Here is a 130,418-nt window from a genome sequence, read left to right on the forward strand (position 1 = left end):
GTTCTCTTCTCAGCTGCAAGGACCCACTGACAAAAGGGGTTACGTTATCAACAAAATTGAGATTTTTTTTCTTTCTCAGAATACCCACCAGCAGCCAAGACGGAGGATGGTCCTGTGTGCACTGTGGAAGGGACGTGTTTAGACCCCAGCACATTGCATGGCCTGTACACTTTTCAGGGCAGGATGGGTGTACACCCAGTATGGTCTGAGGGACATGGTCCTAGGAAAACTATGAAACTGTCATAAGAAATTTTACCTGAGTTCTAGGATACCAGGAAGCAACTCTGGAAACCACATTCATTTCTTCAGAAAATCAAACACCCTGATTCCTTCCAACCCAGTTTTCTTACATTTATTTGTACATAATGCTCAGCACATTTGGAAAGAGCTTGTGTCAAAATGAAGATGTTTAAGCTTGTTGCTGGGGTGCGTGCCTGTAACCCCAGTGATTAAGGAGGCAGAGGCAGGAAGATCCCAAATTTGAGCCCAGCCCAGGCAACTTGGTGAGACCTTGCCCCAAAATAAATAATATAAAGGGCTGGGGGTATCGCTCAGTGGTAAGGCACACCCTGATGTTTAATAAGCTCAACACTACAAAAAAAATGACATAAAGCAGAAAAAATTTAATTTTCCTCAAGAAAAAGTTTTTCTTGCCTTTTAAAAATGTTATTAATGGGGCTGGGGTGGTGGCTTAGCTGTAGAGCACTTGCCTCGCACGTGCAAGGCCCTGAGTTCAATCCTCAGCACCACATAAACATAAATAAGTAAATAAAATAAAATTATAAAAAAGCATTAGTGAAAAATACATAACAGTGGGGTTGATTTTCACATACTCATAAATATATAACATAGTTTGCTCCATTTCAATCTCAAGTACTTCCTGTACTTCTCCCCTCACCCTCTCTGGCCTTTCTTTACACAAAAATATTACTTTTTAATATGCTTACAAAAATAATACCTGTACATTAAATATATATATATATATATATATATATATATATATATATATATATATATATCACATAAATAGGAAGAATGTAAGATTTTCAAGTTCAAATTCCCCACACTTGCAAATAAGAGTCACTAAGATCAACCTTATATTGTTCATTGTGCACTTAAAAACACACACACACACACACATCTGTATCATTTAACAAAAATGGAATCACATCATGCATGTTAGTTTCATCTTGCATGCTTTTTAAAATTTGTCTTTTTTCCTAATTAGTGCCCCACCCTTGTTATTCCCTCAATCCAGTGTTAGCCACTAGGCCTGGATCCCCTCCAGGCCCATGTAGTCATGAGCACACCCACACATTCGCAGGCACACAGCCCATGGTACACTTTCACCCCTTTTGTCCTAATACAACTGATAGTCCTTGAGAGTTGTTTTTCCCAGATCAGTCTCGAGCCCAGGGTCACCCATGGTCATTAGACCTAAGTCTCTTCTAAGGTGGAATGGTCCCACCACCTTTGAGATGCCTGATCTTGACATCCTGGAAGACTACAGGACTCCCACCAGGTTACAGCCGGGTCACACAGGCAGGGGTGGTGTCATTGGGCAAAGACACCATGTCACACAGGCAGGGGTGGTGTCAATCGGGCTGCATGGCTGAAACTGGGCAGTGCTGCCCAGGTGCTCCCCCGCTCCTCCTGGGCCATGGGAGCACTTTGAAGAAGCCAGAACCAAAATCGCCACTGAGAACACAGATAGTTGTTCCTTGAGAAGACAAAAAGCATACACTTGGTATTCAAGAAGCAATTATCACAAGGAGATAGAAAGGCCCCCAAACTGTTTTGTAACTTTAGTGCAAAGTGTGCAACTGAGCAGCACACGATGGCAAAAGGGGCAGTGTCCCATGAGCGTGGGATGATTCTGCCACTGCGCATCCAGCCAGTCCCGGAGCCTGGTGCCTATCTCTGCGCCTGCATCCCCACACCCAGGTCTGCACGGTCAGTGCCCACTCACAACTCAGAGGACCGCAGCAAAACAAAGACCCTCTTCTCCCTTCCAGAAATGGGGCTTAGTCACAATCCCCAAAGAATCCAAAGTGGATTTCATACACTTCTGGTCTCCTCTGTACAGAATGGATTTTGAAAAATGTCTGTTGCTGTTAGTGAACTAAAGCTCCTCCGTGGAACAACTTGTTTCATTTTATTTGCTCCATGAATACATGGAAACAAGATGCAAGGACAAGCTCTACATGACACTTTTGCTGGCACTTGTGGGGAATAAAACCCCACTGGAATGAATAACTGAAACTGCCTCCCTCCAATGTTGGTTATGAGGTCAAAAAATTATGTGAAAGTGTCTTGTAAATACTAAATTCACAAGTGGGTGTTAATTGTGGTAGTATTAGTTCCCCTTTCCAGTTAGCAGTTCTCACTGTTCATGTTGTTTTTGTTCAAAAAGAAATTAAAATCTTGACAAGAATGACTGCTTCTCTGGAGGATTTCTTCCAGGGGGGTCAGTAGTCTGATTGCTGAATTCCGTCTGGAGATGTCCATTTCCTTGTTTTCCCACAAACATCTGACAACTACACATTAGTAACATCAGAAGCTTGTTCTTATTTTGTGGTTTGTTGTAGTTATTGATTTAAGTACTGAGGATTGAACCCAGGGTTACTTTACCACTGAACCACATCCCCAGACCTCTTTCTTTCTTTCTTTCTTTCTTTCTTTCTTTCTTTCTTTCTTTCTTTCTTTCTTTTATTCTGAGACAGAGTCTTCCTAAGCCACTGAGGCTGGCCTTGCACTTGCAATCCTCCTGCCTCAGCCTCTAGAGTGGCTGGGATTATGTTCCAGTGTGCCCACCTGGGAATAAAAAAAATATTTGTGATACAGGTGATTCCACAAGAAAGAATATAAATAGACTTTCTAAAAATGTTCATGTTTATAACGTCCTATCTATCATTCCTACAGTAATTAATGTTTCACATTGAGAGATATTTTAATTTGTTCAAATATAGACTCGTTTCTGGGCTTTAAATTCTTTCAGAACAAACATAGTAACATAATTTACTTATTTATATTGTTTTTGGAACAACACTTTTTTTTAATAAACCAGGACTTTTTTCTACCTTTCTATTTAGCTTTTTTAGCTACTTAGAGGGCAAAATCAGATTATGCATCTTTGGTAGGAGTGCCAGGAAAATGAAGTTGTGTCTTTCTTGGTATCATATCAAAAGGCACATAATGTTGGCTTGTCCCAGAGTTGGTGATGGTCATTTTGTAATTGTTAGGATAAGATGACTCCACTGGGTTTTTCTAATATGAAGTTACTATTTCTCCTTTGTAATCAATAATTACAAAAACTATAATGTCATTTTTCTTCATCAAATTTTCATCCCTTAATTTTAGTGTGCATTAGTGATTCCCTAATTCTGTCTTCCCTCTTGGCTTCGCTCTCTTCCTTCCTTCCTCCTTTCTCTCCTCCTCCCTCTCTCTTCCTTTCTTTCCTTCTTGGCATTTTATGGTAAGGAAATGCTTTCCTTTATTCCCTGTTTATTATCTACTCGTTCAGTACATACCAACATATTTAACCCAGCACAGCCTCATACAACTTATGTTACTCAGTGGGTTCTACTCTATTACTGTGAATAGTTATTTTGACATTCAAATTGCTCCAAATGTAGGTGGGCTAGCCTCTTCAGCTAGCTCTGTAACTTGACATTCCCTCAGCACTTGCTTCCCTGCTGTCTGATTCGATCAGGCTGTTCCAGGATCGTGGTACTCTTTCCCTGTCTGGCCCTGCTACCTGTTATTTCTCCAAGTGTTCTAGTTCCTTTTAATGAGATGTTAGGTGCATGAGTATCTCTGGTTCCTTTTAATAGGGTGTGCATATGTTCGTGCTCCTCTATTTCCATCTCTATAAAGACACTCAGACATGTTTTTGTGTTCATTTTCTTCAATGTGAAAAACCACGTGTTCATGCTGACACTTGTAATTCCAATCCAAACTACAGGCCAACTTCCCTGCTTCTCATTTTCCACATTTGTGGCTCCTTCCTCTGAATCTCAGTATATTTACTGATTTCCTCTAGCCTAGAATACAAAAAAGGTTTCAGAGTTGCTAACTCATAACACGAGGAAAAGTTAGGTACTTATTTAAAGCCCTTTCTTTCTTGTTTTTTTAAAAAAATAATAGACATCTTCTATGGTTTCTATTGCTATGGCTTCTTTCTCATTCAATCTCAAGGTCTCTGTTTTGAGAGTGGCCAGTCTGGGAAGACTGCTTCCCAGAAGTCTGGCTGGAAGGAGGTGTGTCAGGCAGGTGAGACACAGCAAGGGACATGGATCCCAAATGCATGAAGTGGAGGAAATTAAGCACCCAGAGTTCCCAGAGTGGTGCGGGGTGACGACAGGAGGCCCAGGGAGCACCTGGCAGGGATGAGGACTTCAACCAGCAGGTGCAGGAGAGAAAAGGAAGGAGAGACTGTGCGCTGTGCATGTTGTCCCTTGGGCTTTCCTGCAGGGCTGTGGGTGGGCTAGTTAAAACACACACACACACACACACACACACACACACACACACACGCATGCACACAAAGGGGAGAACTCGTTGACTTGGTGCTGCTGACCCGGAGGTTCTGCGGTGGTCCTAAGCTGAGGATGAGTTGAGTTCTCCCTGTGAGATGAGGCCCACGCAGCTGTATGGAAGCCCACCTCATGGGGAGGGGGAGTTTAACTAAGCTTGAGCGGATGGGGTACCTCGGGGTTTTCACACCTTACTCGAGGCCTAAAAATGGATGTCAGGGTAGCAAGTCCACTGAACAAAACCCATAGCACCCTAGGATTGGGAGCAGGGAGCCTGGAATGTTTCATTAAGGCTGACATTGCCCCTGGGATTCTTTTTTTTTTTTTTTGCTTTGAAAGTACCTTTATTTTAAAACTTTTAGAACTCAAAATTTTAAAATAATTTTAGATTTATATAAGAGGGGCAAGATAATACCAAGAGATCCCATGTACCTTTTGCCCAATTTCCCTTATTTTTTTTTATTGGTTATTCAAAACATTACAAAGATTGCAGAATCACATCGGTTACACATCCACATTTTTACATAATACCATAATAGTAACTGTTGTATTCTGCTACCTTTCCTATCCTCTACTATCCTTCCTCCCCTCCCCTGGGATTCTTGCAAGTGCCATTTTCAGGCTGAAGGAGCTTCCTCTCCTCCTGGTATTACAGCTTGGTCCTGAACTTGGTCAGAGGTGCTTTCCATGCTTGTTGACATGATTAATTTCCCCCTTCGTTCTATTAATATGGTTTATTACTTTGGTTGAAATGGAATGCTAAGAAACAATTTTACATTTCTGAGGTAATCCTCACTTGCTCAGAATGGATTGCCCTTTTTCATAGATGGCTGGAATTGAATTGCTGACACTCACTGAAAATGAATTTGTATCTATATTCACGAGTTAATTGTGCGGTGGTATCTTTTGTTTTCTCTCTTTTTGATGGCTTTGCCAAGTTTCAGGATTCTGGCCTCATAAAACAGAATGGTAATAACCTCTTATCTATTTTTAAGGTTTTTTTTTAATATAAAGATTGTTGCTATTTCTTTCTTAAATGTTTGAAAGGATTCACCTGTCAATTCATTTAGTCATGGAGTTCTATTGTAGACAATGTTATGATACAAAATTCTATTTATTTAAAAGACACAGAGTTATTTTCTATTTCTTCTTGGGTTTGTCTTGGTAAATTATGTTTTTCAAAAAAGTTTTCATTCAATTTAAGCTGCTAAATATATTTGCATAATATTATTCATAGCATTGTGTTACTGTCCATTGAATGTCTCTAAGATCATTTGTTTCAAATATCGGCAAATTCTCAGTCTTGTTGGGGTTATTTTATTAATTTTTTTCAGAAAACCAGCTTTTTGCTTTGTTAATTTAATCTGTTACTTGTTTTCTATTCCATTTATATTTACCCTTATCTTTATAATTACCTTGCAGCCATTTGCTTTGAGTTTAATTTGCTCCAATTTTCCTACCTTCTTTTAAGCTTTTAAATTTTGTAAGTATTTAAAACTCTAAGTTTCCCTCTAAGGTCCACCTTAGATATAGCCCACACATTTTTTTTTAAATATTGTATCTCCATTATCAGAGTTCAAAGTGTTTTGTAATTTTCCTTGTGAATTCTTCTTTTATCCTTGATTTATAAAAGTGGGTTGTTCATTTCTAATTAAATTATTTTGTGGTCAAAGAATTTGTATGATTTCAATCCTTTTAAACTTATCAAAATGTATTTATATTCCCTGTCTTGAAGTCTGTTTTATCTGATATTAATTTAGCTGTTCCTGATTTCTTATACATGTTATTTGCACAGTATAGGTTTTTCCCTTTTAGACTTTCATTTTCTCTGATACTTTATATAGCGTAACTCCAAATAGCATGGAAATAGGTCTTACTTTTTTTTAATCTGGTCTGGCCATCTGTTTTTAATGGGAACATTTGTACATGTAATGTGATTATTGATGATTGGGTTTAGATTTTTCATTTTTAAAATTTTGTTTTCTATTAGTCTGATCTGATATTTGATTCTGATATTTACTCATTTCTTGACCTCTTTTGGCTTTTATCAAAATTTTCTTCATAGTCCATTTTATTTCCTCTACTGGCTTTTGAACTAACCCTTCTGCCTTTGTGTGTGTGTAGTTATTCTCTGAGATAAAATATGCACACTTATCATGGTCTTTAGAGTTTAATATAAGTTTAAAAATCTGGAAACAGTATTGTTCTATTTACCCTTATTTCCTGCAATTGACGTCACATAACTATGTTATGAATCACAAAAATGATGATTAATTTTTGCTTTAAATTCTCCTGGTTGACTTTCCCTCCCTCTGGAGATGGCCCACCCACATTCTCCCTTGAGTGTGGAATGTGTGGTCCTTGCTTTACCCCAAAATGTCTCTCTCAAAACGTGGCTGGCATTCTCCCTTGAAGCTTTCCAAGTAAGTCTGTGTCTCTGAAAGAACAGCAACAAACTCATATGTCACTTAAAGACATCACAAGAAAAACCCTTTTATATTCAGTCCCATACTTATCACTCTTATTCTCTTTATTCCTTTCCATAGCTCCACATTTCTATATAGTACCAATTTATTTCAACCTAAAGAAATGCTAAAGAAAGGTTTCCTTTATGTGGGGCTGTCTTGGTGCCTTTACTTCCTAAGGATACTTTGACTGGATTTAGAATTCTGGGTGATGGGTGCTGTCCCAGCAGTATTATTCCAAAGGTGTTAGGCCTTTTCTTCTAGTGTCCATCAATTCTGATGAAAAGCCAGCTCTCACCTGTGCTGCTGTCCCCCAATAGGCCATCCCTCAGAAAAAGGGCCTCTCAGGACTCTTCTTCAGTTTGATGTAGGACAGAAGAGGCTGGGCACCCAGGGAATTTTCAGGAAGCAGGTTTATTGGCTTCAGGGTCCAGAGGGGCTATGGCCTAAAATTCTGTGGACGCGAGTCTGGAAATTCTTGGAACTTTATACCCAAGTCAGGGAGGGGTTTGAAGGTTCACATGATAGGTGCTTTTCCACTTTTTTAGGCTAGATAGAGGTTTTGTAAGGTTTTTTTTTTTTTTCCTGCAACCCTGGCATCTACAACAAAGAGGAAGCTACACACGACAGTGCCCTCTACAGAAGTTTTTACTGATACCCTGTGTAAAAAGCTTTTTGACAAGAAGAGTAACTTATATGTTACAAATATGGTGGCGGTTTCTGCTTAATTATAGTAAGGGCCTTCTGGGTGGGGGTCTCTGGTCTGCTTCAAGTTTGACTGTAAGGTGTCCAACTGTGGTTTCTTTTTATTTATCTTGCCTAAGCTAAGTTTCAGAACTTCCTAGATCTGTTAGTTTGTATTCATTCTTTATTCAATATGGGAAAAAATTGATCTTTGCTTGTATATGTAGTGTGTGTGTGTGTGTGTGTGTGTGCACGTGCACGCACACAATACACGCACGCAATACACGCACATATATTTGTATATGGTCCACTCTCTCCCCTCTCATTCTGGAACTCCAATTCCACATGTGTTAAACTGCTTGCTATTGCTCCACAGATTAATGAGGCTCCATGTATTCATTTTTTAGAGTTTTTTATCTTTCTGTTCTTCAGATCAGATAGCTACTGTTAGTCTATCTTCAAGTTCACAGACTCTTTTGCTATCTCCAATTTGCCATTAAACCCACCAGTTGCATTTTTATATTTTATTTTGCAGCTACCAATTTCCATTGGGTTCTTCTATGGGGTTTTTCTTTCTTGCTGAGCTTTGTTCATCTCTTGACTGATGATCATATTTTCTAAGTCCTTGATCGTATTTGTAAGCACTGTCTTTTAAAGTTCTTGTCGGCTCATTAGAGCATCTGAGTTACCTCATGGTTGCTTCCTAGACCTCGGTTTTTCTCTTGTTCCTGGGTCAGGTTTTCTTGCTTCTTTCTATGTCTAGTAATTCTCCACTGTTGCCAGACATTGGGAATGCTACACTGTTGAGAACAGGGATGTCTGTTATTGCTGTGGCTGGGGTAAGTTTCCACCAAAGGCTCTCTGTTGAAGACTTAGTCCCCAGCCTGTGGGCTACTGAGAGGTAGTGGAATCTCAAGAGGTAGGAAGAACTTAGGTGACTAAGGAGTGCTCTTGAGGGGATGGTGGGCTCCAGTCCCTTCCTCTCCTTCTTTTTCTTTGCAGTGACCATGAGGTCAGCAGCTTCTCGGCCACATGCACCCTGCCATTGTGCTCTGCCTTGCCACAGGCCCCAAAGCCACAGGCCAACTGACCATCCACTAAAACTTCCAAAACTGGGAGCCAAAGTTAATCTTTTTCTTTCTTATGTTTATTATTCTGGGCATTTTGTTACAGTTACAGAAATTGGACTAGCACGTATATTTACTTGTTTTTGTTTCTTTGTTTGTTCCTATTGGACAGTCAACTCACTGCTGGAACAGCTTAAGCATTTCAAGGTTTGCTTATAAGGTTTGTGATTTGGGTCTAGAGTGGTCTCCAAGACTAGAGTAACAACCAATCCCTGTAACATTGCCTTTTTGGTGTGATGAATGTCCAGGGTGTGCCAGGGATGCTTCTCCCTTCTCAAAAGTCCAGAAAATTCACTTGGGCAAACAGCTGAAGTGATTGTATCATTACCCTCATTTTCTGCCTGTTGTACAACTTCTAAAAGCTGCTGCTTCATATATTTTGGCTCATTTTCTAACCACTGTGGAGACAGGGTCTATTCAGTCACCAATTATTCTGTGATAGCCTGCAGTGGAACTCACATGACAAACTTTTGTTGGTGTCCTGTGATCTCTCCTCGGTTGTGTGCTACCAGGGAATCCACTGTATTGAGCGCGGCCTTTACTTCCATGGGTGGATGGATTTCTCAGACCACACCCGCTCCCGGAGGCCCTTCTGATGCTCATCCAGAGTCCCCCACCTCTGGTTCCCAAACTCTGCCACCCAGAAAAAGAGGGCCTACTGCTGGGTTCTACCTGGACCTGGAAGGGTTGGAGGCTAACCCTTATCCCTGGATTTCAGCAGTGTTCTCCCTCCAGCTTGGAAGTAGAATTTGCAATTAAAATTGGGAGAGGACAGTGTAGACTTATTCAAGTTGTCATTTTTCTACTGAAGTCAACTTAAATCTCTCCAAGGGTAAATACAAGAAGAAAGTTTATTGAACTTAATTCTTCGTATTTTTTATTCAAGTTTCATTCATGTAAAACCTCTGTCCAGGAGTCCTTTTCTTATATAAACTTAGGAGTAAATATTTGAATCTTTAAATATCTCTATTTTAAAGATGGCATTTGAGTGGTCTAGGATTTATTTTTATTTTTTTAATTTTTTTTAAAGAGAGAGTGGGAGAAAAAGAGGGAGAGGGAGAGAGAGAGAGAGAGAGAGAGAGAGAGAGAGAGAGAGAGAGAGCCCGGTCTAGGATTTAGATTCATGTTTTCTACTGAACATTTGAGTCCCTCTCAGAACTCATGTGTTGAAACCCTGATCCAACATTGGTATTTGGAGATGGGCCCCTGGAGAAATAATTAGATCATAAGCCCCTATGAATGGGGTTAGTGCCCTCATAAGAAGAGATGTGAGAGAGCTTAGTTTTTCCTCTCTCTCTCCATGTATATAGGGAGATATTTATGTATCTCTCCACTGCCATGTCAGGAGTCAATAGGAAAATGAGCATCTGAAAATCAGATCACCTTCTCCAGAAACTGAAAGGGCTGGTACTTTAATCTTGGACTTCTAGATTCCTGAGCTATGAGAAATAAATCTTTGTTTCTTAAGTCACCAAGTTTATGATATTTTGTTATAGCAAATTGAACTAACACAACTGTTGATGAAGCCTGCTGTCCTCAACCCCTCCTCCTTGCTTAGCATAACATTCGGTCAGAAATAATGGTAATAAAAACAACAGGTGAGACAATTCCTCATGTTGGTGAGAAAGTGAAACAGTGGAACTATCACATATCACCTCCACCTAGGCCCTTAGCGCAAAGCACAGGAAGACATGTCCCAGGGCAATACCAGAACCATTGCTTTAACAGTAAAAAATCAAAACTAGAAAAATCTAATGTCCATCAGTGGGAGACTATTTCAAGAAATTGTAGACATTCACACCGTAGACATAATATGAAATGAAATAATTAGTAAAATGAAATAATTAGATCTGTAAGAATAAACATGTAAATTTTATTCAATGAAAAGAGAAATTTGCTGAAGTGTGAAAATATCATGATAACTTTTGTGAATTGTAATAGCATATATTACTTATGGTTAAATACATACATACTAAAATTTAAAAGAAAAACCAAAGGGATGCTAAATACAAAATTGAGAATATTTGTTATCTCTGCAAGGGATGTAGTAGGGGAGATGAAAAAGAGGTCACGACTTTAAATGAACACAAAATATTTTACTTCTTAAGCTATGTGATGGGCCCAGGGAGATTATCATGATTTCATTATGCTATTTTCTGTAATAACTTTTGTATTCCTCCAATATTTCTTAATATACTTTTGAAGGATGAAATTACCATATCACTTTCATACCCCAATTTGTTCAGAAATGAGTAAAAGTTTTTTTTAAGCAATACATCATCTCAGATAGAAATCTATCCTCTGGAAAGCACCAAATACAAGGAAACTTCCCTTTGACATTTCCTACTCTGACATTAGCAAGGCCTTTCCTGGGTTGATGAGGGAGCTCTGCAAGCACACCCTGCAGTAGCAACAGTGCCTTGTGCGCAGTGTGAATCTCTAGGGTTAGACAAAATGCAGAAGCTGTCAAGCACAGGTTAGAAGGGATGCCTGGAGAGAGGGAGAGCATGCCTTGTTCACTGGACAAGTGGGAATAAGGTGTAGCACTGAGTCTCACCCACACAGTCAGCCTCCACGGCGGCCCATCCTATCCATGTATAAAATCATTACCGTAAGAAAAACTCGCCACCAGCACTCCTCCACTAAATATTTATGATCTTACTGGCAAAAGGGAAAGGGGTAATATAAATTCCATTTTCTTGGCTTTGGTATCTTAACAATCAAACAAATGTGGCTATCTAGATTAACACAGATGTTCAGTAAGTTTGAGGCAAAACTTTGGACAAAACTCTCTTTACACTGAGATTTTAAAAAAGAATATGGTAAGAGAGAAACCAGAAACAGAGAGAGAGAGAGAGAGAGAGAGAGAGAGAGAGAAGGCACCTAAGCGACATGAGCAATGTCAGGTTAGGTTCCCAATCATGGGCACCAAGGCAAATCTGGGTATGTTGGTGATGCCATCCTTCCTGTTAGCAGGCTTTCCATCTCGGTGACTGACAGAATATATGAGATGGAGATTTAAAAGGAGGACAGATGTATTCGGGCCCAGTTTCAGAGGTTCCAGTCCATGGTCACCTGGCCCCACTGCCATGGGCAGAACATCACAGTGGGCAGAGCAAAGCTGTTCACCTCGTGGTCACCAGGAAGTGGAAATGAATATACAGAACAAGGAAGAACACAGCTAAGGGCAGAGCCCTGGGGAGTGCTGAAATTTAAGGGTTAGAAAGTAGGAGGAGTAAAGGCAAAAAGTCAGCTGAGAAAAAGCCAGAGTGTGGCTCCAAAGAAGCCAATAAAAGGTTCCGTGTTTTTGTTTGTTTAAACCAGGGATCCTTCTGTCCCCAGGGCTAACCACTGAGCCACATCCCCTACCCTTTTTATGTTTTATTTTGAGACATGTCTCGCTAAGTTGCTAAGAGCCTCTTTAAGTTGCTGAGGCTGGCCTCAAACCTGCTATCCTCCTGCCTCAGCCTCCCAAATTGCTGGAATTACAGACATGCACCACCACACCCTGATATAGGGCCAGGTTTTAAAGAAGCTGCATCCTAAACAGTGTTAAAGTCTGCTTAGAAGAGCCGCGTGGAAGTCACAGAAGAATGTTGCTTGTGGAAGCTAGGTGGTCTCGCTGTCCTCAACTAGGGAGCCCAGTCTGAAAGGGCTTGTGGGAAGAGTGGGCAATGGAGAAGGCAGGCAGAAAAGCCATAAAGAGTGAAAGGAATTAGAGACCTCCAGGTACAGAAGCAGACTGGCATCTCATATTAGGAACAGCCTGAGCACAATCTTGGGCCCGTTGAGTCAGCACCTACCCTAGAAACCTGGGAGGAGACCTTAGCAACCAGGAGTGAGCTCTCTGGCCTAGTCTGCGGGGTAAGATGTCCCTGACCCATTCTGACGTAATCTGTCCATGCCTGTAGTCTTTACTTAATGGGAAAAATCTTTCTGTAAACCCAAGGCCTTCTCAGTGAAGTCACTTAGCAGCCCCTTGGTGACCACAAAGGCAGTGACAGAAACCTATTGGAGAGGTGCCATAATGTGCCAAGAAGCAGCTCTTTCGACTGCTGGGAATGTGCTTTCCTGTCTAACACCCCCCTCACAGCCAGCTTCTGTTAGCGTGAGGACACTGTACAAACTAAGCAGAAGGGGGACATGTATTTAGAAAGCGTGCAGGTACTGATTTTTCTTCCTTCACCTTTGCCACTATCCCTGGAATAATGTCATAGGTAGATAGAGAGATTGATGTGATATCAATACGTAAAAATATAGGCTCAGAAATGATCTTTTATTTTTATAGGTAGAAACCAAGGCTTAGAAATTACTCCCCTCTTTTTATTCCCATGGTCTTGTCATTTATTTCTTTTGGGATGTTGCAATTCTTTAAGAATAGCAGATAGAACTGGGCATGCTCAGATGCCAAAGCAAGCCCTAATTGCTAACAGCTCTGGCAAGGATAACCTGGTTATAATGGCGTCAATAGAGGACAACAACCACTTTCCCTTAGATAGGTACGTCTGAGTGCTGTGTGCACCAGCCACTAAGCAAGCTACCCTCTAAGGCCAGCAGAAGTGATACCCTGGCCGCGTTTCTAAGCACATCTCTGACCCATCATGGAGATGTATTTGAAATCAAATTTCATTGCTGTCTAAATTCTAAAACTGACATTTTAAGATTAAGAATAGCAGTCTTGTCCCTCACCTGAGTGTTGATGGGCTAACCCATTTGACTAGGTTTTCTTCGGGCTCCCAAACACTGGTGACTGACACTGCCTCCTACAAATCTCTCATGGGCTTGGTTGCATGACCAGTTGCAAAAAGTGATTGTTAAAAAATCAATTTGTAAAAATATCCAAAGCTTGCTTTCTGTTTTTCATAACCCAATGTTATGAATGCTAACATGACATCTGAATGCTACCATAACTGGAAAGAGAGACACATTAAAGAAAGTTTCTTCAAGCTGGGAGCAACTTCTGAATACTGATGGAAAACATGTCAAAGATACAAAAGAAAAATTGCAAAGAGTTCTTGCAAAATTCTTTATTTCTTTTTTAGAGAGAGAGAGAGAGAGAGAGAATTTCAATATTTATTTTTTACTATTTGGCATACACAACATCTTTGTTTGTATGTGGTGCTGAGGATCGAACCCGGGCCGCACGCATGCCAGGCAAGCGCGCTACCACTTGAGCCACATCCCAAATTATTTCTTAAGAGACAAACTCATGATAGTTGGTTAATTCAATCTATTAAAAGAAACCTCAAAAATTCATAGTGGACAAAATGTGCTCTCAGTGGACAAAAATGGGAACGTCTGGATGTAGTGCCAGACTTTCACGTTTCTAAGTAGAAAAGGCTGAGGACATTTCAATAACCCCCTCGGGTGCAAGGAGGACACCCAAGGAACAAGCATTTCCGATTCAGAATAGGAGGGGCTGTAAAACTGAAAGAGCTGACTCTGAATATTTCCTCTGTTATTTTAAATTATTTTAAAATCTGGATACCTAAGTGTAATTGCTTTAAAATTAAGGCAGTTTTTATTATTGTTTCCTATGGAAACCATTCCCTTAGGCCTGGCAACAGCCTTAGCTTAAGAGGGAGTTATTGAGCTGTTTTCCTTCGTGGAGGTTTTGATGACACAAACCCATCTTTCATCCCCATGGATTCATCAAGGCTAAGTCCAGTCTTGGAAAAATCAACCAACACTGCCATAACCACATGCCCAGCTCCTCACCAGGTGAGAAATACCATTCTGTTCCTCCCAGAGATCAGTCTGATGAAGGTCAGGCCCTCAGAGAGTAATGGAAAGTTACAGAACATGTAACCCAATTGTCCAAAGTCTCCAAATCTGCTTAAAGTCAAGTGTCAAGTGGAGAACGAGGCTGAGAAGACACAGAAGCATCACAAGAAGCCTCCCATACTTGAGTGAAGAGCAAGAATCCCCCCTTCACAAGAGGCAGGTTTCTGAGAGCATGTTATTCGTCTTTAAAAATTAAGGAATGAGAAACTTCTGCTTCTGCCTGTGAATGAGTAGCTTGTATCAGACTAACTCTCCCACAGACCCAACCAAAAAGTCAGGACAAAACAATCCCAAGTAAAAAGCTATAAACACAACAGATAGTCAATAACCAAAGAGCCAGAACTAAATAGGGCCCAAGTCCTGGGACAAGTAAAATGTATTGGGGTGAGCCAGAAGACTCCCCTGAAAATTTGTCCCAGGGAATTTTCTGGGGCTTAAAGATGCAAATAAATAAATAAACAAGATGACCTAATGGTGCTAGATTCTCACTGGGCTAGGGAGAAGAACACTAGAGTTGGTGGCTAATCAATTGTAAGATTTTGAGAAGCTGGCTTACTGGAGAACTGATCCCCACATTCTCTGTAGGTTCCCCTCAAGGTCTTGCCCTACTTCTCAGCAAAGCATGCACAGTCTAATCGGCAAGAGGCCAAGAAACCACCTGACAAATAGCTTGCTGATAAGAGATTTAGTGGCCTTGTGGTGCTGGAAGACAAGAGTTGGAGTACAAGACTTCAAAAAAGAGGATTCCTGGCCAGAGTTCCCAACTGTGGGCAACCCCTAAAGATCCACAGCAGAGGAACAAGGGCAGGTAAGAGAGACGGTAGCCTTTGTAAAACCTGAAATGCAACTTCGAACACCTCAGTTCCTGACCAGATCGGGGATCTGCTGCCAAAATAAATTTGAATCCTCTCTGAGAAGGCAGTCTTGATCTACAACCTCTATAATGTTTATAAGAAATGTCCAGCAGTCAATCCAAAGTTATCAGCCATGCCAGAAAACATGGAGGGTGACCAAAATTTCAAAACAACAAAAAGAGAAACACATACAATATGGACATTGCGTTCATGATACTCCAACTTTAGGATAACTATGATTGTAATGGTCATGAAGAAAAAAACGTACAGGTTTTCACCAAGAACTGAAATCTAAAAAAAAAATTAAATGGTAATTCTATAGAAGAAAAATATAATAAGTGAAGTGAGAACTCAAAATCTGTATTTAATAGTTATTAAAAGCAGAAGAATTAGCAAATTGGAAGATAGGTCAGTTCAAAAAAAAAAAACAAGTTGAAGCACAGTGAACAAATTCAAAAACAGACAACAGAGTGAAAAGATGTATGGGACATGGTAGAAAGTTCTAATGTACGTGCAGTTAAAATCCCAGGAGAGGAGAGAGAACAGGGCAGAAACTATTTCCCAAACAGACAAGAACTGACAAAATAACAACAACAACAAAATCAAGACACCGTTTTTTAAAGTTCTGTAAACTCTGAGCAAGATAAATATGAAAGAAAATCACTTGTAGGCAAAGTCACAGTAAGATTGCTGAAAATCACAGTTAGAAAATTTGGAATTAGAGAAAAATTATTACCCTCAAAGGCAACAATAAGATAACTCCGAGGCCGGCACTGTGTTTCTATATATTAGAGAAAAAATTAGAAAACAAGACATAGAAGAAGGGGATAGGAAGGGCATCAGAATACAACAGACACTAGTATGGCAGTATGTATAAACGTGGCTGTATAACCAATGTGATCCTGCAATCTCTACACGTGGAAAAATAAGAATTCATACCCCATTTGAATCAAATGTATGATATATGGTATGTCAAGATCAATGTAATGTTTTGAGCAACTAATAAATTTCTGATATTTTCACAAAAAAATGAAGACAACATTGTATACAATAAAGGAAAAAATTATCAAATTGACGGGAATAAATGGAATGGAAGATGGGCAAAGTCTCTGCATTGAACACGATGAAACTTCTTGAATGTTGGAAAGGCTTAACTGAAAGTATGTATGATGCTCAAATTCAATGATACAAACATCATTCAAATCAACTGACTATTCAATATTGAACCATGATAAATATTTTAAGGGTTAATTTTATTCAAATCAATTAACATAAACTATATAATTTGTAGGTCATTGACAAATTGATTCAAAAGTTATCTGGAAGTGCAGAGAGCCGAGAAGAATAAAAACAATCTTGATGAAGAAAAAAACTGGAAGACATATTGTCAAATATCTAGATTTTTTCTAACATCAAATTAAATAATGATGGTATATGGGAACTAGGTAACCATGGTAATTATGGATGGAACATCATTGACTAGTGAGACATTAGCAAATGTGACACAAGAGGCTTGAAAAGAGTTGGTCTGTTGGAGTTTCTCTATTTTCAGGGGAGATCAGAGTTCAGGGGGGAAAAAGTGGTCTCTTCAATAGAGATGAGGTTTCTAATGGGAAAAAAAAATGAACCTTGATCTCTTATTTCTTACCTCCAAATACATCCTAGATAGATCAAAGACCTAAATGGAAAAGGAAAAATCATACAGCTTCTAGAAGATAACACAGGACAAGATCTTGATTGCCTTGATATATACCAAGAGCTCTCAAACAGGACATCGAAAGCACCACATGTAAAGAAGAAAGTAAGAAATTGGATGTTATTAAAAGTTAAGAATTTCTATTTATTAAAAGGCACCATTGATACCTGTAATTCCAGTGACTCTGGATTTAGAAGGATCACAGTTTGAGGTCAGCCTCTGCTAACCTACTTACTACCTCTGCAACTTAGAGATACCTTGTCTCAAAAATAAATAAATTAATTAATTAAAAGTGCTCGAATGTAACTCATTAATAAAACCCCCATGGATTAAATTCCCAGTAACCCCACAATAAAAAGTACCATTAAAATAATGAAAAGGCAAGTGACAAACTGTGAGAATACACAAATAAAGTGTGTATCCATACACACCCACACACATACATATACACACATACATATGTATATATATTGTAAATAATGTGTATGTGTGCATGCACATATACTGTTAGTGCATCCTACAAATAATTGAGAAAGCAGGTAATCCAATTAAAAATAAAGAAAAATCTTGAGTAGACTCTCCAAGAAAGAGTATATCCACAAGAACAATAAGCACAAACCGTGTTTGATAGCATTAGTCATTAGGGAAACGAAAACTGAAAGTACAATAAGATGTTACCACTCACCTGCAACAATGGCTAAAATGAAAAAGACTGATAATACCAAGTCTTGGTGAGGATAAGAGCAACTGAATCACTTATCACTGATAGTAGGAGCATAAATCAATTCAAAATATTATAGCAAGTTAAAAAAATGGCCACAGATTTTCACGTTGTGTATACATTTGCAATCAACACATCCATTGGCTACTGACGGTGCATTTCTCCCTCCACAGGGTCCATTGCTCCAGTGTTGAATCTGGGTGTGTCCCTGAGACACGCTTTGACCAATGAGACATTAGCAAATGTGACACAAGAGGCTTGAAAAGAGTTGGTAGGTTGGAGTTTCCTCTTTTGCTGGTCTCGGGAACCATGCCGCCATCACTTGTAAGTGAACCCAAGCCACACTGACAGATGACGAGTGACCCATGGTCCCCGGCTCTTAGTGGCAACCTACTTACTGCCTGCTGGACCTGTGAACAAAGCCACCAACTGCCAGCTGACTTCACATGCAGGACTGAATCCAGAGGACACACGTGGAGTACGAACAAACCTTTCCAGGTGAGTCCAGTCCACTATGCTGACCCAGAGAACTCCAGGCCATTGTGGTAAACCACTACTTTTCAGGAGACTTACAATGCAGCAAAAGCTAACCTGCAAAATCACTTTTGAAAATTGTTTGGTAGAATCTGCTATGTGCATATCAAAAGGCATGCACAAGAAGAATGGCCATTGTAGCACCATTCTTCTAAATTGAAAATAAAACAATGACCCATCATCAATAGTACAACAAATAAATTGTAGAATAGTCATGGGATGGGATGGGTAAGGTAATGAATACGAGCAAATTTTGTGATCCTGTGAGCTGCATGGACCTCAGAAACACCATGTTGACTTAAAAAAAGATACACAAAAAGAGATCCTGCTATATTATTGTATTTACATAAAGTTCAAAAACAAGGAGAAATCTGCAGTGACGGTGATGAGAGTAGGGTTGCTGCTGTGGTTTGAAGGTTGTTCGTCCCCTTCAAAGCTCATGCGTCAGTTGGCCTCTGTGGTGGTACTAGCAGGCATGCCTGTTAGAGGCGATGGGGTTGCTCTTCTCATGGAAATTGGGTTCATTCTTTCCAGAGCAGGTTGTGACTATTATTTCCTTGGTCTTAAATATCTTCCCAATCTGTCTTAATAAAGATCTTATGGAAGAACTCATCATGAGTCATAGTAGCTAAAGGTCAACTGCATTTAGAAAGAATGGTCTTACCAAGGTATTTTATTTTATTTTTTACATTCAAACTCAACTTCAACAAAGTAAGCTAACAATTGGAAATCTTAAGATTGCCTTTGAAACTTAACAGAGGTGTGTGTGTGTGTGTGTGTGTGTGTGTGTGTGTGTGTGTGTCTGTGTGTTCCGTATCCATGGATGCAAGATAGTACTTCTAAATGATGTGAGTATGGCTCATATGCATACTATTCCATTCCTACTTTGTTCACAGTCTAGAATACTTTTATCATCTATAGAGGAAAACACATTTTACTCAATCCGTGGCTTGTTTCATTGGAATCTACATAATCTAGGTTTCAGTTTTGTTAAACTCCACTAAATCTTGTCCCAGAGGACATTAGAGAGTTGGGTACTTGGGACCCTGGTCCTTGCTTCATCACCAGCCAGGTTACAGAAAGCAGGTGCATCTCCTTGTCTGTGCATGTCAATGTGTTCTGATTGGGTGTCTGTCATATCCATGAAATATTTGTCCTTCTCTGTCTTGTGGTGGATCTTCCTTTGGACATGCTGTTTGGAATGTCTAAAGGTTAGGATCCCAGCGGAAGACTGAGATACAGCCCATGTCTCATTCTTATCATTACTAACTCTTCCCTTTGAGGTTGCTTAATTCTCTTTTAAAAATATTTTTGTAGTTGTAGATAGACAGAACGCCTTTATTTTATTTGTTAATGTTTTTGTGGTGCTGAGAATCGAACCCAGTGCCTCACACATGCTAGATAAGCACTCTGACATTGAGCTACAGCCCTGGCCCCAGAGGCTGCTTAATTATTTGATTCAAAATGTTCCACCCCATTTCTAATTACTGCCAGACAGATAAGAGTACTCTGTCTTACACTGTATCAGGTTCCACTGATGCTTCTTCTTTTGGGGGGAGTGGGGTGGGGAATACTGGTGATTGAACCCTGGGGGCACTTAACCAGTGCTACATCCCCAGCTTTTCTATTTTTTATTTTGAGACAAGGTCTCACTAAGTTGCTTAGGTCTCATTAAGTTGCCAAGGCTGACTTTGAACTTGCAATTCTCCTGACTCATCCTCCCCAGTCTGCGATTACAAGTGTACTTGGCCATAGATGCATTATTAAAAATTGAGTAATATTCATGTTTTGTCTTCATTTTTATTTAATTCAAAATATATTCCAATTTTTCTTGTGCTTTCTTCTTGGACCCATGGGTAATTTAGAAGCATGGTGTTTAAGTTTCAAGCATTCAGGTATTCTCTACATATATTTCTGTTACTTTTTTCCAATTTAATTTCATGATGATCATAGAAGATACTCTGTGTCATTTTAATCCTTTTAAATATATTTAGGATAGTTTTACTTATTTATTTAAAAACTCTTTTGAATTTGAATCTCATTTATATTTTTTATTGTCTTTAAGAATTATAATTCTTTGACACCAGCTTCCACATAAAATTGAAATAGAGGTAAGGGGTAATGGTGTCTGTATAGCACTGGAAGTTAGTAATAGTAACAGCCAATCTCACTCCAGGACCATGTTCTAGCACAGGTTCGTGGGAAATGGGCAAGCTTGGACAAGAAGGTAATCCAGGCTCTGTACGATTGGGTCTGGTTCCATCTGATGCTGACGCCTGTCACTGACAATGTCTCCTTCTAGGAAGTGTGTGTGTGGCTCTCTTGTGATGCACTAGCCCCCAGAGGCAAAGCCAGGTCTCTCTTTGACCCTGTAAGCAGCAACGGTCCCTGTCCCTCCTAGAGAAGACAGCAGCGTCTCTCTCTGCTTGTCCCAAGACTTCATGGGTGGCCACCAGCTCCCAGCTCCCCACTAATCTCAGAAAGCACAGGGACCCCTGAGCCTCTTAAGCAAAGGCCAAAGGAAATTGGAAAGGAGGAAGATCATGCCTTTTTTCCCTTCAATGCTGAGGATGGAACCCAGGACTTTGCTCAAGCTAGGCAAGTGCTGTGCCAGTGACCTATACCCCCATCCCAGGGCATGCCAAATTTTAAAACCTAGTTAAAGCGGCTCCTGGCACCACTAAATTCAAATTATAACTCTTTGGTTATACATCTAGTAAAACAAGAATGATTCGTTTCAGTTTTTCTTTCAGCAATGGCTATATCAAGTTGAACACACTGAACTCCTTAAACAACCATTCCCTTTTACATGGTGGTTAATTAAATTCCCTCAAATATGTTAAATTGCCATTATAAATTTAATATATTCAGTTTTCTTTTGAACCACTTTAAGTGCCTATCCTAAACAGCACAACCATTCCAAGTACTTAGACAATAGTAATAAATTTAGTAAATTAAACCTATAAATAATAGTGAATCTCATATGCACTTGAACATTTCAATACTATTTATAAATTCAATCAAATTTTAAATTTATTTTAAAATCACATTGAAAATCAATTACTTAATTACCCATTGTACATAGGTTCACAAGGAAGGCTGAGCTATCTTTGTTCTAATGTGTCCAATTCTCAGTCTCCTTGAGCTTTGGGCAAAAACTTGAATAGCATTATTTGGTTTGCTTCAGCACCTGTATTGCCTTCTCAAGGTGCCTGAGTTACATATTGGTCAGACAGCCAAGTCCTAGCTGAGACTCCAGTTCTGAGCTTGCTTTTGTCCCAGGTCACCCTACCTGCAGCAGTTATGGATCAGTGCCCAACACATGTTAAGTGTTTTCAACAAAGATGCCAAGAACATGCAATGGGGAAAGGGCAGTCTCTTCAATGAAGCATTGGGCAACTGGATATCCACATGCAGAATAACAAAATTAGACACATTATGCTATCCACAAAACTCAACTCAAGATGGATTAAACACTTGTGAAACCACTGGAAGAAAACACAAGAGAAAAGCTCCATGACATTAGTCATGAATCCAAAACCCAGGCAACAAAGGCAAATGGGCGAAGGAGATTGCATCAAACTGAAACTCTCCTGCCAGCCAAGGATACAACCATCAGGGTGAGGTCAAAGCCCATGGAATGGAGAAAATATTTAAAACAAATATATGAGAAGGGATTAATATCCAAAATATATAAGTAACAACTCAAAATCAAGAAAAGAAGTAATCTGATTTAAGATGGGCAAATAGACATTTCTGAAAAGAAGACATACACGTGGCCAACAGGTATAGGAAAACTTGCTCACCATCATCAGGGAATGCAAATTAAGGCCTCAGTGAGATATCATTTCATACCTATCCAAATGGCTATGATCAAGACGATGAAAGATAGGGTTGGGGGAACAGCTCAGGTGCGAGGCCCTGGGTTCCATCCGCAGCACTGTAAAAAGAAATGAGAAGGAGAAGAAGAGAAGTGGGGGAGAAAAAAAGAGGTGGGTGAAGGAGGGGGTACCCTGAACACCATTAGTGGGAATGTAAACTAGTGTAGCCACATGGAAAACAGTATGGAAATTCCTCAAAAAATTAAAAAATAGAACTGCCATCTGTCCCAACACCCCCACTACTAGGTACTTAACATCAGCACACCCAAGGGACACCTGCACCCTTATGTTTATTGTTGAATAGCCAACACAAGGAAAGAACCTAAGAGTCCATTAACAGAGTAGACAAAGAAAATGTAATATACATACACAATGGAATACTTATTTGCCTTAAAAAGTAAAGAAATTCTGTCACTTGTGACAACATGGATGAACTTGAACATTATAGGCCAGGCACAGAAAGATGAGTACCACATGATCTCATGTATGTGGAAGTGAAAAAAGTCTAGCACAGAAGCAGAAGAATGTTTCCGGTGGTCACCAGGAGGAGGGGCAGGGAGGGTGGGGTGCTGGCCAACACAAGGGATACGTATTTCAAAATATGATGTTGCATACATGTTGTATATTTGTCAACTTATATAAATAAGCAAGTTTTGTACTGAGGACAGTCATCAGCTCCAAGAAGCCAGCGTGTGGGTAGGGAAGCATGGGCCCAGATGTGGTTGATGCTCAGTGAACTCAGCCTCTCTGTTCTTTGTCCCCTGGACCTGACCCTGAGCTGATCCAGTGGTCTTCCCAGGGGGGCCTCCCTTCCTCAGTTTCCAGAGTATCTCATCCCTGTGCTCACGCCCACCTGGCTCGGGTGCCATGCTATAGGAGACTACAACATTTGGACCTGAATGTTGAAGCCGTCTGTCTAGCTTTAGTTTCCAAAATGATCATATGGGTTCAGCTTTTTCTTAGGTAAAGAAAAAATAAACAAATTCAGAGCAATGGCAAGTAATAGTAATAATTACAAATCAGCGAGACTTTCTCATAGCCTGACACTGGGAGAAAATAAGCCTTTACCTTGCTGAGGGTGTTAATTTTGAAGACTTTGTTAACTGGGTTTGAGGAAGAGCATTAACTAAACTTTGAGAATTTCTTTCAACATTCCTGCTTGATGGGGGTGATGGGAACCCTCACTCCCTTTAGGGTTTCAGTTGACCTCCTCTAGTCTCTCAGAGGAGTGCTGAGTGACTCTTGTCACCTTCCTGCAGGCCAGGCCTCACCCTCACAGGCATTTACATGACATCTGGCCACATACCTCTGTGACTCTCTCTTCCGATCACGTCAGCCTCCTGCACAATGTCCCTCTTCCACACCCCTCTCTGGTGAGCTGCTTCCCTTAGCAAGCCAGACCCAGGGTGCCAACCAGTTTGTATTCAAACACACACCTGCCAACTTGGGTATAAAAAAGTGTCAGTGTGTTTTCCCTTGTTGAAGATGATTTTTGCACAACCAAAACGCACCATCAAGATGAAAGAATGTAAGTTACAAACATTGATTCTATTAGACCCCAGTCATGTATTCACTTCACAAACACAGTGTGCCTTACTGTATGCCAGGCAGGGTGGTACAGTGACGAACAAGACCTACCAGCTTCCTGCTGTGAGAGTCGTGAGAGTGTCCTGGTAAGAGGAGCCAGACTACAAGCAAGTATGTCCTACCCCTCCCCTGCCACACAAGTCAGGTCTCGGGTCCTCAGGGGGCTCCTGTGACGCAGGACCCCAACAGCAGCCCCTCCCCCTGGGGCAGCATCTGCTGCCAGTTATAGCAACCTGTCCACCAAGGATGAATGCCACCACCCTGGATGGCTGGGGACCTGGGGGAAAGATGGACAATTCCATGGACAACAATTTTTCGTTATGTCAAAGGGGACAAAAGTGTTTACCCTGCCAGTGTGGGTGTTAAAAGAGCCCATGCCATAAGTACTTGCCACAGTACCTGGCACCAGACAGGTGCTTGGTGAAGATGGTACTGTCTCCAATATGTGCATGTTTCATTTTAGGTGTGGGACTTGGTCAGCTCAGGCTGCAGCAACGAAGTGCCATAGACTTAGAAGCTTAATTAACTTATTTCTCAAGTTCTGGAGCATAGAAACTTGAGATCAGGGTGCCATCATAACTGGGGTTTTTTTTAAATCTACTTATTTTATGCAGTGTTGAGGATTGAACCCAGGCCTCACACATGCGAGGCAAGCGCTCTACCACTGAGCTACCTCCCCAGCCCAGCATGGTTGAGTTCTGATGAGGACTTGCTTCCTGGCTTGCAAATAGCCCCCTCCCACAGTTTCTTCACATGGGGTAAAGCACAGGGGTGAGTGGCTCTTCTGATGAGGACCCCATCTTTGCCCTCGTGACCTCAGCTGACCTAATCACCTTCCATAGTCCCTGCTCCAATGCCATCCCACAGGCCTAGGGTTCAACATGTGAGTTTGGAGGGACACATTGGTCTATAATGGTGTGTTTCTCTGGGCTGCTGCTGGGCTTTGTTTTGTTCAGTCTCTCTTGAAAACTCTAAATTCCCAAAACCCCACATAGGTGAACTCTGAGGAAGCATGGCTGAGCATCGCCAAAATTGTACTTGAAGTTGTGTTATCTCTGTGTGTCTCCTTCTTTTTTCCTTTTTCTCTTTCTCTCTTTTTTGGTGGTGCTGGTTGGGAATGGAACCCAGGGCCTGGAGCATGCTAGCACTTGCTAGGCAAGTACTCTACCACTAACCTTCAACCCCAAGCCCTGTGTTCTCTCTTGTAAAGGAACAGAATGTTCCTCCAGGGATCGAGAGGGTCCCTCTCCACGGGTGGCCTCACCCATTCATCACTCTCTCTAGCTTTCTCCACTCCTGTGAGTTCTCAAGGGGTCTCTCTCAGCTGGTTTCTGCTATAATTTGGTCAATGGGAGGTAGTGAGGTGCCACAGTCTGGCTGGGCTCAACAGTGAGGGATCATTAGAGGGCATCTATGTCTGGTTCTGGGGGTAGTGACATTCTTCCAGGACTGCCCCTGTGCAGGAAGCACCTCCTGCTGGCTCTGGGAAGTCACTGGGCTTCCAAACGCTCAGCCCACCCCCCACCTCTGGCTAATGACAGCTTCCCACTACTGCTGGCCTCTGAGTAGCCCAGCCTCTCCTTGCTTCTCTGAAGCCTGCCAAGCCTCTGTAAAGAGCCCCTTCATTAAGGAGACTTCTGTGAACCAGCTGAGGGAGTTTCCATTTCCTTCTGGGACCCTCGGTGCCAGACATCATTATAATAAATTTCAATATTTTCCCATCCAGCCTACTTCCTCTTATCAGTCATGCTCTTAGTTCAATAGAATATTTTTCCTTCTTTAAAAGAGACATTCTGGAGAGTTTCCAGCTGGCACATGCGGCTTCTGCAAGGTCATGATGGTTTAGCCTCAAGGGAAATAGTCATTTTTAATTTTATGTGGAAGCGAGGTTGAGAAATCCTATAAAGGAAACCTGATCCTTGCTCGTGCCTTGAATTAAGAAACAGGAAAAATGTTGAGTCAGAAGTCTTCAGCAGGACTTAGCAGAATGGAGCTAATCCTCTGTCTCTAGGAATCCAGCACTGAGCCTCTCTCATGCCCCTTCCAAATCTTGGAAATAAGGGAAATAAAATTACTCCCTGAGAGTTGACTTGTACTGAGTCATAACAGAAACACAGAGTGCTCCTAAAACAGAAGGGCGTGCAGAGCTGTAGGGCACGGCTTCAGCAGCAACGACTGCGTCAATGAGAAGAGGCCAGGGAAAGCTGAGCTGCAAGCCTGGCTTCGATGGTGCTCAGTGAGTTGCCCGGAGAGGGAGGAACACACTTAGACCAGCTTAGAGTGTTCTGATACCCTCACTGTAAGTCCATGCCTCAGCTTATCTTAGCCTGATGCATTCAGTGATCAGTTCTTCTCCATCTTTGTGCTCACCATGAAATACTTTCAGAGTAATGATTTTTTTAGATCAAAAGTCATTCATGCCCTGGGTGATGTTAATGCCTTGATAGAGCTGTGTCCATGACATTTTGGACACACAGAAATACACAAATACACTCATTAATGAAAATAAAATTGTTTTGACCTTATGAAGACTTTTTAACTTGCTACGCATTTAATAATGAATAACGGGAATCTTGTATATAATCAGATAGACCTGGACTACAACTAATGGAGACATAGTTTTTGTAGGAGGCAATCCTATGACACATAAACAAAGCTCGATTACTGCACATTCCTGCCATTTTCATCATTTTGTAAACACCAACACCACTGTTGGAGAATCCTGATACAAATCTTTGCACTTCATTCATCATTTCTCACAGATTCCCAACAGGTCTGCATTCCAAAACTTAACACATTTTGTCAGATTGCTTTCTGGAAGATAGATTGTAATTCTCCCAATGTTTGTCAGATTTTTAAAATTATTTTTTAGTTGTAGTTGGACACAATGCCTTTATTTTATTTATTGTTATGTGGTGCAGAGGATCAAACCCAGCACCTCACATGTGCTAGGTGAGTGCTCTACCGCTGAGCCACAGCCCCAGACAGTTTGTCCGATTTTTTAGGTGGTAAATCATTATGCTATTATTTTAACTTGTATGTTTCTGATTACTAGGGAAGCTGAAATTTTTAATGAACTTATTCAGGATTTGAGTTGCTTATTCTTTATCTTCCTGTTCATATTCTTTGCCTTTCTTAAAATTAGAATATTGTGTTAGCTTTCTATGACTGTGACAAAATACCTGAGAAAATCAAATTTGAAAGCAGGAATTATTTATTTTGGCTCATGACTTCAGAAAGTTCAGTCCAAGGTCAGATGGCTTCATTGCTTTGGGCCAGAGGTGAAGTAGAACTTCAAGGCAGGGGAAGCATGTGGAGAAGAGGCTGCTCACCAGATGGCCGGGAAGCAGAGAGAGAAGGAGTGTGGAAGTCCAGGGATAAGATGCACCATTCCAGGGCACACCCCCAGTGCTTCCTCCAACTGGACCCCAACTCCTAAGCTTTCTATCACCTCCCAATAGTCTATTCAATCATGAACCTGTCAGTGGATTAACCGGTTGATGAGATTAGAGCCCTTGTGATTCAGCCACTTCTATAAAGCCCCACCTCTGAACTTCACTGCTGTGGGACCAGGCCTTCAACACACGAACCTTTGGGGACCCTCAGATCCAAACTACAACAGTTACCTTTGCCTATCTTACTTACTTACAGAGATCTTATATTAATAGGGACATTGACTTTTATGTTGTATTGCAAATATTTTTATTTGCCTTTTTAACAATATGGTGTCTTACCATAAGCTCAGATTCAGTTAGGAAGTCAAGTAACAGGAAACTCAACTCCACAGTCTTAAACAAGGTCGACTTTTTATCTCACATAACAAGCATCTCATAAAAAGGCAACTTCTGGAAATGACTCAGTCTTCTGCTTTTCACTTTATAGTCACTAAATAGCTGCTATAGCACTTGCCATCAGGTTTGTGCTCCAAGCAGAAGGAGAAGGGAGGAAGAAGAGACAATGCCAGCTGACTCCTGCCAATATTCTATTGTCCAGAAATGGTTACATGGCCACCTGTAAAGGAGAGGCAGACGAGGATGAAGGGGAAATAGATTAAATGAGAAAACACACTCCATCTTCCATAGAAGAGTTTCTCCCCCTGCAGAAATGAAGATTGAACCCAGGGCACTCTACCATTGAGCTACATCCCTAGAACTTTTTATTTTACTTATTTTATTTTGAGGCAGGGTCTTGTTAAATTGCTGAGGCTGGTTTTGAAATTGTGATTATCATGCTTCAACCTCCCTAGTAGATGGGATTACAGGTGTGTGCTACCATGCTGGACTATGATCAGTTTTGAGATTTAAGTCATCAAATTAATCTATATTTATTTCCTTGGTTTTATGTTAGAAAGTTCTTGCTCAAGTGTGTGTTACGTTAGCTATTCATCTATATTTTCTTTCATTACTTTCATATTTCATTTTAGCATTAGAAAGAAATCAAACACCACCCGCCCAATAATTGACCAAAAGAATCAACAACATCCACAGTTCCATCTTTTGGACCAAACACATCCTGGAATCAGGTTGGCTTGGATGTGTCAGTTACATTTTTGCGATCATCACAGAGTGGGATCTTTTTTTCTCTGTTTTGTGTTTTAATGAGTTAAAGCTAATAGGTAGGAAACATAAAGATTTTTACAAGACTTCTTTCATAACTGGCCACTTTCCTGGGCCCTCACTTCACCCTAAAAGTTTTTCTTTCTTATTATTTGTCTATTTAATTCATCAGAGCTTCAAAGAGGGGTGGGTATCACACGTGGCTTTCTGATTGTTACCTGGTTTCCCACTAGAGCTCTTTAGCCATGTTTTTCATGACACTGAATTAAACTGGCTTCAGTCTCAAGAGCCTGATGAATGTAGTTTATCCCTGGGAAGTGGATGAAAACAAGCTCTGAGACAGAGCTGATCTGGTCCATGTTATGGGATGTCAATCCCCTACAAGTTTTCACCTGTCACTCAGTGAAGGAATTTCTTCTCTTCACCTCCAACAGATGATAATACAACTTTCCCTCAGAAAGTCCTTGTGACAGGAAAAAGTATAATTCAAAGTAGTTAATTCCATCGTGGGGACATTTCAGATTTTTAGAAGGTTCCTAATTTGGAGATCAATTCCACCTGTGTAATTTCTGCCAGTGATTCTGGGTAGATCCTACCCCCTTACTTAGCATCAGTCTCCCCATTCTGCTCTTCTCCAGCCTGAATCTCTCTCTTCCCCTTAACCATTTCTTCCCAGGGAATGAGGCTCAGCCTTCCCACCCCCAGCACCCTCACCTGTGTCTTCCTCTCTCTGGAGACAATTCCTCTCAGGTGACCCCAGAAGAGATGGGCCTGAGCAGGAGGGGCTCTCAGGTGCAGCTGCAGAGTGACCTCTGTCATTTCAGCCTTGCCAAACAACTCAACTGCTGCCTGTCGCAGGAACCCTGCAGAATGAATTCTCTGAACCTGGGCTTGTGTGTTTTCTTGTATGTTTCCCTGCTGAAGTTCACTTGTTTGTTTCTTTCAGTCTATGTAGTGAGGTGACTTTGAGACATTTCTCTTGTTCATCTTGTTCATTAGGTAACTGTGCCTTCTGGAAACTGTCACAGGCATGTCTCATAGGAAGAAGGTGCCTAGACATCTGTTGAAACAGCACTGCTGAGGACAGAGACCTATGGAATGTCCTCGTTTGTGTCCTTGCAGGTGATACATAAATCCCTCTTGGGGCCTGGGTGTTCAACCAGCTTCAAATACAACCAACTTTTTCAATAATGCTATGAAAGGTGGGACTTTGCAAAAAGGTCTGCTGGAAAAAGAGTAGGACATTGTTCAGGGTATGGTGTTACTCAGAGTTCTGTCTGACCCATGCGGGATGTGGTCAGTTTGGGGGTAGCACCACAGTGGAGCAGCATCTAGGGAGAAACAGAAACAGGAAAAGGTGACTGCCAAGAGCGAAGTGTCCCGTGGGCCAAAGACAGGCTAGGGTGTTAGAACTCACCATGAGTCATAGTAAGAAGGAAAACCCTCCCCTCCCCTCCCCTTGGTGTGGTGGACCTTAGCTTTCAGGGAGTGTGTGACTGAGAAAATTGGTGGCATATGAAGGTACATCAGCTGCCTGCTGCCATAGGGCCACCATGTCTTTAAGTGATGATCTATTCACATAAAATAATTTATGAGAAAGGGGTGTGTCCCCCATCCACTCCTAGTCCAGCAGAGTGCCACAAGGGCCAGTGACATCCACAGCAAGATTGCTCTAGTGAACTAGGCAGACAGAGAAAGCAGGCCTGAGTAGGAGACCCTCCAGGACAGTGCAGGAGCACCAGAAAGAGAAAGCAGACAGACAGGGCATGGCAGATCGGTTGGACCATGCAAAAAAAAAAAAATGAATTTGCTGGGTGACAAATGACCATCCTTGGGTCTGGTGATGAGCCTGGTGAATTTGGTTTGGCCAGCATAAGTAGATCATGTGACAGAAAACACAGAAGCCTCTGCAAAAGCAATGGCCTATGGCTTGGAAGTTGGGGGTATGATTGGCATACAACACATGGTGGATGTCTTCAGGACGTAGGGCTCATGCCGCAGCACTGTGGGCTACCTGGTTCCTTTAGGAGAACTGTGTCTAAAGCACAGTGTGATCTGAAATCAGGGCTCATGACACACCTGCAGCTGGATCCGTAATTAAGAGGACTTGAGAGAAATTCTTCCTGGATACAAGATGATCAGCTACGTGATTCAAGGTCGCTCTCATTTCCATAGTCATGCAACTCTGCAAAGGCAACCAAATAAGGACAAACATACAGCAGGGCTTGAAATAGTAAATCTAATTCTACTGTACATCTGCTATTTTGGTTTCTCAACTCTACCAACTCAGAATGTGTTTTGGGAACTGCATCTTTCTTCCAAATTGATTGGAATGAAGTAGATTATCTGTGACCATTTTGACTCACCCCTGCCTCCCTTCCCCAGCAAACAGTTATCTTCTCTTAGAATATGAAGAAAAGCTCTAAGCTCCACCTAGGGAAGGGAGCACTGACTTAAGGAGAAGGAAAGTTTCCACTCCCTCCATGAAATCCGGTCCTTGTTATTCCTGCTCACCCTCTGGTTCAGAGAAACTGCTGAGTGGAGATGTCACTAAATTTTATTTTTTTTAATTTTTATATTGGTTGTTCAAAACATTACAAGACTCTTGAAATATCATACTTCATAGATTCGATTCAAGTGGGTTATGAACTCCCATTTTTACCCCAAATACAGATTGCAGAATCACATCAGTTACACATCCACATTTTTACATAATGCCATATTAGTAACTGTTGTATACTGCTACCTTTTCTAATCTCTACTATGCCCCCTCCCCTCCCTTCCAATCTTCTCTCTCTACCCCATCTACTTTAATTCACTTCTTTCCTTGTTTTTTCCCATTCCCCTCACAACCTCTTATATGTTATTTTGTATAACAATGAGCGTCTCCTTCCATTTCCATGCAATTACCCTTTTCTCTCCCTTTCCCTCCCACCTTGTGTCTCTGTTTAATGTTAATCTTTTCCTCCTGCTCTTCCTCCCTGCTCTGTTCTTAGGTGCTCTCATTATATCAAAGAAGACATTTGGCATTTGTTTTTTAGGGATTGGCTAGCTTCACTTAGCATAATCTGCTCTAATGCCATCCATTTCCCTGAAAATTCCATGATTTTGTCATTTTTTAGTACAGAGTAATACTCCATTGTGTATAAATGCCACATTTTTTTTATCCATTCATCTATTGAAGGGCATCTGGGTTGGTTCCACAGTCTAGCTATTGTGAATTGTGCTGCTATGAACATCGATGTGGCAGTATTCCTGTAGTACGCTCTTTTAAGGTCTTCAGGGAATAGTCCGAGAAGGGCAATAGCTGGGTCAAATGGTGGTTCCATTCCCAGCTTTCCCAGGAATCTCCATACTGCTTTCCAAATTGACCACACCAATTTGCAGTCCCACCAGCAATGTACAAGAGTACCCTTTTCCCCACATCCTCACCAGCACTTGTTGTTTGACTTCATAATGGCTGCCAATCTTACTGGAGTGAGATGGGTTTTGATTTGCATTTCTCCGACTGCTAGAGATGGTGAGCATTTTTTCATGTACTTGTTGATTGATTGATTGTCCTCCTCTGAGAAGTGTCTGTTCAGGTCCTTGGCCCATTTGTTGATTGGGTTATTTGTTATCTTATTGTTTATTTTTTTGAGTTCTTTGTATACTCTGAATATTAGGGCTCTATCAGAAGTGTGAGGAGTAAAAATTTGTTCCCATGATGTAGGATCCCTATTTACCTCTCTTATTGTTTCTCTTGCTGAGAAAAAACTTTTTAGGCAGGAAGTGTGAATCAGGCGGCATAGCGATACCAGATTTCAAACTAAACTACAGAGCAATAGTAACAAAAACAGCATGGTACTCGTACCAAAACAAGCGGGTGGACCAATGGTACAGAATAGAGGACACAGAGACTAATCCACAAAGTTATAACTATCTTATATTTGATAAAGGGGCTAAAAGCATGTAATGGAGAAAGGATAGCATCTTCAACAAATGGTGCTGGGAAAACTTGAAATCCATATGCAACAAAATGAAACTGAATCCCCTTCTCTCGCCATGCACAAAAGTTAATTCAAAATGGATCAAGGAGCTTGATATCAAATCAGAGACTGCGTCTGATAGAAGAAAAGGTTGGCTCCGATCTACATATTGTTGGGTCGGGCTCCAAATTCCTTAATAGGACACCCATAGCACAAGAGTTAATAACAAGAATCAACAAATGGGTCTTACTTAGACGTCGCTAAATTTTAGATCCAACCATGAGCTGAAGGGAGGAAGGCATGCTCTCTGTCTTCTAAGTGGAATAGCTGTATTTCCCTGAGCTTGACTGGAATCATGAAGTTTGAGAAAGAATCCCAGTGACTGAGCAGCTCAGTATTTTCTCAAGGTGATTTCTAAGGTACACAGGGCCACAAGATGCCCGAAACTAAGGTTCTATGGTCAAATAAGTTCATAGAATTTCTGCCTTATATGCCCTGCTCTTGAAGATGTTGAGAAGCCCTGAAGCCAAGTAACCAGGCTTACCAAATTTATTTGATCACAAGTAAGTATGTGTGTTTCCAGGTAACACGTAACAGCTTCTGGAGCTGATGTACCATGAAACACACTTGGAAGGATTCTCGTCCATTGAATCTTTTCCTCAATTTATAGAGAAAGAAAACAAAGCCTGTGTTAAGGTGCAAGAGACTAATTGATCTCCGTTACTTTCAGGACTGGGAACTAGACCTAGTTTCCAATTAAGTCCCGGCTCCTCCTATCACCTTCGAAGTCATTGTCCATGGTGGTGACTCTGAGGTCTCCCCTCAAGCATCCTTTTCATTGTCTGGATTTTGAGGTCGTGTCTATTTATGGTTCACACAGTAATGAATCCATCAAATACTTTGAATGTTTTAAAAAGGGCATTGGGCCCTGTACCGTTGATCCACTCTACAATAAAGAAAAATTGAAAGGAATAATGCATAGCAGCAACTTTTATTTACTGTGATAAAAACAGACATCTTACTCAACCTGGAACTGTTATAAAATAGGATTCTAAAAGATAAGTAATGAGATACCGCAAGTGAGTAATGAGACTCCTGCTTTGGAAGCCTAGCTTCAGCTCACCCAGAGGAATTATTCTCATGCTTACCATTTATATTGCACTGTATTGATTGTAGCACAGTGCACTCCAAAGTAGCTATGGCTCTGGGGACCCTGCACAGAATCTGGGAAGAATCCAAGAGGCCCAACAGCTGCATATTGCAGAAGGCACATAGGCTCTCTGGACAGCACAGACTTTCTCCTTATGATGTAATGCTTCTTGTTCATTTCTTCACCTTCCAAGAATCTTGTCACTGGGTATCCTGCTGGAGAGATTGATGAACTACCCTGGAAACCTTACATAATATTTCTATTTCAATCAGAAAGTCTGTCTTTTAAATAAAGTGATATATTTTGGAAGTATTTTATTGTTTTCCTTCTTACAAAAGTAATAAGTGACTCATGTTAAAATGCTTTTGACTTTCCAGAAATAAGTGAAAATGTTGCTTTGGCTAACATTTCACTAATTAAGGCAGAAAATAGAAGAACTACGGATAGAAAACTCACCTTTCCCTTCCCTCCAGGTCACCTGTGTGAGCATGAAATCCAGCAGATCTTTGTCTTCTATGCATGCACTTAATTTGACAATAACTTTAAAGACCTCTGCACTATATTTTTGTCAAGCAGCAGTGAGAATGATTTGACCAATATGTGACCCTTACAGCATTTTAAAAATAATTCAGACTCATACTTTAAACACAGAGTAAGTGAATCTCCAAAGAAATGTTTTAAAAATTGATGGGAAAAAAAGGCCCAACAGTGTGTGAAACCAGCTAGAGCAAGGGCTACCAGAATCCTGGGAACTGTAATGCTAATAGATTTCTAGCTGTCAAAATTTGAAATAGAATCTACAGGGACCAAAAATTTTGAAATAAAAATGTGGTCAGATGCATGTCTGGTGGGGACTTTTCAGCTGACTCAAAACAAACACCAAAATAGCAACAGTGTCTATCTCTGATAAACTTGCCTTCCCAGCAGCCTCCTCTCTGCAGCAAGACATTTCTATTACATTTTTCCTAAAAGGGACTCAAGCTTACTTTGAAGTGATAGTCCTGCCGGCATTGCATGCAGCACCAAAGCTCTGTAATTTCCTAATCTCTGGTTTCCACACTTGAAAATACTCTGTCTTGCTATTTTAGAACTAAAGTCTCTGTTTTGCAAAGACTGTGCTCTGAATGTTTGCAAGTCACCTGTTTAGAACTTGTATTATGCATTCCCACAGAACAAGTCTAAGTGGGATTTTGAAATTCCTGAAGCAGGCCAGTTAATCTGATTGCAGTTGAAGTACCTAATTGCGTGCACTGTGGAAATGTGAGACCTTGGGAAAAAAGATCTTTTTTAAAAAAATGTTTTCTTTCAGTGTTTCAACTTGGGATGCCTGGAATGTGGTCCTAATCTCAGGTCCTGTCCTTGTGGTTTAAGGCTTCTGAGACTCTGGAAACACCATCTCCCAGAACCTGGTACAAGGCAAGTACCTAGCGTTGGTGTGGAATGGGGGCTGAAATCTCTCCCGGCAAACAAATGCACCCTCTCCAAGGAACAGTTGGTCCCTCCTGTAGTTTGTACCCAAAAGGGATCCTCTAAATGCAAATGACTTACCCTAAGGCTCAAGAGTAGCCACTGCTTTGCTTTACTTTTTCAGTGCTAGTGTATTGGGAAACAAGCTTGCAAGTAGAAAAGAGGGAAACTGTGGTTTAGATCAGGGAGTTAGTATGAAGCCACATACTCCATTACAAAAGTAGATGGGTCCCTCAGGGTTTGTAGTTGCTCTCAAAACACAAACAGACTCTGGATCACAGAACTCTGCAACTTCTCTAGATTTGAAGGTTCATTATCTCCCTTATGTTTCATATAGTAAAGAGCAATACAATCCTTAAAACAAAAAGGTTCTGTGCTTCTACTGGGAGACAGCAAAGGAGGAGAGAGTGAAGGAACCTGCACTTCTAGACAAGTGAGTTTTCAGGCTCCACTCAATTGAAAACTCTGGAACTAGGACCAGCAATCTGTGTCTAACATTCCTCTCTGGGTGATTCCAGTCATCAAGCTCAAGTGTAAGGACCACTGGCCCAGTGGATAAGGAAGAGCCTCTTTTTAAATCCTAGTGTCACCCCTTAACAGCAAGCTGCATAACCTCTAGCAAGTTGTTCTTTCTGAGTTTTTAAGAGAAGATTAAATGAGACACTGTATTAGAAGCACTTGGGGCAATGCCAGACTGTGTTGATCAGCTTTCCATCACTATAACAAATAATGAGATAATGAAGTTTAAAAGAGAAAAGGCTTACTTGGCTTATGGTTTTAGAAGTTCTAGTCCATAATAGGTTGGCCTTGTTGCTTTTAGGCCTGTAGTGAGGCAGGACCTCATGGTCGGAACACATGGTGGAGGAAAACCACTTAGATTGGAGGGATAAAAGAGATAAAGGACCCTTTCAGACCCTGGCATCTTACTTTCAGAGAATCTAAAGGTCAAATATATTCTGTGGGATCTCATCCACACAGAAAAAGAGCAGTATTTCTCAATCCTGGCTGATCACTAGTGCCTTCATGCAGCTTTTATTCTTTGCCCTATCCGGGACCTTCAGTGCCATCATCTCCAGTGGTGGAAGCTGGGTATCTGTAATTGTTACAATCTCCATAGGCAATTCTGAGGGGAAAGCCATTGGAAATCAATGGTGGTAATGATTGGAGAGAACATTTACTGAGTGTTTGTGCCAGGCACTATGCTACCTTCTTTATATACATTTACTTCTCACTGCAACCCTTCCAAGGTAGGTATTTAACAAATGAGGAAACTGAGGTATAGAGAAACTAAATAATCCAATTTCACACAACTGAGAAAGTGGTTTAGGACCTGAACTCATGTTTGAGTTGGTAGATGCATTTAACTGGTTAAAATAATCATAATGATAATCTTAATGCATTCATGTAGTCATTCATCAGACATGCATTTACTATGTGTGGCCAAGTAATAAACTGGGAGCCAGAGAATGTAAAAATGAATATAGATCCGCATCCCCATCCTCAAGAAACCCACGCCCTAAAGTGATCCGGAAAAAAACAAAACCCCAAACGGCAGACAGGCTGCTTCATTCGGAAAAATGATGTCATGAGTCTCCCAGCGGCTGAAAAGGTTTCCTACTGACCACTAGACCTGTCCTCTCAAGAGCCATGTACCCATCCATGCCCATTTGGCTCCCCGCCTCCTAGGCTGTGAAGTCCAGGCCTGTCTGCCAGCTGTCCACGCTCCGCAGCAGCGCTGGGGCGCCCCGGAGCCCACGTGGCTGGCCCTGCCTGGGCCTCGGCGGTCCTCACTGGGTCCCAGCGCTGACGCAGTCATCTTGCCAGGCATCCTCGCTGGGCTGTAGTGGCTGTCTTCCAGGAGTAAATTCGGTCACTCGCATCAAAAGGACAGAAAATTTCTCAGAAAAGTACAGAGAAAAGACTGAAGCCTGTCTTTAGAATCGCGGGATTTTAGCGCGGGCCAAATCACCAGACACGGTGTCAGAAAACCGAGCCCCGGGTCTCACCTAGAGGGGACCGTGCTCCTGGCTAATCTGTGACCCCTCACTGCCCCCTAGAGTTAGGGTCGATCATTCTTTCAATAGACAAAATAATGATTAAAGTCAGCGATCGTCACCTTGGGGAAGGCGAGTGACCCTCCCAGGGAGACCGCAGTGCGGGGCAGGGGACACTGCAGGCGGCGCTGGCATCTTTCCCGCCCAGACCAGGAGAAGCGAGGGTCTGGGGACAGCGGCCATACTCCGGATTCGTCTTCAGGTTTCACGGTGAGGCCGCAGCGGAACCTTTCTCCTCCGCCCTGCTCTAGATTCCACCCGGGCCCCGTTGGCGCCGTACGCAGTGGTGGAGACTTAGACAGGGAGACGGCGGGCGCTGGGTCTGGCGAGCCTTCTCATCTGGAGACTCCGGCGCCCACGGACGATCGGCTTTTCCTGGTTAAAGGTGTGACGTGGGGAGGTGCGGTGCCTGGCCTGCGCCCAGGGTCATTCCCCTAGGCATCCCACTCAGAGCCCACGTCGCGGCCTTGCCCCTGGATTTGGCGGGGTAGGGAACCGCTGGCTGGGGGAGGCGGCCGGAGCCGGGAGGCGGGTCCGTGATCGCTCCTCGCGTGCGGGCTGCATTTCCCCATCCCCTCGGCAGTTTTTCTCCTGCTCTAATTACACTCGCTCTCTTTACCCCCGTGAGAAACTTCATGCCGCCGCCCGCGGAGAGGGCAAGGAACTGCATCCCGGAATGACCCCTGGAAGCAGAGGTCCTGAGGTCGGGCGCACTTCACCCGAGGCTGCCGCTTACCTTCGGCAACAGCTACTTGGCCATAATTTCTCGAATTTCAGAAGTAATTTTGAATGTAACTTAAAAAGTATCTGAAACTTATTTGTTTTGAACTTAATTGTTTCTTCTTTTTTTTAATTTGAATCTCCCCTCCCCCAAACTCTTGGCAGGTGGAATTTTCCTTGGTTCTGTTGCCACAGCAGGAATGTTGGCTGGATTTGTTACCACACTATCATTGGCTAAAAAGAAAAGCCCTGAATGGTTCAATAAGGTTTGTGACACTGAGATCCATTCTTTGCATTGTTATTGTTTATAATAAATGGCATCTTTTTATATAAAAAAGTAAAGGAAATGTTGATGTCCTTTCTCATTGTTTTAAGAAGTAAGTCTGAGTATACCACATGGGTTAAAGAAATTTACAAATTAATTGATGGTCTTCATTTTCATTTAAAAAGAAGTGCTTGATTCGTGGTTTTTTAAATTTTAGCAGAACAAGACTTTGAAAGCTTATCTGGTATAAGTCACAACATGCCTTTAAATTTAGGTAACTCACTGTTAGTATAAGAGGTCTCAATATTTTATGTACTATTAGAAAAATTATGGCAGTTAAGCTCTTGATACTTACTGCAGTAGGATCTCTGTTTCAGAGATGTAATACTGAAATAAAGCGCATCCTTGTGTCAGTGAGAAATATGTTGGCTCTTTAAACAGGAGGTTCATTCACTGCTATGGCCCCAGCCCCTAGAAAATAATTTAGATGCTCAGAAACTAGTTGAATGATTGTAACATACTTAAAGCAAAATATCCTTAACTTATTAGCAAGATTGACACAGTTGCTTTTTGGTGTTGTGTACCTCATTTCCTTCACTTATGAGGAATTTTCTTTGAGTTTTCTTGTAGATTCATGTCTTTGTATTGTTCCATCTCTTCTTCCCGCCCCTTTTGACTTATTCAGTACTTCATTGCTTTAACAAATGTTTACTTGGAAACTTTTATGTGTCATACACTGTACTAACTAGGTGCAAAGGATAAAAAATGAACAACACTTCTGCCACTCAGGAATCTTAGAGTCTAGTGAGGTGGACACAGATTAAATATTCACCCAGATTATTACCGTTGTTGAGGAAGAGTGTTGCATGAAAAATCTTAAACCATTTGGATTTGCTTTCTCTTATCTTGTGCATTCATACTTAACTCTTCTGGACACTGTAATGACAAGAGCCAAATTTAAAGCATTTAAATTCCCTATGAGGGCTTACATGGAACAACTCAAATTATCGCTAAGAACCATATGGATCATTTTCTCCCTTTGTAATTGAATATTTTTAGAGCAGAAATATATCTTGTGGCAGAAAGCAGTAAAATTTAATAGTGGTGCTTTAACAGTAGAATTTGGTTGATTTGTAAGCTGAAGTGTTTTTATGTTAACCCTCAGCTCACAGACTTAAGAATCTGATGAAAGCTAGAGATTCTACACATATTTACAACTTTGCATTCTGTTTTGTTCTTAGATTTATTCATCACATATGCTCTTCATGGTCTAAGATGGTGGTTTGCAGACTGATCCAGAGAACACTGGTGATTGAAACCCTTTTGTGGGCCTGTAAGGTCAGAATTATTCAAATTCTGATTATTTGAATATTATTCAAATTCTTCATGATTATTCAAACATAATTGCACTCATGGTATGGAAGTAATGGACAGTGAAACTGCTGTGCCTTGGCATAGTCACCGTAGTGGCAGAAAATCATACTAATAGTCATTTTTGGGTTTTTCATTTCAGTACATCTGCAATTAAAACAAACAAACATTACATAAGAATGTTATTGTCCAAGCAGTAAAAATTTTAGTTTTAGTAAATCATGACATTTGAATTGTGAGAAGAAATGGGAAATACTCATACAGTTTTTCTTAACATTGAGGCAAGATGTCTTTCTCTAGGAAAAGCAGTGTGTGATTGAGTTGCCAGCTGAACGGGCCACTTTTCCTATGGAATATTTTTATTTGAAAGAACAACTGACAAACTGTTATTTAGAAGGAGGTATATGAAAGACATTTTCCTAGGAGTGAAAAATATGAACCTGTGTTTCCACTGTTAAAATTCAAACTTTCAGTTAAAATTAGGTTTTAGAAAACTTATCTGCCATCCTGGGCTTAACCCCTACTTAGTGGTCAGCAACTTTACTGATGAGAATTTTTATGGTGATATTAAGGATGTTTTAAAAAATATATTGTTTAATAAATCATATCAGTAATTGAAATATGTATATAACTTGGTAAATCAGTATCTTCTGAGTAATCATGTATTCATGGACAAAGTACAAAATAGACTAATATATTTTAATGTAATAAATTACAAAGAAGTTCATTGACATGACTTCAGATTCCATATTGTAACTAACCTTGAGTTAGGAGTTTTGTCAAGTTTTATAAAAAAGGAAAGTTTTTAAATTACTTCTCTCTTTCCCAGCCATATATCTGTAGGCCAGATTTTATTCATATAGTTTAACCAAAACAACAACAAAAAAAATTTGCAACATGAAGCAGACATGAAAATCCAGTTCTCTTTTTTATTGGATTAGGCATCTAAAAAATTAGCAAGAATGTAAAATTTGTTTCTATTTTAAAAAGAATAAAACTTGAGAACTTCTTGGTTTTGATTTCTAATATATTAAATATTAGTAAATATAACCCACATAACTGAAAATCTTTTAGGTCTAAGTATAAAAAGATCCTGAGACCCAGAAAGTTTGAGAACCACCATTCTGGATGGTTAAATATGTAAGTTCTGCTTCCCTCTGGGAAACAATGGAATCAGAGCATTACCATTTTTCCATGTTCTGAGAGTTAAAATGGGTTGTGGAAGAACTCAAGTTCTGGAGCACGCATTTAATCAGTGTGTATTGAGCAAGCACCAATGTAAGAGTATCACTGAGGCAATGAACTTAAAGGTCACCCACCACCTAGACATCTTCTATTATTATAATAATTATTTTTCCAAACATTGAATACTTGCCAAGTGCCAGCTGTTATTCTAAAGGCTTTACCCATTTAACCAACACACAGCCCTATGAGCCGATATTACTGTGTGTTGTTCCCATTAAAGAGCAAGAAACTGAGGCACACGTGAATCAAGCAACTTGGTGGACATGGTACTTTTCTATCTTCAGTTATTTCTGGGAAATAAATTCTGGGGAATAAATCATACCACTTAGTAATATTGTTATTCACATAAACTCCTATCCACTAACCTGGGAATGTAGGTATTTATTATAACACAGGATTGTAACCCAAAAGTACTTTTTAATGACCAACTTTTGAGCTAGGGGCTAGGACTTTTTAATGACCAACTTTTCAGCTAGGGGCTACCTACACTGCTTCTATTTCAGACAGATAATCAGCTCCTTAGTGACCTATTTTCATTTTTAGCTGTGTCTTATGCTAGAAAGCTGGAAACTGGAAAACAATAATAAGGGCTAAGTAAGCACAGTTGTTTTTCTTTGTAATTTTTTGAATAAACAGGAAAATGCCATCTAAGATGGCCAGAGAGTCCACTCTTGAGCTTCTTTTATCTATTTAAATGACCAAGCTTTATTTCTAAAACTGGTTCTTTTCACATATCAGTTTCATAAAAAGATTGCAAGGTTATATGAGTGAAATTTTGTGTGTATATTTCTATTAATATATACATAAATGTGAAATTTGCTTATCTAAAGTAATTCAGTGCCTTTACTTATAAATGTTATGGCATGGAACAACTTTATCACATTACTGAGTTATTTCAAGATCCATTTATGTAACAAGTAGATTAAAAGGACAGGTTATCATTCATCTTTCTCATAGCTGTAACTTCTGAAAAATTATAAAAAATACCTTTTAAATGTATTTTGCATACATTATTAAGTTATTCTGTGATGTAAATATAAAAATTTGATATTAGATAAGAATGCTTTATAGGGGAAATTAAACTAGATTGGACATTCTTTTTAAAAAATCTATTTGATTTATGTAAAATCCTAGAATTATACTGAAAAAAAACTAAAATGTAGACTTATTCATTAGTATGCAGTTAGCATTCTGACAATTTGCTCTTGGTAGTTCCTACATGTATGAATAATAGATTATTAATTCTCAGAGGCTACTAGGTAAATGTTAGAAGATAAGGAATATACATATGTTCTGGCATAGAAGTATTATAAATACTGAGTTTTCACTTAGAAAATCATTTTTGTTTTATCTTGGGAATACTCCTTAGTGTTTTACTGTAACTGCAGTATGATTTGTTAAATTCAACTTCCAAATACAAAAGCCTTAGTTTTACTTTAAAAAAAATGAAGCCAGGTGCAGTGACATATGCCTGTAATCCTAAGACTCAGGAGGATGAGGCAGGAGGATCTCAAGTTCAAGGTCATCCTTAGCAACCTAGTGAGGCCCCAAGCAACTTAGTAAGACCCTGTTTTTTAAAACAAAAAATGGCAGTGAGAGAAAGTGCTTTCACTTTTTGGCAAATTAATCTTTTCCTGAAGCAAGTCAGTCAACATTCATTTTGAAAAATTTGAATGGAGTGCGTGAATGTCATTTGGCATTTTCCCCTAGAGGAAAAAGCTTGGGTCTACACTTTTAAAACTCAAAGATTAATTTTTAACATCAAGTTGCCACAAAAATTCATTTTCAGAAGCATAATTTATATAGTATGACTAATAATAACTAATTTTATTTTATAATTTATGAGACTGATATTACACAAATATGACCTGCTTTTTAAAAAGTCTAAGGCAAAATTAAGATTTTCATGTGAATATTGATGTATCATTAAGATTTATTTTCATGCAGTTTCTTTTTTACTTGATTTAGTAAAACAAATGTGGGTGAATGTAGACTTTAAAATATATATATGCATAGGCCAATTTCTGTCCTTCCCAGGGGAATGATGGTTTTTAATCTTTGTTTCTAAATTAATATTAAGGCTAAAGCACTTAAACTGACCCTGGTAAAATAACATTTGGTTAATTCTGGGCAAAAATCAGGTCAATTAAAAGCCAGGGAGTGCATCTATGTGAGATCTGAGGTGTCTAGGGAACCACACTGAAACTACAGCAACATGGACAAGGAATGAGATGGAGAGAATATTGTTTGTATTGTGGAAAATGGTTAAAGAAGGATGTGTTGGTGACCTGGTTAGGTCTAAGAATATCTACAAAAAGTGCCAGTCAATAAGCACTGCATACCTAGTAGATGTAGTCATGATGCTATGTACAGGGATGCACATCAACAAAGTGTAGGCTTTCTGTGTGCTGGAGCAGTGTTAGCAATCTCCAGCCAAACATGCATAAGAAAAAGCGGCTCTAAGAAATAGGTTGAGCAATATAAAGAAAATTCTTCTGAAAAAGAAGCGGACACAAATAAATAGAATTTTCTTTCCAAATGAAAGACAGGATGTTATAATCTGCTGTTATCAGATTAGGTAATTATTTTAATGTTATTCTAATAAAAATGCCAATGATTGGGGAATAGAGAAATCTCATGGAATGTTCTGAGTTTTTTTCGGGAAGAAGATTGGCACAGTGTCTTGTATGCTGAAATGTCTGTCAATCAGAGATATTGACTTAATAAGTAGTGAAGTTGCTATTTGACCTTGGTTTGGCCTGGCCTCCTAGCATCATGATGCTTACATCATTTCAAACACTCCCAGCTTTCTTATCCTTTCTGAATTGATCATTTTACCCAATCCTTTCTGTCTTCATTTCAGGGAAGCATGGCTATAGCTGCCTTACCAGAGAGCTGGTCTTCCCTTGCCTTGAGAGCTCTTGGCTGGGACTCTGGGCAAAAATTTATGCCTGGTGTGGAGTTGGTGTGATCAGCTTCACAGTCTGGAAAGCTTTAGGAGTTCACAGTGTAAGTAATTACAAACTTATGATTGGCATCTGGCTGTTTTTTCTACTTTCTGCTATCTAAATTTTCCTGGTGTTCGAATTTCCATGTAGTGTGGTCCTGTGTTTGGAAGTAATGTCAAAGAGTGTAATGAAATTCTTGCCAATTTCTAGGCAACTTCTCAATACTAGTAACTAATAAAGCTTTTCAACTATAATTATGTAATGACTAATTCATAGCTAATGTTCATTCTATGTAAATTGATGTTAGCTACTTCTTTAATGAATTATTAATTGGAACAACTTTTTGTACTATTTAACATCCATCCATATGTATAAGCATTCTTGTAAAATAATTAAAGCACTTTTAAAATGGGTTATTTAAATGATTAATTGTGTTGTTTACACATTATTGGAAAAAATCCTAAGAGCCTAAATATGTGTGTGTTTATGTCTGGGTGTATATGTATGTGTTTATAAAATTTATACCCTAAGCTAAAAAGCTATTCATTAAAAAAGATTGGTTTCTTTCTTTTCTGTTGTTAAGAAAGTCCACAGAATTTCCAAACAACTAGTAGGAAGTTCTGTGTATCAGGCTCTTAATGACAGATGAGCATTGATGGGAGTTTAGAATAGGTGGCAGTAATGGAGTTGATGAAAAGAGGTTCTGGATTTATTTCAAAGGTGGAGTTAGCAAGGTCTTGTTGTAGATTGGATGTGGGATGTGAGAAGAAAGTGAAATCAGGGAATGTCTCCAAGATTTTGGTGTGGGCAACTGCAAAATGGATAGAGACCAATGTTAGGGGATAACATAAAGGGCTCAGTCTGGGACTTGTGTTTGAGATATGTTAGACAGCCACATGAAGAACCAAGTAATCAGTTAGATATAGAAGTTTGGAATTCAGGGGGAGGTTCAAAGTAGAGATATAAATTTGAGATTCATCAGTAGATGGATAGTGTTTAAAGTCTTTAGACCAGATGAGCTCATGAAAGCAGGCAGCTGGGTGGCAAGAAAGCAAAGAGGTTTGAGGAGGGAGCTCTTATGCATTCCTAAGGTTGAGAGATTGGAGAGAGGAGAAAGTAGCAAAAGTGATATCCTGACCAAAGAGGCCAGGAGAGCCAGAGTAGTAGCTGGCATTCCAGGAGAAGAAAACATTTTAAGAAGAGGCTGTGTTGCATGCTAGTGAGAATTTGCATAAGAACACTGACCACTGACTTGAGCGTAGCAAAATCATGGTCATTGCTGAAATGGTGGCAGAAAGCCTGAGTGGAGTAGATTCAAAAGAGAATAGAGGAGAGAAATTGGAGGCAGTAGTTACAGACAAGTATTGAGTTTTGCTGTAAAGTGAAATAAAGAAATGGAGTCATAACCAGAAGGATTGGGGGCGGGGGGGGAGTTAAGAAGGTTTTGGTTTTAAGTTGGAGAATAATGTGGAGATGAATTAATTTAGTAGAGAAGGAGACACTGAGTTGTGGGGGGGCAACAGGGAGTAGTTTGCTAAAGCAACCTTATAAACATAGTTGAGCTTTTCACATTCAGTTTAATCATAACTAAACATGGGGATTATTGTACTTTTCAGTCAAAACACACTGATGGACAAATGATAGTTTCCCTGGTCTGAACAACCGTTATTTTTAAAGTGATTTTGCTTTCTAATCATCCTTTGTAACAATAAATTAGGGACAACTTGGAAAATTCTGAAAACCACTGACTGAAGATTTTTGATGATTGTTATTACTTCAATTTTTTTCATTTCGTCCATTGTACCAACGTTTTAGACATAGCAGACTATTTATTCTGCCTAATAACAATATAGCATTACTATCCCCCATTTTATAAGTGAGGAATAAGGGCTCAAGACCCTAACTCACTTGCCTAGGATCACACAACTGACAGAGTCAAGTTTTGAACTGAATTCTAAATCTTAATATCTGTGTGTTTTCTAGCTTTACCTCCATTAGCTAAGATGGGAAATAAAGGAATAAGTGAAAGGAGCCAGGGGAGGAAGGCAGGTAGTGAATTTGGTTTTGATTGTGACCTGACCATGTTATTCTTGATAATTCACCAAGTTTTTCTGGGTAAGTGAGAGCCTCATCTCTCCACATGATAATTGATGTCAAGTCTGGTCTAGGACTGGCCATTCTTTACTCAAAGAAGAGAAAATCTTCTTTTAAGCTGTCATCTGCAATTAAAAAATGCCTACAATATTACAGTAAATGGAAAATGGGACTCATAGCTATGTATGATAGGAGAGCGGGTACCTGAAACAAGGTACCCGGGAGGAAAAATGTCAGATAGAAATATGTGAGTGAATTATGGGCATATGAGTGAATTTTTTATTTTGCCTTTACATATTTTCCTTTAAATTATTACTTTACTAGTAATACCTTTTAAAAAATTGTGCAAGATTTTATTTCTATTAGTTTTTTACTGCAAAGGAGTTCAGAAAACTCCTCTGGCTACCCATGAAATGTACTCTGGGCTTGCACCTAGTAATAAAGTTAAGTGGCTGACAGTCTGTTAGCACTTTCCATTGACAGTGCAATTGATGGGTGATGTTTCCAGTGTTTAGTACTCTGGTTATAAACTCAATAAAAAAATTTGAGGTATGAAAATATGAATAAACTTTGATTTAAGAGTCATGGAATGATTCAATCTAAATTTTCATAGACCAACAAAATTAGGTTATTATACACTGGAGAATTTGGCTTTATGGGCTAGATTGTGCTATTTTAGTTTCTAGAATGTGAACTTTGTTTTATGGCATTAGTAAGGATTATTGCCTAAATTAAATATTTTGGGGAGAAAAAATATTTTCTGACTGGCAACACTGAATACAAGAATACACAGTTTCCTTTTCTGTTGCATCTTTGTCTAATTATATAGAGGGAATGCAGATACCCTCTCCCCACATACAGGTCACTAGGCACATCAGTTTGATCTGCATATTTAAGAAGTGTCACAGAAAAATGAATCCACTAATATTTTCCAAGAGGCACATGTTTTAAGGACAGCAGTATTTTTAATTTGTTGGTGTGTGCATTTGGAAATCATTAATGGGTCTTTCGATAGCCGCACACTGTGCTAAGAACATCTCCTCAGTAAGCTGTTGTCTAAGCCTTACCATTCCCTTCCCAGGAAGATTCTTACTACCCTGATCTGAGGCTCACAAACAGCATATGGGATATTTCATCTCTACATTTAGAGAGTTCCTGCATTTAGAGTTTTGATGATGAGATTTACCTAAGTCCAGTAATGAACTTGTGTCACTATCACTTCCTCTTTGGGAAATGGCATTTTTCTCTACCTAAGGACAACAGTATTGGTTAGAAAACAAAGAGCAGAAATGGTCCATGCACACAATAAATTGTTAAGAGGGGACTTTCTAGATAAATGCAGGTAAGTAAAAACCAACTCGAGCATCAAATAATTGTTGTTTAGCTACCTTGAAATGCATTAAATCTGCAATAAACTCAGCCTCCACCATCACAAAAAAAAAGGTGCCATCTAATGGCTGACTTTGAGCAGCTTGATAAAAGTACTTGTATTTCCTAATTTAGTTCACAGCTACATCTACTGGCCTAAAAGGGAACGAACGTGTTAAAATGCTTAAATCAAAATACTGTTCAGATTCTTAAAAATATTTTTGTTTTACTCTATTTATAATTATCATCAAATTTCATATTTCATGGAGCACATGTAATACATCAAATATATTTGTATTTTATATAATGGCACATCATTTAATCAGGGTTCAAAAAAAGGAGAGCTAGTGGGAGTTCAGTAACATGCCCAATTAGGGGGTTTTCCCAGGACTAGGTGGGGACCTCCCTGCCTACAGAAATCAGCATAGACTCACGTCTACCCTGCCACCTGGCCAGCTTTGGGCCAGCAAGCACAGCCTGATTGTTCAGTCTAGGTTTGTTGGTTACTCTTAATTATTGTATCATTTGAGTAGGACTGAGGATAAATTCAACACAGTAACTTAATTGTGGAGGGGGAGATGAGTTTGTCCTATGGGTTCATTGTTCCTAAAGGAGCTATGCACCTGATCTCAAGAGACTGATCATTCAACAGGGGCAGTATGATTAGCTTGTTTTATCAGGGCAGATACTTCAAGCTCAGAAAATAATTGAGGTAAATGATCTGAGTTCCTGTAGTGGACTAACTGGCAATTCCCTAATTATGGAAGAAAAAGTAGAAACCATGTCATATACAGTTATTCGTATGTTACTCAATTGCATAACTTTGACTTTATTACTTTTATTATCTATAGTGGGTATTGATATTTGAAGGATTTCTGAAGAGGTTTAGCTAGTTTTCAATTAGACTACCTTGGATATTGTTTTCTTCTGTTCAGAGGGGAAACACAGGTATCTCAGTATTCCCTGGTTGATTCAATTGGAACTTTACAGAAGGGAGAATACACTGCTGAGGCCCTGTGCTGTACATTTGTGAGGGGTTGCCATCTCAAAGAACTGGCAGAGTCACCTCTGCTTCCCTTTCCTGTGTCTTGTGTAGATGTATTCATGATGCCTGGTATAGTAAGAATTTATAGATAATTTATAGCAATTGCCTTCATAGAAACTAAAACCCAAATAAAAACAATGAATGAAAATGTTCTTAGTTATTTTGAATTACTTTAAATTATTTAGAGATATAAATTATAAATGTTTTTAACTTTTTTATTGTGGGATAAGAGGTATTTGTCTTTATTTCTATTTTATATTAGTCAGCTTCATGTCACTATAACAAAATATCTGAGAAAATTAATGTCTAAATGAAAAGATTTAGTTCACAGTTTTGGAGGTCCCAGGCATATTGAGTGACCCCATTGCTCTGGGCTCCTGGTGGAGGTGCTGGACAGCAGTGGCAGGGGTGTGTAGTGGAGCACAGTTGCTTGCTCATATCATGGGCTAGGGAGCAAAGAAAAAACTGCACAGTCCCTCTGGGTCACATACCCATGACCTCAGGAACTCCCACAAGATTCTACCACCTTCTATAATGTCCTTCTTGGGACCAAGCCCAAGACATATAGGTCCTAGGGGGACATTCAAGATCTAAACTAAAGTACACATATTGGTGTTTATTTTTAAAGAAAAATATATTTAGGGCCTATCTTTTTTTAAAAAATAAAGATGACATTGGTTTGGGGTTAAAATATATATATATATATATATATATATATATATATATATATATATATATTCACTGTTTAAAAAAAAATCAACTCAATGTAGAAAAGTACAAAAAAGAAACAGAAGCCAGCAGAAATCCCACCAAGTTACAGTCACCATAGTAGGAACACCCTTTTAGACCTATGCTATGTATCTACAGGTAGATTCATAGAATTGTGCAGAAATGTTGTGTGCTGGGTTGGGATGGAGCTCAGTGATAGAGAGTTTGCTTAGTATGTGGGAGGCCCTGGGTTCCATCCCTCGCACTGAAACAACAAAAAACCCCTCGGGCACTGGGACCTTTTTGACTGCACAGTTACAGGGAAATTTCACACAGCAGAGTGTATAAATCTCTATCACTTTCAATGACTACATGGTACTCCATTGCATATTATAATCTACTTAATCTGCTTAACTGTCAGTAGTAGTTAGATAATAGTTTTTCACTATTATACACCATAGTGATCATGTAGGCATACATCTTACTGTACTTTTCTTGATTGAGAAATTTGTCTTAAAGATAGAGGATGTATGTTTGAAAAATGTCTTTGCAAAAAATTTAAAAATAAAAAATAAAAATGTTTTGCTATCTACTGCTAAATGACCCTAACCCTAACCCTAAATGACCCTCCAGAAAAATTTGTTTATAAGGTAACAGCTTAGAATAAATCTGACATAACTTTCCTATGTTTGAATATAAATAAATGAATACAACACCAGTGAAATTCCACATCATGTACAACCTCAAGAATAGGATCCTAATTAGAATAACTTATACTCCATGTATGTAAATATGTCAAAATACACTCTACTGTCATGTATATATAGAGAGAGAACAAATTTTTTAAGAAGATTACAGCCCATGTAAGTTTCCTAGCATCCTGGCCGTTTGTGACTTGTATTATTCTGAAACTTTTGGCCATCTGATAGATAGGGAATTATCTCTTTTTTTTCTTTTTAAACTGCATCTCTGTTGCTATAAAGGCTCAAATGAAAACAGTCTGTGATTGGATTTTTTCAAACCTCTTCAGGCCTGTCCTGTCTTCTCATCTGCTTATATAGGTGGCTGCTTTCTCAAGATCCCAGGTCTCCTTTTCTTTAAAATAAACAAACAAAAAAGGTAAACTATATAGTAGAATAGCTATCTTTTAAATATTTTTCTAGAAATGGGCCTTTGGCCTTCCTGTTCTGAGAGTTAAAGGAAGTATTATTGTATTCTTCCTCTGAGACTATTCTGGGTGTATTCTAACAACATTTATTTTGTCTGATTCTTTGTTGTAACTGCTGCAAGGTATAATTTTTATGTTAATATTTAGATTTATTTCTTAACTCTATGATCAGCCTGATGGCTTTTGCTAATTATAATTACATTTCTTCCTTTGACTCTTTAATTCAGTTTTATTACTATTCTGGTTCATCTTTTATTTATTCTTATAAATTGTTTCATTTATTCTTAGACTATTTTTATGTATTCATCTCAAGTGAAGCAGTATTGTAGAGTGACTGTAAGACCCTAAATGTAAGTAAAACGAGGGAAAAATCTTAGAAGTTTTCAACTTTGATGATATCTAACAAAGGGAATAGGCTAAGTTCTGTTTACTTCTCACTGGTTTAGTTCAAAGATTAAAAACAAGTATGAGTCTCCTGGCAAATTGTTTAATGGTAGCCATTTCAGAGTGATCTGCAAGGGAAGTCTGAGAAGTGGCTGAAGCAACTTTCTGCGTCTTCCTAATCTAATTTCAATGTTTCTGAGATCTCTACCAGTTCTGCCCTAGGAAGAAGCTTCAGTTTTTTACTCTGATTAACACTCAGCATACTGGCCTCACCTCCTCTTCTTCACAGTGCTCACTAGAACCCCCAGAAAACAGGCAGAATGATCTTTCAGAGATTGTTTCATCTGTCAATCCCTTAGGCTTTCAAGCAGTTTATGGATTAAGGAATATTTTCCTGGAATCATTTTTAAATGAATTGGAAGCATCAGTTAGTAAGTTTGAGGCAACAGAGACATCTCTGTTGCCCTTGTTTTGCATTACTTTGCAGCTCTGATGGCTTAACATAGGGCTGGGGAGAGGCCCTTGATGTGTGGAGCAATTTGGTGACAGGGGGACTGAATCACAGGTCTTGTTCAGTGTAAAATGGGAGATAATGACCAACGTGTTTTACACCAAGGAAGGAGAAATCTGATGCTTGGGCATATTTACAAAATATTTCTTTAAAAACCCACCAGTTTCCTTTCATAAGTCAAATTGGGCCTCTGGCAATTTATGAAATGGGAATGTACACTCATTAAAGAAGGCCTTCTTTCCAGAGGCCTGGCACAAATCAGGCTTAGTTACCTCAGGAATGGTCCCAGCCATATTCCACAGGAGGAAAGGTGGCCTTGATCTCACTGAGTTTTCTTTTCATTTTTTTCCTTTGTCCTTATTTCTTATACTGAAATTATAAAATTTGGCCGGTATGAACCGATGTCTCTAAATAAAGCATTGTGGACTGATAGACCTGATATTGTGCTATTGTGTGCTTCCTCTTAAGCTTCATTTTAAAAGCTACCTGATATTGGTAGTCAAATATAGCTAAAGTTCAATGAAACATTGAGTTTAATAAATATGTGCCGCAGTCTGGCTGGGCACAAATCACGAGCCACTCACAGCTTGTAGATTCAAACAGCAATTCTTTATTCCCAATCTCACACCGGCCATCTACAAACACGTTCTGGGGAAATCCATGTTCTCTGCCCAAATCCACCTCCACTGGGCTTCTATCTCCCAATTATACTGTCTGACCCTAAGAACTCAAGAGGAACTCAGGCAGCAGGATACGCCCTATTCCCGGCAGGAATACGCCCTAAACTCGGATTATCTTAAACCAGGAACACCCTAAACACAGATCCGCCCTTGTCCTTGAGCAAGGTCACTTTCCAGGAGTCCTTCCACTAAACAGTATAGGGGTACACTGGCAAGGAAATTGTCATACCTACTTGGCTAATGGCTCCCAGCAAATATGTTAATATACTTATATACTTACTTGTCAGTATATCAGAAAATGAAGTCTCTCAAATTCAATTTCCCTAATAAATATTACTAAAAATTTTAAGAAGAAATATATATATATATATATTTTTTTTTTTAGTTGGGAACAATATCATCTTTATTTTTTATATATTTTTATATGGTGCTAAGGAGCGAACCCAGCATGTGCTAGGCAAGTGCTCTACTGCTGAGTAGCGAATGGCAGCACTGTCCACTAAGGTGCCCCAGGGGAGAAGCTAGATCACCATTCATGACCATACTCTTTCTCACGCTGTCTTGTCAGTCACGAAATGCCTCTCTCCTGCATAGCCACAATGGCTGGGGACACTTCTTGTCCCAAGATGATCAAAATGGCCTCTCTGCTCTCTCTGCCTCCCACCTTTCTTCACTGCAATCCTTGCTGCATCTTACTGCCAGGCACTCTGGCCTTCACCTTCCCCAGACTTCTCCCTGCAGCTGTACCATACACTCTACTTGTTACCAGGGACAAAATCTCCATGCTGCTACCAAAGGCCCACCCTTGCCACTTGGGCTGTAGGTCCCAATCCAGACCTTGCTGCTGTCCTGTTCCTCAGGCTTTACTGATGGTTACATTCTCCCTATTGCTGCAGCATGTACAGATGTGCTGTTCTCTCCCATTGGTCTGCTCCCTTCACAGAAAATATTTCCTGAAAGGATTGTATGTGGTGGTCTATCTCCTGCCAGCTTCTTTCCTTGGGACTGCAGTACTATTGTCCAGGTTGCCAGTGCTCTCCTTCTTCCTAGATCCAGGTTTTACCTCCGTTCCTTGACCTTCTGGCTGCATTTGACCCATTGAGCAACCTCTCAGGAAGCAATGTCTTGTGGGTCTTGTGGTTTCTGAGACACCTTGGACCTCAATGGTCTTTGCCAGCTCCTCCTTTGATACTTTTGACATTAGTCCATTGACTCCATAGAGACTCTTCATTCTTCATCCATGCACAGACCCTCAGCTCTGTCATCTAGCTCCTGGCATTTTAAATCAATCTGTTCATGCGAGTGGCATCCAGATATATAGCTCTTCAGACTTGCCTCTCGGCTGCACTTTCCATTTTCACTGTGCCTCACAGGCATGTCTAATGACCCATGTCTCATCCAGAGCTCTTGATTTTCTCACCTCCTCCCAATGTATTCCTCACCTAGTCTCTCCCCCATTTCAGGAAGGACCACCATTATCCCGTCCCCCTAGTTCAAACCAAAAGCCCAGGTGAGAATTGTTTCAGATTCTCTCATTTCCCTTCATCCCTTCTAATCCATGGGCGAGACCTGTTAGTTGTAGCTCATAGCCCAACTCCTTCATCTCTCTCCGCCTCCATTCTTCTCTTACCTAGTGTATTGAGCATCCTTTTGGTCTCCTGACCTCACCTTCATTTCCACTGCATTTTTTTTCTCCACACAGCAGCTGGAGATATTTTTTAAATGTAAGTTAAGTTATGACACTATTTCACTTAAAATTCTTCACTAGCTTCCTGTGGAAGAAGGTATGCATGGTAAAGCCCCACCTCCTTCCCTGACCTTGTCCTGAGCTACCACAGTTGCGCACCCCTCCTGTTGCACTTGGGCCCTGCCAATCCCCTTGTTTCCCCAATACACCAGGTTTACTCCTGCCTAGGACCTTTATTCTAACTTTACCCAGGAAATTTATGGCCTGACTCTCTGTACAGCCAGCTCTATTGCCATTCAGAACTTCCACCCAGATTTATTTCACCTCCTCAGAGAAGTATCCTCAAACCATATGGTCTAAAATTACTCATTATCCTGTTTTCTTCACAGCACCAATTGCAAAATAAAATTATTTGGCCTATTTTCTTGTTTTATCAGTTTTTGTAAAAATGTAAATTCTGAAAACAGAGGTCTCCTTTATCTTGTTCTTTGTATCATCGGCACCTGTCACAGTGCCTTCCATTAGTAGGTGTTTTTTAAATATTTGTTGAATGAAATCTGCTATCTCAAGGGCTCCCTTTGCCTTGAGAATGAAATTCAGTTCCTTTAATGGTTTATGCACACTTCTGTGATCTGGCCCCTGCTTATTCTTTAACTTATTGGTTCTCAACTGGAGGCAAAAATGTCCCCCCACCTAGACCCAGAATATATGTAGAAGATATGTGGCAGTATCTGGAGGCACTTTTGCTTGTCAGAACTGGGATGATGCTGCTGGCATGGTGCTTCTTGGACACTTGGGGGCTTCTTTAATTCTAAAATATAATTTTATAACTTTAAAATTACAAAGAAAGCTTTTAAAATAATTTTGTTTATGTAATGCTCTTCTTCCTTGTGAGTTTATAGTCTGTTTCTGATCGGATTATAATGTTAATTAACACTAATTTTTACTCATTTGGATCCTCCCCCCCCCCAAAAGCAAGGAATTCTTATGCTGATTTTTTTGGGGAGGTACCAGTGATTGAATCCAGGGGTGCTTAACCACTGAGCCGCATCCCAGCCCTTTTTATATTTTATTTAGAAACAAAGTCTTACTAAGTTGCTTAGGCTGATTATTTTCTTAATGGTTCCCAAAAACAACATTTTAAATAATTCTAATGTTTAAAAATATTTTCTCTTCCATTTGTATACTTGTTTCACTGTATTTCTAGTAGTATAGATTTTGTTGTTATTTTAACTTGGTTAAGGTTTGAAAAATGCTTGGCTATAAAAATAGGTAAGAATTTTTTTTTAACTTATAGCCTTGCTAAGAAACCCCAAAGGGAGATGGGCGCAGTTGCAGACACCTGTGGCCTGGGAGGCTGAGGCAGGAGGATAGCAAGTTCAAAGCCAGTCTCAGTAATTTAGAGAGACCCTGAGCAACCTAGTGAGCGCCTGTCTCAAAATAGAATATAAAAATGGATAAATATGTGTGGCTCAGTGGTCAAGTGCACCCCTGGGTTTAATCCCCAGTATCAAATAAATAAAAAATAAATAAATAAATAAAATAACCTAAAGGGGCATCACTCATTTTACTACCTCTGTTGTAGCACCAGGTAGATTCTCTAGCCCAGCTTTTCATCTCTTACTCTTCTGTCTAGCCTTACAAATTCAGGTCTGCATTGATTTACTCATCCTTTTCTATCATAAGCATTTCCCAAATCCCTATTCATGTGTCCATCTCTGATCTAGAGGACAAGGATACGCTAATAAATAAGGTTGATCCCTTTAGAAGTGATATATTCAATATGTATTTCACATTTAATTGTGATAAAACCTGTAATAGAGATAGGTACAAAGTGGTGACATAGGATTTTTAAAAATCCATTCTGCTTGAAGGATTGGCAAGATCTGTGAAATGATGGGCTGTGGGAACTGGGCTCCTGGACAGAAAAAAGGAGAGTGGGAGTGGGCTGGGAGAGGCCAGGTGGAAGGACAGAGTGACTGAGTTGCAGCCATTCCAGAGACATGCGGTGGTCTGAATTTCCTGCCACCTCCCTCCTGAGTGGTATAAACAAAAGCATTAAAGTGTAATCCTGCCATCAGCTATAATATCACACTGCATTTTGAATAGATAATTTGAGCTAGGTTTTCAATTCAAAAAGAATAATGAGCCACCTAAGATAGAAACCATTAGGGAGCTGTCTGGCTATATTTGGCTTTCCACCACTTTGAGTAGACCTACATCTGCTCTGGAGGTCACTTACATCTCTCCATACTTCCCATTTATCTTGAGACTTATTGAAAATAAAAAGTGGCTTTGTTTGATGTATTTTTATTTTGGAGAGGTTTAACCCCCCCCCCCAACCCAGCCCTATAATGATTTAGTTATGGCTAGGTGGAAAGACTGAAGACACTGGTCTCATATATTATATTGCTGAAGAAATTCAAACTCTAGGAAGAAAATTACATAGAAGGAAGCCATCCACTTTAGAGTCTTTATGTCCTTGAATTTCATGCTCAAGAGCACTTATCCTGGAAAATGACTTGTCTGGTCAAAGGAATCATTTAGGAAGAAGGTGGGAGCACTCATCAGGTTAAAACATTTCCAGTGAGGACTAGGATAAAAGAAATGATAGCTATCAAAATCTTTTTGTTTCTTTTAAAGGATCCCTCCAAAATATTGGCTACTATTCAAAAAAGATGATTATTTTTAAAATTCAGGTTTTTAATTTGACAAATGGTATACCATAAATCTGACTGCCTGAGTGGAGAGAATTCATGTTCTGATGCTTTTGTGCTTTTGTGTGTCACAGAGCTTGTGGCTCTGTACCATCTAAATAGAGTGTTGGGGTCCCTATGGCTTAGACAGTGCATCATCACAGCCAATGAGTCACATTGAAACAAGGTTGTGGAACTACAATGATTGCCAATTTTCCCCACCCCTCATCCAACTCCTTTGCTTATTGTTCCTCTCTTCAGTATCAGGAAGAATGAGAACAGCTTTTCATGTCCTGAATATAAATTATTCATTTTGTCAGGATTTGTTATCCCAAAACTGTAATCTTGTGCATTATGAAAGGGCTATATGTACCAAGAAGCCCCATTCTGGGAGAGTAAATCCTGTCTTAGAACAAGAGGGGTGCTTTGAGCAATCCTTACTGGGTTCAAATCACTTATGAGTGGGGAGAAAGAATCATAATTGTAAGTGAGGCTTTTGTAGTTTATTGAGTTTATCAGAGGGTGCATTTCATCATATGTAAAATGTGCATCTCCTCAGCAATTTGTAAGGAAATTAGTTAAGAAGACTGCCTTGAAAAAATGCAGAGGAAGTAAGATATACTAATACAGTGTTGTATACTAAATAATTTTCATTATTTTAGTCATCAGTCTGATTTGTGCATTGCTTAAAATTTGTGATTTTAAGAACATTTTAAAGATAAGTTCCTTTTTTGTGACTTCTTAAGAAGTCGTTTTTACTAGGACTCAATCACAGGCCTTCCTTTGGTATAAGAAGGAATGTGTATCCTCTCCTGGTGAGTTTTGACTATTGAAGTAATACACGGGTGGCCCCTTGCCCTGTTGTCGAGCACCTGTCGACTTACATGGGTGTGAGTCATGGTCATGGTCATGGTCAGTCCTTCCTAAATAAAAGGTCCTTCAGCTAAATACACTGGGAAACAGGAGCCCATTTCTCTTCCGATGCTATTAGGAGACAATGCATAGGCACCTTTGTGGCCTGCAATATTACATACTCACCTGTACTTGATTGATGCATCTTACTTGGTCTGCCTACTCAGAGTAGAAAATCGATGACTCCAGGACTCTGGGTTCACCTGCCAAACGTGTAGAGTATGTGTATAAAATGTACTGCAGGATGCCCTCGCTGGACAGGAAGCCCATCCCCAAGCCTTCGTGTGTGCAGAGCTGGAGTGCTTGGCGAAGCCTCGTGGGATGGGTGCTTGGCCTGCGAGGCCTCATGGGATGGGGGCATGGCCTGTGAGGCCACGTGGGCGGGCGGGGCCTGCACAGAGGCGTTACCTCACCCTAGCCGGGTTCCTCTGGCCCTCAACCAACTGTGCCTCTGCGGTGGCTTTCCTCCCTCTCTTCCTCCTGAGTGCGCAGCCATGAGCTGGGCTGCCGGCATGCTGCAGTCCAACCAGAGAGCCAGCGCGAAGCTCCTGGGCCCCGGGAGGGCGTGCAGGCCACCTCGGGCGGCGCAGGTCCCGCTGGGCGTCGGTCGGCTGCTCACACCCGCGTCGGAGATGGCGACCGTGAAGGGGAACCTCTTCAAGAATTTGGCTCCCGAGGAGCGCATCCACCACACCAAGGTGTCCATTATAGGGAGCAGGTCGATGGGCGTGGCCTGCGCCTTAAGCATCTTGCTGAAAGGCCTGAGCGACGAGCTTGCCCGCGTGGATGTTAACGAAGCCAGGCTGAAGGGCGAGACCATGGACCTTCAGCAAGGCAGCGCCTTCGCGAAGCTGCCCAGCATCGTGTGCAGCAGAGACTACCTGGTCACCGCAAACTCCAGCCTGGTGATTATCACGGCACGGGCGCACCAGGAGAAGCGAGAAACCCGCCTCGACTTAGTCCAGCGTAATGTGGCCATCTTTAGATTGATGATTTCCAGTGTCCTCCAGTACAGCCCCCTCTGCAAACTGATCGTGGTTTCCAACCCAGTGGACATCTTGACCTACGTAGCCTGGGAGTTCAGTGCGTTTCCTAAAAGCCGCCTTATTGGAAGTGGCTGTAATCTGGATACTGCTCGTTTCCGTTTTTTGATTGGACAAAAGCTTGGTATCCACTCCGAAAGCTGTCATGAGTGGAGAACATGGAGAACATGGAGACTCGAGTGTTCCCATGTGGACTGCAGTAAACATCGCTGGCGTCCTTCTAAAAGATCTGAACACAGCTATAGGTACTGGTAAGTACCCTGAGCAGTTGGAAAATGTCCACAAAGAAGTAGTTAACAGTGCGTATGAGATTATTAAAATGAAAGGTTATACTTCATGGGCCATTGGCCTATCTGTAGCTGATTTAACAGAAAGTATCTTGAAGAATCTCAGGAGAGTGCATCCAGTTTCCACCATAATTAAAGGTCTTTATGGAATAAATGAAGAAGTATTCCTCAGTGTTCCTTGTGTCCTAGGAGAAAATGGTATAACAGACATTATAAAGACAAAGATGACCCCTGAAGAGGAGGCCCGCTTGAAAAAGAGTGCAAAAACTCTTTGGGGAATTCAGAAGGAGCTCAAGCTTTGAAGTTGTTTGGAGACACCATTCTGAAGTTACTGAAGACAAGATATAGATATAGGATTGTGTATGCCAAGGTTTGGAATAACTTGAATTCCTAAAAATTGATGAAGAGGTTCCCCTCTCTATTTAGCCCTCCAGGTTTTGTTTGTTTGGTTTTTATTATTTAGTATCCAGATGTTAGATGGTACTTTTTACAATTCTTGACTGCAACATAAAAGGGGGTATTGGTGTCTCTTATTTATCATTACTTTCCTTGAACATCAGTGTTGTTGCTATCTAGTCCAAAAACAAGTCTGTTTGGTTTGGGATACAAAACAAAGATATTGGTGTTTATTGTGTTATAGAAATTCCATTCTTTTTGTTAAATACATACTAATTCATTCTGGCTCATTGATAAATATGTTCACTTATATACTCTTTTTAAAAGTTGTAACTTCCTCTAATGTAGAAATAAAATTGTGTAAACACATGGTACTTTTTTGAAATGAATCCATCTTGAGGCTTCCCTCTTTTTGCTGGGACAGCCAATCAGCTGGACCATTAAACACAAACATCATGAAATGGGGACTCTCTGTGTGTGTGTGTACAGCACACGTGTGCATGCATGCCTGTGAAGCAAGATCATTAAATATGAAAATAATGGTGATCAGATGTAGCTGTTATCAAACGTTCAATGCAGGGGGGCTGAGGTTGTGGCTAAGCAGTACAGCTCTTGCCTAGCACATGTGAAGCCCTGGGTTCAATCCTCAGCACACATAAAAATAAAAAAAATAAAGATACTGTGTCCATCTACAACCAAAAATTAAATATCTTAAAAAAAAAGTTCAGTGCAGTCAAGTAGAATATCTTTAGAAAGAGGCCTGACAGTCACAGGTGGTACAGCTACTGTCATTGATTTGGCAAAAAAAGGAAACCCTTGAATTGTGCTGTTACCAAAAGTAAAACCTGATTTAGGGAAAGCAATTCAGACATGCCTGTGAGAACATCATTTGCTGTCTTGTTAAATCAAGATGCTATTATAAATTGTTCTAGCTGGACTAGGTCTTAGTACTGTGGGCCCTGGCTCCGAGAGTCATCCCTGTTGCTTGGTTTATTTCATGTGAACAGCTTTTGCTTTTTGGTTGTGCCCTGTTTTTAATTGCTTCATAAGACTTGGTCATCGTAGTGAGAATTGCTTTTCTCAGAAAACATTCATTTAAGTTCATATTCTAGACTTTATGGATATGATATACTAAGAGTTTAGGAAAAAGTAAAGATGGTTTATCTGTCCTTTACTTAAAGGACAATATTAATAACTTAGAAAATGGAAAGCTGAGATTTAAAAATTCACATTAGCTTTCCTAACACCATTGGATATCTAAATGAATAACATGATTATGTTCTAATACATGTCATCTTCAAATCCTTGTTGCAATCAGCATCTGCTCTCTAAGCCAAGCCAGTGCTGGCTGCTTAGTTGAATTTTATCAAACAGATTTAGGACAGCAATCCCTCATAAAAAAAAAATGGCCCTGTGTATGCTGATCAGATGGATCTCCCATATACAATTTCACTGAAAACATCTAGAAACATTCTAATTCCCCCAGGAAACAGTTTCATATAAAGGGATTAACTGATTTGCTGAGTTCCCTGAACATGGGAAAACTGGTGGTTTGTTTGACCCAAGTGGGTATAAGAGATTTGTAGGGCTCATTTGCAGAGTCCCTGTTCCCTCTTATGTGATAAACTTTCATTCAACTGTTACAGTCATAATGTATGACTTTAGGGTATCAGAGTATGCCTTATGTCTGTTTTTTATGTCAGCCAGGATAGGCTGAGTTATGCCACAATGAAAGACAATCTCCCCACAATCTCCCTTAAAATACAGAGGTTTATTTCTCATGTAGACGCCTCAGAGGGTTCAAGTGACTCTTTTGGAAAGCTCTTCTTCAAGTTCTGGCTTAGCACCTCAGGTTACTTTTATCTTGAAGCACCACCTGGGTGACACAGATTTCCAGTACTGCAATGGGAAGGCAGGAGAGGCCTAGAAAGTCAACTCCCGTGGTTAATACTCAGCCTGGAAGTGCCAAACATTTCTTTTTCTTATATACACTAGTCACATGTTTATCGAACTTCATGAAGTGGGAGTATGATCCCTTATCTCTAGAAGTAGATGTATCCTGGTTCTTGGTGAAAATTAGTGCTACATCTGTCATACATACAAAAGAAAATATCCACTATTACAAGAGGTATATATTATGTTTTTAAAAATGTTTTCAGTGAAAGGTGGCACATGGGTGAAAGTTTTAGAGACACTTTGTGTTTCTGGATCATAGAAACAGAGTGACTGAAGGGAGATTCCTAGACATCAGTCAGCCAGGCAAGTATCCTTAGGAGCCACATCATCTCTCTTATTTCTGGTTTTTCATAATAAAGCGGAGAGTCATAATTTAAGCTATATAGAACTTTGAAGATTTAATAATGGTGCTTTGTCCATGCCTGATACATAGGATATCCCAAATGATAAACATTATTATTCCTGTTCAAGTAACACTTTTACAACCTAATGATAATTTTTATCTCCTGATATATTAGTATTATATGGTCTTACTCTGTTCTGTTTTAGAAAGAAACTGAATTACCAGATTCTTGAAAGTTATCATTGATGCTATAATCACTGACATATCTAAAGGCTGTGCCTTCATATCAGTAGATCCTATAATGATCCTGGCAATAGTCCTACATCTGCAAGTGAGAAGATAGAAACTAAGTGAACTCATTAGTGGCAAAAACAACTCAAAAGAGTTTTAAATTCCAATAACTGCCCATTTATTAGAATTGATGCTGTAAGGATTTTCAGAAATTAATTAAACTGAGGTATAATCTGAAGATCTTAAGTATATGGAGCTCCATATGGAGCTCTAAAACAACTAGAGACCCTGTTTATAACTTAAATGTAGACATTTAAGGCACCACCTTGGTGACAGATTTTCAGTATTGCAATGGGAATGCACGAGAGACCTAGGAAGTCACCTCCTATGGTTAATACTCAGCCTGGAAGTGACACACATTTCTTTTTTTCATATACACTAGTCACATGGTTAAGCTACATATACTTAAAATCTGAAGTTGTTGTTGCTTTGCTTTGGAGAAGTCAGTTCTTTCTGTGTACCATCAATGAAGATTTTCAGAATAAAAAACTATACCAAAAACTCCCACAAAATACAAATAGTAGTCCACCAAGATTGAGGCAACCAGAAATAGACACCCCCCTATAGTTCCAGTTCCTTCCAGGGATGAAGTGCTATCTCTAGTGAAAAAAATGTGAAGATTTTAAGTAGCAGAGCTCCATTGTCTAAAGCAACTTGAGACCTGTTTATAACTTAAATGTATATGCTGGGTTTCCATATCCACAGCTTGAGCATTCGAGACTAGGGCTAAGTGGTGTTTCCCCCACTCTCCTCGGTTCTTTCTCCTGTTTTGAAGCCCTTATATTCCTGGTTGGCTGTTTTCCAGATGATTCCTCCTACTGGTTCAGTTACTTACCTATGACCCTGGGAAAAAGTAAATAATACAGTATGGGGGAAATGAGAGGAAAGAGGAAAACCAGGCCAGGAATGGGAATGGGAGCACTATCCTGCTGAAGTTGAGCAGCTGCCCTTCACTCTCCTACCCTGGCCTCCTTTGCTTCCCACCCACTGCTTCCTGGCAGCTTATTATTCTATGTCACTGAGAAGAGAATGGTAAATGATGCTGCTTGTGCCTTGGCTATCTCACATCCCTTTTGAAAACTGTGTCATTAAGCTAAGTTTTAACATGTTCACCCAGAAAGACGAAGGGAGAGAACCAGGCACACATTGTAAACTCTGTCCGAGAAGTGCCTGTTTTTCAACTACAAAAGTGTGTGCAAAGTTCCTCAATGGGGGCATGGTTGGTGCTTTGGACAAGTCAGTTTTTTCTGTGTACCATCAATAAGGATTTTCAGAGTAAAAAACTACCAAAAATTCCCACCAAATACAAATAGTAGTCCACTAAGATTGTGACAACCAGAAATAGACACCCCCCCCCCCATATTCCAGGTCCTTCCAGGGATGAAGTACTGTCCCTAGTGAAGAACCTCTTATAAAGGGATCATCATTGTGCAAAAACTCTGCTCAGCAAGGAGAGTGAAAAGAAGGGGTGGGGGAAAGAGAGGCGTGTCCCATAATGTGTGTATCTTCAAGATTGGAATCTGGGTCTAGAGCTTGGAGATGCTTGGCATGGGTCTACTAAGACTATATAGTATCTTCAGTCTCAGAACAGTTCAACCAAAATTATATATAACTAAAATAATGCTTTTAACAAACAAACCACTATAATTATATCCATGTGAGCTTTGTTCTTAGAACACATCTTTATAATGTGTGTGCACCTAATATACAGTAGGTGTGCTTTATGTGCATCATCGCAATCCTCACAACTGGAGGCAGATAGTTATTATCTTCATCCTGCATAGTGGAAACTATGGCTGGAGAGAGTAGGCAGCTTTTCCAGGTGGCGGAACTAGAGTTTGAATGGAGACTCTGATATCACCTCTGAATTTGGAAACAAGGTAAAGATTTAGCCTCAATTTGAAAAAATAAGTATCAACATGAAAAAATATATTAACTAACTCTCAGATAACCACTCTAAGAATGTCTGCATGTTGCTGATGAGTCCAGGGTTCTTCACAATCCAGATGAGGAGAGGAGAAACGGTGAGGCTGTGGTGCTGCCGAAATGGCGTCTTCATAGCAGACCCAGAGAGAGGATAAGCATCCATCAGAGTGTGTAAGACTCTAGCTCCAGGAGCCAACACTTCCCCTCTCAGCTGGGGTGTAGGCCTTAGGTGGACCAGGCACCCAGGTGAACTGCAGGAATCCTATCAGCACTACATAAGATCTCCCAACCCCTGCCCTGACTCTTGGATTCCATATCAACTTCTGCTGGTAAAACCCCTCCCCAGGCTTTTCTACACTGCATGGCCCATAAGAACTTTCTAATTTATTTGCCATTCATTGATTCATTTGTTTTAATAAACTCCTACTAAGTTTCTTTTCTCCATTCTTTCCCTCTGACCCTAAAATTCTCACTTTGAATGACCTAAGTATGTTCATTTATTTGGACTGACAGAAATGGCATTCTTTGCTTCATCTGTATGTGTGAAAGCCAGTGATCCACACCATTCCTCTGATAGCAGATTCATATCCTAGAGGGTTGACAGTGTTGCCTTCCAGACTAAGAATGAAATTTTGTGTTATTTAGTTAATGGATTCATACTTGGAAGAAGAGGTGTGTGCTTTGTTCTGTCGAGGCAGCTGGAATACAGACCTCGGTGGTTATTGGTTATTCCTTTTGCTCTGCACCTGTGAGCAGTGAAGTGTTTTCCAGTCAGCAAAGGTGCCGTCTCTAATAGTTTTGGCTGTTTCTCCCTTCTTCTGACATTTGATGACCAATTGTTTTTCCTTCTTCTAGATGAAAGACTTTCGAAGTAAAATGCAATCGATATTTCCAACAATTCCCAAGAACTCCACATCAGCTGTTGAGTGGGAGGAAGCACTGAAATCTAAATAGAAGGACATGGGTGAATTCCAGAATGATTGCTGCAGGAAGGGTGATTTTGGAAACACCACCACAGTTGAAAAGGGACTGGGAGAAATTTCCCCATCGATCACCAACAGATTGTGATGAAGCGCAGGACGGCAGTGTCGAGGCTCCCTGGCAGGTGCTCTTTCTGTGTGCCTGAGTCTGTCGGGTGGGAAATGTCTTCCCAAACTTCAGATGCCTATTTAACAATAATAATCAGTGGAATGCCTTCCCAGGTGGAGGGGGCCCAAAGGAAAGATGTCTGTTTGGAACAATAAACCAAGGGTTGTACCTGGGGGAAAAAAAGAGTTTATAATAAAGTATGACTTTATTATATCTTTATAAGCAGACCTGTAACAGCCGTGATACCTCAATGTATTTAAATAAGTGGGTTTTATGAGCCTTTCCTGTCAGTATATGCCTGAGACTATGGATGGTTACTATGAGGCAGTGTCTAAAGTGACAGGCTCATTGGTGACTCCCACATAGTGGGAGGCAGTCGTGTGGCTTATGGTCCGGAAAGTCATCTTTGGTTTGCAGCTAGGACACATTCCAGTTGCTCACCTAATGGCCTCACTGGAAGGTCCTGTGAACCATTATGGGTAGGACAAAAAGCCAACAACAGATTATGATAAATGACACAGCTGAGCTAAAATAACAATAATGGGTATAAGTTGTACTTTCTTGAAAAATTTGTTCTGGGTCCTGAATACTGACAATCTATAGTTTTGTCTCAAAGTAAACCTATCTTGAATATTTTTAACAGAGTCATCTGAGTCTCAGAAATTGGTAACTGTTCCTTAATGAAGCTAATTCTTACCTACATACATAACCCTCTCATGTCCTCCAGGATCTCACAGAAAACAGATGGAAAATAATGTCTACATGCAATTATTTTTACTGGAAATTAAAATGCTTTAAAGAAGAGAAAATAATGTGTCAATATGTCCAGAGAAATCACCCCTGGTCGAACATCACTTGTGCAATTTCCTTAGACTCACTTAGGCTCTAATTAGTCAGCAATCAGGTTTAATAAAGCACATTTGAAATTTCTGTTATAATGAAACCTTTTAGTTGTAAGGGAAAATTTTAAATGAAATGCCAAATGCATAATGTAACATTCTTCTCTAGATCACGCTACCCTATTAAAATTACTGTATTGTTAATTAAACAGGTGTAATCAGTGTCTGGGTTCACGTGGAAACTGTCAAAAATCCAAGACTAAAAGGAAAGGATTGTGAAATTTATCAGCGAATGGGATGAGGAGTAGTAAAAAATTCTTCACTCATTTTTAAGTAACTCTTTAAATAACTCTCTCTGAAGAGAAGATTTCCAGCCTTTGAATGCAACGAAGAGGCAGGAGCCAAACCAAGCAGGTGAGGGCTGGGTCCAGGCTCCCTTCAGCAGGTGGGTGACCTACAACCATTTGTAGCTAGGATCTCCATTTTCATTTCCCCAGATGGAGAGAGCCTATTGATTTCTGGAAGATCTTCCCTGGGTAGAAGGAATGAGAATCCTAAGTTACTGGAGTGATAAAGGGGAGTCATTAATTGTGATTCTGTTGAATGAATTCCTGCCTTTGAGCTCCTTGAGGGTGGGGACTTCCTCTGGGGGGCCTTCTGAACTTGTGACAGCACCTGCTTTGGGGGCTGGGTACACTGGACTGATGGCAGACAAGCCCTAGGAAGGAGCCAGGCCTTGGTGGGTATGCTGCGTTCCCACGGGGCCTGACACAGAGAAAGCCTGAGAAAGGCATGCAGGTGGAGTGAGGGAATGCTGGCCTGTGGTGCTAACAAAACCCTGTCCTTACACATGACTTATGTCATCCTTGACAGATGGCAGAGGGACCCTGTAGAAATGACCATGAGTCACCTGCTGAGGGAAAGCTACCTGGGACAGATTTCCCAGAATAGGTACCAAGCATTGGCTCCAATTGCACTTTAAAAGCAAAAACAAAGTAACAAAGATGAAAATTCAAAAAGAAAACAAGCAATATGACTAAAGTGATGTCTTTCCTCAGTCAGAACTCAGATATCAGAAGATTTAGTCTATTCCTTTTATTCCAGAGGCATATTGTTAAATTGGTTAATGGAAAGGAAAAATGTTTAACAGATAATGTTATTCTTTATGTGAAGTACCATCTGTGTATTGCATTCTGAATGTTCTGGATATGGAAGAGAGGAAGTGTTATGGAATTTCAAGTTTGCCTTCTTGCTGTCTTTATCTTGGGTAGAGTATGACAAACATAATCACATTTAGCTCCTGGAGCATAAAGAGTTTTAATCACCCTATTAACCAGGATGACATTTTTCACAGACTTAAAAAGAAATAGAACAGATATTATCTCCCCATAAGCAATCCATTTCATGGAGGCTGAGCACTAGAAATGCTTTGAAGAAGGGTTAACACAAGCCATTTCCATTTCCTGTCTCAGCCAACATTAAGGAGGTTTTTGGTAAGGATGTGGCTTCCACTGGGTGAGTGTTAAGCTTTACACTTAGAATCACAGTGCCCAAAGGGATGCAAGAGGAAGTCATAGGAGAAAACATGGTGGGCAGAGGTGACTTTCAACACTCGATTCTTTCAAGAGAAATGTGCATCCTGGTAAGTTATGTATCCTCTCCACTGGCTGTTTTTTTTGTTGTTGTTGTTGTTGTTGTTGTTGTTGTTGTTTTTTGAGCCAAGAAAATGTGATTTTTGAACAACCCGAGAATGGAAAATAGGGACTGGGAAGTATCTCAGCAGCCTGCCACTAGAAGAAACAAGAATGGATTCCAGTGATAGGGATGGTAAGCAGATGTCCTACAGCAAAGCCAAGATGGGGCAGTGGGTGACCTTCCTCCATCCTCATTCCAACTTGACATTGACAGTGGAAAGAAACTTGCCATGCTCTCATCTGAGCTACTGGGGAGGCTGAGGCAGGAGGTTCCCAAATGCTAGGCCCTTCTGGCAACCCGATAAGACCGTGTCTTGAAATAAAAAGGGCTGTAGCTCAGAGAGCACCCCTGGGTTCAATCCCCAGTACAACTAATCATCTCAATTATCTCACCTGCCATACTTTAGTCCCATGGGTGGTATGGGGCTGAGCTTGCAAATTAATCATTGCAACCTAAGGGAAAGACCGAAGAAATCAGCGTCGGGAGGAGGGCCCATTGGGACAAAAGTAATTTAAATCTACTGAATTTAGCTATTTCACTTCAGGCAATATTTAATCTTCCATAGGTCTGGTTTATGGAGTACGTTGTTTATTTTCATCTCATTTCACGTATCTTCTTTAAAACAAATAGTTAAGTATAGGAAAAGTACAAAAGTTTTCCTCAAATAGTTGAATTTCCTGCCACAGTCAGATGCATATTTTATAGCTTTTTTTGATGTTTAGAATTTTTCATGTAGGTGTTTTTATTTTCTGCCAAGAGTCACTGAATGATAGAGCAAGTACTGGGGCCTCTCTTGGTGTTATCAGGATTCATTGTCAAAGGCTGTGATTTCATGAGCACAGAGAGAAGGAAAGCAAGCATCTTTTTAGCAAATCTTGTCTGTTGACAGATAACTCAGTTTTGGAGAAAATTAGAATCACAGTTATCAGGAAGTAGGTACAGTTTCAGTATTAGTGGAGTGATTTAGGACCTTAATTTACATTTCTTACATAAGGTGGATCAGATCCTTTGCCTCATTACCATTTGATGAGGCATGAACACTTACTTTAAAAAATGGAACAATAGTAAAATAATAATAATAACAGGCAAGTGAGTGTGTAAATGTACTTAAAGACATAAAGTCCATCGTCACTGGACTCTCCTGAGAAGCCCCATCAGGCAGAGTGGGAAACTTGGTATATTCATAACACCTATTACCTGCTCATCTGAAAACAATTAAAAAGTCAGTCTTCCCCTGATATCCCAGGCTCAGGGTGGTTTTCCAGGTTTTAACCTGACAGTGACACTCTGTGGGACACATTTGGGAGGATGTCTGAAACATGAGGCTCTGGGCTGTACTCTCAGCATCCATGCCCTGCTTGAAAAGAACAAGTTGACCAAACAGTTGGTAAAAGAAAGCTCCATTCAATAGTCCTTCTGGAATCGTGCCCCACCTTGAAGAGGCAGGTGATGGGAATGGGTTTATTTTGTTGCTACTGGTTGTCTTCTCCAGCTGTCCCTGTGGTAGGGGTCGAGTTTCTCCATTTTCTGCCCCAAGCAGAGACCAGATGTTAGACAGCCAGGGGAGGGTGACCAACGGGTCCATCAAGGCAGCCACCACCTGAACCCTTTCATTTTTCTTCATACATGGTGGCCACAGCTGCTCAGGGACCTTCCTGCAATTGAGACAGAGGTTATAAAGCTAAGAAAGTTCTAGTGAGACCTCTCATCATAAGAAAGGAGGAAACCCTCTGCTCTCAGTTTTCTTGTGGGCCAGCTCAGATTCCCTTTTCATAGATTTTTATTACAAATAATTTTGGTGAAATATCTGTGTGGTAAAATATCATAAAGTCTGCCAACTGTTTCCGAGGGACACTGTTTTTTACGGCATCATCAGCGCAAGACAATGCAAGTAGGTGATCCTGGTTCTCCCCAAGTTGGAGGTCAAGATGTGGCTCCCACCAGCCATCAACTTGAGTCCCAGTTGCCCGTGTCTCTCACATACAATGATGTCCTGGCTGGTGAAGATGATGGATTGGTGAAGTTTAACGACTCCAAGCAGGAGGTGGAATTCACATTCCATAAAGGAGCAAGTTAGCTGTAAACTTCCAAATGTAACTGAAGGAGCTGGAAGTGAGGTTCGGGATCAAAAGCACAGGGTCCAGGGAGACCTCAGCAAAATGCCCACACCCCTGCCAGAGGCAGACATTCACCCTCAGATTGTTTCTTCAGGTAGGACCAAGCCTACCATGAGCTCCTGTCAAGCATGGGGAGGGGTGGAGGGAAATGGAGATGAAGAAAAGGGCCAGGGGCTGGGAGAGAAGGAAAGAGCAGGGAGGAGAAGGAGGAGATGCCTCACCAGGAGAGGACCCAAATGGCCAAGTGGCTGAACCAGGGTACAGCCATATCCTGGTGGAACACATCTGCCTTCTCACCCAGGCTAGCCCCATTTACACCAGCCACCAAAACTCAAAAAAAAAAAAAAATGAAAATCACATCAAACAGGCAAAGAGTTCTGTGGAGGACAATTCCAACTCTTAGTCCTGTGACCAAATAGGTTAAAAATTAAAAGCCATCTGGCAAAATCCTAATGCATTCACTAACCCTGGCCTACTGGACAGGAAGAAGCACTTGAGGTGAAGAGCCCCAGCACCGAGAGGGGCCAGTCCCACCCAGCACCTCATCTTGGGGTCCTCCCTGAGTGCAGAGACCTGGAAATACACACACACTTCTCACCTCGTTTCTGAAACCTCTCCTCTCACTTTAGCATTGGCAAAACCGTCTTGAACTCAGCCTGCCTCTTCTTCTCTGGGGTGGAGGGTTTTATTTTGTCTCCAGAAAGGCATATTGAAGTTCTACTCTGAGAGCACCTGGGATCAGGAAGGGCTCCCAGGAATACCGTGGGCCAGGGCATCTGGTCACAAAGTTGTTTGTTGAACAAATTGGACAAACCAACCAGCCATCCACTTTGCTTGAATCTAATATTGCCTGGAAAGACCAATAATTCCACCCAAACTCCCCAATTTGTGCCCTTAATGTAAGTCCAAGCATTATGTCTTACTTTTTCACTAGTCACTAAATCATTCTGAGAGGAGTGCCATCACATATTAATTATGTAGCATGACAAAGCCCACTGTCCTCTGGTTTCCGGGATTGTGTCTGCTGGGAGGCAGTGGCAGTTATTAGACAAGTTCGGCTGCCAGGTTAATATCATCCCTTCTGGTATCAGTTTGCCACCCACTCTCTGTGCCTGGACTGTAAGCACCAAAATTAAACCCTCTTTCTCAAACATGCAGCAGGCTGAGTCTTCTGGGCCCGGGCCATGCTGACCAGGCAGTGACTTTATTCCCTGTGGCTTCAAACTTCTAAATTGCCCACTCAGAGTAAGTGTTCAGTGCCCAGGAGCTGTGCCAGCCCAGGCCCCACGCTGGGAGACTGGCGATCACTCTTCAGTGTGGGATCCAGCACTGGCCAGGGGCAGCTGGCCAGAGGGAGGCAGAAGCACCTCCAGGCTCAGCCAGAGGCCCAGGAAACCTTAGCCCTGAGTGCTCCAGAAAATATTCCTGAAACCTTCCTGAAGAAGCCATTTCCAAACCCTGTCCATGTCCATCCTGGTTATTAACAGTCTGTGACACACCAATAAACGTTTTCTGTGTGGCTAAAACTCCTTCATAACAAACCCGCCACTGTTCACACTTGAAAGGTTCTTCATGCTCACGCAGCACCCACGTAACCAGGCAGTCTGCTCGAAGGGGCTTCCAGGGGCCACTGGGGAGTGAAAGGGACACCAGAGTCCCTTGCCCTCCAGCGGCTCAGTCGCCAGACCACCACCTGCAGGCCCCCTCTATCATAACTCAGCCCCCAGCTGGAGGCCTCTCAGAAGCAAACCACTGACAGCCGAGATGACGGGCAAATGACGCCATGCCCACTGCCTTCATTTCAAAAGGGCACAAGGAGTCTTGTGTCACCACTGGCAGGGACACTGAATGAAGGTGTGTGGTGGTCTGCAGCACACAGCACTCGACAGGACTCCCTGCCAGCCCTTCCCATGTGGTGCGGCTGACAGCGTGAGGCAGCAGACAGACAGCAGACGCTCACCCCAGCTCACTCCTGCCCGCCCCTCGGGGCAGCTTCCTCCCAAGCTGGTGCTTGGGTCTCCAGGTCACAGCCACCTCTCACCCAGCCCCCAGACCTCGGCTTCCAAGGCTGCACCTGCTGGTGAGCTGGGCCTTCTTGGGGACAGTCCCTACCTCCATATGTACATATCTGAACTCTGAGGGACCACTGGGGTCAGAGGGGAGGGCTGGGATGCCTCCCTGCTGGGGTAAACAGGGCCCATGAGTCCACTTAAGTCAGAAAAGGAGGGGCACCCCATCACCCTGTCTAGACCATGGTTCTCAAATCTTAGCCTGAATCCAAATCATGCAGGGAAACAGTTAAAACACAGACCCCTGGCCCCAGCTGTGGGGTCTGATTCAGCCTGTCTTGGATAGAGTCGGAACCCAGGTTCTTCAGTTCCCTGGGATGCTCTGCTGCCTGTTCTTACAATGTGCCAAGGCCGGCCAGCCACCTTTCTCCTTACGGAGCAGGGCTTGGCTTGCCCTCTGCACACCGTCTGCTCTTTAGAGCCTTGTACTCTGGCATGTCTTGGTGGCCCCGAGTGATGCCCAGCACCCTGGGTGATGCTGGTCCAGGAACCATAGTCTGAGAACCACTGCCCTATTCTGTTCCTTCCTCTAATGATAGGATGGTGCCTGTGATAAAAATGGGTCCCAGGGACTCACCATTGCTGATGGTTCACTTGCCACTATAAGCAACCGTCTCAGGCTTCTGCAGCTTCCTGCACCCGACCTTGTCCTGATTCCACACCTCCAAGCCACTGTGTTTACAGGGCTGGAAAGACATCCAGGGTGTCACTGTCCCACCTCAGCAGACCGTCTCCCACCTGGCCACCTCTGAGTGTGGCAGGACCTTCACCTTCACCTTCATCCAGGCAGCCAGTGGAGGGTACTACCTGCCCCTGTGGAGTGTCAGGGGATGGTGCAGGACAAAGGAGCCCACAACAAGAGGAGAATCCACAGACCTGTTCTGGGTGGTATGGGGATAAGGCGAGCATACAGGTATTCAGCAGGTCTCAGCCCAGAAGCTGTGGACACTCAGGCAAGGTCACATGCAACTTCAGCTGCAAGACTCTGACATGGCTGATGAGAGTCCTTCCCTGCAGTCCTCCTCTGGGGCAGGAGAGGAAGGGACCTTGGGAGACAAGTTGAGAGGGCGTGAGGCTGAACAGAGCTGGCTAATCCAGCTTGGGACTGGGTCACGGGATGGGGGTACAAGAGGGAAATACAGAAAGATGGGTTAGAGCCAAAATTACAAAAGGCCTGGATTGGCAACAAGAGGCTGTGGTTTTGCCTATAAGCAATGGAACTATGAAGTTCATTCCGTTTTCTGAGCTTGTGACAAACGACACTGATATGTTCAAGTAATTAGTTAATTAATCTAAGGCACGCTTATTAAGTGCCTGGTTGGTGCTAGGTGGGGGCCTGGCAACAATTAAACAGGCCTCCTGAAAGAACTCCCCTTCTAGTGACAGGGAAGGGAGAAGACGGCTTTGACTGTGGAGGACAGGAAGGAGTGAGGCGCCACCGTGGGTGGCCAGCAGGGGGCGAAGAGCCCAGTCAGATGACCAGAGAGAGACTGGCTGAACAGCCTGGAGCACAAAGGGTGTGGGCTGTGGGCTGAGCTTCCACAGGACCCCCAGAACCCCCAGGACCCCCAATAATTTTCCTTTTTGAAAAAGAGAAAATTAAAACTGTTATAACAGAGCTGTAACCAGGCAGGATCCCTGTGTGGTCACCACATGGGGACATGTTGGCTAGAGCAGCCTGGTGACCCTGGGTGCAGCCTCTATGTGGGATCCTTCCATGAAATGATGAGAGCCAGGTCACATGCTGCCCATAAAAGTACTAGAGGTATGGGGGTCACCCCAGGTTCCAGGGAAAGGGGGCCAGGACACACAGGCACAGGACCTCAAAGTCCCTTGAGGGACTGGCTACTGAGCACAGGCATATGCAGCAAAGGGTCTCGTCCTGTGCTCTGGAGAATCCCCAGGAGGTAATTAGACAACACCCACTATGAGGAAGAGGAACCGATCCTATTAATAACAGCATCTGCTATAGTCGGGGGCTGTTCTAAACATTTCACATGTATTGACTCATTTAATGAGCCTCTCAGAATGGATACACTATCATTATCCTTGTTGTATAGAGGAGGAAACCGAGATCAAAGGACTTCTTACAAGTTCATAGCTGAGACTCAAACCAGGTGAAATACCAGATGCAAGATCACCATCTAATAAATGCCATCACTCAGATTAAAATCCACGTCTGACCTACAAAGCCCTCTATATCCCATTTACCAAGTCAGCTGATAAGACAGGAAACAGTTTCAGCTAGAGAGTCCTACATTGGCCAGGCAGGGGCAAGAATACCAGTGGAGGCCCAGATACAGAATGCTTACTGTTACTTGGAACTATCATAAATCAAGCTAACCAGTTGATTCATAAAATATGCTTAGCCACCTTCCTTGACAACTAGTTTCATAGTCTAGAAGACAGGTGCACATATGGAATCCTTAGACTCTGTAGAGGCCCGTGGGACAAAATGGCAGGGGCAGAGCTGGCCTGACCGAGGGCTCGGCCCATTCTCCTCCCTCAGCCAGGCCTGGTCCTTTGCTGCATGCGTATATGCACACCCAGCCTACAGTCCTAGTGTCCCCTGCTCCCCTGGATCACACTGGCCTCTTCTCAGGCCTAGGGGTAGGGACACCTGTGGGGCTGGGGGCCCCGGGCTTGGGGATTTTCTATGGGATGAGGGAGCCAGAGAAGCAGGGCCCTTTGTAGTGAGGGCTGGGCTGGGCCCTTGTCTAAGGCAGCCCAGGATCTCTCCAGTCCCACTGCTCCCTGCTGCCCTAGCCACAGGTGGGGAGAGCTGGACCTTCCCTTTTACCTTCCTCAGAGACCATTCTAGGAGTCACCAGGTGAATGAAAACAGGGCCAGGTACCCACTAATTTCCTTGCAAAACTAATCCACTGTTTTGCAACTTTATTTTCCTTACTGAGACTTTGAAAGGTCTGCAAGGCCCATTTCAATCTTTGCTTTGGCCACCCAAAAGATCAGAACCTAACTTCTTCTTGAATCACGCTTGTTTTCCCACCTTCTCTGCCTTCTCCTCCTGCATAAGTTTTCCATTTCTCTTCCTGTTTTAGCAACCTTATTGTGCACATATCTTTCAATGGAAGCTGCCTCTGATCTTTTTAGAAACTGACACAGTGTAAATTATAAATAAAAATAAATACTGCTGAAATCTCCCCCATTGAATCCTTCTTATTTCAGAAGGTTCCTGAAATCCTGACTTGGCATTTGAGATCAATTCAATGCAAAACATCTTGTGCACCAACACATTTCTAAGGTTTTGCTTAGATGCTGGCTTGCAATTGGCCTGGACTCAAAACTGAAAACTCTCCTGGGGTAAGCATCTGACCTCAAACAGGGCTGTTTGCAATGCCTCACATTTGTCTTAAGAAAGCATGGTTTAAATTTGGGGGTTAAAATTTGTGGGTTATTCCTAGCTAGCTGGGCATAGCTGGAGTGGGAGGTTGGGAAAGGTGGAGTCACTTATGATTGAAGATAAAGAGTCTTGAATTTACCAGTTAGCACAGGTATTTCATTGTCTTTCCTTTTTCTCTGTCATCAGAGGGGCCAAAGGAAAGAAGGGCATTCCCTCTAGTGGGGGTGTAGTAGGGGGAAATCAGGATTCTGCTGCTACTGGTCTAACTCTCTAAAGGGAGTTCCAGCACTGACCGAGCAGACATCCTTCAGCTCTCCAGGGTCAGGGAAAAGGAACCTTCTTACTTAACCCGGGAGAAAAGACACCCAAGAGATTCAGCCTTTCCAATGAACACCTTTGTCTCATGCCTTTATTTTTTGAAATCTTATCCTATGTGACTAGATACTTTGCCAGTTAATGCTATTGATATTTAGCAGTTGTGCTAGAGAATTCTGTTTTGTTCAAAAGAAGCTGTATACACACACCCATGGTATCTGGCTGCTTTAAGCTCCTGGGGGCCCCTGTCCCCTTCCCTGACCACTACCCCGAAGGGAGTGTGCTTATTATGGGTCAATCATGAACCTGGTTCTGCTCCTCCCACCCCAACTCCTCCACATCCAATTCAGCCCTGCTTTTGGTCTGCAGGACAATGGGGTCTCTTCTCCATTCCTGTCTTCAGGACACTGTAAGCTCTATTCCTCGGCCATGGCCCCAGCTACTCACTGTGGGTATATCTCCTGCAGTCACACTACAGGACATCCTTCCCCGAGCTCACCTGGGCTCCTCCAGGCAATCTGGACTTTGCTCCTCTTCGAACCACACAAGCAAAGCACCTGTGGCCTATGGAGGTCCTACTGCCAGACTCGCTTTGAAGGATGAATCACACTTCAGAAGGTGAATTTACAAAGTGACACGGAAACCATAGCTGCAGAAAGGCTGGGCACGTGGCACTGTTTTCAGTGTGAACACTGCCGTCATTGTGCATATAGACGCATCTTTCCCCTGCACACATCTCTGGAAGCCGGGACCCCAGGGAATTTTAACCCTTCTTTGCACTCCTTGGGCTCCCCCAGCCCCAGTGGACATGCCTTACTCTTCGAACTAGAAAAAGTAATAAAGGGTGTTTTTTTTAATAAATATTGAGAATAATAAAAACAACATTGCCTACAGTATATTGGTTGATCTGAAACCTTGAGCAGTCTCCACTCCCCAGTCCTACCCTGGGGAAGTAGAAATGTCCCCAGTCCTCCTTGCTGTAAGTCTCTGCACCAGACTGGCGCTTGCCTGGGGCCACTCGGGTTACTTGAGATCATGGAGACCCTTCAGTGTTCCCTCTGCCTTGAGAGCAGAGCCCTCAGTTCCCACTCTGGACCTTGCTTGCCCACCCAGAGCAGGCCTGCTGTGGGTGGAGTTGAGATTCTACAGAAGCTGTGTGCAGTCCTGCCCCCAGTACCTGTGACCTTCTTCAGAAACCATCTTTGCAGATATGATCAAGTTAAAGTCATATTTCATTAGAGTAGGGTCTACTCCAACATGAATGCTGTCCTTATAAACAGAGAAGAGACAAGGGCATGCTGCAGAATGGCACTGTGAGAAAGACACGCTGGAGTGACAGGTGGCCCCCTAGGAGAAAGGAATGGAGCAGATCCTCCCCTGGAGCCTTGGAAAGCAGGGCCCTGTGCACACTTAGAACCATGGGAGAATAAATTTCTGTCGTTTTAAGCCAACTAATCTGTGGCACTTTGGCGAGGCAGCTCCAGGGAAGAATACACGGCCTTGGTCGCCCCACAAGCACCTGCAGTGGGCGGCCCCTGCCAGATGCCCAGTAGAAACGCCCGCTGCTGACTTTCCCAGTCTCACCTCCTAGAGGACGCCACCCATCTGCCACCCCCATCTGCCGCCCCCCTGGGCTTCTGATGGCGTTGCTTGTCAAGCTGTCCCTGCCTTCACCTCCAGTTCCAGGAGGAACTGGGTCCACGTCTTGTTGCTCTGTGTGGGTTCCCACGCTCTCAGCATGGGCTCACAGGCAACATGAGACAAGTGTCCGTCCCGCTCGCGGACCGGTGGGTCGCTGGGCCACAGTCAGCCTCTCGCGCTCCTTGGCCTGTCCCGCTAAGCTAAGCCCGCCCTTCCACCGCGTCCCCTTCCAGGGTCCCCTGCGTTGGTGTTCTCAAGGACACCCTGTCGACTCCCCGGCGGGAGCAGGAAGCGCGAAGAAGTGTCATTCACGCTTTTACCAGCAGATGGCGGGCGCGATGCGGCCTGCGGCCGCTGCTGTCGCGCTGCTGGCGGGTGACAGAACCGCGGAGAGGGCGGGGAGCCCGGCGCCCCGACACGGGGCGCTGTCCCAACCCGCGCAGGACACGGCCTCCCCCGCGTGCCACAAGCTGGCGGCTGGCAAGCCGGGGCCCAGCCTCACTTGCCATCTGCAAAAAGGACTGTGAGGACACCGCCAGCTACCGGGCCCCGCCGCGGGTCGCGTTGCCTTTGGCTCTTTTGTTTTACGTCCAGTTCCCGAGAACCAGGGCCACTAAAGGCTCCCGGAAACGCCCAAGCGACATCTCGCGGATCTTCCCCCTGAGAAGCCACACGCAACCCTGGCCTGCCCACGTGTCCTAAAGGTGTGGTCAAGGGCTCGTGGTCACTCCGACCCGGTCGCCTTTAGCCATTGGGCACCAGTCCGGAAAGGCCCCCTCAGGCGGACCTGTAGCCTGTCCCTGGCTCCCGCGGCGCACTGCCCCAGATGCGGGAGGCCGCATGGTTCCGGTCCAGACGGAGGTGCAAGGGCGGAGAGACACTCGGGGTTCACTCCCAGCCGCCCCACCACCCCATCTCCATGCTCCTGAGAGCTGGCAGAGGAGCGCGACAGCCTGCGCATTCCTGGAACTCCTTGTCGCGCCCGGTGCCCTCTCCTGAAGCTCAGCCCCAGGAGAGCCCTCCCCAGATTGCCAGGGTCGCCCGCGAGATCCAGTGCGGTTTCTGGCAATTTGGACATCAGCGTACTTTCTAAGTGTCTACTTTCCTACTTTTTGAATGACTTTTGTTTCTTGCTCAAGATAGAAAAATGAGAAAATGTATAAAACATATAAGATAAATGAATGAAGAGTCACCTGAAATCCCAGCTTCCTCTGCCAGTAATGGGAGTGACATTTAGGTGTGTCTGTCTCCGTGCATGGGTGTGTGTACAGTGATGTTATTTTTCCAAAGCTGGGGTCACACCCTCCCACCTACCTCTGAGATGTGCCTTTCCTGGTGCTGAAGCGTCATTGAGCACACACTCAGAGGCCACACGAAGAGCTGGCAGCCCTGGGAGGAAGGGCAGGGCGTGGGGGGCAAACCCCACGGCCCAGGGTCAGGGGGAGGAGGGCTAAGCCTGTGAGCCTCCCGAGAACCTGCCACCCCATGGTCCCCGGGGTTCAGTGCGGCCTTTTAAAGGACTCTTTGAATAAGAAAATACCATTCCTGCTCTTTCTCTCTTGCCCCTGACAGTTCCATCTGCAGTTGAAACAACTCCCTCCTTCATAGGGGGCTCTTTTGGCATGTATTTAAATCTGAAAAATATGAACCACATCTATGTATTGATACCTAAACGAGCACCATGCCTATTGTCTACAACCTGGCAAGAAGGAGTATCTAATCAGTGATTCTCCATGTGGAAGGGTAGAGGTCAGGTCCCCCCCTCCCGCAGGGGACATGTGACAGTGCCTAGAAACATTTTTGATTGCCAAGACTGGTGGAGTGCTCCTGGCAGTGCACAGGAGCGCCACACTCTTCTCCGTCGTCCCTGCAGGTTCATAAAGAAAAGGCAGCTGAAAGAAACCCAGAGAAGGGCGAAGAGAAGCAGGGCAGAGAGGCGAGCAGGGAGGGTAGGGTTCCATGACAGCGGGTGGGAAATGGCTTCTGTCCTGGGTGGGGGACAGGCCGGATGAAGGACAGTCCAGGAGACCAGGAAACTTGGGCCCCAGAGCCACCTGGGATTCTCTCCAAATCCCACACGAGGCATCTCAAAACCCAGTGTGGCCATGGTCCGGGTCCTCAGGCAGCACCCCAGTTTGCATGTCTACATTCTAATTGTACCCTCCTCTGGGCTCTGTTTGGCCCCCCTCCTGAGTCTTTTAGGTGTCTTTTGAGGTTCTGGTGTTTTGCTTGCTCTGCTAACAAGTCAGAATGTGCATGAGCAGGCCAAGAAAGAAGGCACAGTGCCTCACACTGGCTGCTGCTGAGCTGCCCAAGTCCACCAGGCTGGCTGGGGTTTGAGCTGAGCTAGAATGTCTTTGGGTGCTGCCTCGCTTTCCTCAGAGCCTGTGAGGCAGCTGTGCCCTCTCTCTAGGGACCAGCCCATCCATGATCAAGGGGCTTGGACCCTTCTCTTGGTGCTGTGAGCCTCCTGTGGTCAGGTAGGGTAGGAAGACCTGTTGTCTGGCCCTATTTAGGTCTTGAAGGAGTTCTTGTCCTCAAAATTTCTGTAGTTTGCAGAGACACCAGGAACTTCATCTTCCTGCTCAGACAGTCTGGGTACAAGGAGTACCTCCTGCCCACCCCACTCCTAGGAGCACAGGGAGGGCCCTCTGGGGCAGCAACTCAGGTGAGCTGCCCAGGAGAAGCTCTACCCTTTGGAGGATAACTACAAACCTGGTCATCTCCGGTAGGCCTTGTGAGTGGTACCTGGGACCCTCTGTGGCCATTGCTCTGTAGCACTTGTAGGACTGAGACACACAATTCACAATCACACATTGCCGCAGAACAGTGTATTTCGAGAGAGGGAATCTGGGCCAGGCTGTTGGGTGGGAAGCTTTTCCACTGACTGTGGTGATTCAGCCTCTCTGAAATCAAAGTTCTTGTGTCAAGCTGGGATAAACCTACCTTACAGGGTAACTCTTAGCATTTAGAGGTAAAAGATTCAGTGTGCATGGTTCAGCCCTGGGCCTGATGCAAATTATGATAATGATCTTTACTTCCTATCATTTTCCTTGGGCAGCAGTCATTGGCTTGATAACCTGTCAGAGAAATTCAAATGATTTCAAATGGGCCTTGTGCAGAGAAGTGAAGCCCTTAGCGGAGGTGAAGAGTGCTTTCTGGGGGCTCCTTTTCTGCGTTTGTTTATGTTGGTCCTTTTGTTCCCACAGCATACATTTGTCCTATTTTTGGTGGCTCCCCTCTTCTTAAGGAAAATCCCCACCATATGAATCTTGACTTCTCAGGCAGCAGTTCACATTCCCAGCTCCCCTTGCAGCTGGACTTGGGCTCCACCCACCAGATATGACCACAGAGGGAGTCTGGGAGAGGCCAACTCACAGGAACCAGCCTGCCGGGAAGCCCACCGTGCTAGCACTGGTGGAGGCAAATGTACCCCAGTTCTGGTAACAGTAGTGGCTTGGGCTGCAGCACCTGGCTGCTTGGTCCCCTTCTTGTGCAGGGAGGCACCATGGTGGGTAGAGCCCTGCTTGTGACGGAGCCTAGAGCTCCATGTTTGGTGTGACTTTGACACTGATCCTGGAAGATCAGCCTTGACCTGTTTCCCAGACCTCTCCATGAGCCTGAGGACCCCTGCTACACTTTGTTGATTTTTTTTTCTGTCTGAGCTAAGCGATGTGTCCTGCTGCTCAGAACCAAGACAACTGCCCAAGAAGCCTCTATTCCCTGATAGTCGCGATACCATGTGGCAGGTCCACATCCTCTTCACCTCACCTCATGGCATCGCCTCATTCCTTCCACAACAGCAGTGGAAGGGGAGCGACTGGCCTCAGATCCAAGCCTCCTTGTGTCAGCCATATATCTATATATATATATATATATATTTGGGTCATCAAACCTAAAATACACTTCAGACCAGACGCTGAGATGGGCACTGGAGCTCACCTGGAGCTCACAGGTACTCCATGGCCCCCGAGCAGCTGGACCCCAGTTGCCTCTTCTCAACTTGGAGCCCCTAGGTCTCAGGCAGAGGCAGGAGACCTTGGGGAGTGATGGGGAGAAGTGTGCACCCCTGAGGCTTCCTGGTACCATCAGGAGGGAGAAGGCCACCTCATGCTGCCTGGGGAGTCTGCCTGGGCCTTGCCCTTTGCCTCACTTCTTAAGTTTGTTGAAGCATTTGAGCTGCTCACCGGCAACTCAGAATACCCAGTGAACCATGTCTCTGCAGGCCAGGCCCGTGCATGGAAGGAACAGCTGTGCATGCTTATTTTCTCTCTGATGACCCTTGTCTAAAATCTTTCTGTGAGCAGCACTTTTTATCTCCTTCAACGACCTCCAGGTCAAATCCAGGGTCTACGTCTGGATTAGGAGGGCTGCTCCCCCACCCCCACTCATTTCCTCACTTAATGCACATTTCTTGAGCAGACACTCTGCTGCGCTGGGTGTGACCCCAGGTGTGGGTTCCCGGTGTTCATCAGACAAGGTGAAGCTGCTGTCATGTGGCCTTCACAGCATGGAAGGCAGACTCCAGGAATGAAGGAGGTGGTCTGACAGAGGACAGGTCCCGGGAGACATGGGGAGAATGGGGTTTGCCTGGGCTCTGGGGGTGCTGGGCAGGGTCAAGCTCTGTGACCACCACAGACTGAGACAACAGGGTCCACTGAAGGTCTGGGGAGCTCCTGAGCCTAGGAAGAAAGAGGACGATTCTGGTGTTCAGAGGCCAAAGGGGCTGGAGTGTGGGGGATGACAGAGAGGGTGGGCAGAATCTGTGGGCCCACTGCAAGGCGAAATCACAGGCCTATTTTAGTCAGCTTTTTTGTAGCATTGACTAAAGGACCAAACCAGAACAATTGTAGAGGAGGAAAAGTTTATCTAGGGGCTCACAGTTTCAGAGGTCTCAATCCATAGACAGCAGACTCCATTCCTCAGGGCTCAAGGTGAGGCAGGACATTGTGGCAGAAGAGTATGGCAGAGGGAAGCAGCTCACATGGTGATCAGAAAGTCGAGAGAAATCTCCACTTACTAGATACAAATATATTCCCCAAGCCACACACAATGCCCACCTCCTCCAGCCACACCCCACAGCCTTCTGTTACCACTCAATTCATCCCATGGATTGGGTTAAGACTCTCACAACCCAATCACTCTCCCCTAAAACTTCTTGCATTGTGTCATATGGGAGCTTTTGGGGGGGCATCTCACATCCCAACTGTAACAGAGCCACTTGTTCAAAACTTCAGGCAGTGTGCACGGTGGCACACATCCACAGTCCCAGGTCCCACCTCAGGAGGCTGAGGTAGGAGGATCACCAGGAGTTGGAGACCAACCTGGGCAACACAGTGAGACCTTGACTCTAAACAACCAAACAAACAAACAATAAAATGCTACTTAAAAAAAAAAAGAAAAGAAAATTTCCTTTTCAGAATTTCTCAAGGACACAGCATCAGGATGGAAATGGCTCCATGTCTGAGTGACACCAGGCAGCAGAACTGGACCTGTGAGCAGAGGCAGCTATCTGAGGCTCCGACAGGGGCTGCCCAGGAGGAGACCTGGGGAGAGGTGGATGTGGGGGTCTGTTTAGAGAGAGCTGGTGAATCGGCTGCAGGAGTGAGAACATCAGACCCCAGAGCTCTGCGTAATGTTTGCAAGTTCGAGGTGGCCGTTCAACAAGCGGTCAGGAGGGCCAAGCCGGCCACCTTCACCTGCAGGTGGAAGGAGCGCCTTTCACAAACAGATGCCCTCTCTCTCTCCCCTCGCCGAAGCCTGATTCCAGCACGTGACCCACCACAATGCTTGTTAGGAGACTCCTCGCAGTTAGAAGCCTTGTTGCCAGATGCTAAATCTCCCCCATAAGAAATCTGAAGACAAAATTGCAGCAGTCACTGTACAAAACCAATATGTACAAAACAGCACAGAGCCTGTCGGAGCAGCAGGTGTCGCAGCAGTAAACACTGGAGCCAAGCATGTTGACTTTGGCAACGCTCACACGCATCTCGTCATGGAAAGAGAGTTTATTGAAATTGAAAACTGGGAGTAGATGACTCGGCGAGGCTGCCCTCTCCTACTGTCATCCAAGGTAATGAGAAGGACAAGCACTACCATTTCTTGAGCTCATGGTATGTCATGGTGTGTTCAAAACACTGACTTTGTCCTCCCAACAACACTGTGGAGCAGCCTGATTATCCTATTTTTCAAGGGCTGAAATGGGGCTCAGAGAAGCTGAGTGATTTGCTTGGGATTCCAGACACAAGTAGCTGGTGACCATATTAAAAATCAGAGTTAAAGACCCTGAGAGTTGCCTGCCAACTTGCAGCCACCTCTTTCTGCCTAATGGAACCTAGCAATCTGACTGCCCCCCTCCCTCCAGGATGAATTATGATTGTTCTCTGCTGGTCACAAAAATCCTGTTTTCCTTTGCTAGTGGCTGGTATAGGAAAACATGTAACTCATTCTGGCCAATGAGATGGAAGAGAAAACTATGGGAGAAGGGGCTTTGGGTATAAAAAAGGGAGAGGACTCAAAGACATTCTTTTTGAATCCACCTCTCCTTCCTGCCTGTGGATACATGGTGTGGGCTAAGGTATGTGGCCTGTGGCAGCCTCCTTAGATCTAGGAGTTGACAAAGATAAAGCTAAAGATGCAAAATAGAAGCTTGGAATATGCCCAGGTCCAGAATGACATCACTGACTGCCAAACCGATCTTAGTCCACCTGCTTCCAGACTTCTTGTTGAGCAAGCAATACATGTCCTATGGTTGAAGCCACTGGGAGGCATTGATAGGTTATTTTTTGGGTGAACACCTTCTAACATGATCCCCAGGTTGATTTAGCTTCAAAGCTCATGATCTTTTTCCTCTTACACTCTGACGTTTGCATGGGGATCCAGCTGTCCTCTGCTATCCATTGTCACCTTAATGCTCAACAATTACAGAAACAATCAGATTTAGAAACTGCAAGGAAAACTGTCAATTTGAAGGAGAATTGGTCAATTTAGCAAGATCAGAAATCTTGCTCTGGCCTCAATTGTTCTTGGCATAAATCCTAGGATCACAGAACATCAAAGCTGGAATGGACGAAAAATATCATCTGACCCAAACCCCTGGCTTAAAGATGAAGAAATTGAGGCTTTGAGAGGCCAAGTGCCCTGTGCAGAGGCCCATGGACAGCGGCAGCCTGACATGGGGACAACTCTCCCAGCTGGCTCTCCACCAGCGAGCTGCTTTGTGGTCACCTCTCCAGCTCCTCACACTTTGTCCCAACTCTGCTTGGCCAGTAACCTCAAATCAAAAAGAGATTCAACCTCACCATAACTCGTGGTAGAATAAATTTGGGTGGCCTAACTGAAGTTTCTCACTGCCCTCTCCCTGTGTTATTGTGGAAACTTAACCAGAAAAATACAAGGAACCTGGCAGTGTGGTGGTGGGGAGGGTCAGATTCTTGGCCTTTCAGATTTATATCAATTCTGAAACTTATCCAAGAGAATTAGCATGAAAGTGTACATTCAGAAGTGGATCCAGGAAGCTCTATAGGGACCCAGGCAGAAGTGTGTGCTATCAGCTCCATGTTGGGAAGGGGAGAGCTGAAAGCCAGGTCCTTCCCCCCCAGAAAAGAAGGCCAATGACCCTTAAGCTCCCCTGGAGGAAATGGGTGCTTAGGTGCTCGAGATTCCCTTAGAAGGCTCTGACGTCCTGGGAGAAGGGGACACCAGACAAGCTTAAGAAGGAGACTTTGAGCTTTTTTTGTGGGGACATGGGGCAACCAACGACAGATCACCAAGCTGGGTTTCAAGTCTCTGAGCACTGAGAGTTGGGTCTGCTTCCTGTCTGGGGGCCCAGGAGGCCAGCCTACTATACAGATAGAGTCCACACCTCTGTGGACTCGGATAATGGAGTGGAGATTCTTTCCTGGGAGCCAGGAAAAGACAGGGCTGGTTGACATTCCCCAGTCTCTCACAGTCCTGGGAGGTTCCAGCAGGCAGCCTCATCCTGATGCCCTGAGAAGGGGTGGACATTGGTGGAAGGAGAGCGCTATCAGCTCAGAGGCACCAGGATGAGGGCAGAGCCTCAGATAGCACATGACCTATGGAGCTGTGGCCAGTCAGTCAGTCCGGGGAGGGATGGCTCCGGCCAGAACTCCCACTAGGAATAAAGAGCAATAATCAACTATGAGAAGAATTTGCATTTCCATAACTCCCTGTGCTGGAAAGACAGGCACTTTCCCGAGGCAGTACGACCTTGTGTGGTTCATTTATTTACAGCCCCTGAAATGCTGCACAACAAAACCAGACATTCATTCAGCTCCTGAGCCTCCAGGGGGCTGTTCAGAGTGCCCCTAGCTGCTGTGGGTAGTTCACCCACACATCTGGGACTGCTGGCCACTCTAGGATGGCCTCCCTCACATCTGGGGCAAGCCAGGCTGCCCTGGGTGTGCCCAGCTCTTGGCCAGAGCAGAGGGAAAGACAAGCAAATCTAACCATGCAAGTGCCCTGCGAGCCTGGAGTGGCCTCACATTTGTAAAAATCCATCAACCAAAGCAAGGCCCCATGGCGAGGGCTAGAGTTGAAGTAGATAGGGAAGAATTGGGTCACCCTTATAATATGATATACCAACTAAGGCAACCGCCTCCCAGCAGCCCCTAAAATGAGATGCCGTCAATGGAGGAGAGGAGAAACCTAATTTGAGCTGATCTTAAGCACAAAAAAGCTGCTAGATCATGAAATGGTCTGAGATGATCAGGTTAGACTAGTTTTTCTGCCATCAGACAGAAATGGGGTTTAGGATAAAAACTAAGTTTAATTGTAGAAAAATTAAGTTATGATTTTTGCTCATGTGATTTTGTGACTGCAATTTGTATCACTACAAAATTCAAACCTAGGGCCTAGGGGACAGAGTTGACGGGATCTATTCTTTCTGTCCCGATATTTCTTGGTGACTAAAGGTCATGAGGTCCTGCAGGCCTCTTGGTCAGGAGTTCTACTTCAAAGTGGGATCCCAAAGGGCAAGGACTTCCCACTCCACCTAAATAGCAGGTACCAAGTCAAAAGAGACCTGCCCTGAGGTGCCCGCTTACTGTGGGTGAACCAGCTCGAGGTGGTTTGCAAAGTTGATCTCAATGGTGCTTTTAAAAAGCAGGTATGGAGTGCCAGGCCCTGCAGTCTCTGGGGGCCTGGGAGGCTCTGCTGCAGAGCCAGAACACCTAGCCTGAGCTCTGGGGATTTCTTTCTGATTCCAGGCACCAGTGGCCACCCTCACCAAGAACTGTGGAAGTGGCGTGGAAAGCCAGAGAAACACCTCCAAAGGGTTGTGCCATGGATCGTCGCCTGTAGAGTGGTGGGGACCCCAGCGTCTTCAGGGCTGGGGCTGGATCCAGACCTCTGCAGGACATGCTTGGTCACTGACTCACAGAGGGACATAGAGCCCACTGGTGTCAGCCAAACACTCAGGGGACTGGAACAGGCAGCCCATCTGCACAGAGGGTCCACAGCTCCCAGATGAGGGCATGAGAGCTGCTTTCTTACAGAGGACCTCTTACTCTCCCCAACCCTGGAAAGTCCCCCAGAGAGCAGGGGAACCCTACCCTGCCCACAGTGGGAAGCACAGGGGTCATCATCACCCTCTGAGGACACTGAGTCACATCAAGCAAGAAGAAAGAGAAGATCTCCACAGTCCTTGCTCTGGTGTGCTGCTGTGAGGCAGGGTACAATTCTACTGCTTTCCTGTAGAAGCTTCTGGAAGATCCCACAGGGAAGCTCGAGGTATGGACACTGCCATCCTGAAGACAGGCCCCCAGCCCACTTTCTGGCAATGAGTGTGGTTCTTTAAACCATGGTGACACATAAACCTTTGGCCAGCAGGCCACTGTGCAGCTGCCAGTGCCCATGCTGTGAAGGAAAGGGTCTGGTTGGAACAGCCTGTCCTCTGGCCTGGACTAGTCACCCAGACTTGGCCCTGCAGCCCTGCTTTCATGAGCCAAATGCTGGGCCCCTGAGATCCCTGTAAACAAAGGCTGTATCTATTTCAGTTCCTGTTTGGACAGACCTGCAGTTCCCATGGGCAGGGAGGCCCCAGCTGGCCCCTCTCTGGGGACACCATACAGTTTTCTACCCAAAGTGGCCTTGTAGCAGCTGCAGATGCTGCCCGGGCAGGAAGTTCTTTCCCGCTCCAGGGTTTAGCGGGTACTGTGGGTTGCTCACACAACATGCCCCCAATTTTGTTCCAGGTCACCCTGTCCCCAGCTCCAGGACATGCTCTGCTTGGACCAAACCCAAGATCATTCTCTGCTAACTGGCAGAGATTGGTTCAGAGAGGGCACAGGACCCAGGCTGGGAAGGTTTCCTGGCTTTTAAGGAGATGCAGAAGAGTCGGTTCTTCCTCTGAGGACAATGTCTGGATGTGACAGTCCAAGGACACCCAGAGCCCCGTGGCCAACCTGCTGCCACTCTGCCTTCCAAAGTCAGACATGCAAGAATCCCTGCCTGTGTGGACTCCGCCAGTGTCGCCTGGCCTCCCTGTTCCCTGCTGATGGTGGCCCCAGAGCCACTCCTACTGTAAATGTGGAAACACCTGGGGGCCCTTCAGGTTCCCCTTGCTTTGGTTTTCCCTCCTCTCACGGGGCATGTCCTTATCTTCCTCATTTGCCCACTCTTTACTCGACCTTCCCTGGCCACACAGATCAGTAGGAGTCAGGCCTCCTGACTCTTCCACCCAAGTCCTGCCTCCCGGTGGGACTCAAGTAGTGAGCAGCAGCAGCAGGAGCAGCCACACCTCCTGAGCCCCACCCTGGTCAGGCCGTGGGACTTGGGCTCACACTCCTTCATCCTATCCTGGCCTCCAGGGCCATGACCTCATTTTACACACTTGAGCGCAAAGCCCCAAAGAGATGTGAGGACTTGTCCAACATCGCCAAGCTGAAATCTGTCAGAAACAGAATCTGAACCCTCTGTAGATGGGCTACTCAGGGCAGCTGCCTTGGGCCCCTACACCCATTGCTCCCAGCATGGCCTCAGCTCTTCACCACACCTGTAGCCTCCAGTGTTTCAGGCAGAGATGGCAGAGGACCTTCACCACAGGAAGCAGGAAAGAGGGTGCCTCACACCACAGCAACCAGGGTCCTCAGAGCCCGTGAGGATGAGCTCTACTTCAGGGTGCTGGTGGCCTGGCCTTTGGCTCTGGGCTTGCCCACATGACTCCTTTTGGTCATTGACACTGTGCCAGCTCTAAGTCCATCCTCAAGATAACTTGTCTGTTCCCACTTATTTCTTGCAATTTTGTCATCATCATGAGAGCAGCTGCTGCCCCTTCAGCCAGGACCCAACCTGAGCACACATCCTCTGTGACACCTAGAAGAGAGGCATCCCTGCTGACCCTAAGCTCTGCAGCCCAGCCCAGGGAGACAACTCCCAGCTGCAATAGTGCATGAGTGAAGACAGTTGTGGTGGGCAGAGCCACCCAGTCAACTGGCAACTGCCTAAGGTGGTAGCTCCAGTTCATGGTTGCTTGCTACATATGTGATGGGGGTCGTTTGTCCTGTTCGTACCCATATTTTCATATCTTGTGTGGTATACTGCCTCTTTGACAAAAAGAAGTGTTTTGCCTTGAGAGGGCTATTTCTATAAAATGTTCTGTATAAAATAATAGCATGCGATGAAGATGGCAACGGTGATGATGGCAATGATGTTGGTGACATTGATATCGATGGTGGTAATATGTTGGTAGTGATGATAGTAATGACGATGATGGTGATCATGTTCATACTGATGATGCTAATGATGGTGATGATGCTGGTAGTGCTGATGATGGTGATGATGATGATGATGGTAATGATGACAATCATGTTCATATTGATGAGATTGATGATGCTCATCATGTTCATATTGATGATAGTGATGGTGATGATTTTAGTGGTGGTGATGATGGTGATGATGGTGGTGATGGTGATGACACTGCTTATGTTCATATTGATGATGTTGATAGTGGTAATGGTGATGATGATGATGATGATGGTGGTGATAGTGATAATGGTGGTGATGGTGGTGATGGTTGTGATGGTGGTGATGGTGGTGGTGATAATGATGATGGTGATGATGGTGGTGATGGTGGTGATGGTAGTAATGGTGGTGATGGTGGTGATGATGATGGTGATAGTGATGATGATGGTGATGGTGGTGGTGATAATGATGATGGTGATGATGGTGGTGATGGTGGTGATGGCAGTGATGGTGGTGATGATGATGGTGATAGTGATGATGGTGGTGATGGTGGTGGTGATAATGATGATAGTGATGATGGTGGTGATGGTGGTGATAGTGATCATGGTGGTGATGGTAGTGATGGTGGTGATGGTGGTGATGATGGTGGTGATAATGATGATTGTGATGATGGTGGTGATGGTGGTGATGGTGGTGATGATGATGATGGTGGTGATATTGATGATGGTGATATGGTGATAGTAATGATAGTAATGATGGTAATGCTGACAATGAAGATGACCATGATAATGATAGTAGTTCCTTAGGTCATGTTCAGGTCCCTGGCTGCTCAGGGACCCCTGAGATCCCCATTCCTTTGGCCACAGAAGGAGCCCCTTCCTTCCACAAAGAGCTTGGTGCAGTAGAAAGCCTTGGGCTCCCGACCCAAACCTCCTTCATCTCAGTCCAATTATACAGCGGCTTCCAGGCACTGGTAGCTCTCTCTGATGGTATTTACCTGCCCCTGGCATTTTGGCTTATAAACACAGAGGATAACTCTTCCATCTTGTCATTTCTGGCAGGGGGATGAGACCTGACAAATAATAAGGTGATTACAAAGAGAAAGAAGATCTGTGGTCCCTCTGTGACCTCCAAGGCTTTCTGGGAATGGACTCAGGCCTCTCCTGTCACCAGTGGTTCTCTGCAGAGTCACAGGTAGCTGGGCCTATGCTCACCTGAAGAAGTTAGGGGGCACTGTGGCCACTAGAGGGAAAGTGGGACACCAAGACACACAGGTGAGAGCTGAATTCCCTCCCTCCCTCCCAGAGCAGCCAGGTGCTCAGGCTGGGAAGATGGAGAGAGGACTCACTTCCTCCCAATTACATTCACATGGGACAGACACACCCCAAGCACATCCAGAAAAAAGATCAGAAGTATGAAAGAATGCTTCCAACAATAGCAAGGGAGGGGATGTAAGAGGCTGCTGGGGGCCGTGTTGTGGGCCGCACTGTGCCCCCTGCCCCATTCATATGTCGAAGTCCTACCCCCTGGTCAGCAGGGCCCCCAGTCCAGTCCATCTGGGGTTCTTACAAGAGGGGAAATTTGACCACCAGCCCACACAGGGAAAACAGGTGTGATCAGGGAGATGCCATTTACAAGCCACACAAGAAGCCGAAAACAGACCCTCCCTCACAGGCTCAGAAGGACCCACCAGCCAATGCCCTGAATACAGACTCCAGCCTCCAGGACGGGGACGAAACACATCTTGCTGTTTAGAGCCCCCAGTCTGTGTGGCTCCAAGAAACAAATTCAGGGTGTCCAGGTTGACTGGGGAGAGGAGACCTGACCAGTACAGAGGCTGAGCCAGGTAAGGCTGGGAGAGCATTCCAGATGAAAAGTGGGACCAGAGGACAGGGGCCTGGCAGGAGCAAGCCAGGGTGAGATGGGCTGGCGAGGAGCAAGAGTTTCATCCCCAACATCCTGGGAACCTGGGGGGCGGGGGTTGGGTGGAGCAGCGAGGAGACCTAAAATCCACCACAGAATGTGCTGGGTTCCTGCTGGAGAACTGCTGCAGGGCAGAGGTGACAGTGGAAGGGCCAGGAAGGAGGCTACTGTGTCACCCAAGCCAGGTGGTGCGGCTCACTTGGGCCCAGGGGCTGGTGGAAGGTTTGCTGGATAGGAAGACTTGGGCCCAGAAGAATCCCACTTTGGAATTCCCTCTGGAGTATAAGATTTCCAGCAGAGAGCTGAAATTTCTCCTCAGAAGAGATTAGAGAAGGGGACAGCACTTTTATAACATGGGACTTTGTCAACCTACACAAAAGGAAAGAGAATAAACAGACTCCTGTGAGTCCCTGTCTTCCACCCAACCCCCAGATGTATTTTAAAGAAAATCTAGGACATTCTATGATTTCACCCAGATTTACTTTGGTACTCATCCGCAACAGATAAAGACACAAAGAACCTGAGCTCTACGCCACTGTCACCGTCACCGTCTCACCTAACAAAGTCAATCAGATGGAGAATTGGTGTCATGTTTATTTGTGGAGGGAAGTGACCCAGCAGAGATCTAAGCTGCCAACCAAGGCAGAAGGTGGCCCTCCAGTCACTCCTGTTCCACAGACAGGAGAAAGAAGGCCACCAGCCGGGAGAGAGGAGGGGAGACAGGCAGCAGGTGGGGGGAACGGCTGGGAAGTGCAGGTGTGGCCAAGGGCCGCAGAGGCTCTGGTTGCGCATGACACCAATCAGCATGGTTGTGGGGTTTCCCCAAGGAGTCCAGCTGCACAGGGGCAGGCCCAGAGAAGGTGAGGTGCTGGGTAACCAGGGTCGCAAGACCCCTGGTGGGGAAGGGACCAGGGCAGGGACACACTGACAGACCCCCGAGTCCCTGCAGGGAAAAGCAGGAAGTGAACACAGTGGGGGTCTCACGAAGCCTGTGGCAGCACTGGGGCCCCTGGGCTGGAGGTGCTGAGGTCCTGGATTGTTGGCTTCAGGGTGCCACCAGGAGTCACGGTTCTCAAGGAAGGGTGGGTGGCAACCACAGAGGGAGGCCTGGGGGAGCCTTTTCTGGAGGTGGGGCTGTGATCAGAAATGTGGGATGTCCTTGGCCTCGTAGGCACGGGGCCTGGGGACCCAGAAGAGGGCAATCGGAGAGAAACTGTGATCAAGATCCTGGGCCAAAGAGGGAGAGGGCGGGAGAGTGACATCATCACAATGAGGAGGGGCTGTGGTTGGTGTGACACTCTGGCGCACCTGTCAGAGGAGTGGGGGTTCTGAGGAAGGGACAGCAACGGTAACAAGCAGGAGGGTACACAGGACGAGAAGACAGCTTCTCCCAGAGAGGCCCTCAGGAGCCATCTTCTCCTGGGGACAGGCTTCAGTGGACAGTGGCACTCGGAAGGCCCTCTGTGTCCCTCGTGCTCTGCCCAGGGCCTGTCCTATTTAGAGCACGCTCTGTACACTCGGTCCCTCTTCTACATGATGAGAGGGCAGGAAGCAGAAGGACATTTTCTGCTCTGCAAGTTTCCCGAGTCCTCTGCCGTCTGAGCACCCCAACCCCAGCCCCAGCACTCGAGCTCCTGGTGGAAACCAACAAGTCTTAACAGGCCCTGTCTCTGCATCTCTCCATCTGCAAATCCCTCTCGTCTCTCTCCCTCTGTGTATATACACACGGAGGATTCTGCCCAGATATGTGTATCTGTATATATATATGCAGAATCTGCAGGTGAAGTTGGTTGAACTCCCAGGCTGTTTTCAGGATTTGCTGTCAATCACATCCTACGAATGATTGACACCCATTGTCTGACTGCAAGAAACTCAGCCCTTCACTGCCTGCCCATGCAGTGGTGCCTGGTTCCTGCCAGGATCCAGTCCTACAGCTGCTGCCCTGCTGGCTGAGTAAGTGGGAACAAGCCCAAGGGACAGAAGCTTCCAGAAGGGATTTTAGCCTCTCAATGGAATGGACATTCCAGTTCTAGGCCTGGCTTGCTGAAGGCTGCCTCCCCTCAGCCCGGGCTGTGTGTGGCAGGACTCTGGACTCACCACTGTGCCCACCCTCTGGGCCCTGCACCCACCTGAGGGAGGAGCAGGCTTCTCTTCAGGGTCTGCCTGTCCCCTTTCATCTCTGCCCAGTACTCAGGCCAGGTTGTGATAAGAAAAATGATTGTGCCCAGCCTTGAGCTGGTGGATTAGACTTCTCTGTAGAATGCTTGCCAAAGGACTTCCCAGAACACAGGAAAACCATCCACCTAGAGAAGCTGGCAGGGCAGCCCCTCAGCCCAGAACACCCTCAGTAAGAGTTTCAGAGGCAAAACTGATTCCTCCACAAGGGTCTGCATCCTTGAGGCCTCCCCTTGTCCCTCCAGACCCATGAAGAGTGCACACTGCCATCACTCTTCAGCGGACACACTTAGAACAAGGTCGGCCTCTGCGGGCTCCCTCTGGGGCTCTGGGTCTGGCCTCTGGGTCTGGCTCTGGGTCTGCCCCCAGTGGGGAGTTCTGCTTCTCCCACCCATTTTTTAGACTGCACCCCGAGATTCAGCAGGAGGTCCTTGTGGCTCCTGGGTTGCCTTGCCCCTGGGGCCCAACTTGCAGAAGGCTCCTGATTTCTTTCTGTGTTTATTCTGGGCACGCCACTCCTGGTTTCCTGTGAAATCCCTGTGGATACAATGGTGACACAGGCAGGGGGCAAACACCACCAAGGGCTGACACACTGTACCTAAATGAGCCACATACACAGATGGGGTTCTGGGCTGGGTCTGTAGGGAGGGCCCCTGGCACTCCTGTGCACTGCCCCTCTGTGTGTGACAGCTGAACTCTTCATGACCAGGGTTAGATGACATATTAGTCCAATGGTTCAGAGTCTGGCTGGTACCACACTACTGGGGTCAGGACTAGTTCTGTCACCTACTGAAGAACTGCCCAGGGGGAGTTGTTTACCTGCACAGTGCCTCAGTTTGGTCATCTATATAGCAGGGACCTTGCTCGTTTCCACTTGGACACTGTTGAGAAGATGACGAAGCACTTGGAGTTCCTGCTGGGCTTTGGCTGGGGTTACTGTGGTGATGAAGGCTGTGAATACCCGGGACGGGGACACTGGTGGATGGCCAGAGAGTGCATCTCTCCTGACTGGAAGTCTAGAGATCGCCAGTCCAGGATGGCATCTAGCTCCCCACTCCGCCAACCTTAGCATGCAGCTAGCTGTCCCAGGCCTGTTGCTTCACGGTCACAAGCCTCTGCCACACTCCTGGGGTCGCACCATCCCACAAAAGCATTTGAGGCAGGGAGGTGAGGCAGAGGGGGCCTTCTTCTTAGGTCGCTTTGTCTTGAATCCATCTCACTGATCACAACTGACCACATGCCAAGTCATGGAGCCATCTTGGAATGACGGTGATTGGCTCAGATATGGTCCAGTGTGCCCCAGGGGGCTGCAATTGAGGGACTACCTTCCCTTTACCTCAGAAAATCCCCCTCCCTACCAGCTGGGAAGCATGAAAGAGGGGCGGCTAATGGGTGAGCCAAGAACAGTGTGGGGTGAGTGCCACCGAAGCAGGAGAAAGGCCCAGAGCCTTCTCTTTCAGGAACATGATCTTGACATTTTGCAAAACCACCAGAGAGGAAAGACTTGGATGCTTGCAATGAGGAGTTCTATGGCTAACCAACCAGGGCCAGTGGCGAGAGCCCCAAAATTCCCCAGGCGGAAGATTTCAGAGCCTGGCTGGAGAACACGAGTTCAGGCGCCTCTGCCTGTCCACCACATGTCTCCTTGGTCCCGTGTGCTTCTGAAATACATTCCCTGCCCCTCCTTTGGCAGATTCCTGGGCTGTGGAGAGCCATCTGAAGGTGATCTGCTTGCACCGACCCTGCACCTGAGGCTCTTACCTGGAGCTCCCTCGCTCCTGTGAAGAGCCACCGGTGCCTTCCACGCCTGTGTGCACTCACAGACACACACCCGAAAAGTGCCCACTGTGCCCTGTGAATGCAGCAGAACAGCTGCAACCTTCTAAAATAAATTGGTTTCTGGATCATTTGCATTTTGTATAGTTTGCCAACAAAAGACAGCGAGAGGTGAGGGAATTTATTAATGTTTGAAGAAATTCTCCAGAAGGAGAAGCAGCCAGCGTTTGCAGCAAGACCCAGAGCCACAGGACACGCGCGATCCCGGCGGCCCCTCTAGGCGGCCCCTCCGAGGGCGGAATTGATATGCAGCTACGAGAGACGGCCTGGGGCTTACGGCGTTTTTTCAGGGTCTGCATGATGGTTTGGCCGTCCTCGGAAAAGACCCAGGCAACTTCAGGATTGGCTGTCACAACAGGCACACGAAAAATAAAGCCGGCTTAAACGGATGAAGAAATTGACGGAATCACGAGGCCAAAGAGTCAGAGCGGGCACACGGGCTCCCGAGAGGACGCGAGCAGGCTTGGAGGTGGGGGAGCGCGGGGAGGGGGCTCCATCCGCTGACTCTGAGGCTAGGGAGAGCTACCTCACAGGGACAGTCAGCGCCAGCTGGGCACCAGGGGACAAGCAGCTCCTTGTGGGGTGCGCCGACTTTCTCTTAGCTCTTAAAAGGCAGAGGTCTTCCCAGCCAATCCCTAATTCCGAACACCAGTCCAGACAAGGAGAGGGGCAGAACAGAAGGAAGGGAGGTGGGGAATGTTTGTCAGTTAGTCATGACGCTTGGAGATGGATCTCTCTGGAAAACTGGAAGGAGAGAGAAACGAACCTCTGTGCTCAAAGCTCTCACTGTGTCATCCAGGTCGGCCTGTGCCCGGGCTGGGGAGGCTTCTCCTGACCTGGGGTTTGCAGACATCCTGCTCACCCGGCTCACCGCAGGGCTCTGGATGGGACTCCTGGGCCCCTCCTTCCACAACAGGGTCAAGCCAAGTAGGCCAGCAAGAAGCAGGCAGAGAGCTGGGAGAGCCCCACGGTCCTCACGGTCTCATCTTCATGGGGGTCTCAGACTTCAGGTAATGGAATACGACAACACACACTGTTTTTATTGAAACAGCTTCTGGAATTTTCTGGAAAGTCGTTTTTACCAAGTTTCTTGGTATTAGGTGTCAACTGATGAAAAAATTCTTATCATAGGTTTAAGAAAATGATGGACTTTTTAGCTAAGCAGGTGAACTTGCTTAGGATTTCTGTCTTTACAGTGGTAAAGTGCATTAGGGATCTTATAAAAAGGATAAAGTCGACAGCATTTTCCAACTGAAGTTTTCCAATGAAATTCCCCCTTTGTTGGGCACAGTGGAGCACACCTGTGATCCCAGTGCCTTGGGAAGCTGAGGCAGGAGGATGGCAAGTTCAAAGCCAGCCTCAGCAAAAGCAAGGCCCTAAGCAACTCAGGGAGACCCTGTCTCTAAATAAAATACAAAATAGGGCTGGGGATGTGGCTCAGTGGCCGAGTGCCCCTGAGTTCAATCCCTGGTACCTGCCAAAACAATTCTCCCCTTAAACATATTGCTGGGGTGGGGTGGGGGTTGCTGAGGATGTGCATATGGGAGAGTCTGGATTTCATCCCTAGCCCTGCAAAAAAAACAAAAAGAAAAAAATGAAAGAGGGAAAGAAAAAATATTTTATGTGGAAGGTAGAACTCTCTGGAAAAATCTCCTAGATATGAGCCACACAATTTTCAGTCCATTGACTGTCCTGAAGCCAGCGCCTTCTCCTTGAGACGTAAGGATGATGAGGAACACAGCTCCCTAAGATTTTGTCTAGCCAAAAACAATTTTCTTTGAAAAAGAAAACATTTTTATTATTATTTTTTCCAAGTCAGTACCCAGACCAGTATCTACAGGGGACGTGGCTTGAAGGACAGAAGGACAGTGATGAGTTCTCCAGGTTGGAGAGGAAGGGGGGAGAGGAGCCGGAGGTCAGCCCCCACCTTGCCTGGTGGAGAGGCCTGCCCCTGCCTTCCCACGTTAAGCTAGGGTTTTGGCAGACATTCATCAGAAGACAATAAAAGTTAAATAAATGAAATGCAGCTCCGCGCAGAGATGTTTAATCATTTCATTAAGCATCCTGTTGGGTCCAGGTGCTTTGCCAAGTATGGAGACGGTTATGGCTTCATGGGATTCCTGGTGCTGGGAAAACACGGGGCCATCCTGCCATACCCCCACCTCTGGGCAGCTCTCCCCGGGCAGCGGCCACGGTGGTCTGGGGTTGCTTCACCCTCCCTGCCTTCAGAGAGCAGAGGGAGCAGCTCAGCAGCCTCTTTCTGTCTAGCCTGATTGGAAAGAGGGAAAGGGTGGCAAGCAGGAGGAAGACTGGTGGTTCCAAGGGCTTGGCTGGGTGGGGAGCACCCTGGGCATTCAGAGCCGTGGTCAGGGTCGTAGGAGTACTCTCTGCACTTTCCAGAAAACCTGCTGCCCTCCCTCCCCCAACCCTGCCTGCCTCATGGACATCTGTGCACTCAGCAAGCTGTGCTCGGGCAAGGCTCACTGGACCTCAGGCTGAAGGACAGAAGCCAGGACCAGAATGGAGAAAGGGTGGTCCTGGCTGGGGACTTTGGGGAAGGGTTCCAGGGGATGAAGACCGGAAGCAGAGACCCCCCACTTTCCTGCCCATTGTTCACGCAGGTTTATAAAATGAAAATGGAGACACTCAGGATAGACACACACGGAACAGACACAGATGGACAGCTGATTTTCAGCAAAGGGGCAAAGGTCAATCAGTGTGGAAAAGATGACTTTTTCAATAAATCATACTGAATAACTGGATATCTATCTGCCAAAGATCCAACCTCCATCCAAACCTCATCTACAAAAATTAACAGGACTTCAATGTGAAATGTAAAACCATAAAACTTCTAGAAGAAAATATAACAGAGAATGTGGTAACCTTGGCTTAGGAAAAGATTTCCTAGCTCCAACCCCAAACACATTATCCATAAAAGAAAAATAAAAGTGATAAATTGGGTTTCACAAAAATTAAAAACTTCCACTTGAGACAATAAGAGAATCAAAAGGAATATCATGGACAGGAAGAAAATATTTGCACAATATTTATCTGACAAAGGATGTGAACCTAGGGTACAGTTTCTAAAATTCTCAAAAATCAATAAAAATGGTATCAATACAATTAAAAACTGGACAGAATATTTTGGCAATTTGCCATATGGTCAGAAAGAACCAAAGAAGATATATGGATGGTAAGTGATCCCCATGTAAAGATTCTCAGAATCATTATTGACTAAGGAAATGCAAATTAAAACCATGATGAGAGCTTTCCACACACACACATTAGATGACTAGATTAAAAATACCATCCGTGCCGCTTTCTGGTGAGGTCCTGGAACAAGAGGATCTCAACTCTGTCTTCAATTACTTTCTAGGAGTTATTTTTTGGAAGAGTGAAATAATAGTTCAAATGGAATTCGATGTTAGGAAACTAACATCATCCTCCCGGGACAACAACCCCAGGAAGAAGGTGTTCGTCCATCCTATTATCCCCATTTAACAGACAAGTAAACTGATGCCTGAGAACTCGGATCACAAAACGTGTTAGTGTTGAAGACCAAAAGTAATGGGCCGATTCCCAGCCCACCACCGAATGGCTGCCTCCTGTGACCTCTGTTAGCTACATACAGCACCATAAAGACCCCACAAGAGGAAATCCCACATCAACAAGGTGGAAAAAAAGATGAGTTCCCCACCCAGATTTGCAGCTAGTACCTCCATATCCATAGAGACCCTAACCCCGACATTTGGATTGAAAAGGAAGGTTTGAAAAGTCTGAAAAGAAAGAATATGGAGAGGAAAAAGTGGGATTGGCAATGAACCCTTCTCTGTGTGTAATTTCTCTTTTTTGCTACCCTCGACCAGAAAGGAAAAAAAGTGAAATACAGACTCCTGAGATACTTTCAGACTTGGGCAAACAGACCTTAGGAAAATTGCTGAAAGTCATAGAGAAATGTGAAGAATAATCAAAATTTTATTCATGAATCACTTAGTATCCACCTGGTCCTCTTCTATGGGTTTTTGCATGAATTTTCCATTTCACCTCTCCAGAAGGTGTTCTTAGCCTGATTTTAGAGATAATGAAACTCTTTTTCAGAGAGGTTAAGTAATTTGCCTCAGGTCACACAGCTAGTAAGTGGCAGAGTCAGGATTTGATCCCACTGTCTGATATCAATGTCTATCTTTTTCATTCTATTCACTGCCTCCACCAATAAGCATAAAAATAGTCCTACCTGCTCAGGCATATGTCATGTCTGTATTCCCTAGGTCTTCAGGTCTTTGTTTATGTAGTAGTAAGAGAAGTGTGTTTATGATTTGCTCTCTAATTCCAAATGGCATGTCTCCCACCTGGGTTCCTCCACGGTTGTAGATATCTCCCAGGCAGGAATTCCAACAAGGGCAGATCCTACCCTCTCCTAATGCACCGACCCTAAACTTAGTAACTAGTAATAAACCACTTCAGACCCCAGGCCAGGGAAGCTGCCCCAGCCCTAGCCACTAAGGCCCAGGTAGGGGCCAGCAGCACCTGGGAAAACCCGGACCTCCCAGAAGAGGGGGGCTTCAGAACTTCTCTGATCAGCAGTGAAACTGAGGCCACGTTCTTCAGCCAGCACCGTCCCCTGCAGGCGGCAATCAGCGCACTTGGCAAGAAAAGACAGGCTTGGAACAGGCCAGTGATTGTTTTTAATTGGATGGGCCTCCTGGCTGTAACAAAAATCAATGTATTTGTGATGCGGCTGCAGATGTACGGATCCATCCTGACCCTGCAGTTCCGGGTGGCCAGAGGAGGTGCGTGCCATGGGCAGGAGCCCCTGGACATTTCGGACTTGCAGATCAGGGTCCCGGGGATCCCCACATTGTAACCATAGCACCCTGCAGGCTGGGGGCCCTGATACAGGCTGGGGCCAGGGGGTGGGCTAGGGGACACAGGGTAGGGTGGGCCCCAGGGGACTGGGCAGGCAGGAGGATGCAGGAGCTGTGGGAGTAAGAGTCGCTGTGAGCTCATCACTAACAGAGTGGCCTCCTGGGCTGGGGAAGAGTGGCTCTCCCTACAGGTCAAGGCTCTGGGGAGCTGGGCTGGTTGGATTTTGCCACTGTGTGTATCTGTGTGTGTGTGTGTTTGTGTGTGTGAGAGAGAGAGAGAGAGAGAGAGAGAGAGAGAGAGAGAGAGAAGAGAGAGAGAGAGAGAGAGAGAGAGAGAGAGACAGAGACAGAGACATAGACAGAAACAGAAAGAGACACAGAGGGAAAGTGGGAGTGGGGGTGGTCTAAGAGCAAAATAGAGGAGACAGGTGTTCTGTGGAGGCTTTAAAAATGATGCTCAGAGGAAAAAGAAAAGTGATTAGATGAGATCACCCACCCCCAAGCACCAGGAACCCTTCAACCTGGCTTAACGGTTTGTCTCCAGAGGACAGTGGCATGGCCTGCCTGGTGTCCAGCAGGGCGCTCCCCCAAGCCTAGAGCCCAGGGCCAGGGTCAGGTACAGACTGCACCCCCCGCTGTCCACAGCTGCAGTGGGAAGGGTCTTGCAAGAGTGCGGCCACCCTCGCAGGTGACATGCCTGGAGAAGTCTTGGAAGCTGCTTCTAGACCACAGTGCATTTCTATAGGAGAGAAAGGGGGCTTTTCTGTAGCATCTGGGATTTTGCAGCAATTTCCTAAATTGGACCATGCTGTCCTCCTGGTTCCCTTACTGAAGAAGTCCCCCTTTCACATTCAGTGACACCAGAATGACTTAAAACACTTCATAGTGAGCCCGATTGCGGTTTCCGACCTTTGTCCATGGTAAGTGTTCAACACACACACCCACATGAAGAGGATCCAGAGTCTGGACACCCCGAGCCCTCCTGAGCTGGTTCCCTGGATACACCTTTGACGTCTTCATTAAGAACCTGTGCAAGCTCTGATCGGAGGATGGGCCGCATTTACTACAAAGCCTCTGGTTTTCAGAGCCACATAAGCTATTTCTCTCTCAAGGCTTTGATTTTGTGGAGAAATTTATCACATTTTTTCCTTCTGTCCAGAAGTGAATTATATATTTTTTGAAAACCTGGAGAAAATCCTTTAAGCTGTTTTGGACTTACTCAAGCATGCACAAAGGGCATTTTCCACCCATGGTTCAGATGCTTAGCATGTTCTCAGATAGCCTAAATAATTTGAATTTAAAACTCTGAATTGGGCCTCTTTATGCAGCATCTTTAAAAGGTGCCATTTATGAAGAATAATATGGTCATGAAATAAAGGGTCCAGGGAGCGTGTGGTCCTGCTGGTTATGATAATAGATGGAGACTCATAAATCTTAGTTTCTATTCTTGGCTCTGGAAAAAATTTAGTGTTTGCTGCATTTGGCACATGCAGGGAGAGGGAGATTGACTGGAGAACTTGGACATGAAGGGAATATCATCCTGGGGATTAAATTATAAAATCCACACACGAGAGACCACAGCAAGCATGTGCAGGCCCACCTCAAAGAAGCAGCACTTTGCAAGTCCCAGGGCACCTGCTAGGGAAGGGTGTGGGGAGGGGAGGTGCTGGGACCTCTGGGCCAAGCACTGTGACATTACACCCGGTGCGACACAGTAGAGCATCCCTGGTTGAGTGGGCATCCGGATCCTGCTTGGTCAATTACTAGCTGTGTGATCCGAGCCAATTACTTAGCCTTTTGTCCATTCAAGCTGCTCTAAAGAATTACCACAGACCGGGCGGCTTGTAAACCACAGACCTTTATTTCTCACAGTGAGGGAGGCTGTAGGTCTGAGGTCAGGGTGTGAGCATGGTTGGGTCCTGGTGAGACCCATTTTCTGGGTTGCAGAGGCCCCCTTCTTGTTGTGTTCTCACAGGGTGGAAAGAATGAGCAAGCTCATGGGCAGCTCTTTTATAAGGACACCAGTCCTATTCATGGGGGTCCCACTCTCATGGCCTAATCACCTCCTAATACTGTTACTACTACCAACCCCACCATCACCACCCATAACCACACGGTGCTGGTGGTACTGGTGTTAGTGACTAGGAGGGTGACAGTGATGGCGTTCTTGGTAATGGAGGAAGGGATCATGGTGGTGCTGGCGGTGGAGGGGTGGTTAGGATCTCAACATGTAGGATCTGTGGGGACACAAAGCTGCCTTCTCCAGCACCTCCCCAGCTGTGACAGCTTCATCAGGGAAAATGGAGATGGCAGTATTTTACCCTCCGACCGGAAGGAGGATAAAATTGTTTAGCAGGTGGTAGTGGTGGTGGTGTCCGTGCTGGTGACAGTGGCAGTGATACTGATGGGATGTGGTCATCGTTATGGTGGAAGTGATTGTATTGGTGGTGGTAGCCACAGTAATTAACCGTGGATGTGGTTAAGGTGGTGGTGGTAAAGGTAGGATGACTTTGGTGGTGGGCGTATGGGTGGCAGGGATTGCATTGGTGGTGGCAATGGCAATAGTGGAGGGCCGAGATCATTGTCATTACTAGGGCTCACCAGTCAAAGTCACCAGGAACATACAGATGGTGGAATAAAGTGGGGACTTTGTGGTACTTGCAGCCACAGAGGAGAATATATATCATGGGGAGCCTTAGTAAGGGGTCTGGTTGGAGCTTGTTATAGAACTTGGGCTTCTGGATTATTTGGGGGACAGTTGCTCTAGAGTGGATATCAGAACACTGAAATTGGGTATAGTTCCGTGTCACTAATTTCATTGAAGGATGCAAAGAAATGGAAGGAGGCTTTGCCTGTGCCTGGCCGAGGGGGCAGGGATGCTAAGTTCTGGGGTTTGCACACTGTGCTTGTTTTGTGTTTCAGTGTGATTATAGAGGGAACTTGTTTTTATCTCTCCCCATCCTGGTCACAGAGTGACCCTGTTTGAAGTTGGTGTTCAGTGAAATTGTGTTTGTTCGACAGGCCAACGTCACAGCTGGGCCGTGAGCACCAGGCCGGCTCCAGCTGACAGCTGTCCAGACCTTTCTCACGTCTCCCCATCCCGCCCCAACCCTTGCTGCGGCCCATTGCTCACCAAGGCCCTATTTGAATGTAATTGGACTCCCATACAGGAGCCTGCGGGGAACAATGGCCATCCAGATCTGGGTTGTCCAGATCCCCGTGGTGAGATTAATGTGGAACCATGTGAATTGTCATTTTGTAGGTCAAAAGAATTCAAATATCGGCTGCTTCGAACAGTTGAGCCTAAACATTTTCCACTATTGGTCCACGAACTGTCATACTGCAGCCCACAGCTGTCTCCCTTGAGCCTGGGTGAGGGGAAGGCCTCTGTCTCTGCTAGTGAACGATGGGGTTCCTGACCCTCCGAGAGGGAGTTCGACCTTGGACTCCAGGCAGACCTATCAAAGGAGACACAAGGCTCTGCAGAGAAGCCATGGTGGCCCCTCGCGCCTACCTGAAGGCGTCACCTGAACTTCAGCCAGGCTGTAAGCCAGGCCACCTGCCCACTTGTAAAATGACTCCCCAGTGACTTTGCCAAGGCTCAGGCACCGTCCACCCTGTAACCCAGGTGGGAGGGGTGGGCACATGCAGGAAAATCAAGAAAGAAGCTCAGGGTGAACACCTGGGTCAGAGGTGGAGCACGAATATTTAACTTGAAAGAGGATGTTGTCCCCTTGTCCCCTCCTCCTCTGTCCATCTGGAATCTCCCTCTGCCTCTCTTGTGAGGACAGTGGTTATTTGATTGAGGGTTCACCCAGATAATCCAGGTGGTCATTTCCTTTCAAGATCTTTAACTTCACTACATCCGCAAAGACCTTTTCTCCTCAGTGAGGTTTCACTCACAGGTTCTGGGGATTAGGTTGTGGACAAATCCTTCCACGGGGCCACCCACTCAACCGCCATTGGGAGCAGGGGGGAGGGGCTGGTGCAGGCTGGTTCATCCTGCAGTACCTCCTGCTGCGGCCCTTCATGAAGGAGCTGGCCAGTCTCTCATGGGCTGTTACTTCAAACACAGCAGCATTCTTGATGGCAGGTCTCCTTACCCATATCCCACCCCGGAACCTGCATCTCCCAGAACCGACTAGGCACTAGGGGCTTGCCTCCCCTGCAGGCTCGGCCCCCAAGATTACCCCTGAACTTGACGGGTGTGATCCCACGGGCATCTGTTCCTCCAGCATCTGTCCCAGTGATGCTCTGCAAGGTGCTGGGGGCGGGGATGAGGGCGCCCAGCAGGCCCTGGCACAGACCTTTTTGGGTTGGGTCGTGGGCTTCTGTCCTGTGCATACTTCCCTGTGTGGCACGGTGCACAGTTGCGGAGGCCCTGGCCCAGCCTGGCCCAGATGCGTCCATGGCTCCCAATTCCCTCTGCAGTGACTAAGCACCTTTCAGTCACAGCCTCGGCCATTAATTCCAGCACCGGCGCAGCCTGGATGTACTGTTCTCCCGTAGCGCCAAGGCTGTCCACGCAGTCATTGATTTAAGAGACAATATCACTTGCTTCCAAGTTTATGAGGCAATAAACAGCCCAGCATATTGATGAACACGGAGGTGTTTGCTCAGCACATTTGCCGTGTGCATTTATTACAAGGGCTACGCTTTAAAGCCAACCAAACTGCAAGTGTGTAGGTTCCCTTCGGTAGGGCCAGGCCCCTCCCCTGGCCACTGTCTTCATCCATTTGATCTCTGGTCTCTCTTCCCAGGGCACTGGGACACAATCATGTAATCCAAGGAGAATGATACCGGGTCCTTGAGACTCACTGTTCATGTTCCCGTGGGCCTTGGGAGCCTCAAAGGGCTCAGAACATGCTACTGGGAGGCCCTGGAATTGGAAGGGGAATAAAGAGGGTCATTTTTCTGAGCCCCCCACCCCCCAGCCCTTCCCTCTAGTCTCCTCATTACTCTGGAGGAGAGCACGCACAATGACAGAGCCTAGCAACCCCCAGCCTGGACGGCCCTCACAGAATAACACACCAAATAAAATTTCTTTTAATCTTAAGAAGCTGGGATGCCTCCAAGGCTGGGCTGCTAGTCCATAAAGATGAATCTTCAGAGCATTTACTAGATGGAATGCCCCGTGAATCCAAACTGGTTTATGTATAAAATATTAGGAAGGTTCCAGGGAGGTGGCAATGCTGGGCGGGAGCGAACGGGGGAGATTGATTGCAAACTTTGTGCCAACTGAGCGCTTCTATGCATGCCAAGCGCAAGAACACCACTTGACAAATATATTAGATTATCCAAAACACAAAGCTGATTTATAGCTGCAGTAATCCCCCTCTCACCATCCACTGCGGTAATAGAGAGAGATTAGGACTGTGCTGGTGCCTTGCTGGGTCTTTCCAGTGTGGGCTTCTACCCACAGCAGCCCCAGCCCCTCAAGGAGTGATGCAGGAAAATCAAGAGTTTGTACTTTTCTCCAGCCTTTGTGATGGGGACGGTGATCGTTTTTGAAGCATTTCTGAATCTGGGATGAAAATTGGCTGGATGAGGATTTCATTTTCAAAAATCTAATAGTATTGATTGCTTAAGATCACAGAATTTCCAAATGAGAGAGAGGAGGTAAATTCCCCAGGAGCAAAAAATGTTAGAATGCAAGGGGCAGGTTCTGTCAAAGCAGCTGTGCTCCTCTCTGGAAGCACCTTGTGCTGAGGCACAACTAAGGTCCTGAGCACATGACAATTGAGGACACCTGGCCTGGAAGGATAAGCACAGAGCCTGCCTTGAGAAGGTGATGTCACCCCTCGCCTGTCACTGGTCATTTATTCAGTAGACATTTGCCAGCACCCAGTATGTGCAGAATATGTGGGATGCCAGATATGGGGTCACCCCCACCACTGTCTACTAAGTGCTTTGGGGAGGACTTTAAGGGTGCCAGTGAGAGCCCTGCCCTCCAGAGCCCTACCTTCCAATCTCAGCCAGAACTGGGGCACAGGAACAAGATGAAAAAAAAATACAGACCACACTAAAAAAACAAGAGTTGGCACTGTGCCTACTCATGGGGTATAGGAGAGTTCAGAGAACACCTGGGGCTTGATGATTCAGAAACAAGGGCTCCAAGAAGAGCTGGGGGATGGAAAGTTTTGAAGTTGAACAGGGCCTCTTCTGCAAGGGACCATGATCCCAAAAATTTGTCTTCCCAAACCCTTCTCTCTCAGGGAAATCTCATTCCCAAGTTTATTATTCTAAAACATAGTTTGGAAAACTCTCATCTTTTTGTCCTCCATCTCTTGTTGTATGCACAAGGCCAGGGCTGTCCCAAGACTACTCGGCCTCTCTAGAAACATCTTTGCAGAGCCGGCTGAGCCCAAGCAGGGCAGGAGAGGCTGCCTCTGGGCATATCCTCTTCTCATCCAAAGTCCTCCCAGGAGGAAGGCTTGCTCTTAGGGTTGGGGATCCACCAGCTGCCAGGGCTGCAGTGGAGAGGGTTGATCCCTCCCCAAAGAGCTGACCACAAGAGAGGGTCAGGGCATGTGCCATTGGAGGTGACCACAAGAGTATCAAAACAAATGGTACAGACAGTAGGCACAGTTATGGTAAGAGTCTAGTCATAACACTGGGACCCAGGTGCTGAAAGAGAGCTTGTATGGTGACCATCATCACCACCAGCCTCATTGTCACCCCCATCACCAGCAGCCCCATCTCCACCAACACACATTGAAGGTGCTTGTAGGCTAAGCACTTTGTGTGTATCTGGGTTAATCCTCTCAATAATGCAGTGCCTGAGGCCCCCTCTAATCCTGGTTTATGGGTGAGGGCACTAAGCGTTGGAGAGGTTACCTAGAGCAGAAATTCCAGGCTGTGTGACCTGACCCTCCAGCCTGGGCATTCACCACACACCAAACTGCTTCTTTCTGAGCTTCAGGCCCCCCTAGTTGGTGCTGATTCTCCCTCCTTCCTTCCTTCCTTCCTTCCTCCCTCCCTCCCTCCCTCCCTCCCTCCGTATACTGGGGTTTGAATCCAGATGTGCTTTACCACTGAAATCTCTGACATTTCACTTGACAAAACTGAATTTCGCATCCTTAACACCCACTTCCAATTAGACAGTAGGCTGCCTGAAACCCTCACACCTCCTCGTGCCCCTCGGTGGCCAGCTAGGAAGGACTTCCTGGTCGGAGGCCTCGGATACCATGCTCAGCCCACGCCCAGAGGCAGGGACGCATCCCAGCGCTGCAGGGTGCCGGCGATGACCACCAGGTGGGGCAGGATGTGCCCTCTTGCGTCCTGGGGACTGCCAAGGAGAGCGCTGGAGTCTGCGAAGGAGCGCGGCCAAATGTCAAGGCCCGGGCTGGTTTGAAATGCGGGTGCCCAAGACCCTGGCCCAGAGTGACAGGCTCCTAGGACCGCCGGTCGGCGTCCGCAACTTCTCCCCCGCCACAAGCCGCGCACAGGCCCAGAGGTGGCGCCTGGGCGCTCGGAGCTGCTGAGCCACCTGGCACTGTCCGGGGTCGCCGCGCTCCCGCCCTCTGCCCCAGCTGCATCTCTGGTCCCTGCGGAGCTGGCCGCTCCTGAGCGAAGTGGGGTGCCGGCCGGACCGTGGCTGGTGCTCCCCCGGTGGCCGGGTACCACTCCCCTGGGCTGGAGCGCGCTGTGATGGATCCCGCGCGGGAGGCCAGACGTCTGTGCGGTCGCAGACCTTTCCCAGGCCGGAGGCGAGGTCGCGGGGTGTGCCTCGGGCCACTGGGGTGCGGGGAGCGCTCAGCCGCGCCCGGCAGCCAAATGGGCGGCACCCCTGGAACCCAAATCAGAGCAGTAGGTCCTCGCCCCAGCCCCGCCCCGCGACCTTCGGGGGACAGAGGGGGACCGAGCCCAGAGGCTTCAGCGCCGCAGGGGAGCTGTTCCCCGGTGAGTGGGGACCCCCGGGACACCTGCTTTCCCCGAAAGGCCGGGCTGTGAGGAGGATCGGCTTGCGAGCGAGCCCGCATCCCTCCTCCAGCCTCCGTTCGGGACTGCCTTAGCGACACCAGAAGTGACCCCTGACTCCCCGCCCCGCCCAGCCCAGGATCGCCGGCCCCGCCCTGCACCCCAACACTCCTGCGGGGTAGTGTGTGCTGGGGCGCGGGCGGCCACACCCAGCGTCTTGGCGGAACCCCATTTTCTTCCCGTACCTAAAGGCGTGCGACTGTGGCCAGCGCTCCACGGCTGCCACCTGCCTGGCACAGTTCTGCACACCCCAGCTGGCCCTCCGGTTCCACCAAAGCCATCAGCTTGAAAGGTCCAAGTCCTAAGAAATGCTTTAGAAATAAATATATAAAAGATTGTTAAGCTTCCTGGGGCCTCAGTTGCCCTTCCAGAGCAGGTTAAACTCTCCAGGAGAAAGGGAGCTGGGCCCACGTGGCTCCCTGTTGGTCTCCCAGCCAGCCTGGTCTGCTTTGGCTTCTGCCCAGGTTGGCTCTGACCCTGTCTGACTCGCCCTGTCTGACCCAGTTCTGGCCACCAGTAACCCAAGTCACCACCACTGGGCCTGCCTGAGTTCTCACCATGCCCTTCCTCTGGTAACTTCAGTCACCTTCCGTGACTGCAGCACTGACAGAAGAGGTTCACCTGTCAGAAGGAAGGTGAGCACCCCTCCTCCACCTCCTTCTCAGTTTGCTCACCAGTCTCACATGGTAGTCCTGCCCCATCTGGCCCTTTGATTTCTGGGGGGCATCCTGGTCCTGGTCCCCACGGTGGTGGCTACTTGCAAAGAAATCCCAGTTCAAAAATGTTAATATTTGTCTTGATTCCAGGGAGAAATCACATGTGCATAACTTATTATGTTGTAGGGATAAACGAGGCAAGGCACAGAAGGCAGCAGGAAACAGTGTTATTTGGCTGCAGCCAGGTTCAGGGGACACAGCTTTTTCTGTAACCAATCAATCCCCTGAACCCCGAGTTCAGGGAGTTTCAGAGTTTTATAGCCAGTATGTAAGGGGAGGGACTCAGAAGTTCACAGTCTGCAGAAGTTCACATAAAAGCAAGTTTTTCTTTCACTGTTGTGGGCAAGGTAACCCTTCAAGGACAACACCTGAGAAGGGGAGAGCTTCTTCTCCCCTCTCTTTCCTCCCCTGCCAGCTGTTACCATGGAGCTCAATTGGTAACTTCTCTTATCTTAGAAATGTAGACGTCTCTGTGAAGCCCAGTTCAAGGCCAGAGGTCTTGTTTGCACATTTCTACAAACTACTATACTGGATATGTTTGTGAGAAACTAGTAAAGGGGTGTCCAGCACCTGGAGTGCTGATTTCTTCCCTGCCAGTGGCCAAGTAAAACAGGGCAACACGAAAATAGGAAGTTTATCTACATTGAACTCTTTTGCAGAGACTCTTCTGCTGACAAGGTGAAGATTTCTGGAGAAGCCCAGTTAAGATTTTCTGTGGAGAAAGGGGGTGCCCCTGCAATTACAATATATTGTTACTATTGTCTATTTTCTTATTGGCTATGGTTGTTAATTTCTTACTGTGCCAAATTCATAAGCTTTATCATAAGTATGTGTGCAGAGGGAAAACATGTACTCATAGGGTTCTGTACTGTGTTCAGGGCATTCCCTGGGGTCTTGGAACATGCCCTTCATTGTGTGGGGGGACAAGTGTTCTACAGCTCCCCAGCACTCCAATAGGCAAGAAACCATTGCACATATTTTGACGTCTCTCTCCCTGGCTCCTTCCTACACAAATGCAGTCTGATGCAAATCCTTCCAGTCTTCTTGAAATGTCATGCTACTCAGATCCCCAAGATGGTTGTGACACTTAAAGGCACAGTGAGAGGAAGGGCATTCCAGGGGAGGAAACTGCATGTCTAAAGGCACACATGTTGGGAACCAGCCAGTGTTCTGGAGGCCCCTACTTTTAGGCCCCGGTCACTTGGCATGTGTTTCAGAGGTGTGGTGGCCAGAACCCCTTCTGACCCCACGACCTTCAAACGCCCTTCTCCTATTGGCTCTTAGTTTTCTGGAGAGCCCAGTAATAGTTTCTGTCTCCATCATTTCTCCAGGAGCAATGAGCTTCTGACGTCCATTGCCCAGGTGAATTCAGGACTTCCTGTGCTCACAGCAGAACAAACTGAGGATCTCCCTGACTTCATTGCTTTTCCAGGTGGGAAACAAGCCTGTGTCCTTCAGCCTTTGAATTTTGGAGCCAGGCTACTGCCTTTCACCACCAAAGAGGCCTACCAAACTTTTCCACCTTAGTCTTTCTTCAAAGTCCCACAGGAGACAGGTACCCATCCTTTCACCACCTGCTGCCTCTGGCCCCAGCTCTGAACCTTGACTCGGGAAGTTTTGGCTCATGGAGTAATGACAGGGTATTAGTTCAGTGTGGCTGGCTATTTGGGGTACTGGCCAGATAGGAAAGGAGAGCTCTCTTGGCCTCTTCATGGAGGACATTTATATTAGTTTAAAAAAACAAAGGAGTTGTGCTGTACACACCCTTGACCACACCCACCCCGCCTCTTCCTGGAGCCAGGCTGGGGAAGGCCTGGCTGGGGGTTAACCTGGGCCTGGGTTCATGGGTAATCATGCAGCATCTTCAAATGCAAGATGCCACCTCCTGAGGACTTGAGATCTAAGAATTCCCATGAGCCGAGAATTCTTCACTGTTGATAGCTTGTTGATAGTTTCTAGGTAAATATAGAAATGTTGGTAGCTGCCACCAACCTTTGACAATATCACCCAGAGATAGAGAGATTTGACCTGGGACCTTGGGGGGGGGGGGGAGTCTTCTGGTCGCCATGGAAACTGATTGCAACTGTAAGCATGAAGTGGATTGTTGACCAGATCGAAGGGTTCTGAGAGACACGGTCCCTGTGGGTTTACATCTCTGCCAGTCTGTGCCATCTCTGCCAGGCTTCATTCCTTCTGCCCAGGTGTGTGACATATGTGAAGCTCACAGTTCTATAATGCTTTCTCTGGGTTCTTCCAGGGGACCTCCTGCCCCCGCCCCAAGGGGAGGAGATGCAGGAGGAGGGATAGGAGATTCTGACTGGAACCCACAGAGGAGCTAGGTAAAGCTGGAGAAGCCACACATTTTCCTCAGTGAAAATCGGAATGACACTCACAATGCCTGGCCTACATTGCCATCTGCTTAAAGGAGATCAAATACAGGGGAGTGACTTGTGAATTATAAAGCACCATACAAATATCAATTACCATTATGGTCCTTGACTTCCCAACAGTCCCCAGCGGCTGGAATAAGAGCCAGTAACTTACAGAATAATGAGAATAATGACTAACAATTATGCAGTACTCACAGCTCTGAGGAACCACACTTCATGTGAAGTATTTAATTCCACGACCCCTAGCGTAGATATTGTACTAGGCCTTTCGGCTCCAGGTGAGGACTGGAGGTGTGGAGGCTTGTGGTCAGGAGTTCAAGTTTTCCCTTCAGCAAACACAAACATCCTGTCACTGCTCCAAGAGGGTCCACTTTTTTGTAGTGCTGTGGTTCGGATGCGACGTGTCCCTCAAAACTCCTGTTAATGCAGGAATATTCAGAGGTGAGATGATTGCACTGTGAGACCTGTACCCTGGTCAGTCCATCCTGGTTTGAATGGACTGACTGGGTGGTTACTATAGGCGGGAGGGTGTGGCTGGAGAAAGGGGGTCACTGGGGGCTGCCCTTGGAGGGTGCATCTTCCCTGGGGTCACTCCCCTGCTCTCTGACCCTGTCTTGAGCAGAGCGGCCTTCCTTGTGCCAGGATGTCTGACCCGCCTCGGGCCTAGAGTTACGGAGTCGAGGTCTGAGTCCACCGACTGAGGCTTCTGAAACCATGAGCCCAGATAAACGTTCCCTCCTTCAGATTGTTCATGATGGGTATTTTTGTCACAGCTATACAAAGCTGACTAAAACACATAGTGTATCCTCACGCTGGCAGTCTCCGGGGCGCATGGCCAGGCCTTCCTCGGAGCTCCATGCCATCTTACTCTTCTCTGGGCCCTCAATCGTCTCCCTTGCTCCTTGGGTCTCCTTCCTGCCCAGGGTTGAGGCTGGTCTCCATCTCTGAGGGTAAGAAGTCCTGCTCTAGGGCCTGGAAACAAGGCCCTGTCCCCGGGGGCTGAGAGGATCTCTCTGCTCAGGTATCCTGACTGCTCAATTATCTTTTGCTTTTGACCAAAATCAACGCCAGGAGAAGCACCCCCAAATCTTTGGAATGTGAGCTCTTGAGTTCTGTCTTGGGTCAGTGATACCCCCCGACCCGGGGTCAGGTGCACCCCTCAGTGTAGTGCCCCTGAGAGTCTGGGGTGAGGACTGGTGGCAAAGCAGTGCCTCCATACAACCACTGTCCATGCTGGCTCCTGCCAACTCACCCTGTCTTCCAGTCTTTTCGAGTACTTTCTGGTCACTCTTTGGGGCCTGTTCCTGGAAGCTGCTCCTAGTGTTCCAGGCCCTGACCCATCAATGAATGACCCTTTCCATTTCAACGGGAAAACGTTTTGTTTCCTCCCAATTCCAGTCTGGACGTCCAGGTCAGGGAGAGGATCCCTGCTCACACCCTAACCTCAGGCCCTGGAAACTCCCCCAGAAACTCAGCCCAGATCAAGTAGCCACCAGGGACACCAGGCCCACTTTGTAGAGTGCACATATTTTTTAAAGCAAAGCCTGCCTGTCACTCTCTTGGGCTCTAAATCAAATGCACGTTGCTGGGGCTGTCTCAGAGGAAGCCGATTGGCTGTGTTAATAGTAACAATGCACTCATAATGCTCTTTTCAATTTGAATTAATTTTTGCAGCTAATTCTAGCTACTGAATGTCTTCATTTAAAATACACATATCCATGTATTTTGTTCAGTATTTTATTTAGGCCCAAAGGAATATACTTTCAAATTTGGGCACACTTCATTTGTTATATTAATGAAAAAGCGCTTTAAATCAAGTTTCACGTTTAGGATTCATTGTGTATGCTGCTCTCAGACACCTCTAAAAGAGATTTACGGTCCAGGTAGTAACCACAAATATTGGCAGTGAACATGCTGTTAATTTAAAATGGAAAGTTTTCTTTTGAGGTGCAGCAAGAAAAAAAGAAGTTGCAGCTAACTTCCCCGGACAGTGGCCCTGCCCTACCCAGGCATGGGATCAGAGCCCTGCACTGCAGGCCTGAGCCGCAGCCGCTGACTTCCTGTCCTCAGTGACCTGTGAATTGGGTGACTTCACTGTGGAAGTGCCTATGATGGAAAACAGAATCTTCAGATAATAGGGTGCATCTTTTTAAAGAGGACTTTTAAATGTATTATTCTTGGCTGGGATGAGATTCAGCATGAAGAGCACTGAAGGGCTTCTTTAGGGAAAGTTCTCATAGAATATAACAGTGTAGTATGTGAAGCGTTCCATGAAATAGTTGGGATTCACATCTGGCCTGACTTTAAAAATCATACTTATTATTATACAATAATGCACACTAACAACAGTTTGTTGAGCACTTGCTCATTGTGGCTGGGTTCATTATGCCATCAACCTACCTGCTGGCCTCTCTAGTCATACCGCCCTGGTTGCCTGAGGATCCTATCAAATTCTTTACTACCTCAGGGCCTTTGCACATATGTTAACCATCTGCCCAGAATGCTCTCCCTGGGCTTGGTGTGGTAGCATCTTTCCTGTGCTCCAAGACTCGGGGAGGGCATTGCTAACCATCCCGCCAGCCCCTTGGAATGCTCTCACAGAGCATTGTTGGAATTTTTTTTCCTTCTTCCTACCAATGGCCCCAATCCTGGAGTTATATTAATTTTGTATTTACTTGTTTTGTTTCTCTTTCACTTACAGTCGTCAGATAAAATGCAGGATGCCCAGTTAAGTATGAATTTCAGATAAGCAATGAATACACTATTGACACATATGCTAAAAGAAGAATTATTGTTTACTGAAATTCAAACTTAACTGGATATCTCCTCTACTCATTTGTTAAATATGACCATTCCCAGGGCCCATCTCACTGGGTGCTCAATAATTATCCACTGAACACACCTACGCACCCTGGCAGACCCCCTAGTTGGCGCCCCTTCCAGACGCCACACAGAGGACTGTTACCGACCCGGCCACTGTGTCCCACACTCCTGAACACATCAGCACCCAGTCCTCCTAATCCCCATGTCAAAACACTGGTGCCCAGAGCGGGTCAGCAGAGCTCAGTGACCATCTGAACAAGAGGGCTGGGGAGCCAGTCCGGAGAGATCAAGGCAGACCTTCAGGGTGCACGGGCAACTTGGGGAAAAGGGGGCTTGGGGCAGGGCATGGCAGGCAGGGAGGTGACAAATCTCAGCTGAGAGGCGGCAGGCATGACCTCAAAGAAAGGCGCATCCCTGAGAGGCCCTGTCGTCATGGAGACCAGACACATGGACCAGGGGGCTGGGGAGGCAGGAGCAGGGCAGCTGTGGGGACAGCATTCAGAGGAGCTCTGCGTGCACGGCACAGAGGGTCACTGAGCATAGAGCACCCAGACATTTCCAGGAGGCGGGGCTGCGACTCCGATGGACAGGAGGTGTTCTGGAAAGTTCCAGAAGGATGCCAGAGGCAGATCTTCAGAAGACAGCATCTCCTGCCAGACAGAATCCTCCAGAGGACGCACACTTTCCTCCTTCAGGGTCCACAGAGACCCAGGGTCCCTGCTGGCTGGGAGTGCTAGGTCCCCCTCCTCAACCCCTGCTGCCAGGGGGGTCCTATGGATGTGCCTTCTACGAGGCCATGCTCTCTGTTGCCCCTGCCTGCTGCGCCCCCGTCCCAGAGCCTCCTCTTCCACAAGTCGCCAACACACTCTGAGGGTCTCTGGCTCCTGCAAACCTCAGAGCCACGCTAGGCCAGGTCTCCCTTGACCCAAAGCAGGGTGACCCACGGATGGGGGTGGGTTGGGAGCCACCGTCTCCTGGTGGGAAGAAGGTGGCAGGGCAGAGGGGCTGCCCCAGCCTCGGCACACAGTTCTCAGGCCCGGAGACTGCAGCAGACACCGGGTTGCCAGTCTTGCCCTCCCAGTCCGGAGACTGCCGTGGCGGGTTCTCTGGAGACACCTGGCAGAGGTCTCCCTGAGGCTTTCAAGAGCAACAGCCTCTAAACCAGTGGGGCTGAGTCAGCCCTGGGCCTCCCGCTTCTTGCTCTGGATGCTATGAAGGACACAGGCCTCCAACCTTGAGGTGGGCAGGGAGAGGCTGCAGAGGGCCAGTCCTCCCCACATGGCCTCCCTGTGCTGGACAACCTTCTGGACAGTTGTGAGCCTCTGAGCTGCACAGGCTTTGTTCCCGGGGCTCAGCGCCTCTGGCCTGTGAGGCCCGAGACCAATGCCTGCTGTGCCTGCCTGGCACCAAGTCCCCACCCTGGGGCAGACCTCAGACGTTGCCCCAGGGCCGTCCCGCCCTCACCCCTGTCCTGAGCTCCCACCCAGGGGGCTTCTTGTGCTGCACCAGGAGGCCGAGTGGTGTTCACCCTCCAGGTGGCCTCCAGGGTGGTCTGTGCCTGGGGACATCCTTATCCAAGATGTCTCCTGGAGGGGACTTTCCTGGTCCAGTGGACCGGAACAAACTCGCAGCCTGACGAGACCCCTCCCAGCTTCTCCAGTGTCAGGGTGCCTCCTGCTCCTCCAAAGCCACAGCCCCCCCACCTCAGGGCTTCCTGACTGGCCCCCTCTGGTCTCAGTTTATGCCACTTCAAAAGAGAAGCCCTTCCAGATAGATCTGCCTGGGAACCTCCGCATCGTCTATCATGTCCCCTGAATTTTTCCCTCTGTGACATGAATTTCCACCTCCAACTGTTCATCTGTCTGTCTTATTTCTTGTCTGTCCCTCCATGTCTCTGGGGTGCAGCGTCCAAGTTGATTGACTCACACTATATATATAGCTCCTGGTATGGAATGGACTCCTCTCTCTCATATTATGTACACAAAATTACCTAATGTATATATCATAAATACACAAATATGAAACTGTTCAATCTCCCCTTCCTTGGACTCCTTATGTCACTTTGTCGGTGAGTCTATAAACATATTTTGCATGATTATAATGATTTAACCAATTTCTCAATTTCTTACTGAACATGAATCCTGCAGGGCTAGCATATTAGTTTGTTGTTACTATGACAAAATACCTGAAGCAGCTTAGTTTATAAAGAGAGGCTTATTTTGGCCCACGGTTCTGGAGGTCTGGGCCAAAGATCTGCTTCTGGTGATGGCTTTATTGCAGAGTCCCAAGGTGGTACAGGGCATCACATGACCAGAGACCAGGAGTGCAAGCATGTATGCATGTGTGTGTCTCCTCTGGTCTCTACCTTTTCTCGCCAGAGAACGCCACAAGAACCCCCATTTCCTGGGAGATCTGGGCACGATTCCTGTTTTACAAGTGAGGACGCTGTAAAGGGAAGGTGATGTGGTATGCCTGAGGCCTTTCTGACTCCAATTGTCCCCACTCCCACTTTATCCCCAAGTAAAAGAGGAAAACTGCATTTTCTTACCTTTAGAGAATTAAGGAAAGGAAACATGGATGGGATATCATGAGCCCCAGGTGGTGGCCATTCTGAATCCTGATGATGTGTGTCTCACTTTGGAAGGACCCCAGCCCAGCCAGGATGCAGGCCCTCCCAGGCCCAGCACCTCTCGCCCTCCTGGGCGGTGCCTGCGTGCAGCCCCTGAGCTCTCAGGGTGGAGACTGCCCCTCCACTCACTCTGAGGTCACTTACTCTGAGGCTGGGACATGTGCAAGGGGGCTTTTGTCTGCCCTGACCCTGGCCTGGCCAGAAGGATCCCAGCTTAGGGCTCTGTTTCAGGGCGACTTGTCTGGGATCCTCAAGCAGCCAGGGCTGGGATTCAGGGCACCAGGGCCAGCCATCCTCAGGATGGCCGTGGTGACAGAGGTGAGCTGTCCCATGTCCTGAGCAGAAGTGACAGGAGTCTCAGAGCTCACCCAGCTCCGAGTGCTTATCAGATGGCAGCACTGCCCGAGTGTGGGTCCTCTCTCACTAGCCACCCACCCTGGGCTGCAGCCTTGATCCCACCTGTCACACTAAACAGCTGTTTTCCTGGCCTGGGAGCCAGCAAGGGACTTCCAGGCCCCAGGGTACCAGAAAGCCAGCGGGTGGGGGGGGTGCTCCGTTCCTAGACCGCGCTTTTGCCTGGTGACTTGGAGAAGTGGCAGTGTCATGATTTCTGCCCCAATGCTCCTGAAAATCCATATTTGAAGAGGTTCTGGCCCCAGTCCTACAGATCCACATGGCGGCCAGTGGGAGAAAACTCCCATTCCAGTACTGCCGGGGCCTGTGTCTGCCAGCTCATGCGCTCCGGGGGCAGGGGGGTCGAGAGTGCTAACCTGACAATGGCAGGTGGCCTCAGAGCGACTGCCTAAGAGCCATCCACGTGGAGGCAGCCCCTCAGAGGGAGAGGAACAGAGAGATGGTGTCGCTCACTCAACTACAGTCACATTTATAGAGGAAAATGCAAATTAAAAAAGAAATAAATTTGGTACCTCCTAGTGGTGGAAACCTTTGGTTCTTGAAAGAAGTGCTTCTGGGTCACATTCTCCCTGCAGGTACCTGCTGTGTGTATGTGGGGGGGGGTAGGGGGGGTTTCAGAGCTCTGAATCTACATTTCCTGTGTACAGGTAAATTCTTTGCTGTCACAAATGTACCCAGAGGATGTCACCATGTCCTCAACCAGTCAGTGGGCAAGGTGGGCCCATTGTGTCCTTTTGCATCCCTCAGAACTGCCTGCACCGAGCCTCCTCCAGCCTCCAGAGCCTTCCAGTGTTGACCCTGGGCCTGGACATCTCCTTGGCAGGGACTGGTGCCTACACACACCTGGGAGCCTGGTTCGCAGACCCAACTTGATTCTTCAAGGGGGATACCCAACTCAGGCGGACATGTGCAATTCCATTTTTCCTGCCCCAAGCAGCCGTGGATGAGGAGCCCTGTAATAGCCTCAGCTGGCAACAGACAGGTCAGATGCGCACTCTCTGAATGACTGGGGGTGGGGGCAGCAGGTTATTTGGCCCAGAGTTTTATTTTGCAGATAAAGAGACTGAGGTCTGAAACAAAACTGAGGTCAAAAAAACAAAGGAACTAGTGATTTTTTTAAGAAAAGGATTTTTTAAAAGAAATGAATATAACTCAAACTGGATCAATTTTTATAAAAGATTTATATTCTGGTGAAAAAGATCCACAAAGGATACAGGCAGAAAATTTCTAAAAGACAAAATATTGAGGGGCTAAGAACATCTTTGAAAAAGTTCAACTCTGCTGGTAAAAAAATGAAAACGTACCTTCTTTTTTCCTCAGTAATGTGGGGGAAGGCTCCCAGCACAGGCAGGGTTCAGGAGCGAGATTCTTAGGTTGGACTTTTCACAGATGTGAAGTTCTCGGGAGGGTAAGTAGGCTGTGTTTCCAGTCATGCCGTTTGATACACTGTTTTTACTCCTTGGAATTTGTCTTAATGAATTAATTACAGATAGTGACAAAGATTTATCTTCTGGGGTGTTCACTGCAGCATTTTTTATGATGGTTGAAAATGTGGAAAAGGCATAAATGTCCAATGAGCGGGGATTGGTGAAATAAATGGAACCCTAGGCAGCCACTACGGCTTAAAGTTTAGAAAAATTAATGACATGAAGAGGTTCATGCTGTAGTAAATTTTAAACTTTGCTTCTAAAATTGAGTATTTTATTGAAATAGATATTTCTAGATGCCAGAATACAGGTAATTTTTATTTTAGATTTTTATCTTTATGCACCCATACTTTTCAAAATTTCTACAATGGATTTGTCACCCCTCTTTCTTTTTTTTTTTTTTTTTTTTCGCATCTTCCTCTTTTCCTTTTTTATCTTTTGTGCTGGGCTGGGCTGGAACCCAGGGCCTGGGACAAGCCGAGTCGCACCCCGCGAGCCACACTCCCCATTGGGACACACCCTCACCCTGGACACACTTGGACCACTGACTCCAGGTGAAGAACAGCAGCGCTGGAAATTCAGCCTCCTGGTCCACGGCGAGACCACAGTGCAGCCGAGGCCACCCGTGGGCCACAGTCTGGACTTGGTTCAAGCCCTGAGGGGACAGACTCAGGAGACTTGGGTGGATTCATGGTCTCTGACACCTTTTTCTGCCATGCCTCAAGACTTCTCCCTTCCTGGGTCTATGGAGTTTTATTTTGCCGATGTCCCAGAGCATCAAGCTGTCGAAGCTCTGGCTTTACTCTGGTAGACATTGCTTTCTCCTACCTGCAGTCTGTCCTGACCCTAGTTTTTTGTCCTGAGGGTAAAGAAACTAGGACATAGTTCAGATCTGCAATGCATCCCCAAGGCCCACGTGTTGGAGCCTTGGTCCTGAGTTGTTGGGGCAGTTGGAAGGTAGTGGAACCCCTAAGTGGTGAGACCTCCTGGAAGGGAGTTGCCACCAGGGCTGGACCCCAGAAGGGGGACCCACCCTTTTCTCTTTTGCAACCAGCCATGAGGTAAGCATCTTCCTCTGTGAGTTACTCCTACCAAGACATGCCACCCTGCCACAGACCAAAGCAACAGGGCCAATGGATCATGGAATGGAACCTCCAGAGCAGTGAGTCAAAATGAACCTTTCCTCTTTTAAGTTGAATATCTAAGACATTTTGTTACAGTAGTGGGAAACTGACTTGCACTCCAGGTGAAAGGGGGCTTGCCAGTCCTGTCCTGGAAGGGTTGTAGTAACTGGGAGGCCCTCTTGGGTAGGGCACAATGGTCAGTGGAGCCGATACTCCTTTATCTGGGGCTGCAAGGGAAGGGGGGGTGAAGGTGAGGCACAAGCAGCAGCCTGACCCTTGGCTGGCACCAGAAGTTCCTCTCGACTCTATTGGATTTCATCCCTAGAAGGTGCACAGAGAACACCCTGAAGAGACTCAGTGATGGGGCCAGTGGGTGTGGTGAGTTTGACAGTAGGGCCCAACTGCCTGAGGACAGACGGAAACCAACACCCCAGGCCTGTTGAAAGCACACTCCTCAAAGGAACTGCCTTGGGAAGCATCCAGAGGGGACAGCGCTCCAGCATTTGGCCACATTAAGTGAACATCTGTGTGGGGCCCATCTGGGCTCTGAAGACCCAACTGTGGAGAGCAGACCCCAGTTTGCCCCCACGGGGCTGTGCGTAAAGTTAATGGTATCAATGCCAGGGCTGTGTGACACGACATAGATAAGGGACAGCATCAGAAAGGACACCTGCAGATGCTGGCGGCTCCTCCCTGGCTCAGGAACAGGATCAGGCAGAGGCTGGCGCCCTGGAAGCGCCCCTGGCCATCACTGGGATGCAGACACTGCTTAATTGGGTCTCTCCGTTTCTAGTGGTGTCCATTTGAAGCCAGCCATCGGCTCTGTTCCTAAGAAAGTTCCAGGAGAGGGCCCTTGATTGCCCTCTGGAAGGCTAATTAGTCCCAGGGACGGCTCGTCTGTGGGGCCTGCAGGAAAGGGGAGCCATCAGTCGGCATGAATGGCAGAGATGGCATGGGGCCACCTTCTGATGGCTTTGTGAAGGTTGCTCTGTGTTCGACTGACAAATGCCATATGTCCCTAGTGCTGAGGGCACAGCCTGTCGAGCTCTCTCTTCCCACTTCTGAATGGGCTCCTCTTTGCTTTGCTTTCATACACTGGGTTTCATCTGCCTGTTCTTCAAAGGGAGGAATCACCAGTGTCCTGACGCCTGGCCCTGCACAGACCCCGATGTCCTGGTCACTCCTGGCTATAAGGACTATAGCAGAGTTCTTAGCATGTGCCACTGCAGGGAGCCACCGAGAGGCCTGCTGGGCCTCTCAGCTGCTCACCACTCACCCCACCCCTCCCCGGCGGCAGCCCTCCTGCCAGGACGCTCTGAGCCCAGGGACAAAAGGCCTTTCAGCTGCTGTAATTAGGCCCCTATATCCAAGGGCACATGGGACCTGAGGGGATGCTAGCCTTGGTCTTAAATGGCCACATGGTTCCAAGGGACCAAGGCAGGCCATCTGAACCCGTGCCATCCCCAGGGGCTGCAGCTCCCCATCTCACTGAGCCATGGGCCATCTCCCGGAAGTCTGGACTGGAAGGGCCGCTCATGCCTGACCCAAGTCCTTGCCATGGAGATTGTTGCCCTTCCTTCCTGTGCCCTGGCGGAGGCCAGGACACAGCCCAGCTGTGGCCCCGGCGCCCCTCTCAATGCACAGCCGGTCCTGATGGGTGTCCGCCTCCTCCTTCCTCTCTGGCCCCAGCGGGCCTTCTCCTCTCCAGGCAATTCCGGAAATTCTAATTGCTTTTCTCAGTCTTCTTTCTGAGAGGCACGTTCAAGATGCGTGGACCTCGTTTTCTCACAGAGCTCCTGGCTGGAGGGCTCCACCGCAGACCATGTCGCCCTGAAGGGTAATTGGAGGCGCAGGAGAAATTAGAAGATGCTAAAGCTGTCGCCAAGAGCAAGTGACAAGCCCCATGACCATGCTCTCTAATGACTGCCTAAATGTTTCCCTTCATATTGTCAAAAATAACACCCTCGCACGCCTCCAGCACTGGCTGTCCCCAGCTTCCTTCAGGATGATGAAGGAGTCACCCTGGTCTCGCTTTCTCCCCTGACTAAGGCCCTCTCACTGAGCACCCTACTGGGGTCCTGAGTCCACTAGAAGCCCCCAGGTGCTGCTTGGCCATCTCCACGGAGCCCCCTTCCACTGCCTGGGAAAAGTGCCCCCTAAGAGCATGGCAGGCACAACCCTGAAGCTAAAGATGACGCTCTACGCACAGCCTCAGGAAGCCCCCTCAGTGCCAGTGCCACTGCCCTCACAGAGGGTTTTGTCACTATGCAGCATCTACCTTGACTCTCGCTTTCTACCTCAGGGTGCCTGGGACCTTCAGTGAAATAAAATTAAAATACGGAGGATGAGAGTTTCTCCACTCCTTTGTGGGAGACCGAAATACTTTAATATAGTTTTCAGCCAAATCCATCTCAAATTCAAAACATCAGAGAGAAAAACAATTGGACATACAAAAACATCTCTAAACCCAAGATAAGGGACTTCGTTGAGAAATCACAGCAAATATTTTGCTATGAAGTGGATTTGAACTAAGAAACAGAAATAAAACTTTATTCTCAAAGAAACTTGAGAACCATCTGAGATTTTAAAGTGTTGTGTTTTGAAGTAAAAACTATTATCTTTTTTTTTAGCTCAAAAGAACCAGTGAACAGCATGTTGGATAGTACAGATACCTAATCACTCAAGAAATTCTCTGAGCTGTCAGAAGAAAACAAGGTGAGAATTATGAATAACAAGGAAGATAAGAGAAAGGACAGAACACAGATCCCTGCTCAGGAGACTGGGCCTACAGGAGTTCCCAAAGGAAAAAAATGGAACATAGAAGTGACCAAGGAACTAAGAGAAGAAAAATGAACAGAGATAGAAATTGCATAAGTCACAGTCCATGGCAATAGGGCCATAAAACCCAACTTATAACAAGGGGCAAGAGCCAAGCCACTGGATAACTGAAAAAGTTCCTGGGTGGGAGAAAAAGGAACCACACTTAGAAATACCAACCATGGTATTTGCACTGCAGAAGGAAGGGCCTGAAAAACTCGAAACGTTGAATATCTGTACAAAGTCAGACCCTGAAAAGGAATGTTCTAATGAAGGATGAGGCAGAGCGAGGAAAGAGGGAAAGTGGAAGGGTGGGATTGGGAGGTAGCCCCGGGCGGCTGGTGAAATGAGCTCTCCCGGGAGCTGGCTCTCTGAAGTGGGCAGGAGTCCAGGGAGGCCAACCCGGTGCCAACGCTGGCAATGGACAGGAAGAGCTGGACAGAGGACCGGGTGGGCTGGGGGTGTCGCCTACTTTTGCATGCCCATCTTTTGCATGGGGAGTAGCTTCAGAAAAGCAAAAATCTGCTTTGTCCATCTTCCCGTGAACTCTTGTGAGATGAACCCCAGACCACTGGGCCCAGCCAAGGCCCCTGGTGGGTGCTGTTCCTGGGCTGGTGCATAAGGGTCTTAGGGGAGAAGTGCTGAAGGGGACCCAAGCCACACACAGCATCCAGCCTAGGCCTGTTTGTGAACTGTCCACTGGCCATGCACACCCCTACCCCACGGGGTACCCACAACATGGAGGTGAGGGGCACCATAACGTAGGTACTTACTGTACAGTTTAGATATGAGGTCTCCCCAAATCTTGCATGTGAGACAATGTGGGACAGTCTAGAGGTGACCTGATGGGGCTACGCTAGCCTTAGCTTAATCAGCGCATGAATCCACTGACAGGAATCAACTGGGTGGTAACTGTAAACAGGTAGGGTGCGGCTGGGTCAATGGGGGTTTGTCTTGGGTTTGTATTCCGTCTCTGGCAAGTGACACTCTCTGCTTTCTGGTTGCCATGTCCTGACCTCCTGCCCTTCTGCTCCACCTCACCGTGGGCCAGAGCACGGGAGTCGGCCATCTACACACAGACCTCTGAAACTGTGCATCAAAATAACCCTTTCCTCTTCTGTGCTCTTCTTCTCTTCTTGTCAGGTCTTTTGGTCACAGTGACAAAAAAAAGCTGACTTCAACACTTACCTTGGGATGTTCTGGTCACTTGGAAAAGCTGATCTTGAGACAACAGTGACCTGGAGAAGAGACTTCAAGAGAAATACAGGCCAGCACAAGAGGAGGCCAGGAGTCAAAAGGGGATGTGTAAGGTCACTTGACTCACCTGGGATCCATCCTTAGTTGGGAGCCCATGCAAATGGGGACTGGCCACCTGCCATACATCTTGCATTATAGACCACTCTCCAGGCCACTGTGGGGTGGTTCCAAATCCTCTAATGTTCAGGTTGATGGACGTGACAAAGCCTGCTCCTTCTAGCAGTACATCCTGCAAGTTGGGGACTGACCCCCACTCCTCTGATATTAACCAGGGACCTTGGAGACTTTCATGGGGTCCTCAGCCTCCCCCTCAAGCCCCCAGTCAGTTCCTCAGCCTTCGGGATTTGTGACCGCTGATGTCATAGCCCCAGTTCAGAAGCTGCTGCTGGAGATCAGCTTCCAAGGTTAAGAGAAAACACCACAGAGAGCCGAATGTCCTTCTTCATTCAACAGCTTCTGAAGAGCAAAGTAAAATTCCTTTTTCATACATGAGAAGGAGCGAGATTGCTGGTCATAGGGGACCCCCGGAACTGCTAATCAGCTGTGTGCATTGGGAGGGCCCAGGCCAGACACTGGGCCTCACACGTCTTTTCTGAGGAACAGCTTGAGGGAGGGCCCACAGAGCAGTGCTGAAGGTGGTGAAGGACAGTCCCCTCCCTGCCCCTGGAACTGCCCAGAGGTCCTCAATGCTTCTGGAGATGTGGTCGCTGCCAGCGGTCCTGAGCCCCGGGCCTGCTGAGGAAGCCTCCTGGTACCTTCCCCCTCCCCGTGTCCTCTCCCTAGTCTCCTCTTCTCTCTCGCCTCTCCCTTTATGCCCTTGTTCTGAGCTGGAACCCAGACTTCAGGTCATCACACAGCATGCTGTGCCTTGAGGTGACCCGTGCTAATCACCCCGCACAGACCACACCAAGCTCTCCCGTCGGTGGACTCAGGAGCTGGCTCCCAGCCTTCCAGCAGGCCACACTGGCCAGTCTCCCGACAGTGCGGAGCACCAACCTCACAGCTCCTGAACCACTTCATCTTTGGGGGCTGAAGACCACAGGAGTTTGGGGGCTTATGGACCTGGAAGTGGGAGTCCCACTTGGGTCTCAGCCAGGTTGTTCCCCCGGGGGCTCTGGGAAGACACTTCCCCACCTTTCCTGGCCCTGGAGTGCCATTTCTCAGTCCTAGCCCACTCCCTCCACTCCCACCAGCAGTGCCCTTTTCTGTCCCTCCCGAATCTCACCTACTTCCAGCCTCTAGGGCCCCAGATTACCGTGGTCCCACCTGGACTGTTGGTGACACTCTAATTACCCTGCAACCCCCTGCTTAGCTTCCTTTGCCATGAGCCAGGTCTCTGCCGAGGTTCTGCACACCTAGGGAGGCCCCGATTCTGAGACAGATCTGTCCCTGAGCCTTGCTGTCTGGTCCCCAGCTGCGCCTTCCTCAGATCTGCCCTGACTGGCAGCACTCTTCTGTGTGACTCTCCTTTATTGATGGGACCACTAACCTCTGAAGCCCATGCCCAGCACACTGAGTCTGTGGCCCTTTCCAAGACTGCAGACTTCCTTGGCCCTCCACATCCCCTGCTTGAGTCCTGCCAAACCTGATGGCCTTCAGGCCCACGCCACTGCTCAAGTCCAGCTTCAATCTGGGTGGAGGATTTTGTCCAGCATGAAAATCTTTCACCAGCTCCCCAGTGCCAGCTGCTCAGGAGGGACAACTGTGGCCTGTGTCTGCCCCCTTTCCAGTCTCATCTGTGCACCCCCACCCCACCTTCTGACAGCCTCAAGCCTAGAGTTGAACTCTTTGGGTTTCTTTTCTTTTTGTTTCTTGATATTGGGGATTGAGCACAGGGGCACTCCACCACTGAGCCACACCTGGTCCTTTTTACTGTATCTTGAGACAAGGCCTCATGAAGTTGCCCAGGCTGGTCTGGAACTTGCCTTCCTCCTGCCGCAGCTGCCCTGGTTGCTGGTGGATGTCTGCTAGAACCAGGATGCCCAGGGCTCTCACATAACTGTCCCCACGACCAGTGGCCATCTCCTTTCCTCTGGCCTTCCAGCTCCACAAGCTGTGTCCCACAGGAAGCTCTCCCAGGTCACCCCTCAAAGCCGACGGGCTCCTGTCATGTGTCCTCCCCCAGCTCCTGGTGGGTATTTCTCCAATGCCACCACACAGGACGGCTCTTATTATGTATGCTAGGGCTCAACTTTTTTTTTGGAATGAAAGTGTCTATTAAACACCTGTCATGTGCTAGACTCGGGCTCAGACTTTGTCCACTGTGATGCTGAGGCACCCGCACCATAAGTGTGACAGTGAGCAAGCTCCGAATCGGGGCCCCTTGTCTGGGTCCTGGGGGGACCTGCTTCCTGGAAGACATAGCTGGGTCCCGCTCCCTCTAGAGTCAGGGCCTCCAGTTCGGCCCAGGTAGGCAGGTTGGAGCTCCTGCCCTGGGAGCTTCAAGGGGGGCTCTGGGTGAGTGGATGTGGGAAGCTGCTCTGCTGTCCTGAGGTGGGCATGCAGGTCTCTTGCAGAGGACGGGAGCCCTGTGAAATTCCCAAGCTGGTCTGCATCCAAGCCCAGCTTCAGATACTTTCAAGAGGATAGAAAACAACAGACTTCCCACCTCTAGCTCCACAGAGGATGCCAGGCAAGAGGCTTCGAGCAGAGGTTCTCTCCAAAACTCGTAATTCCCCCTACGAGCATCAGACTGTACAATTTACAGGCACTGACAAATTTTACCATTTAACAGCAGCCATTAAAGACAGATTCTGGGTGGGTGGGAAGAGATGCCAGTTTATATCAAGGCTTGATTGCTCAGCACTCAGAGTCCCCAAGCTAATACATCAAATTTAATTTTTGAAAACAAGAGCCCACCAAGATAAACTTTCACTAATTAACAAAACCTGATTTTTTTTTTCCAACATGCATTCCAATCTCCCGTCACTACCATAGCAGCCACGGAATGTTCAATGTGGGGAAAGGGAATGGCAAGGGAAAAAGCTGGCTGCAGAGCCTTTGCAACGGCTCCCCGGGAACGGAAACTCATCTCGATAAATCACGGTGGCTCTGTGCCATCAGGAGCCTTCTCCTTTAGGATATTATGGCCAAGAGAAGTACTGGCCATATGTTCACACCATTTGGTGAAAAACACACGGAACCAACAACACAAGCATTGCACTTATGGGTGAGTTTTTAAAAAATCATGCCAAGTGGATTCATCCTAAACATGTGAGATATACCACGTCACTCCCCTGCCATTAGGTCTATTAGGGTTTGTTTATTTTTATTTTCATGGTTCCATGGGCACAAATAACCTCTTGCATGGGACCAGCATTTTTAGAAGTCATGAACCAAATATAAGCAACTGGCATCCTATGTCCTTGTCACTTGTCATTCCTCAGGTGTCCCTTCTAAATCACAGTGAGTGAATAAAAAGCAAGAAAGGACGATACTATGAAATCAGAATCCTAAGGGTTGTCCACTAGGATGTCAGCGGTCACTCATCAGGTGGAATGCTCCAGCAGCCCTGGCCAGCAGAGCTTCCAGGACCAGAGTGACATGGTGCCTGTCGGTGGCATGCCAGTTCCTAGTGATGGGCCCACTAGGATGACTACAGATTAAGCCGTGAACACAGCTAGGGCTTGGTTGTTGCTGAACTCTTAATTTCTCAGAGTATCACGGGCCCCAAGTACTTTGTTGTGAAGAAATTTAAATTCCAGCTCAGCACATGACTTGGTATGCAGGCCTCTGCAACTCTTTTTGAATGGTGTACAGGATAGTGTTCTGTACCAAGGCTTCTGTGGTGAACAACTAGAAGCTATGCTACTCCTTGAAGTGCAAAAAAACGTAGTGATCACCACTTGAGGAGGCATTGGTGTGGATGCTATGGTTGTTGCCTTTTGGAAGTGTGTGTTTGGTGAAGGATATCTTTAAGGAGCTGTATCTATATTATAGTTCCTCGATTCTTTGGGAAAACGTGGTTTGTAGAATATTCAGATCCCAGGCCAGCTAAGAGCCAACCTTGGGTGGAAGAGCAAAGCTCAGTCTCTACTCCTTCCTTGACCTTATGCTTGCGCTCAAATTAAGAGACCTGGACTCGACTCTACAGTTCTGGAACTATAGTGCCTCTCAGCTCAGTGTGAGGATGGGCACCTTGTTTCTAGGCAAGCTCTGTGCTGTGTGTATCAGAGAAAAAGGAGTATGACGTCAAACATCGTGAACAGTCACTGTCGTATTTGACCTTTCCTGGGCAGCGGGAGGCAGCACAAACTTATTGCATGATTGGATTTCAGACTAGCTTCCCCTAGGTATATCAAAAAGGGGGGGGGGTCTGCCCTGTCCCTGGATGTCTGACATCCCAAACTGACATTCAATAAAAAAGCATCAGAATCACCCTTGGCACTGAACACAGGTGAGCAACAGGCTAGGCATGGCATTCCCCAGAACACCCCAAATGACAAAGCTCACGATATTCTCTCTAGCCTTACTTTTAAAACATGCAAAACACGTTAGAGCAGCAGACAAAGGAACCATGTGTGTATAAATACATTAGGACTAACGCACGCTCAGTAATTGTAAGGCTTTTACCTGTATTGTCTCATTTAATCTTGTCAATCCTGTGAGGTGGGGGTTAGACCATTGCAGGCCAGGAAACAGGTTCAAGAATTTAAATACCTTGCTCAAGGTCACAGTGACACTCTTCTTCAGGGAGGACATCTTTCAGTTTGAGAAACGAACATGGACATTTAGGGGAAAAGTCCAACATGCTCTCTGGCTAGCCAGTGTTGTCCAAAGCTCTGCAGCATGTTTATAAGAATTATAAAAAAAATAAATAAAATAAAAAATTCCAGGCTACTTAAGTCAGGAGATGCTTGGGGTTAGCGAGCCTCCTGCCCGCAGGCCACTTTCCTCTCCAATGTGGTACGGTGGGTTATGGAGTGCCCTCAGGACAGGACACAGGGTTGTTTTGAGATCTCTTTTGTTTCTTAGAATGACTGGAGAAAGCTGGGGTAAGCCTTCAAGTGCCTGAAGTCAGACTGGAGAAAAAGTCGCATTTGTTCATACATGTGATAATCTCCCCCACTCCTGACTCATTTTCCAAGTTCCCATTTTTAAACCTGGTAGGGAGTTACATGGGAAATTGGAGCCTGGCATTGCAGAGTGCTGTGCACTTGACGCAGGGGCTCCAAGCTTTGTATGGGGGACTGCAGTTTCTCCCTCCACTGTCAAACTCCTAGGCCCCTTAGAGGAGACTGAGCAGGGAACTTTCAGAGCTGGCAGGGGCCTCAGAGTCATCTGCAGGGCACACAGGGAGGTCTCCAGGCTACCCTGTGTGTCTAACAGCAAAACCCATTATCATTGCCAAAGTGCAGCGGGTATTGTTTTGGAAGCAAACTGCATTGAGCAGACTTGTACATTTCTATGACTGTCTGATGTGAAAGATGGAAATGCAATTAAACCAAGGCCATTATCCACTGGTGACTCCTGAGAGCCTGGACAGAGAAGGGCACCTGGTATGAGCACAGTACCTCTGCTGAATTAATGAATGACATGTGGCCTTAGCAGATGTACACTACCAGAAATATTTACTAGTTTTGAGAAACTTGGCTAAGTATTAAGTTAAAGTTTACTTCCAAGTTCTCCTGGGTGCGCCAGGGGCACAGGGTGATGGCCCCAGCCACTGGGCTCCCAGAAAGAGACCTCAGCCAACCCAAAAGCAATGGGTTGTCTGGCCTCCATTGTGGCTCATTTATAATGCTTTCTTCATTCCTCATAGGGGAACAGATAGGGGAACTGGCACATGTCATCTGAGAGGAGACGAAAAACTTTTGGCAGTTTTGGAAATGGAGGCTTTCTCAGTGGAAGCAGCATGCCTTGTATTAGAACAACAGAGTTTATGCTGTGTAAACTGCCCCCCTCCACTAGGAAAAAAGCATTCTCCACTACAATTTTTAAAGTTTAACAATCTTCAAACAGGCCACACTCATCAGTAAAAACCGATTCTGCTTCCTTCTCAAACCAAACACTCCAAGTAGCTATTTCTGAGCAGATGCCACCCCATAGTATCATTTATGTGACATTAAAAAAATTCACTCAAATACCAACAGATTCAACTTTATAGCACCATTCCAAAATACTAAACTTTCTTTGCACCTTTATTTTTATCTTTTTTTTTTTGGTACACATTTAAAGTATGGGCATCCTGTAAGTTTCTGAAAAGCCTCATAGGAAAAAAAAACTAAATTTTAGGACAAAGCAATAACTCAGTTTATAGGCAAGATGATCTCAAGCAGGCTGCAATTCTTCATGGGCTTCTGTGAGTCTTGATTCTGGGGTGAGAGTGGAGAAACGATGCTAGAATCTTCCTGAAGGAGCCTAGAGACTGTGCTGCATGTTTGCCTGTGCCCACGAGCTGCTCAATGGTTGGACTCTGGGCACTGGCTACAACTCAAAGCATGACATTCATAGTCTATGATTTTACTCTTCTGATTGACTAGAGAATTGGGACATTAGATAACTCAGAGTTCACGAAATACACCTTTTATTCATACACTATGAGAGAAAAATTAGAATCATATTGAATTCCATCTTACAACTCTCCATGTTTTAAGCTTGGAGCACTAAAATCTGTTTTTAGCAAGCAGCTGTATTTAAAGTAGAATTATAAATGGGTTTTTAATTCAACATATATTTGGCTGCATTGTTATGTAAGAAGACTGTTTGACTAAGTAATGTGGGAGTTGACAGATGAGACTGCTTGCAGGAAAAAATTCTTATTTTTTTTTCCTCGTGACTACAGAGTCATGTCTTACACTGATTCTGACGGCGTGCTCCTGTCTAACTCTTCCATATGTTACTGTGGGTAACGTGAACCAGGAAAGCAGATGTGTCAGGGACTGGGAGTGTGGAATACACTGTGACTAGAAGAGGGGTGAGAGGTAGAGCCAGAAGAAGCAGGGGTCCACTAACAGGATGACTCTACTGGCTCCGACAGAGTATTACATTTCAGGCTAGTCAGCTTCGGAGTTCTCACCTCCAGTGGGTTGGCGGCCACTTCCCATCTACATTGAAAATGATCATACCTCAATGTCAGAGTTAATTGCTTCAAAGAAAGACTAATTAGCTAAATAATTTGAGAAAATCAAAGTGTTTCTCCCCACTCTAGAGTAGGTAACCCTCGAAAGGTGCCTTCACACCTCAGGGCTTTGTAATTTGAGGATGCTGCTGTATTTCCCCTATTTCTTGTAAATAACTCGTCACTATAAAGCCACTTTAAGGAAACTAGAACAGTATTCAAGAACACCCATCACAGTGCTTAAAAGATTTAATGTACATTTATTCTTAACATGTGGAACATATAAAGATTTTATACTGAATAAATGATATTCATTAAGCCAGAGGAAAAGGAGGAATTTACATCAAGTTTTTTTCTTTTTTTTTTAACTACATTATCTTGAAATACAAATGTGGATTCTCATCACTGAAAAATCTTTGAAGTTGTGTTTCTTCCTTTTCATTGTATTTTTTCTTTTGTCTGTACTGGTAACCATTTCTAAACCAATCCATATGCAACCATTTCCACACCTTGATTCATGAAGCAAATTGTGATCAGCTGCTCTCTCGAAACAGAGCATGGCTTTATACAGACAGAAACTTGTACATTACCCTCTTTTTTTTGTTTGTTTGTTTTTGTTTTTTGTGTTTTTTGTTTCTTTTTTATTTTTGGAAATATGGCCCTAATGAAAAAAATATATAAAATAAAAATAAAAAATTATTTAAATCTACTATCACTTCGTAGTTACCACATCATGAAAAAGAAACTAAAAAAATTGTACTAAAAAACAACAAAAAAAAAAAGAAAAGAAAAAAAAGTGAGGGTATGTTTAATGTACAACTTCTATATACATCACAGCCCATAGGCAGTAAAAAAATATTTAAAAAATGATTAAAGGAATTGTGAAGAACTGTCATGTGGGGGGCCAAACGACAGACAGCAGACATGGCGGTAGTGGTGAGGAAGCAATTTTCATTGATTCCTATCAGGTATGTATTTTCAATCCTAACTTAAAAGACATTGTTTTTGCTCCTAGCCCAATGTAACCATCTTCCTGTGGAGAAAC

The 130,418-nt window shown here is 45.4% G+C and overlaps 2 pseudogenes; both read left to right on the forward strand.

The window, feature by feature from the left end:
* Positions 1-1,837: 1,837 nt before the first annotated feature.
* LOC143641212 (transmembrane protein 242-like) lies at positions 1,838-64,061 on the forward strand (annotated as a pseudogene).
* Positions 57,360-58,497, forward strand: LOC143641227 (L-lactate dehydrogenase A-like 6A; annotated as a pseudogene).
* Positions 64,062-130,418: the final 66,357 nt, after the last annotated feature.

The sequence above is a fragment of the Callospermophilus lateralis genome, unplaced genomic scaffold, assembly GCF_048772815.1.
Source record: "Callospermophilus lateralis isolate mCalLat2 unplaced genomic scaffold, mCalLat2.hap1 Scaffold_91, whole genome shotgun sequence".
Taxonomy (NCBI): domain Eukaryota; kingdom Metazoa; phylum Chordata; class Mammalia; order Rodentia; family Sciuridae; genus Callospermophilus; species Callospermophilus lateralis.